The 144,179-nt window shown below is 44.0% G+C and overlaps 6 protein-coding genes and 1 long non-coding RNA gene across 16 annotated transcripts; 3 read left to right on the top strand and 4 right to left on the bottom strand.

Annotated features, from left to right (window-relative positions):
- The first annotated feature begins 29,069 nt into the window (after positions 1–29,069).
- On the top strand, positions 29,070–32,248 carry LOC105275912 (MAP/microtubule affinity-regulating kinase 4). The gene is made up of 7 exons (XM_026973816.1): positions 29,070–29,121; positions 29,658–29,832; positions 30,020–30,332; positions 30,778–30,881; positions 30,975–31,088; positions 31,172–31,352; positions 31,446–32,248. The coding sequence occupies exons 1-7, from the start codon at positions 29,070–29,072 to the stop codon at positions 31,566–31,568; spliced, it is 1,062 nt and encodes a 353-aa protein (XP_026829617.1). The 3' UTR covers positions 31,569–32,248.
- A 2,981-nt stretch (positions 32,249–35,229) lies between these two features.
- Positions 35,230–37,513, top strand: LOC105275878 (adenosine monophosphate-protein transferase Fic). Its single transcript, XM_011333051.3, has 4 exons — positions 35,230–35,547; positions 35,703–36,378; positions 36,526–36,732; positions 36,827–37,513. Exons 1-4 carry the CDS (start codon positions 35,355–35,357, stop codon positions 37,185–37,187), a joined length of 1,437 nt encoding a protein of 478 aa, XP_011331353.1. The 5' UTR covers positions 35,230–35,354; the 3' UTR covers positions 37,188–37,513.
- Positions 37,235–37,987, bottom strand: LOC113562900. Its single transcript, XR_003407229.1, has 2 exons — positions 37,901–37,987; positions 37,235–37,734 (listed from the first exon to the last, which is right to left on the bottom strand). It is a non-coding gene; the product is annotated as an uncharacterized LOC113562900 (long non-coding RNA).
- Positions 37,988–38,144: 157 nt separating this feature from the next.
- LOC105275879 (protein mothers against dpp) lies at positions 38,145–43,295 on the top strand. 3 transcript variants are annotated; one of them, XM_011333052.3, is made up of 3 exons: positions 38,145–38,643; positions 39,775–41,106; positions 41,246–43,276. In XM_011333052.3, exons 2-3 carry the CDS (start codon positions 39,857–39,859, stop codon positions 41,403–41,405), a joined length of 1,410 nt encoding a protein of 469 aa, XP_011331354.1. In that variant the 5' UTR covers positions 38,145–38,643; positions 39,775–39,856; the 3' UTR covers positions 41,406–43,276. The 3 variants fall into 3 exon arrangements, with proteins under 3 accessions (XP_011331354.1, XP_011331355.1, XP_019886100.1); XM_011333053.2 differs by lacking the exon at positions 38,145–38,643 and adding an exon at positions 38,650–39,026 and having other exon boundaries at positions 41,246–43,295; XM_020030541.2 differs by lacking the exon at positions 38,145–38,643 and having other exon boundaries at positions 38,650–41,106; positions 41,246–43,295.
- Positions 43,296–47,693: 4,398 nt separating this feature from the next.
- Positions 47,694–85,083, bottom strand: LOC105275881 (kinesin-like protein Klp10A). Of its 8 annotated transcripts, XM_026973584.1 has the most exons (14): positions 64,190–64,600; positions 62,919–64,100; positions 62,507–62,601; positions 61,153–61,254; positions 59,350–59,496; positions 58,190–58,220; positions 56,399–56,852; positions 55,749–56,322; positions 55,361–55,610; positions 55,086–55,240; positions 54,805–55,011; positions 54,482–54,656; positions 52,206–52,298; positions 50,552–50,709 (listed from the first exon to the last, which is right to left on the bottom strand). In XM_026973584.1, the coding sequence occupies exons 2-14, from the start codon at positions 63,961–63,963 to the stop codon at positions 50,552–50,554; spliced, it is 3,486 nt and encodes a 1,161-aa protein (XP_026829385.1). In that variant the 5' UTR covers positions 63,964–64,100; positions 64,190–64,600. The 8 variants fall into 8 exon arrangements, with proteins under 8 accessions (XP_026829389.1, XP_011331361.1, XP_026829386.1 ...); XM_026973588.1 differs by lacking the exons at positions 62,919–64,100; positions 64,190–64,600 and adding an exon at positions 84,416–85,083 and having other exon boundaries at positions 47,694–50,709; XM_011333059.3 differs by having other exon boundaries at positions 47,694–50,709; positions 62,919–64,599.
- Positions 52,305–54,475, bottom strand: LOC113561451. The gene has a single exon (XM_026973589.1). The coding sequence runs from the start codon at positions 54,117–54,119 to the stop codon at positions 53,022–53,024; it is 1,098 nt and encodes a 365-aa protein (XP_026829390.1). The 5' UTR covers positions 54,120–54,475; the 3' UTR covers positions 52,305–53,021.
- Positions 85,084–85,376: 293 nt separating the features above from the next.
- LOC105275883 lies at positions 85,377–139,555 on the bottom strand. The gene is made up of 21 exons (XM_026973697.1): positions 139,347–139,555; positions 102,973–103,285; positions 101,352–101,716; positions 99,800–101,053; positions 99,344–99,512; positions 99,074–99,232; positions 97,678–98,966; positions 96,958–97,371; positions 96,273–96,405; positions 94,589–94,823; positions 90,197–90,722; positions 88,923–89,114; positions 88,572–88,776; positions 88,271–88,472; positions 87,871–88,104; positions 87,625–87,763; positions 87,152–87,515; positions 86,796–87,005; positions 85,827–85,967; positions 85,611–85,675; positions 85,377–85,526 (listed from the first exon to the last, which is right to left on the bottom strand). Exons 2-21 carry the CDS (start codon positions 103,228–103,230, stop codon positions 85,421–85,423), a joined length of 6,660 nt encoding a protein of 2,219 aa, XP_026829498.1. The 5' UTR covers positions 103,231–103,285; positions 139,347–139,555; the 3' UTR covers positions 85,377–85,420.
- Between the last annotated feature and the right edge of the window lie 4,624 nt (positions 139,556–144,179).

The following is a 144,179-nucleotide window of genomic DNA, read 5'->3' as shown; positions in this document are numbered from 1 at the left end:
ATTTCGGCGAGCGTCACAGCTCGCCGAAATATGCATCACTCATGGGAAAGGGGAGACCCCGTTTGATTTTCAACACATTCGTGAACAAGGCGCCGCGACGCCTCCCTCGCGAGAGAGAAAATGCGTAATGACGCGCGCACGTGACGCGCCATGACGAAGACTAGACTTTGCCTACGACTCGCTCTTGCGAAAGATCGACGAATATAAAGCAGCCGACAATATGGCGTATGCCGCGGCAGTTTGTTTTCGTCAAACGCGCGAAGTCTCAATCTCGGATGATGGTGATAGATCGTCGCTCTCACGGACTCGCACGTCAGCCCGGAGGGGGATGGAAAGGGTGTCGGACTGCGAGGAACCTAGCAAGGAGGGTTAGGAAAATCGCTATAAGCGATCGCTTAACCCCTCGAGAGATTAGCCGGTTTCTCGGGAGGGAGAGAAAGAGAAAGAGAGAGAGAGAGATAGAGAGAAATAGTACTTCCTGCTAATGGGAATGGAGAAGATTCGGTGCTAAGGATAGTTAACGATCGCTGCCCACGGATGCGTTTCACCGCGTCCTTTTTGCCGCGCCGTATATCCTCAGATTAAGACAAACGAAGCCGGAAGCTACTTTGAGTTACTTGCGAAGAACATGTTTTCAGCTCTTCCCCCTAGCACATTGCAAATTATCTCTGCGATAGTTATTCATTTCCATAAAATCTTACGAGAGATGACGTGACATTTGTCACTGACAATAATTCTTGATTGAAGATAACAGCAAACCTGAATTACACGAGCGTACATTTTTGAAGAACGAATTAAATCATTTGCTTTTTGTACGTTTCTTTTAACACGCCATTTTCGCGTATCGTCGTGCACCGCATGGCTCCGGCGGATTTTTCGCGGCTTTCCTCAGCGAGGGAAAACGAGGGAGAACGAGGGAGGAAGGGGAATCTTTTGTACGGCAGTCCTGCTCGCCCAGGACCACGGAACATCCGCAGGCTCACGGTTTTAATTCCGACGAACGCCTCCCGTTTGCTCTGCCATTATTCGCCGGACAAAGCCATGATCCTCGAGGCGCAAGGGCACGGACTTCCTGCGGGATTCTCGTGAGCGCGGGGGTGGGATTACGATTTTGCCCTGTTCCCGTACCGCGTGCACTGTGTTGCTATCCCGCCGGGAGTGAAAGGGAGAAAAAGATAGAGACGAAATAGTGATCTCGCTGAAAGCCGCCTCGCGTGTTTATCGACGCTTTTACTTACGCGGGAAAACCAGTACCGGCAAGTAGTAAGAGTAAACGGTAAAGCTGCAAATCGAGAACCATCGTGTGCACCACGCGCGCTGATATCCCAACGGATAACCGGTGGCGTATCGCTTTATCCGCGCTCGTGTCTAGGCGCGCGTGTGACGCATCTCGATTAATTACGGGTTATTACTCTCCGCGGTTGCTTGCACGGCGGTTTCTCTCGACAGGAGAAGATTACGTCGACCGTTTTATTATAGACTTTCTTATTTACTCTTGATTTCGCCCGATGCGTACATCGTTTCGCGTATTTATTCGGGAGAGGAATCAAAATTTCTCAAATTTTGCAAAAGTAACTTGGCAATAAAGGCACCGGAGTACCGCTCCGCGAATGCGTGAGACATGGCGCGATCTTGAGTGGACCATGTTCATTGCTTTAGTGGACCATCTCAGATAACATTTTCAGTCGTTGCTGCATAACGGTGTCAGGTCGAAGTTCACTGATGAGAGCGAAAGAATCGGGCAAGTAGACGGCGAATATTCAACAGGAGCGAGTACCGTTACGATCTAGGGTGAATTCGCAGCGTGCCTCTCTCTTTTCCTCTCTCCCATTCCCTTTCTCTCTTTCTCTATATTTCTCCGCTCCTCTCAGATCACGTGCGAGGCGGGCGGGAGAGGAAAGGCGGAAAAGCATTCCGGAAAGTATCAGCGGTCGACGGTAGAGACGTTAATGGGCACGGGCACTCGGTTATCCGCCTAAGTATAGTACTTACGGTGCCGGTATATCCTTCGGCCCGTTATACGTTAGATACGCGTAGGTTCGCCGGTCCAGAGCGCTTCCGCCGGGCTGGCTAATCGAGTCTACGGCTGGCTAATTGGCTCCGTTCGCCGCTGGTGACCTTGATCTCTCGCGCGGCTCGTTTTATTCTGCCGTTTCTATTCGAGTGGCGTGCCATCCTGTCGCCGCCCGGATGTCGCGTCGATTCTCGTCTCTCCCGCGCGGAGAGTATGATCGCTTCGACCCGGGGAAGTTCTTTTTTTTCTCTCTTGTAGAAACGACCGCGGGTGATAGACGGTAGCAGAGACTTACGGTACGTTCCCGCGCATAATAATCGAGGTATGTGTAGGCACGGGATACAGTTATGACATAGAGGAAATGAATCGTAAGTATATCTGGTGTTGGTTAAAGGTAGCGTAACTGGATCACTCGCTTTTTCACCGTCGAACATCTCTTCATTAGTAAATAAATTTATATATATTCCTATTGCTTTTAATTAGTCAGTTGAACGAATGAAAAAGTTATTTTGTTGATTAAAGTTCAAATTTCATTTTCTGATGACTAAGATTCGGCTATATGATAGATATTGCATGCACGTATCTCATTTATTTTGCAAGAATAATATTTAACTGACACTTGTATTAAAAGATTAACGATTCGTGAGTACCATCGGGTCAGCTTCCAATTCTGGAATCTAGCAGAAGGATCATTCCAATTCCGCAGATAGAAAGTTCTCCGTGATGCAGCGCGCGGCGTGACAAAAGGCGACGACACGTGTAACAATGCAGGATCAATCACTGCGATCGATCTGCGTGACGAAACGGCTGATCGATCGGATCGATCGATCGCAAAAGGTGCAACGATGCCCGCGGGTCTCACGACACGGTCACGCGGCGGTGTGTTCCACGAACTTTAGCATTTGCACTAACCGCGAACTCGGAGTAACTCGATATGATCCGCATTAACATGGGAATACGAGCGCGTTTCGAGGCCGGCGCCGAGCCTCAATAACGTATTGCCTATTACGTGGAAACGATATTTCGCTCGATATCGCGCTCTTCGTACACACCTCGGACACGTCCGTCCGTTACGACAGTTCTCCTTTCATAGCGAGCAATTTCGAAACTTTCGAGTCGCGGCGAAACTGAACTGGCTGTTATGCCGATCTCACACAGAATTCGTCGCACGAAATTCGTATAGATGCACTAGTCGATTATTGTTATACGTAACGTAATAAAATTAATTTTTTTAATGTGTATACAACATTTTCTCCCGCGAAACGGAGGAATAAGTTTGGATGTGACATAACTGTCGATTCCCTTAAGGATATGCACTTTAATATAGAGGGAGCATAAATTGAATAAAGAATAGAAGTCAATCATAGATAGATCGATCGTAAGTTCGAGATCCGTATGTCAACGAACGTTTAATTAATTATTGATAACTCAAATTTTATTATTTTTATTTCGTTATAAAAATTTGAATAATGTACCTTTTACGTAAAGACAAGGAAAATGGATCTTTGAAGAATTATTATCTGCTAAATAGATGACTACTGTTTAGCGACTACGATGTAGTTTCTGTAAGGAATTTATGATAAGCCAGTTCATGGTCTGTGTGAAATCGGCCTTATTCCGTGATCGTACTTGTATAACTTATCGGCGGCCATTCTGGAATAATATTTATTATGCCTGCTGCGGAGTTGCACGAGGACGCTCGTTTCCATCGAAAGTACGAGTTCGATTATTCCCGCCATGGAGGGAATTTAAAGCACGGGATTGCTCCTCGATTTACTGCGCCGATCGTAATGGACACGTTACCTTCCAAGTATCGTAATCGATATTGCGCTGTACACAAAAGATATGACAATCGTCATCGCAAATAACGGGTGCATCCTAATCTTTTCATAATATCCACTACACAATAAGAATGCGCATCGGCAAAACCGTTCTCAAACAATATAAATATGCAGTTCTTCAATTCTCTTCAACCGCGATATTTTCGATTTACTCTGATATCTAACGATATCGTGTATTACCAATACCTCATACCAATTTCTCATTTATTATTAAGCAACCTATATTTTTCTGAAGATGTCAAAATAGAAGTGGATTTCTCGCACCTCTATTTCATCCCCTATTCCTAGAATCTCTCCTATCCTCACACACGTAGTCGTATTAAATGATTTGAGCAAAGCCCTATAGTCATCACCTGCGGAATCGCGATACGCGGCAGGTGCGTCTCGTAACTCGCGAGACATCGAGCTTGATCGGAACTCCTGGAGGCGCAGGTGCCGCAGAAAAGTTTCTACGGGTATGAGTCCGGACCGCGAGGGCGATATTTCCTGGCTTCCCGCGCCGGCAGTTGACAGGAGCGTGATATAGGGAAGGAGGAACGGACTCGATTGTTTTTCCAGTGATAAGACGGCGAGGGCCTCCGCCTTCGGGAAGGACGGGACCTCCTGCGGACCCCATTGCGGCGCGCGCCATTACCGCACGGAAATTACCTCGAAATTAATTTAAACTTTCATAACAAGTAAACTGGCCGCCGGAGACGGAGCGAGATAGCGCGGTCGGATCATCTCGAAGCGGCAGAGTGGCCGGGTAGCCGGAATCGGGCCCACTCTTAATAGCCGTTTCTGAATCTCTTGTAAAGTATTAATTAACAGGAAATATCGCTGCGGCTGAATAATTCGCGTCGATTTAATGTTCTTTTTCATCCTGAATTTTAATGCTATTGTACTGAATAAATCATAAAGGATGATATAATTTTTTTTATACTCTAGATGATACAAGATATTAATCCAATGATAGATTCAATAAAGAAACGAGGAATAAATTAAATTATCAATAATTAAAGAGATTCAAGTAAAAGTGAGCATTCACTCGTTTTCCACTCGTATACGAGCGCGCTATTCGCTGTTGAAAACGTAATACGAGGAGACCAATGTAATCAACGTCTCACGGTAAAGGGGAATGAAAAGGGACCCTTTCTCCAACGATACTAATTTATTCTGTAAAACGCTTACCGGGGCGCGATTTGTCTCCGGAAAAGAAAAGCAGAAGCGGGAGCAAGAACAAATCGAACGCACGTACGGTTTGTCCGTTCGCTCGACACTCAACCGGGTGATTTATCTCTTAAATCAATTAAGGAGATCTGTATGTCGAGCCGGTGGGGTGGTCTTACGAGAAAGAGAGAGAAAGAATGAGACGGGGTAGCAATTCCGGGCGAAGCCCGCGGTTCTTGCCGCGTTCGCAAAGAGGGTGAGAAGATCGGAAACACGAACGGGATTGGCGGGGCGTAAAGACTCACGAGCGAGAAAGACGAGATCGATAGGTGCGAAGGAAAAAGCGTATGAAAAAAGGGGAAAGAGAAACCGACGCAATAGCCTTGCCGCTCGCTCGCTCGCTGCGGTTTCGCCGTTGCGAGAAAGATCGAGACTCAGCGATTTTGAGATTGATTCCGCGTGTCCGCGCCCGAGAAGATATAGAAGTCTTTGATTAAAAAGTGGTCTTAATCCATTAAGGAATTGTGAAAATCAAGCAGATCCATTCCCCGGGATCGAAGAGATTGCGAATTATCGATCATCGAACGTACCTCCACGCACGCCGTGCAAATATTTGCTAATTCCATTTTAATCGGCGCGGAGAAAAAGTATCTCGCTGTCGCAGCGAAATCGTCCAACCGCCTCTGCATTCGACGCGAGAGCAAACTCTGACGTCGCGGAGACGAAAATTGATGTATTGTTATAACGAAATAATTCGCAAGCTCAGCGAGATTCCTCGTGGCGGACGAAATCAAGTACTTGACGAGTCTGTTCGCTGTCCATACAATAACCGGCGAAATTCGCATGCGGCAGCGCAAAATGTGCTGTGCCGGCGAACTTCTTTCTCTCCGCTGTATGGACTGTCACGTGCACGATCTCTGCATGCGCGTGGCACGAGATAAACGATCGCTTTATTCGTTCATGCATTGATAACGATTAACCGCGTAACGATGGTCGATGGCCAGTTCAGCCGGACCACTGGCGGGCTTATGGTTCGCTCAGCGACCAAGGACGAGGTTTATTGTCGCTTTTAACGCGATCCTCGAACACGAACGGTGGCAGCTAATGGGTTAAGCGTTTTCGCGTTTATCCTCTTCACGGAAATCGCTAAATCTCGTACGCCGCCGCGCTTCGAATTGATAGCTCTTTCTCTCACTGTCTCTCTTTCTCGCTCTCTCGCTTTCGCTTCTGTCCGGCTCGCAATCCGGATCCTTGAATTGCCTCCGAGAGAAAATCCGGTCGCGGACCATTGCTTTCAGCGCAGGGGTGTATTGGATGCGTCCGATCGAGCGGATCCTGTCGCAACATCCCCTCGGCAAGGAATTTCGGGATTGCAAGCTGCGCCGCGTACATTTGTACATGTGTGTGCACGAGGAGTACACGCGCGTTTGTACACACAAAAGGTACCACGGCCCGAGAGCTTGAAGAGGAATGACTGTAGCGGAAAGACCAAGGGACCAAGGCGGGAAACGCAATTAGAGCTCAACTGGTCGGTGTTAGGAAGAGCTTTCGGGCAGGAGGGAAGAGAGAGAGAGAGAGAGGACGGCGAACGGGCAGAATTTTCCTGGGGTTTCAGTGGGCGGAGACCGAGCGAGAGATCGTTTCTGACCGACGGAGGGTCCAGCTTCCAGAAATCAATGTGATATCTTCTTGCGGTCGCCGAAAAAATTCGAGCGCAGAGAGCACCGAGGGCCATCGATCCTTTCCCTTTTTGCAATGACTTCTTCGGGAACGCATGATCATTTAACTTTAACGCGAATTTTATTATAATTATCTTTTTGCTAAATGATACGTCTTCTTTTGGAAGAGGATACTTCTACTAAAACAAGATTTGAGTTTTCCTAGTGGATCTCCAATTGGAAACTCCGACATCGAACGGTTACGATTATGATACTGACTTAATATCGCGGATCCTGTATATGTATCCTCACGAGGAGAGTGCAATATATCCGCGTCGTTTTAACAAGACTGTTCGAATATCCGAGATATTGTTGCGCTTTCAGACGACTTCCTCGAGCGCGGAGTAAATCGCCCGTGGTCGCGGTACTTTTTCGAGATCGTCTCGACAGGATTGTCCTCGAGTTTATCCGCGACACTAACCAGTTTTGCGCGTTCGACGGAGCGTATCGTACGGCGACAAGTGTCTCGCCGTTGATGGCTCCAATTTTCAATAGTATACATCGAATATATAGGATTTGATTCTTTATTTAATATACAGGGTGTCCCGGGTTTTAACCGACAAACTGCGGGAGCATATTCTACTAATGGAAATAAGAAAAAATTCTTATATCGAGTTTGCTTAGAAATGCTTTATTACAAAGTTATAAACCAATATTGAAAAGAAATATGAGATAAGTAAACAACGGAACATAGTGTAGAATTTGGAAGATCGAAGATGTTTACGTTATGTGTATTCACATGTATTCATGTTCACTATGTTGAAACGATTCAGTATTGTTACTTTCACAACAGTAGCTGTTAGATTTCAATCGTCGTGTGAACTAGCAATTACTATCAGAATGCCAAAAGTGTTTTCAAATGAGGAATACACTGATATTCATTTCGTGTACGGATTCTGTGACGGAAATGCACGAGCTGCCGTACGAGAGTATCAACGTAGATTTCCTAACAGGAGAGTACCAGATAGATTTAAAGCAACGAATTACTAATTCAGTTACTGAGATGCAACAAAATTTTCAGGAATGTCGTACTGTAACAAATTCTGTACTACGTCGATGTCTAGCTTGTATCGATGTGCAAGGACAACATTTTGAAATGCGTCACTAAATCATTGCGTAGATAATTTTTATTTTTGTGAAAAAATCCGTTGTTACTTATCTCATATTTCTTTTCAATATTGGTTTATAACTTTGTAATAAAGCATTTCTAAGCAAACTCGATATAAGAATTTTTTTTTATTTCCACTAGTAGAATATGCTCCCGCAGTTTGTCGGTTAAAACCCGGGACACCCTGTATAATTTTGACCGCGCGTGTCAAATATAAGAAAGCGGTGGATTCGCTTCACAAATCGCTCGCGATTTCGTCGTCTTGAAATCATGCTTGTCGTCAGAAAAATCTCTGTGTGCCACGTAGTCATCTTTCTTGTCTTTTTCTATTTTATATACAATAACACGGTAATTATACACGATTAATTCACGCGTGTGCACACGTGTGCAAATACGAGTCCGAAAATTCTCAAATGTCCATAGCATATAAAAGAGAGTCTACTGAATTGACATACTTTAATATTTCTTCTTTGTCACGTTAATTCTGCAAATGCGTGAATTTTTTGTTCATGATAAAATGTATAAAAATGTAAACTCAAGTTGCCGCTACTTAATCTCAATGCAAAGTTTTACTCATTTATTCGAGTTCAGATTCATCCATATTTACAAGTAAATATTTCGGACTCTCGATCATAGCAAAAGTATGAAAGGATTGGTATTAGCTTAGTTGTCGTATTAATACAGAAAAATCAGCGTTAGCGGTCGGTGTGTCGGCAGTGTCGACGTGAACGGGGACAGGGAAAATCCGCGATTCGGGCCTCGATCCATTAAGCCTTAACCGAGGAGCCGAATAAATCACAAAGGGTGGCCGGATCGGCGGGCGGATCGACGCGCGTCGGTCCGACAGGATAAGCGAGGAGGAAGCGCGTAGCACGGGTGGAAAGGCAGTGGTACACACGTCGAAGATGAGCGCGGATACATCATGGTGTACGAGGGTTTGAGCGGGGGTGCCGGCCGAGACCCAGGGGTCGAACCCGTGGAATATTTATGGCGACCGCGCGGCTTCTATTTTTATTTGCTACGAGAAATCGCGCTTGCGGAGAGCTCGCGGGAGACCCGAAAAATATACTCCCGTTATTTCGCTTTATCTCCAGCCTATCCGGCCATTCCCTCCCCGATCCATCCGGCCCTTTTTATTCGGTGAACCCATCGTCCGCCGTCGCGCGTTTTCGCACGTCCCTATGCGTGTGCGGTTTTCCGTCTCGTTCCTCCGTCCCTCCTCTGACGTTCGCACGCGGGGTGCACGCAGGGAAAAACGGCGGCACGTTTTCCACCGCGAGAAAGTCCCCTTTTATCTTCGCGTCGTGAATCCGCCCAAGTCTTTGAACGTCGTCAGCGAGACATGCTAATGCCCATTGGCACGGTGAAATCCTGGGCGACGGCGGAATCCCGGATTTCAATAAAGGCGATAGAGAAGGATGCCGTTGTGTGGCCCCCTTTGTGATTCTTTCGTTTACCGTCCAACTCACTCCCGGGCGCGAAAAATACGACTCGTACCTGCGGCCGATGGTCGAGGACGAGGATGATCGCTCACACAGAAACCGTTCCGTGAATTTCGCAAGCGCGCGCTTGCGAAGTCAAGTCGCAATAGCGATTAAATACGAATTGATCCGTGAGAGACGGTACTCGAGCGGCGCGATACACCTCGATGGAACCGATAAATAAATCACGGTACTTAAGCAGCTGGTATCCGCTCGGCATGCAAGCCATTCGCCATTCTTCTGCTCGAATCCGCGCGAGCGAGCCAGGAATTAATTTTAAGCTCGAATTCACAATAAGCCAGAGGTTGACGCGCATTCCACGGTCCCGATAATTGCGAGGAGAAAGAGCGACGAGAAGGGGCGGGAAGGGGGATGGAGATAGAGACAGAATCCGAGAGGAGCTCAGGTTTCCGTTCGGTACCGGAGCCGCGTTGCCTATTGTTGCGACATAATGCATCATTATGGCAGCTCACTCGTTGCAAGAGACGGTCCTTCGCCTCCACGGGGGGAAAGGGGGGTGCGAAGGGGAACGGGCCGAGCGATACTCGCATTAAGGGCCAGATTAGCAGACTTCCATGGACAGCGTTAGGTTAGTTAAGGGCGATATTTTTCAAGGGGCTCCCTCGAAATGGCGAGGGTGGTTGAACTTGGGCAGGAGAGTATCGATAATTCTGCGGGCGGTTTAACGATACACGCGAATCCGTTTTTTCCCCCTTGCACGATCGATTCCCTCCGCATTACCTTAATTCGCGTCCCTACCTCGCGAATTCGTAGCTACCGTCATATCCGCGCGCGCATATGGTTCTCTTTTTCCTTTTTAATACTTTACGATTCAAGAGGCCAGTGTCAGAATATTTGATGCAACTGGAAAGAAATTAATTTCTAGCGCTCGAAATTGCCTGACACTTTACATGTACAATAAAATTTGATAACAACGATAATATGGAAACGTGTACAGAATTATTAAACAATTAATATTTATTTAAAACACACACAAATAATATTTGCTAAATTTTTGTAATACATACTATAACTTTATTATTGCTTTATATTTTTACAAGATTTCTCAATGTATATATATCAAAATTTAAGTATTACTATGCAGTTGTAAAAGTGTAGCAAAAATAAATCCATCTTATCCTATTGAATTTCGGGGAATGAGCTAGGGATAGTTACGATTTTAACAAGGGACAATGTTTTTCGGACCGAACGTGCGTTCGGAGGAAATCTTTTGCAAAATCCGTCTCGAAGGGTCACGTGAAGGAGGAACGGAGGAGGAGAGGAGCGGCGGAAAAGGCTTGGATGGCAGGGTGCCCATTAAAAGTTCCTAAGGGTCAATTTCCAGTCAAATACACTCGAACGGTACCCCGCCGGGGCGCTTGGGCGGTTTCAGGCCGCGAAATCGATATTAAAGCCGACCGTGTCTATGGAGGGAAATATCGAAACATCTTATTCTAGAGGTATATCTTACCAGAAAATCGTCGACGACTGAGATTTTATGTCCAATAAAAATTCCATTGGATTTGAGGGACAAGGCGTTTGGTTAATTAACTTTTGACGTGCGTAATATATATTTTTAGAATTAGAGCGTGCAACAAATGAGAAAAAGATACATAAATACGGGGGGAAAGCTATGAATAGATATTTCTTTCGATATAAATAATTCTTTTTTATCATCTGCGATTATCAATAATTTAAATCTCATTAAACCAGTCTATTTCAGAATTTCTCGAAAATGCTGTTCCTGATCGTGCAGAAATATCTGGTGAAAACTTTACGTTTCGCTTTGAATATGCAAAAGCAGGATTAGGAAAGATTAGCATTTTAATTAATGAAATTATTTTGTTTCGAAATTCGCTAGAAATATCTGGATCAGCAACCGCATAGGAAATCTCTGCATCTTATCTTGCATCTTATCTGAAAAGCCCGCTAACGAATAGAGACACTTATTAGGAACAGATAAATCGCAGACATCTTCGATTAATAATCCCCATTATAAACAGAGCAAATTGGAAGAAGTGGCATATAGACCTCGTTTGGGTTCATCGCGCAGGAAAGGGTTAAGACTGAAAACGCGATCGTGGGCGTTGAGGTGGGGAATTAACGACGGGCCGACGTCGGTGTCCGGAGCATTGCCACTTTTGCGGGGTGCGTGGACGGGCGTGTGTGAAAGACCAAAGTCGAGAGCAGGAGAGGCAAAGGAAGAGAGAGGCAGAGAGATGGCGAAGAAGGTTGCCGAGAGGTCGTGGAGCCGTGAAGGGGTGCGATTCCCGCTCGAGAGCGACGTACCGAACCCCTCAGGTTCAACGTACAGATAGGGAGGCCGAGGGTGCTGCTGCGAGCATCGCGACGTCGAACACCACCGACGCTATCGACTCCTCCAGGGTCGATGCACGCCACTCAGCCTGACCTAGGCGTTGTACGCATATTCGAAACTTCTCTCGTTGTTACGATTGCTATTTTACCGCAAGAGTGGCTATGCATTTAAACCTCGCTTCAGTAGGGAATTTCGTTTGATGCTATTTATTGGGGGAGAAATATGCAACTTTCAGCTGGCTTTTTAATGTGCGTGAATATAAAGAATCCAGAAATTTCTTGAGAATTTTTGTAATAGTCTCATGACTTTTTCTTTCATTCTCGTTTATTCTTGATATAAGGATTAGGAGAATTGCATTTTATAATTAAATCTTAAATTATGTGACAAACAAACTAAATTCTATGAATTGATAAATAAATAAAACTGATAAGAGAGAGAGATAAAAATAAATTGTTACGGTAATTTTGATAAAAAATGAATTTTGCATCGTTTCAATAATGATTATTCAGTACACAGTATTGCAATGTTAAATTAGTGCAAGTAATTGATTTACAAAATGTCCAAACTTTTTTAACTTGCTTTTAAAATTTTCTCTTTGTGGTCCTACAGTGATTTATCTGTAGCAATTAATTTACTACGTTTTACTATAGCATCCAAAAGGTTCATATTTATTTAATGCACCCGAGTGCATTGAAAAGCGCGACGAAAATCTCATGGCAGTATTTTAATGCGAATTTAAATGCACGGGAGCTGCACGATAAAACGATAAAAACGCGTGCGCGCGCAGTGCTTTATTCGTTACTTTTATCTTTTCATAACGGGGTGAATTAGAGCCACTCGTTAATCCTCATTGTTTCGCGTGCATTCAGCCTCTCTCCCGCCCGTTCAAACGATCAATTTGTAATCGAATATATCCAGCGTGTGCGCCGCGACGAAAATGCGACGCGGTGCGGAACCCGTAATTGCGAGCATTAAATTTTACAGCGTGTATGCGGTGCGACGGTATGATCGCGACCATCCGAGCTGGAAATCCAATTTCGGGAAAAAAGATTGCACCGCGCGAGCATCGGTGGCGATTGCCCGATCGCGGACGTGAGGAAGGCAGATGCAATTGCGGTAAAGTCAGATTTAATATGAAAGTTTCCTAGTTTCGTGCACAAGTGGGTTATGTGCAAAAGTTTACGAAATAATTGACGAGACGGTGCAAAATCTACAAAACAGAAATCCGTTTGCAACTAAATTATCAAGATCACATCTGCGTTTATCGCGCGCGACGAATGAAGGGCCGAACGAAGTAATCGAAGGCGAGCAAACTAGCGAGGAAGTCGAAAGTTCTTTCCGATGGGATTTGCCGCGAACGGATATAGTTTTCCGATGGTCGACCATGGGCGGTGATATTAGAGACACATCTTTTCCATTAGAACGTGTCAGGCCGAACGAGAGAGCGTCAATCTCCGTGTAAATTAGTTCGTCTCGGCGGTCCCATTCCCTTTGGTCCTTAACCAGCAACCGGAATCGCTGATTCTGACTTGCCCCTTTTCTTTCACGAACGACTGCGATCACTCTCCGTCGGACTCACGAATTCTGACATCCGTCACGATCCTACCCTGCTGGCGATATTACTTAACACGTCACGCAAGGATCTATCATAAACGTTAGAAACATGTAGGTTGTTTCAACAGTCACGGATCAGAACATACACTTGCTCGATTAAATAAACTCGAGATTCCTCTGAATTCAAGTTTAAAGAAATGTTTCGTCGTAGGTATTAGTACAAGTTTTGCCATTAAACAGATGAAATCAGAAGCTGCTGGATATTCCTCTGTATGCAACTACAATCTTGAACGCGATCTCGAAGATCCCGGGATGATTATCGGTGGGGAAGGGATCTCTGCAACCAATTTGCAAGCGGCGGGTTGTGTCTGTGGTTTCTCAGGTACGCGCGCGAGTGAATGAACGTTGTTTTTACGATCAATCTATCGGGAATTCGTGGATTATAGCGAGCCGCTGCCGCCGTCAGAGGATCCGCCGATGCTCGATGGAAGCGAGTAGAAACTGAGATATGGAAAGAGGTGTATGGGGCAGGAGGCAGGGCGGAAAACAAGGTGCGGCGGCGGGGTGGGAGGGGTGATTTTACCAGAGTACCACTGCGGACCTCTCGTCGGTCGGGTAGCGGCAAAAGATGAAAGATATCTGAGATTGGCCTAGCCATTCCGCTGCAAGCTTGCCCGGATATGGGTTTATATTGCTTTTTCGCTTTTATAGCGTTCGACTATAAACTCGCCCGAGACGGGCTTTTCGTGCCGCCGCGCGTTCACGCCGTGGAACTTTGAAAAATTCTCGCGCGCGCGTGCGGGAGCTGTCGACCGTTATTTAGGCGGAAACGCATCGATAGATCACTGCAGGTTCCGGACTTACCGAGAAGTTGTAGACGTCTAACTTTTTCGCATTTATTATTTTATAGCTCCCGCACGAGCGACTGCACTTTTCGAACGAGCAGTGATTACGTTGGCATTTATTGTAACCACAAGATAAGAATAAAGGGGCATAAAACTTGGAATACAGCAATACTAAAATATTATATTTATTTATAGACAATTTCTCGGAATATACATATATAATAAAACGATTCAAGTAACATTTTCAAAAACAATAAAATTGAAGAGGCTTTCCCTCGGTAAGCGGTTTAACATGACAGAGAAATAACGACTTGTCTAGTTATGCTATCGATCACGTCGTGCCTCGCTGCCTTGTCAATAATTAACGCAACTTCGTTAATTATACAGGAAGCGTTGCAGTAAATAATAACGTTCGCGTTATCAACTTTCTTCTAAGAAAAGTGTCATGCGATGCAGACACCCTTCTCCAGCAGGACACTACTATCGGATGACGAGAATAGCTCCTGAATAGAGTCACGGTAGTGTGCGAACGAGCGTATGCGCGTCCTCATGTCACAGACGGGAAAACATCAAAGGTGCTCGTCTCGTCTACGAGATAATCGTTCGCGCGTCACTCCGCCGTCTTACGTTTCCTCGTAACAAGATACGGCTCTATCGCGAGTAACCTTCCGTGAAATCGTCCCAGCGACGTTCCTCCGGTGTTCGTCGGATGCACCTTACCTAGGTGCCCCTCGTCCCGTCATCCCGCTCGCGCCACAATCGGGCGGTAGGAGGATTTATTATTATGCCGTGGCGGCGATAAAAGCGAATGGACAATAATAGCGAACGCCGCGCGAGAAGATGCCCATCGCGGAAGTTCGTGTTTTACGCTCGATTGTTGCCGCAAAAAGTACCGGCGATCTTCTGATAACGTGGCTGGTTACGCGCAGCGGGCTACACTGATATGCAAGAAAGATGTGGGTTGTACGATACGGAGAGAAGGGGGGAAGACAAAGTTGGTTACAGTGACGTAGATTAGGTCTAATCATGGACTACGTCTGCCTTGACAATTATGAATGGCCCACTGGAAAATATCTCGTCGGTAAATTTCTGAAGGGATCTTTTTAAAGCAACAAAGGGTTATTAGCTCCAACTTTAATATTTTCTGAGATCAAGATAATGGTAAAGTGGAAACAAAAGCGGATAAATTAGGATTACAAAGCATATACAAAGACGAAAGTTGGAAAGAGGTAGAAAAATTTAATCAAGTGATTGATTAAAGGAAATGATTAATGAAGTTGTTGCTTAGAAGCACGGTTACTTGCATGAAAGCTGACGGATTCACCGTACAACTTCGACGTCGCTCAATTCATCGCAGCGAATGCCATATGCGATAATGTATCGGACGATGTCGTGGCGGGGCGCACAGCCGGCTAGGAATTTGCATAATGGAGTACGAGAGAAAGGAAAGAAAAATCAATGATGAGAGGTAGAGAGAGAGAGAGAGAGAGGGAGAGGAGGAGGAAGAAACGAATTGCGAGGGCAAAGGGCGAAAAGAAGACGAGAACGCGCGAGAAGGACCCATTCGCGAGTTCTGTATCGCGAGCGATGCACTTGAAGGGAAACGGGAGGGAGCAAATGCGCCATTATCGGGCGCATAAAGCGTGCCAGACCGGTTTGTGCGTATTACGTGCGTATTTTCTTGAGGAGGAGGAGAGCGGACGGGAGAAAAGGGGAGCGGACAAATTTTCACTCGTGAATTATCGAGACAATGCCACTCGTGCTACCAGGAGGCAAGGAACGGTGTTACTCTGATAACGATCCGCGTGCGCGTTTTTCTCTGACCCCTCACCGATTACGAAGAAAATATTTGCAGCGGCACGTGTTTCAAACTTCTTCAAACAGGCCTGTTAAAACGGAACGTCCATTACAAGCCCCTCGATGAGTTCCTGCGATCGTTTACTTCTGCAAGAAGGTTTAATTCCTTTACTTTATGTCTTCGTGTTACCCTACATGCATAAATTGCATGACATTAACGCAATTAAAATACAGATCTGCAGAAAGTCGATGAATAATATTTGTATAGCGTTCGGGTGGTCCAATTTGATCTTGAAGACCGAGATTGGTAATCGAACAATTCCGCCGCGAATGAATTGAATCGTCCGGCGCGTTTAGAATCGAGCGAGGGTGAAAGGCCGTTTGCATTGAAGTGGGTGCTAATGAGATGGTATGCCGGCTAATGAAGCAGGTGCATATTAATACCGGCACCGATACCGACAGGAATCGACACGCCGGGATCCCCGGCAGGCGAGGCTGGCGATAAAAAAGAAAAAGGATAAAAAAGGAGTGCTCACCGATAATCCTGCCGCTTTCCTGCGCAAGGTAAACCTGAACCTGAACGCGTACGTCTAGCTTCACGCGCCGTGACTTTTAAGCGCCGCGACTGATCATTAAAATTCATCGTGGAGACGACAGAACCGACACGTCGTTGCGCAAGATTTAAGATAGGCGATTAAAGAGAACGACGGTCAAGGCGCCTGGTACGGTGCGCTGCCTTGGATCTATCGATATATGAGGCGATCGCCGAGTGAAGAAAAAAAGTTGCATAATTCGCTCGCGGACAGCGCTCCTAGATTGCAAAACGTATTTGTTTCGCAAATTAACGGGGTGCGCGAGCCCGTTTGCCCCCGCACTCACTGGACTTTTATATGGAGCGTACGTGGAAGTGCGATCCGTAAGTAGATCACGACACATCGATGGATCTCTTTGCCCTGTGTATGTATATTCTTTTTTATTCTTTTTTCTCATGGCAACTGCTGCGTGCGTTAATTATATCGTGACATTTTAATATATATACATACATATATATTCGATTATCTCTATCTTCATCTCTATCTAATATTAATCATTTATGAGAAATCCTTAATTCTCAGCCAACAGTAATCACTTCTCAATAAAATACCTCGTCAAATTCAGATAAGAAATCCTCATGCAAACTATACAATTAAGCTGAAATAAATTATACATGATCTTTCTGCCGCAATAACTGAAAACTACTTCCTCTTTCGACTTCCACTTCCTTCGATGGAAAAATCCTGTCGTCGTCGCGATGTCCTTCGTCGACGTTCAGGGAAAAGCTCCCTCAGTAATACGTAACGGTGAACCGCGGCCAGCAAACGCAGCGCAACGCGTTTCCTCTGTTGTATGCAAATGCGACCGGATGGCGTCAGCGCGTGCCGTGCATTAACGATGCTGGTTGACCTTGCGTGATCGATCGCACTAATCCGAGGCTCCCAGAGGATGGTTCGTTCGTTGGTTTGCTCGCTCGCTCGTGCAAATCGCCTGGTGCAAAAGCGCAACGGTGTCGCGAGAAGAATGCCAAGTGGAAGTATCTTATTTTTCTCACGGAAATTGAATCGACGCAGATGGGATGCGGAACGAAAGCCAACGCATGCATCCGGCGACGCGCAGCGTAGCGCCGCGACGCCTCGACGTCGCGGGATTCGCGAAACGCGGAAACGCGCATATTTTGATGAAACCATTCCGCTAACCGTTCATTCATTTCTCGAGGAATCTTCGCCCACTCCGCCTTTTCTCCGCTCTCGAGCAAATGGCCGTCGAACGGTATTGAATGTATCTCGAGATGTTTTCGCGCAGATACGCTTTTAGAACCGCTCGCATCGCCGCAGCGATTGAACGAAAATCCCGCGATTTGCATTCACCCGATATACGAGAGACGTTCGCCGTCTTCCCTCGGCGAATAAAGCGCGAGCCGTTTGAGCTGAAAGCGCTTTCTGGAGATGTAGTGAATAGAACGAGCAGCATTAAATGTTTGTCAAGATCAGGGATTTAAAAATCGCTGCAATTTAGATGAACTCGAATTTTGGCGATGTAGACATACGCGAAAGTATCAGATGATTGCATAAGTTCGTGCCCGATTTTCAGACAGATGGGGTTAACTTACTGCGTGGCGGAGCTCCGGTGTTTTTGTTTGGTTATATTGCATGCACTGAATAGGTGACAGTGTCTTGTGTCACTTTAGCGTCAGGCATCGTTCAGATAAGTCAATTTGTGCGTAAGAGAAATTTTTTAAAATGGAGAACGAAAAGGTGCATTTGCGGCATGTAATGCTATACGAATTTCGGAAAGGCGTGAGTGTTGGGACTGCACAAAACACATTCAGAGCGTTTATTTGGACCGTGCTCCTGCTCTCCGGACAGTTAAAAAGTGGTTTGGCAGATTCCGAAATGGTGATTTCAACTTGGAAGATCAACTCCGCTCTGGACGGCCTTCTGGCATTGATGACGACATTGTGTGTGCCTTAGTGGAAGAAAACCCAAGGATTACAACTGAAGAGATTGCTGAGAGGCTGAAAATCGATAATTCGACCGCGTTGCGCCATTTAAAAAAGCTTGGATACGTTTCCAAGCTCGATACATGGGTGCCGCATCTTTTGACTGAAAGGAATAAGCTGAACCGCATGAATGTGGCCATTTCTCTCCTCGCTCGTAACAAAAAAGAGCCCTTTTTGGATCGAATGATAACAGGCGATGAGAAGTGGATTCTGTACAACAACGTACAGCGAAAGAGGACCTGGAAAAAAGCAGGTGAAGGTGCAGAACCCGTCGCAAAAGCTGGCCTGCATCCAATGAAGGTGTTGCTGTGTGTTTGGTGGGATTGCAGGGTGATTATTCACTTCGAGCTACTCCGACGCGGCGAAACAATCACGGCGGACAAGTACTGTGAGCAACTCACTAGACTCGATGCGGCTATTCGAGAAAAACGTCCGGTTTTGGTCAACGGAAAGGCATCATCTTCCACCACGACAATGCTAGACCGCACGTCGCCCAACAGACGCTGCGAAAACTGCAGGAGTTGCAATGGGAAATTCTCCAGCACCCACCATATTCAGATATTGCGCCCTCAGATTTTCATCTATTCCGGTCTTTGCGGAATAGTTTGAATGGCGAAAATCTTAAGTCCGAGGAAGCTGTCGAAAACCACCTCACGAACTTTTTTCAAGGAAAACCAAGCTCTTTCTTCAAAAATGGAATCAACAAGCTTGTAGATCGTTGGAAAACAATTGTAGAGAAGGATGGAGACTATATAATTGATTAATAAAACTGTATTCTTTCAAATTTAACCTATTAAAGTTTATCTTTAAATCGGGCACGAACTTATGCAATCATCTGATATTATAGTATAAAATATAGCTAGAATGTATATATATATATATAATATTACGTGCACACTACATGGATGCGTATGTATTTAGCGTAATATTAATCTCCGTCTAGACAAATTTTGAAGTTTTGCAATCTTGAAGGATAATTTAGATGATAAACCTCGCAGGGTATCCCGCACCCGGCAGGACCCGGGAAGAAAGAATCCAGGGCGCCATGTATATATCACCGGAAAGAACTCGGTGGTCCCTTCGTGAATCGAAAAATCCTTCCCGCCCGCCGTTTACATATTCCATGCGATATTTCAAAATCCCTCGCTCCTCTCTCTCGCCACCGCTGTCCATTCTCTTATACACTCTCGAACGAGCCGCGAGGATAGTCGAATCCCCAGGACCCCCCAGGGTGGCAATCCGAGGTCATCGGCGCCTGCAGCCCGCATCCAAATCAGGAAGCTCCCCTCTCGCTCAGTCTCGCAGACTTGTCGGTCCTTTCTCCTCCGGGTCGCGCGAGAAGAACCAAGAGAGAGAGAGAGAGAGAGAGAGAGAGAGAAAGAGAAGCACGGTTAAAGAAAAGAGGTACTGGGTGATGTATGTGCCTCGATATACGATGTACGTTGGATCGGGGCGAGAGCATCGACGCTCGTTACAATATTAATGCGGTTATTATACGACGTCACATTTAATGGTGCTCCCAGGCCCCTTCCGAGCGACCATAATTCACCGGCCGGGCCATCCGGCTTTTTTCGCCGCTGCAGCCGCCGACAAACCGAGAAAAATCGAGACGATCGCGAACTGCGTTTCCGCATGAGCGCAAACGCGGGACCTCGCGAGGGCAATCCATTTGCCGGCCATCGGTTCGACTGCGATTTTCGAGGAGTGCGAGGGAAACGATCGGATTTAAATACCGCGATTTATCACCGTTGCGCGTTAAACCGTAATGGAAAGAAACAACCACGTATACGGACTTTCGCAAAGCACACCTCGCGAAAGTCAAACCGGAAGAGGCTTTCGAAAATCGACGATCGGCGAGCACGTAGGCAGTTCGCGGTAAAGCCGCGATTTGGGGGACGTATATCGAGGCACGTTCGAAAGTTATCGCACGGATAAGCGCGGGATGAGCTTTGGAAAATACGGATCTTCGTCAAAATCTTCTCGTTGATATTCCCTTCGACCTCCAGACCAGACTTTCGTGCTAGAAATATACGCGGGTTGCAGTGCAAATACACAAAATAGATATATATATATATATATATACACACACACACACACACGTGTCCTTGAATTTCGCGTTCGTTTTCCAAGTTTATATACTTCAATAGAAACTTAATATCAACTTTAATTATCGAGATAATTAATCAGGGATGAAAAAGACAGTAAATCTTATACTATGCATTAAAAGACCAGATTCGCGAGAAAATTTACAGTCCCGATGTCTGAGACACCTCGCACATTGAAATACCAGCCTCGTTCGATATCGATTCTACTGTGGCACTCGATGTACTAATCCAGTATCACACACCGATTCGCACTCTTGCGGTACGGTGCACCGATATTTTTTCGCTGCATCGCGCGTAATCCTTTCTCGCGTGCTAAGAGTTTAATTTCCCACGCCTAATCCAAATACAAATACAAACTGCGCGCGGCGGTGCACGTCGACCCGCGCGACAAACGGAGAGAGAAAACGAGAGATAAAGAGAGAGAGAGAGAGAGAGCAAGGGAGAGAAAAGAGGAGAGAGAGATTTATGCCACCGCTCTCGCGTAGTTTATTCTAGCGGAGTTCATATATCCAGACGATTACGCGCGACGACACGGCTATTTACGCAGCGAACGTATCGGAGCGCGGCTCCAAGTCCCTTTCAAGCCGCGTGCATCGCGCGGCTGCACCGTCACACACCAGGTGTGTGTGCATCGCCGCGGCCGTGTTCTCCGCCCCGACGTTGTCGACGACGAGCAGTCGACGCCGGTAAGTGAAACGACTCGCGTTATATTTATTATCAATTACATGGCGAGCGTACGAGCCACTCCCGGCGAGAGGAAGGTGTCCCGGAACAGGTTTGATTAATAAATTAGCGCACGGAGGGGGCCCGTGCGCCTCGTCGGCTCTCTGGTCCCCATCCTCTCTTGATGCCCCTCATCCTCCGCCACGGGAGACCGCAACGGCCTTTTCGCGAGAGGAACTGGTCCGCCGATAAATTATATCGTCTCGTTTAATTGCGAATTCGCCTCGAGATAATTGCCCGAGCACGAGCGCGGGTCCATCGTTACGAGCGACGCGATCGCGACCGGTGCACGTGGACACGCAGGTAAATTCGCGTGCATGCGCGTGGGTGCACGCGTGCCTCGCGAAATGTACACGCGGCGGATAAGACATTGTGCAACATTAGCATGTCGCGTGTCGCGACTTTCTCCCGTCTGTAAATTGAAGAAAATTAAATCACAAATCGAGATTTATATGTATAATTTCATCAGATCGGATTCCAATACTGCACGTAATCGAAAAAATCTAGCGAAATTTACGTTCAAAAGTATCACGTATTAATCAAAGCATTTGGTTGATTTGGTCTTTTCATTTTTACAAATTCTCGATGCGAAATTCCAGTTTCATTTTGGCTGACGATCCCTTGGCTAGTCAAGGGATGATGAGGATCCTTAATAAATTAAACTAATCAATGCGATCTCGCACGAATCTGTGCGGATAAATTAAGCTGGCCGTGAGTGATAGGCGGCAAGAGTGACGAATGGTGGTGAATGCAGATGTCATTTTTCGACGGGAGTATATCAGGTGCCGGCGACGAGTAGTGCGCGAGTAAATTTTCGCACTGGTTCCGTTAGGCAATCACTATGAATCAAGCCGGCTGCGCCTGTGCTTACGTTTACGATTGTTGTAAATTACTCCAAGTTTTTTCCGCGCCGGTTTACCCCGACCGCCGTCGCCGCCTCTCGACCCTGTCCTCCATCTCCTCTTCCTTCCCCTCCGCTTCTCCATTCTACATGCCTCTTTTTTTATTCTACCTTTTCGTCCCCGCTCTCATCCGTTTCTTCTTCTGCGCCGTCCCGCAGCGCCTGCAACCTCCTGCGTTCGAAGGATGCACGTCATCGTCATGGGTTCATCGAACGTCTTGTTCATCCTGTTTATTGAATCGACTCGACACTCGACTAAATTATACTCGACATCACGAGTTTCGACGCACGCTTTTTTAGAAGCTTTATGAGGTGTTACGAGAGTTTGCTGCGGGCTATACTAATACGAAAAATAGAAACGTACCATCAGTCACCATTGCGTGTAGTACGCATGTTTAAGTAGGATAAGAGGCTGGCATAACAGTCTAGATAAATATGATAAACTAATAAATATGATTAATCAGCTTATTAATCCAAGATGATTTAATACATCGTACTCCAAAATAATATTATACATTTAACGTCCTCGCATGTATTTTTAGCGAATAATATAATACCTATAATAATAATCGTACATTTCGCAAATTCAGCAACTCAGACTTCAGTTTATTACAGTTATTACCGAAGAATACTGTTTATAAGCCTCGTTTGTTCGTTTTATTTGTGATAGCGTATGACATAATTATATGATTGTCGCGAATTTAGCGCGAGGGAGTCGAAAGGTAAATCTCTGCCCTCAGTCTTCCGAGATTTCTGACTCTAGTCGCGGATACACGTCGGCCCGCGCGTAACAATAATCGTAAAGCATCGGGAGACACGGCATATTTTTATCGCTACCGTTACCGCCTCGGTATACCGGCGATTTCTCGCGTCACGCCACCCACGATGGCGGATGGCGCGGCACGGAAATTACAGCTCGTACCGAAACGACCGCAAACGCGTCTGAAAATTAAACCGCTTCACCGACAATAATTCTCGCGGTATTCGAGAAGCGTTCCCGCCTTTAACCTCGTCGGAGCCCTTGTAGCCCGTAGATTACATGTCATCTCGTAGAAGCCGCTCTTTATGTCAGCGACGTAGGTTGGATCCCTAAGCTAGTTCGGCCTAGAACAACCGTTTGAAACTGATACACAGAACGATAACCGCTATCCCCACGAGCCGGTGAAATAATGAAGGCAAACAGTCATAAAGCGAGGTAGCATCTGCTTTCTTCTTTTTTTTTAGATACGAATTTAGCTTCTAGAAACTATCTTTTTCTTTTTGGTGATGTAAAACTATTTTCGTAGACAGTCGAACGTCATTTGGCGGTGCCTTTTATATTTTACGATCGCAATTATATCTCTATTTTTACAAACGACACGTCACGAGAGCGTAATGTTTGATGGAAGCAGAAAGTTTGGATTTTTCATTTCGGATTCTCGATAGTTGTGCATTTCGTCATATTTCTGTCGTACTGCTTGCAGTGTGATAATAAATTTAAACGTGTGCTTCTTGCATTTGGAAAAATTTAGGATTCATTTACGCGCGATGAGGATTCACCTCTCGGTTGCACATCTCGGAGGCCACGAGGACGCGTGAGAAGGGCAAAACGCACAGGAATGGCCGATGACCCCGTCTGGCCGGATCCCTTCCGCCCACGCATCATGGCCCCCACTAAGGGCAAAAAAAAGCGCGAGGAGAGAAGCGGCACGATGCACTGGCAACGCACGAATCGCGATATCACGCCGATTGCTCACGAGAAATGTTTAACCCCCCCCCCCTTGCACCTAACGTACCCCTAAATATACCCTTCATTTTTTTAGGTATTAAGCAGAGGTGCATGTGTTTCTTCGTGCATTTAAAAGTGTATAAATTAATAATAACAGAATTGCTCAATTCTCTTTAAAAAAAAGGAGGAGTGGAAAACGATTTCAGTTTTGGCTCTGATAAATATGAACTTTAGTTATTGAAATGGTTGAGGATTTGTGATGCGATTTTAAAGCATTTGCTGTGCTAATTGATATTATCGGCAGCCCCGGTGCCGCCTGGCATACCACCCATTCGTTTCTGGCCATTACGTTTGCAATCATTGTAAATAAAATTCACCGCGGCTTTAATGAGTATATTACGTTGTGTGTTGTTTGTTTTCATGCATTATCCATATAATCCCCTGGTATTACATGTAAAATCTTAGTGACCATACGGACGCTAACATGAAACGACTGCTAATTAACATTAATATCGTTTTACCGCGTAATAACGAAAGATTATAGGCGAAAGCGCAAAAGCCCGATCTGATTATTAGTAACGGACGTAAAGCGGAAGAAACGGCACGTGTTGTAATTCGCATTAAAGTAATATATCTTAGAAATAACTGGAAATCTCATCAATTTACGTTAAATTGATCATTATAAGGGCCATCAGTATAATAACTCCCAATGATAATGTTCAAAGCATGAAGACGTCACAAAAAAGGGTAGCGGTGAAAAATTTGGCCATTTCACGCGGTCATCACAAGATCTTTAGTTCCAGTCGAGTGCATATATGCGTTTTTAATGACGAATGAGTTAATTGCCGTCAATAAGCATCCTTCTCGAGTGCGGTGAGGTGTCGGCGATATTCAGGCAGAAGAATCGCGTCATCGTTTACGCCGATAAATACGCTGCATCGACGCGTTGACAAACGACGCATATTAAGGCGAGATAAGCTTCGAACCCGTTTTGTTCCGCTGTTTACGGCACCGGATCGGCGCGGGGTGCCAGCTGGAAAAATAAGAGACACGTTGCACGCGGGTTGCGGTCGACGAACCGATGATGCACCTTGGTGCAACTTCGTCGTAGCCGCGATTTTCATCATCGTGCCTGATAGTGATGATGGTGCATCCGCAGATACGTACAAAGCCTTCTGTCAGGCCCCGTAGATGTTCGGAAACGCGAATTGGAATTTCGGCACCAATAATATAAACTGACTCGAGATACAGAGACGCGAGTATCGAAAGGTACTTAATATATATTTACATATTTCCTAAGTGTTTTAAATCGCCAAACAAGATTCATCTCTCGCGATCATATCTCCGCGATATCTCGTGGAAAGTCTGAAGCGACCTGTATACTCGATCTGCAAACACGTACAACGCACGAGAGGAGGACACGAGCATGTTTGCACGTTTCTTTTTCCCTTCTCTTTTTTTCCGTCAAACTACTCGAATTATTTTCCGCATGCATCGCGCGCGCGCGCGGACCGGTTTAGCGCGCAGATCCGGGCGCGCGTCGGACGGTTTATTAAAACCTCGCCTCAAGCGTCGCATCCCAAATATCTCGTTATCTATTATTCCGCGACGCCCGCTCGCGCGCGTATCAATGCGGCGCCGCGCATCGAATATTTATGCGCGGGAGGAGGCATAAATCGCTCGCACCATCCCGGCGCTCCGCTCGATTCCGCGCCGTCTCGACCTTGTCGTTTCGTACACGGCGACTCCGCGACTCGTAACACGGACATGACCCCGCTCAACCGGGCGACAGCACGGTGGACCCGGCGTTATTAAGACCGAAATAACTGCCGCGATGTAACGGTCATGGCCGGCAATTAAATTTAAGTACTTACGGATGCGCGCACGCTCGCACGCCGTGCGAGTGCATCGCTCCTGCATCGGGCGCGCGCGCGTGAACGAGCAAGCGTGCGTTTACGAGCGCGAGGAGGTAAATGCGGCCGCGCCGCGCGGGAACGTTTGTGCGGTGGGCGATGCTATCGTTCGGCAAAAAAGGCAATACGCAAAAGATAACTGTCGATCGGTAGTAAATCCCCAAAAGCGGAATGGCTCGTCTCGCCGGGAATCATTCTTTCGCTCAAGACCTCTTGGTACCACTCCTTTACGGTCTGATTTCAAAAGCTACTGCAACCGTTTGCGACATAATATCACGTAGTGATGTTGACGTCAATCTTCTTAATAAAGGAAACTCACAGTTAAAGAAGCTCAAAAAAAGTTTTTCGCCGATTTGTGATAAACGAGCAATTCTCATCTCGCGTGATCGCCCTTGGAGAAGTATTGCACGGAGCGCAAAATTGCCCTCGAACGCAACTCATGGCTCCATCTTACGATGGCCGGGCACATCCGCCGTCGCTCCGCCCGTGGATCAGCGGGAATATCTGGATCGTTGCGTCCATCGATCACTTTTGTCACGGGCCGCGCGAGTTTATTTTCAGAGCGCGAAGTGACGGAGAGAGGAGGGTCGGTGATCGTTAACGGCGCCGGCGTGCGAGACGCGCCTCATTTCTTGTTTCGCATCATCGTATTTTTTTTCATCGAGTCCGCGAGACCACCTGTCGCTTTACGCCGGCAATTATGCCCTCGCGCGATTGCGAGCGCGCGAGCTTTAATCGGATCTCGCGCGATTTGTCGCGAGAGTTTGTCGCGGACGCCGGTTTCCCAGGCCGCACGCTGCCGCCGCCGCGCGCGGCTTCTACGACGACGTAAAAGAAACGTAATCGCCCAGGCCAACGAACAACTGTGGCCTCGGCTCAGGGTCGTTTCGACTATTATCCCGCAGCAGTCGAGGATGCAGCAGAAACACATCGCTCGGAGGCCGCGCGCGATGCCTCCGCTCCAAGATCCAGCGATCTCGGTACCGAAGTTTCCCGTGCTTCGGTATTTATATATAAGTATCATTGCATTTGATATTTGGATAGTATACTTTTCGATACTTGCACGCGTAACTGACTTTTAACATTACATTTGGCGTTTTGCTTGACATTTGATAGAGTATTATATAAAAACATCGTGAAAACATCGAATAGCAAGGGAGTACTGGCATGCTTAAAATGTAAACTGTAAGATTAATCGATTAATTATGTAATATTGTGCATGATTTTACAATGCATATTAATTAACCGCATTGATTTTTCACTGGCGAGTCATTTGCTGAATTTGCGCAATCGTTTGGAAGAGAAAGTACAAATATAAAATAGATATTTATAAGGAGTTGGACATTTATATTGATATTCATAAGATTCACATATGTAGATAAACATATTCATATGGTTAGGTATTCATAAAACTTAATTTTATGGATTACGTCTGTCATGTCTATGCTGAGAATATTACAGTAATATAAACTCGAATTATACGCAGCCTATCATGGAAATTTTTACATTTTACCCAGAAACAGCTAAAATCGCGTGTCTCAAATTACTAATGTTTTTACATTCCTATCTTCTACTTTATTACTTTGTTCATTATCACCATCTTATCAGTTCGAGACGACTGACGGCACAATTACTGACCGGAAGTGAAAGTGTCAAATGTAATTATTGGAACCGAAAGGAAAACGAATAAACCGAGCAGAGAAATATAAATCTTTCAAACTAAAGATGACATCGAGAAATGACTTGGAGGAACCATCTGTCGCTTCGTTGCACCACGTTTTGGCTTCGGGCGAATATCTTAGACGCGAGCGTTCGTTCACGGGGTTCAAACAATTCGAAATTCGGGCGAAAGGTGATCAGCAACCAGGAACAGAGAAAGAAACGTGCTGCAGAGAAATGTTCTAGATCTCGCTAACGAGTAACGACCCCGGCGAGCTCGCCTCGCATCCTGCGACGTATTAACTTCGCCGCGGGCACGTGTTCCGAGGAGCGAGTCCTCTTTTATTACTTATTAGCGACACCCAAAGCGCATGCTGACTCCTCTCTTCTTCTCTCTTTTACTCTTCCTCTCGCATCGCACACGGCGATGCGATTTTAATGATGCGTTTCAAGGTCCCAAGGTCTCTGCCACGGATAAGCTACAGGGCCGTTGCCGCCTGATACCGAGTGACAGCCAGGCCTTTGAAGAAATCATCACTAGTATCGATTCCTAATCGGAGAATATTCAACGAACGCGTCGCCTACGTTTGCGTACAGGATGTTACAGAATTAACGCCACTTTCTTCACATCTCTATAGATTCTCTGGTAAATTTGGAGATTCCTCTTCAACCTTGCTACTACCAAACATTTTAAGAGAAGAAAGCATCTGTCACAAAAACCAGAGCCTAATCGATCTCGCAAAGAAATTAGCATTTCTTGCGCGATTGATCTTCAATAGAGAACGTCTTTCGAGAAAATGTGGTATAAGTTTTGCTAACTAAATCCAGATGAGATGCATCGCTGGGTTTTGTTCGAGGGGAAGGCTCGCACTTCGGTTCCACGCTGACGTCTCGTCAAGGGTACACGAGATCGAGAAACGAGGGAACCCGACACCATCGAGAGGCCGAGACGTTGTCGTGCCGACGAAACGACAATTTGCAAGGTCCGCGCGAGCCGCGCTCGTAGACGGCGATACGAGCAACGAGACCTTCGCGCGATGGTCAGGGCCACGGGGTTCTTGCGCCGAGAGCGTTAATCTCGCGTACGCGCTACGTGATCGCGCAAACTGCACACGCGTATGCCTACGGACGTCGTGCACTCGCCCGTGCATACGATCCGGACTCTTTCTCGTACACCTGTGCAATCTCCGTCTGTGTAATAGATACTCTATCGAGATTGCGCTAGATTTCGAAAACTCATAATCGAGAGAGCGATAAAACGACATAGCGTACAAAAATATCATGTAACATTCAATTTCGATAACATTTTCTTTGACCTTCTGCTTCTTTGAGTAGAATATTATAGCATCGTTATTTTATATATCATAACTAACAACGAATAGTGATTACCTCATTCCAAATAAATTAAATTTAAAAGAAGTTAAGAATAAGCTTTCTAGAACTTTTTCTAAAGAAAAGTCGATTTCATATTTATTCAAATATCTATCATCGAAGTTAAAGTAAATTGGCTCTAAATAGTAAATTTTCGCTATCAAATATAAATGTTATTCACTTTTAACTCGACGTAACGACACTTTAAAATATTTTATTTTTAAAGTGCTGATTTATTTCTTGATTCTCTCAGGATCTCTTTCTTTGAAACTAAACGTATCTTCCAACCTATCAAAAGACGCTTGTGTTTCTGTTGCAGGGATCTCAAAATGGAGAACATCGTGCTGCAAGACGAGCGCAAGGAACAGATCAAGATAGTGGGTGAGGGGCAGACGTGTGTACATGGACGTTGGTGTATCGAGCGGGAGACGAGGGAACGTTGTGGTCGCGGTGATTGCAGCAATCGCCATCGATCGAATCGCGTAGATTCGCGTGCACCGCGAAAATCGCAACTGCAATGTTCCCTGTCGCGTGACGCTCGATTTTCGAGCGTGAAATCAGATCCACCTGAGATCGACGAAAATTCGCATAAAAAATTGCACCCGCGATAAATTGCACTCTCTCATTCTGGACGTGATTTATATAATTACGGCGGGAAACATAATGCTCATTATTCTTAACGAACCTGCAACTGCTATCGTGTATGCGAGAGCAAATTTGATCCCAATGCAGATATTTTTGCGAAAATATCGAATTGAACGTGATATACTTTGCGATTTTATATATCTTTCGTATCTCTTTTCTACTCGTAAAAATAAATATCAAGGTTGATTCTCGGTAAAATGTTTAGACAGTGTGACATAGTTATTGTACAATTCATAAATTTCATAACAGCTGAAGATTGTACTTTTTCTAAGAAGCACTCACCAGTTCGATGACAGATGTCTTTCATGATTTCGTAGATTTCGGACTCAGCAATATTTACGCCAGCGACGATCCTCTGCGAACGCACTGTGGATCTCCGGAGTATGCTGCGCCGGAGCTTTTCGTCGTAGGTAAACGATATGGACCGGAAGTAGACTTATGGAGTCTGTAAGTAAACGCATATTTGCAGGTTTCATTAAATATTTTCCAAAGAAATTTAACTAAAGAAAAACCTTCAACCGAAATCAGAAACAACTTTGAGCTATTCCACGTTTTACTGCTTTAATTATTACTCAATGTCAGCGAATATATTTTAAAGCTCAACATTTAACTTATGCAACAATGTGACCAACAGAGGAGTCGTATTATACGGGATGACCATCGGTCGACTTCCATTTCTGTGTCCTCGCGACGAGTGGACGTCGTTGGAGGAACGTCGACGGAAGCTGATGATCCAGATCAACAGGGGCTTGACGTCGATTCAAGAGAAAGCCATGTGCCAAACGTCCAAAGAGTGCAGGAACTTGATAAACCGCCTGCTCGTTCCATCAGCTCGCGAGAGGATCACCATTCGAGAGATCCTTGACCATCCGTGGATCCTTGCGTCGTCGAAGAGCAATCTTCACCTTTGCTCCGAAGACGACTTGAACGTCTCCGATCATCTCATGGTAATATATATAGGATATTCTAAAGCCCGTATTTTCTTAGGTGTAAAATTCGAAAAATATGTAAAGAGAAGAAAGAAAACATGATTGTGTTTTCTAATTTTCAATTTTTTAATTTATTGTGAAAAAATTAGTTTTTAGAGTTATACTTTGATGCATATTTCAATATAGATAAGGATCTTGTCTAAAAGTACAAGTTAAAAATATTTCCGTCTCTTTTGAAATATTCAAAATCTTGATTTCTTCTTGATATTCATAATAATAAACAATTTTACAATTTTAACGAATCGATACATCTCTTACTGCCACGCTCGCATTATTGTATAATAAATTTTTAACTTTAATTGATTGCGTAATTTGCGGATTTTTGATCGATCTTAAAACATGCACTAATTAGTAACGCCATCCAAAATGCCGTGCAAGGTGATTGCATCGTTGATTATTATAGATAGTAAACGAGATTGCGACGGCGATGCGAACTACCGTAGCTGCTGTCGAGGCTGAAATAATAAAACGAAAGTACGGGGAAATCGGTGGCATGTATAATATCAAGTAAGAGGAACAGACTGACGTGGCAGACTTTTCAGGAAGGTGTTTCATGTTATAATTACTCATATCTATACCTGTATCTTTTATTTTTAATAGGGTACATAAATTGTATCAAACAGCCAGCGCTGCTGCTTATCAGTTAGCATCACAATTTCTTCGAAATTCTACGCGTCGAACTAAAAATGCATCGTCGTTGGCCATGACAATCAAGTGATTAAATGCATCAAGCATGATTCAAATAAGATACAATTTACGTGATTTATTCATATATTATTTCATTATCTTTTTTGCAGAGCCGCCAAAGATAATCTTCGGAATCGCACATCCACGAATTCTGATAATAACGGCCACATAATCATCATGAAACGCGGACAGATGCAAGATCAATTGATAAAAAAATCTTTACCACGCAATTCCACGACATGGCAACACCACTCTGAACACGGAAATCACTGTTCCGAACGAAAAACTTCAGTAAATATCTTTTCTTCATCTTATCTCTCTACTTTTAACGATAAAATTAAAGTAATTTTCTTCAATTATTATTATTAATGTCTCGTATTTCAGGGAATTTATCATGATACATTTATCATGAATAATACTGCATCCTTATCGCGTCAGCAACATCATGCGTCACAAATCACGAAAAATCAAGGCGAAAGGATCTCGGATTGGCGATTGTGCAAGTAAGGAAAACTTAATTTTTGCAATAAACAAACTAATTATTTTATGTATTATGAATAGAGACAAGACACATCAGGCGAGGAACTCTACTTGTTACACTAATCCCAAAAAAACGGGAAAAAATGGAGATTTCTTTGAGAGCCGTGTAGCGAACTGCGAGGTAGCTCCTAGTTCTTCGATTTTGCGAACCTACTCGCGTGTTAGTAGCGAAAGCGTGCCTGCTCCGCGAGTTAAAGTAAGAATACAAAGTTTTTAACGGAGATAATACGCTCGGAAAAATTACGTTAATGAAACAAATGCACTGTGATTGCGCAACTTATAAATATTAAAATTAATTTATGCAATGTTGCTTATTGCATATATCATATTTTTTCAAAAGGAGAGTTTTCATAAAAAGATTCTCATTCCACCATGGCGATATCGAGTTGGAAGTGCAAGGACTAGAAGGGATACATGAAACTAAAGACATAATTTCGGAACGACTGGACGTAATGGCAATGCATTACACTCTGATGACTGTAATGCAACGAAGATAAGCTTGTTGGGATTGAAAATTTATTTCGTTCAATCTCTTACTTTAATATCGCAAGTTTTATCATCTACTATCAACTGAAAGAGAAATCTCGGCGATATAACCTAAATTAAAATTAAATTGCATTAAGGGGGGAACCTGCTTTAGAACGTTGAAAATAAGGTATAATTTTACGAATTTTTTTTTGAGAAACTATACAGCGGATCATTATAAAACTTTGATGCATTTATTAGTACATGTTTAAAGATAAAAAAAATTATTTTTTTATTTGAATATATCGCCTGTAGAGGTCGTCCTGGAGGCATCTTAGTGCAGCCGGCATTGCAAATTGGCGAGCATTCTCCTGCCTCCAAATTTCATCCAAACTGAAAAATTGAAATATTTTCTCGTTATTTATGAATTCCCATCGTCGATGAACCTTTAATATTCATAAAAACATTAAGTTAAACAATTACTTTTGCATGAAAAAGTTTAACAACTTTGCCTAAAAATCGTACTTTTGTGTTCTAAGCTACACCATTTTGGCACTTTTCAACTTTTTTCTGCTCTCTTTGGTTCATCGACGATGGGAATTCATAAATAACGAGAACACATTTCAATTTTTCAGTTTAGACGAAATTTGGAGGCAGGAGAATGCTCACCAATTTGCAATGCCGGCGACGCGGCTGCACTAAGATTTCTCCAGGACGACCTCTATAGGCGATATATTCAAATCAAAAAATAATTTTCTTTATCTTTAAACATGTATTAATAAATGCATCAAAGTTTTATAATGATCCGCTGTATAGTTTCTCCAAAAACAATTCGTAAAATATACCTTATTTTCAGCGTTCTAAAGCAGGCTCCCCCCTTAAGTGAAAAATTCTGCATCATTTTTTATATACCATTATTCGTATGTAATACGATACATACATATGTACGATAATTCGTGCCTATAATAAATTCGCATTAGCACTGATGACATAATAATTAATTATAATTATAAGAATTAAATATTAAATATAATTTGAAGTAAATCTAGCGTACGATTAACATCGACATGGATGATTAATACCTGAGATTAATCCAGTCCGACGCAATCGCCGATCGATGCTGTACTTTCCAATGTTAAGTAACGGCCATCTTGAATAGATCCGCGTACCGGCTTTCGCCTTGCCCGACTCCCGTTCGCGAATATAATGCAAAACGTGCCTGTCGCCGCGCACCATATTCAATCTATGAAGGAATACGTATGAACTTCAATGTATTTAGGTATGCGACTGCGTGCAGTTGCTATATTTCACATTACCAAGCATATATACTTACTCTCGGACGGACGAAGATACAGGACGAGCGCGGCCAACGGGTAGAATGGCGGAGTGAAGTGGGGAGGAGACGCAAAATATTTCTTTTTAAATTGTTAGTTGGTAACGATTCGGAAGTCCGATATTAGAATTAAAATTCTTTCCACGATAATATTAAGAGAGATATTACATGCATTTTTAATTGAAAGTTGAGATATTCAAAAGTGGACGCGCGGAACGGCGGAACTTGGAAGCGCTAGGGTACGTTCCATTTAGCGCTCGCATCGTCCATCTCTTTCATTGTCCAATGAGCGACGAAGACAGAGTGGCGCTCACGTCGGGCGTCGCTAAATGGAACTTCCGTAGAACGACTGAACTAGAAAGGCTCACGGATTTACGTGTGTGAAGTTAGCCCCGCACTTTTTGAATTTCATCTTTTTCTTGATTGTGCTGAACTGTGCTACGTTTGTGCCATATTGTGCCGCAAACCGCAGTTCAATATCTCAAACCGTTTTCGAAAAGAAATAAAAAATGAAAAATTTGGTAGCCCCGCACTTTTCGAATTTTGAATTTTCATTAATTGTGCTGCATTGTGCTCCGTTTGTGCTGTATTGTGCCGCAAACCGCAGTTCAATATCTCAAACAGTTTTCGAAAAAAAAATAAGATGAAAAATTTGGTAGCCCCGCACTTTTTCGCTATTAAGCTCAAATTTTTTTTCCAAATTGGCGTTGACTTGTGCCGTGTTGTGCCGTTGGAAAAACTTGAATATTTCATTCCGTTTCGATAAAAAAAATTCATAAAGATAGATTAAAAAAACATAAAATCACATTGCAAGGCAAATATATATAATTTCTGCGAGTTGTGCTGAGTTGTATTACTCATTCTCTACGAGAGACATGCATAAAAATCGGAAATTAATTTGAGAGTCGATAATTATTAATGAAAAAGGGGTGGGGGTGAATAAAAAATTTGACATTTTCGAATTTTTTCCACTTGTGCCGGATTGTGCTAGAGTAGCACAACTTTTTCAAGTGACAAAATTTCCTCAGACCGCTAGATATCGTAGTATAGAGAAAGTTAGGACTGAAGTGTAACGGTTTTTTAGGAATAGAAAATTTCAAACTCTTATAACTTACGAACGGCGAACGATAATCGAATTCTGCGAGTTGTGCTGGATGTGCTACTCAAAATCTACGAAACACATGCATAAGAAGCGTGGATTATCGTGAAGATTAGTCAAAGTTATCCAAAAAATGGTGAGGGCGAAATAAAAATTTGACATTTTCGAATTTTTTTCGGTTGTACCAGATTGCGATCGACGAGCACAACAACTTTTTTCTAATGACACAATTTCGTCAGATTACTGGATTTTGCAAAACAGTCGCTGATAGGAACTTAGGGTTTAGGAATAGAAAAATGCAAAACTCCGTACCGTCCAAACCATGGTACATAATCGAATTTAGTAAATTGTGCTGAATTATGCTAGTCGAGAAAAATGAACGACTATCGAAAGTAGTAGGTAAAATGGAAAGAGATTGACAAAAAAAGTCAGCAAAATTCGAAAAGTGCGGGGCCACCAAATTTTTCGTTTTTTATTTTTTTTCGAAAACGGTTTGAGATATTGAACTGCGGTTTGCGACACAATATGGCACAAACGTAGCACGATTCAGCGCAATCAAGAAAAAGATGAAATTCAAAAAGTGCGGGGCTAACTTCACACACGTCACGGATTTACAGAGCGGAAAGCGCGCGCGATTGAATCTAGGGAATTCTCGAGCAGCTGTGCGTGCACGCCTCAGCCAATCGGGATGAACCACATGGATGTGTCTAGTGACGCACGCCGCGCTTCGTGTGACGAGCGCGTCATGATGCGTTTCGTCACCCGAGCGTATATGTGCGGCGCGTGCGGTAAGAATGTCACGGTGCCTCGTCGAAAGTAAGATCCGTGAGAAGAGAAGCGGCCGACGCGGGGAAAGATGCTGTCGCTGTCCTGTTACGTGCGGTACGCAAGGACCGTTCACGTGAGTGCTAGACGCAAGGATGCCTTGACGGACGAAATGACACCGAACCGCCTGACCGTCTCTCTCGTCTTCGTTTCTGGGATCGCGGTCGCCGTCATCGGCACGCTGCTGTCTCAGTACCTACGTGGCTTGTCTACCGATTTCACAGGTGAGCGAGCATCGTTAACAGCGCCGGTTACTCCGGACGTGTAATTGTAACGTCGCTCGCTGCGATAACATTCGCGAACGACGCGTCACACTTTGATCGTTGATGAAACAATTGAGCAAATAATTAATAATAATCGAGTTTGAATTCGTTTCCAGGACAGGAATCTCGTCACGTGTTTGTGCCGCTACCTTCGGAGGGAATCTTAAACGTGTACGATGACAATACACTCAACGTCGCGTTGGGCACAAAACTGGACCAGCTGGAGAACCAGGTGGAGAACAGTGCGACGTCGGTGATGGAGGCGTTGATGTCCCTGCACATGGCGCTGGAGATGAAACTGTCCGGCAAGCAGAGGAGGGCTGTGAAACTGTTTCAACACGCGATGGCGTTGGCGCCTTGTCATCCGGACGTTCTGAATCGCTACGGCGAGTTCTTGGAGCACACTCAGAACGACATAATCAAGGCGAATGAGTTTTACGTGCGTGCTCTGACGTACGAGCCGAATCACGAGGGTGCTCTGATGAACAGTCAGAGGACGGCGCGCGTGGTCGAGGAGCTCGACAGGAAGATGCTGAGGCGCATTGATGAGAAGAGGGACGCACTGTCGACGATACCTGACAACAACGCCGCATTGATACGCGCCAAGAAGGAGGCTTACTTCCAACATATCTATCACACAGTTGGGATCGAAGGGAACACCATGAACCTGGCGCAAACAAGAGCCATAGTGGAGACGCGTACCGCAGTCGCTGGCAAGAGCATCGACGAGCACAATGAGATCCTTGGATTAGACGCCGCCATGAAGTACATCAATGCGACCTTGGTCAATAGGTAAGTGGGTAAATAGGTTCATCGCTGATTCGATGAAGAATAATATATTAAATATCAAAACGTTTCCCTGGTCTTCGGCTGCAAAAATCCACTTTACGATCCCTTATCACGTGATGCGCTGACACAGTATAAATATACGTTTCTCAGGGTAGGGTCCATTTCCATCAAAGATATACTGGAGATACACAGACGCGTGCTAGGACACGTGGATCCTGTTGAAGGCGGCCAGTTTCGTCTGACTCAAGTGTACGTTGGCGGCCACATACCTCCAGGGCCGGACGACATACACTATCTGATGGAGGAGTTCGCGTTGTGGCTGAACAGCGAGCGAGCCATCAGGATGCATCCAGTGAGGTGAGCGAGGCGCTCCTCACGCGTTCCTTTCTAAAATACTTTAATTCTTCAAATGAAAATGATTAATTGACGAGTCATTCAATCTTCTTCGTAGGTACGCAGCTCTCGCGCACTACAAATTAGTACACATACATCCGTTCGCCGACGGGAACGGCAGGACGTCCCGCCTGCTCATGAACATGATCCTCATGCAAGCCGGCTACCCGCCGGTCATCATCCACAAGCAGCACCGTCACGAGTACTACGAGAATTTGCAGCTGGCGAACGACGGCGACGTGAGGCCGTTCGTGAGGTTCATAGCCGAGTGCACGGAGCAGACGTTGGATCTGTTCCTGTGGGCGACCAGCAAGTTCTCCCGACAAGTTCCCGCCCTGAGCCAAGAGACTCTGTTCACCGGAAAGCACAACACGATCGTCCTGGAGGACAAGAGCGGCGAGATACAGGAAAATGATTGAATGGGAATTGCTGTCTGTCGGGATCTGAAGTATTTTTCAAGACCAAAGAGAATCAAACGTTATTTATTATTCCATATCACTATTGACTGCGATTTTTGAATGGAGGTTGAAGTACGTAAGCGAGTGCGTTAGCCGTCTGCCTTGAAGATTGAAGTGCTTGATCGAATCTGTCCAATTTGATGGTGCATTTTAATGCATTTGCTCTGCGCTTGTGACGTGCAATCGGCGCAAATGCCACGTGTAGACTGCCGATTAATGTTTTCGTGGTCTGTGTAAATATGGATCTTCCATCATGTTTTTAATATATAATATTGGTATATTGCCAATGAATTAAAAATTGTATATATATTATAGATATTCGTGATATTAATTTAAAACTAAATAATGTAATAATTATATTGATTACAGCAAAATAAAAAGAATCATCTCCCCAAATAAAGCGAAATCTTGATGGAAAATTCCGTACTGGATGTTCGATTGGCCGAGAGACATTTGCATCACGTCTGTACGTCTACGTAAATTCATGTTCGGCGATTTTAAATCGTATCTGAAAATGTAGATCAATTTGCGTTTCTCGTTTAATCGGATTTTTCAGTCTATACATATATATATAGACTGAAAGAGTAAACTATATATATATATATATATGTATATATATAGTTTACTCTTTCCAATCAGTCTGACAGAAACGACAATCGAATAAATCTACCAACAGCAATTTTTCTCCCGTGCGATTACATTTTTTTTTACATTTCATCGATCGCAATTCGGCACGCGCGAGAGTGCGATCAATCTGCGACGTACTCCGTTTGGAGTAAACATGGCGGCTCTGACGCACCCGCTCTCCTAGTAACTTTGCGCGTTGCAAACTGCAATCAGGCGGCTGCGTGCGGTTCCGTCGCTCCGCTCTGTATTACTCTGTAATCCACCGAGGCGAGTAAACACTCGCCGTAGTGTCGCCGTGCGCGACGAGGGACGTACGCGCGCCGAACATCGGAGTCCGCGGCATCGGGTGTCGTTCACGGGACCGGGGAGGCGGGACGTCGAGCGCTCGAACTCGCGCGAGTCGCGACGGAGTGGCTGCCTGTCAAAGTGCGATCAGCAGTGCCGTCGGAAAAGCCGTCGCGCTTCTCCGTCGCTGTCGATCATCCGCGATTAGCGCTTAGCGCAGCAGGGTAACCATCGACACGAGAGGGAAACCAGAGCGGAGCCGCGTACCGCCGCGCGAAATTCGGCCGCCCGGTGCGGTTGTCGTGCGCTCGCAGAATCGACGACGCCGACGACGTGGGACGCCCCGCGCGCAGCGGCCTGCAGTCGAACAGCAAATCGATAACCCCGCGGGCGCTTTTTGCTTGGGCGAGAGATCGTAATGGCGAGAGCGTGGCGTCGAGGGCGATAGGCGGGCAGGAGTGGGAGACCGTGGTAAAAACAATGCTGAATCGCCTGGGAGGCGCGCGTAAGTGAACGAATATCCGAATGGAAGCGCGTATCGCGCGCGCGGTGCACTCGCGTGCCGATTCGAGGAAGGGTGTAGTCTGTGTGTGCTTCCGGTGTGCGTCAGTTTTTCTGCCGCGGCGGTTTGCCGCTCGGCGATCTCCTCTCGGACGAGAGCGCTCGCGCCGTGTAGCGCAATTAACCTCGTACGCGATGTAACACTTGTCGGACCGTCTTGTCTGCTTGCCTCCACTTGCGTCAGAGAGAGAGAGAGAGATTCGCCCGTTCTACGTACATCTGTAAAACAAATTGTTTAACAAATGAGTATTGATAGTTTAGCAACGGCTTTGATTAACAGATGTGACGTGACGTGACGTGATGTGAAGCTTCTGTCTCAAAAATGCTGTACGTTTTTTCAGTTTTGTGCTCCCGTTGATTTCGATAAATTGTACTGCTTTGTATTCACGTTTCATTAAAATTTACAATTTAAAAAAATTAGATTTACACCAATTGTGCCTATGTGTGTGTATACGTGCGTGCATGTATGTGTGTGCGCGCGCGCGCGAATAATATATTTTCTAAACGTCACGAGACTTTCCCCCGTCAAAACTCGCAATCTCCATTTTAAAAAAGACTCGAAATTTATGGGATTTTGTTCTCTTTGTCCAGCGAGTTGACGCAGTAGTGGGAGGAGACATGCCAAAACTCACATATTCCTGTAAAAATAGCATCACAAAAATTCGAATTGGCGACCGACGACCGCATCCGGATCCGCGCTTTTATGCAGTATTGTTACTACTATGTAGTAAAGAATGTTGTGAAGGTTTTATATTTTCTAAAAATTCGTTTGCTCAGCGGAGAGAGATGATAAATTTCTGAACTAGAGCAATATATAGAGTAATGTCTCGTTTTGGCAAAATATTTTTCTAATTAATATACATTTCTGTCTATTTCGTAATTTAGAATGAACGTGTAAAATATTAAATAAACGTTTGTATGTACAGAAATATATAATTTTTCTCAAGAATTGCAAAAATGATTAATGAATAACTTTGAAAAGCAATGATTAAAATTGTGTGTCCACATGCTGCTTTTATTACATATTTATAACATGAGCTCATAATCATTTCGAATGATTTATGTATGATTTCAGATTGCTGACGACAATTACTCCTCGTAGACGTGAAAGAGAATATTTTAGATAGCCAACATTTTTAATTAATACCCCTTCAAACATGGATGATGAGGAAGGAGCTTCGAGTTCTGGACCCATGTCCTCGTTGAATAGTCTCTTTTCGTTCACCAGTCCCGCCGTGAAGAAACTGCTCGGTTGGAAGCAGGGAGACGAAGAAGAGAAATGGGCGGAGAAGGCAGTGGACTCGCTAGTGAAAAAATTGAAGAAGCGCAAGGGCGCGATCGAGGAACTCGAACGTGCACTGAGCTGTCCAGGAACGCCAAGTAAATGCGTGACGATTCCGAGAAGCTTAGATGGCAGGCTACAGGTGTCGCATCGCAAAGGCTTGCCGCACGTAATATATTGTCGAGTCTGGCGATGGCCGGACCTGCAGTCGCATCACGAGCTGAAACCTCTGGAGTTGTGTCAGTATCCATTTTCTGCCAAGCAGAAAGAGGTCTGCATCAATCCTTACCACTACAAGAGAGTGGAGAGTCCAGTGCTGCCTCCGGTATTGGTTCCTAGACACTCCGAGTTCGCTCCCGGGCATTCTCTGTTGCCATTTCAGCAGTTGGCCGATCCGAGCATGCCACACAACGTGTCCTACTCGTCGAGCGGCTTCAACGCCAGCACCACGGGCGGCGTGAATCCGACGTCGCCCATATCCTCCGTCGGCTCCGTGCCAAGCCCAGGTAGCGCGACGCTACCGAACCCGCAGAGCCCGTACGGCACTAATGGATTGCCGGAGACGCCGCCGCCGGCGTATTCCCCGCCTGAAGACGGCTCGCAAGCCGGACAAACCCCGTCGTCGGACTCGGTTCCGATGGACACGAGCGCGCCCATCGAGGGAGCCACTCCCGTCTGTTACCAAGAGCCACCCTATTGGGCCTCGATCGCCTACTACGAGCTGAACTGCCGAGTGGGCGAGGTGTTCCACTGTCAGTCGCATTCGGTGATCATCGACGGCTTTACAAATCCGAGCAACAATTCTGATCGCTTCTGCCTCGGGCAGCTGTCTAACGTGAACCGCAATTCCACCATAGAGAACACGAGGCGGCACATTGGAAAGGGGGTGCATCTGTACTACGTCGGCGGAGAAGTCTACGCGGAATGCCTGTCGGACTCGGCGATATTCGTGCAATCTAGAAATTGCAATCATCATCACGGCTTCCATCCCAGTACGGTTTGTAAGATTCCACCAGGATGCTCGTTGAAGATATTCAACAATCAAGAGTTCGCCCAGCTTCTCTCGCAGAGCGTGAATCACGGTTTCGAGGCTGTCTACGAGTTAACGAAGATGTGCACCATCAGGTAACTTGATGACACACTTGATGTAGATCCTTGCAATAAAAATTAAGCACAAGATATATAATTCTTAACATAACTCGTGCGATTATTCTGTATTTTATATTAGAAATTTAGTAAATTTACGTGTTTTCGTTGCTTACAGAATGTCTTTCGTGAAAGGCTGGGGAGCCGAGTATCACAGGCAGGACGTTACGTCGACTCCTTGTTGGATAGAAGCACACTTGCATGGACCTTTACAATGGTTAGATAAAGTGTTAACGCAAATGGGCCCGCCCCACAACGCCATAAGTTCTGTGTCATAAATAATATGCACGTACGTCACAACGACATTTATTAACGAAAATAGGACAGTTAATCTCGATGCACTTTAAGAGTTTAGAAATATTTGGTCGTGGTACCGCAAACCTGAGACTTATGTAGACTGTATTCAGATGACGCAGTCACAGCTATATGTTACTCTATGTTATATTATACCGATATTAGAATCATGTTTTACGAGAAAATGAGAATATAAAAACGAAAAGAAAAGTAACGATGTAACTTGTGGAAAAAAGAAATATATAGAACATTGCGAGAAGTAACGCGAAATACTTACCAGTGATCTCTGGGAACTGTCGCGATTGCAGGAAGTGTACATTACAGACGCTGTAAAACTCCGGTTATTAATAAATAGGGAAGGAATTTATTACATAGAGATAATAACGGCATACGTGTAAAAAGGAAAGAAATATTTTTCAAATCTATGCATCCAGTCGTAATAGTTTATTTTATATGGACTTATATTACGCGGAGACATTTGCCAGTGGATGTGCTAGAAATCTTTAAGACAATTTTAGAACATTTACGCGATGAGATGATAAAAAGTAAAAAAACGATTACAGCTGCTTGACAAAGAAAGAAAAAGAAAAGATAGATATTCTTTGATCCACTCGATTAGGAATAATCTAACGCTCGTGTCTGCTAAGTTACGTGTGTACTTTAAAATATATTTACGTCTTATGTAGATCTATTCAGATTTAACGTTAAAGTACGATCCATGATGTAGCGCGCGGTTACATTGCTAAACGATCTATATTTTTTTTTATGTTGGACGCCGATCTCACGTTGACTACCGGAAGTTAACTGCGTCCGATGACACATTGAAACACGTCAAGCTCGGTAATCCGTAGAAAGATCTTGATGATTCACGGCTTGCTCCATTTCTATGTAAATTACATTGTACTCTTCGATTATAGTATCATCATGCACCAATTCAGTCGCTTTCCGTATTACAATTCCTGAACAACAGTACACGATTGTTTTTCATATTTATAACACGTAAGACGAATAACGTTCGTGTTATAAATGTACTGTGAGCCTATATTACGTGCCGTTGTACATATTCTATATTGGGAATTGTCAATACATGCGTGTGTATACCAGTGTATGTGTAATGAAAGAAGTCATCTGTACGTTAGTAAGTTTATACGTTACTTTTACCAGCTGATTGGAGTTGATCTTGAGATTACGTTTGTTACTTTTTTACATTACAAAAAAAGGTGCCAAAAAAGAACGGAATATTCGCATAATACGTTTAATTTACGCACTGTGATATTTTATCGGAGAAACGCGATTCTTTTATTGTTGCCCGATCACACACGTTCCCGAGCTCTGAAACTCGGAGCGTCTCGAAAGTACGCCGATGCCTTTGAGTGTCTTAGCCTCGGATATTAACACACAGTGCCTAATAATTCTAGACAATACCATCCTTTTTTTCACTGCCGTTTGCTGTCACTTGTTTGCCGATGTGCCTAACTGTGATTCTTTGCTATTCAATTTGGCAGATTTGCGATTCGGTGATAAACGAAAGGAACTATATATGAAGAAACAACACGTCGTGTTAATTGCAATTGTGTGATAAACAAAAGAAAGTACTAAGGGATAAGATATTCGATTAATTACGATTAAGTGATAAACGAGAGAAAGTGCAAAAGACTAAAAAAGTGTAACTTATAATTGGATCATGTTAAATGATATAATACGTGTGCGACGAAAGATTGTAACTTCATACTTCAAGTCGAGTATAGGACGCTGATTTGGTACAAACGTCGATAGAACGTTACCTTATTCCACATTGCACGTCGTACAATTGCGCTAATTGCATAAGTAATGGAGACAATAATCGACGATTACAACAAAAAAAAAGCGTAAAATGTAAAATATGTTCAGCCCGTTCTAGCTAAGAAAACTTATTGTCTGATACAATGGTAATTGTATTGGGTCGAATTTTGCAGGAAGGAATATTCTGCATCCGAAGAATTAAAGCATAAACTTAGAAAAAAAGATAGCGTGCGGTTTTTTATTCCTTTCTGCAGGATGTGATCCGATTTTGCCCGGGATTTTCATATATATATATATATATATATATATATATATATATATATATATCCACGACTTAATAGAAGTCTCAGTAGCGATCACTCTGCATCATTGTACGCGTCGATGAACCATTGAAAGGCGAACCTGGTCGGAATGGAGTTACGAGATTTTTTCAGCACGACAAGCTCCGTCACGTTTGAAACGAGCACGATGCATTACTGTAAAATGTACGTCAGTACGTGTATATATATATATATATATGAATAGTTTCCCATATGCAGGATTATACTTACAACTATTACATTTCACGTTCTCATCGGTCTTCATTTTCTTTTCAACTGAATCATTACGGATTACTCGCGAAGCCCGTTTGCAAAGCATCTTGCCCGATCCTTGAAGCCCAATCTTCGAAATAAAAAGCGCGTTTCTTCTCGAAACCGGCGAAAATCCCGCCGCAAACTTGACGCTCTCGAAGATTGACGAAACTTGGACTTTATTGCGTGCCGCCTAAGTTCGTGCCTTGGAAGTCTTTTATATTACATTAGTTATGTAAGGTATGATATTATGCCACGTTATACGCGAATTTTTGAAAATGTACAATAACAAAACTGGGTGAACATGTTATGCCCGAAAACGCATAGAGAGATATTCATAGGTATCCTTGACATTTGTAAAATAAATGTACAGCTTCATATTTTGCGGCGTAGGATATCCCCTACGAATGATGTCACACAATATAATTGCACGTTAGCGTCAGGCGTAATTACCTGATCCTGAGCTTCATATGATCTGATAATTCGATGTGATCGTGCGTGTATCAGGTTTCGAGTTGAAGCTACTTTGAAAATTGTCGTGCCTTGGATAAACATAAAAAGAACTGAGCGCCTACAATGTATAGGGAGAGAATGCAGCGAACAAGTGGTCAACCGATCGGAAGCCTAAACATGAATTGAACATCCAATAATTATATATCAACGTGTAATAAATATATTTGATTCCAGTCATCTCCCCAAATTCACTGATTGGTTTATCGTATATAGAAATTAAGTTCTGCCATTATTAGTTTTATAATGCAAATCGTTTTTGCGACACCTTCAGAAGCCCATTTATCGGTTCTGACCAGAACGCTCGGTTCCTTTTATAAAGAAGTCTTTGTTACATGTATTACATAAATCGTAATGTAGATGCCGTATATGTGTACGAGCGGACGGACGATTGAAGTGCTTTGCGGGAGCGCTTTGGAAACGGGCTCGCGATATTTCGCGCACCAGTGACTGTAAATATAAATGTCGTTAGCCGTACAAAAGCACGCCTTCGGTATCCATTCCACGTTATGTACCGTTAGAGAAGATAACTGCGGTTTTTTCCCCCGTCGCGCACGCGGTTTCTCGGTACGCTCATGTGGCTGCATCGTGTTCGGAGCTATCAGCGACGACGACGTAGGCACACGAGCCTCCGCTATCTGTACAGCCACCTCCTCTGCGAAAGAATGATATTTCACATTTTACATAGGACGTAGCTATCGTAAGACTATACAGAGTTAACGCATTAGCTGCCAAGCACGGCGTGTAATAACGTTTTATTTCCTTGCCGCACGTTTTCCTTTTCCTCTCTTCTGTGGCAAAAAAGACATGTACAGAACTTTAATCGTATATATATATATAATAGTATATATATATATATATATACAGGGTGTTTCCTAAGTAAGTAGACAAACTTAAGGAGGATATTCCTTGGCTTATTTTAAGAAGAAAAGGTCATATAAACATATGTCCTAAACTGCTTTGTTTTCCAAAAAAAAGTACATCACTGTTTTCATTCACTTTTCGTTTATTATAGAATAGTTTGTGTTATTGCAAATGAAACAAACGAAAAACAATAGTAACCAAAAAGAAAAATTATAACGAAAAAGAAAATAGTAACTAAAAAGAAAAATAATAACATCACAGTAACTGCTGAAAATGTCCACCTGCAGCCATGATACACGCCTCAACTCTCCTTTCCATTGATTGACGTACACGCTCAAAAATAAAAAAGCAGTTTAGGACATATGTTTATATGATCTTTTCTTCTTAAAATAAGCCAAGGAATATCCTCCTTAAGTTTGTCTACTTACTTAGGAAACACCCTGTATATGTATATGATGTAGTGCAAATAAATGATAGCGTTCGTGTTATATGTGATGTGTTACGCAGTAAGGAATCGACTCTTGTCGAGAAACTAATACGAATCACCCGGTCGAATCTAGTTGAATCCAGTTGAACAGATCGCGTATGCAAAGTGTGCTCCATTACTGCGGAAAATATTGAGATGTCAAAATACGTTCCGGTATTGATCGTCAAAAACATCCTGCGAGCCGATAAAGAACTTCGTCATGGCACGAGGTGTGTCCGAGGCGAACTTTTTCCTGGCAGGATATGCGCGTCCACGGGACGCTGAGAATTAGAATAAACTTATCGCGACCGGCTGTACATTGTTCGATATGTAAACTTATCGGCACGGTCGCGTTTACATGCCTTCACCTCTATGCTGTCTACACACATGCATTTCTGGTAATCGTTGTCTTGTGCAGCTCTACCGAGTACGAAATAAAAATTAATGCCTACCTGTGTATCTATGTGCAATTAAATACGATGTACTCGTTCCACAATTGTGTGTTGGACGATCCATTCTTTCCTGAATCCCATCAGATGTATCACGTCATCGAAACGATACACGGAATTCTTTTAATGATACACGAAAGGCGGACCAGATTAAATAAAAAAAAAAAGATTAATATCTGTAGCAATAATATAAATTTGCATGATATATTATTTAAAAATTAGAAACTATTGGGTTGTTCGGAAAGTTATTTCGTTTTTTCAAGGAAAAATGAAAGGCGGTTTTTTCATATTTAGAATAAATTTTATTCAGTGATGTGTTGGCCATTTTGTTCCACTACCTTTCGCCATCTTTCTGGCAACTTTATGATTCCACGCTCATAGAAGTCCTTCTCCTTATTGACAAAAAATTGAAGCAAGTGATTTTTGACGCCTTCATTTGAATCGAAGTTTACATTGTTCAAAGAATTTTGTAGAGACCGGAACAAATGGTAATCGGATGGTGCCAGATCAGGAGAGTATGGTGGGTGTGGTAGCACATCCCATCCAAGCTGTAAAAGCTTCTGGCGAGTGACCAAACTTGTGTGTGGTCTGGCATTGTCGTGATGGAATACGACACCTTTCCTATTAGTCAATTCCGGTCGCTTCTGCTTGATGGCAGCATCCAATTCATCCAGCTGACGACAATACACTTTCGAATCAATCGTCTGGTTGCTTGGTAGTAGCTCGAAAAATACGATTCCCTTCCAATACCACCATACAGAAAGCATGATCTTCTTTTGATGAATATCTGCCTTGGATGTCGATTGAGCAGGTTCATCTTGCCTGGACCATGATCGTTTTCGCTTAACATTGTTGTAAACAATCCATTTTTCATCTCCAGTTATGATTCGCTTCAAAAATGGTTCATTTTCTTCACGTTTCAACGATGAATCGCAGATGGTAATGCGTCGAATCAAGTCAATTTCCTTGAAATTGTGTGGAACCCAAATATCGAGCTTTGAAACGAATCCAAGGCGTTTCAAATGATCGTAAACGGTCGAATTCGATAAATTTAACTTTTCAGCAATTTCGCGTGTTGTTATGCGACGGTTTGCATCCACCAGAGCCTTTATTTTCCGTCATCAGCTTTAATTGGCCGACCTGAACGTGGTGCATCTTTCAAATCGAAATTTCCAGTACGAAATTTCGAAAACCAATTCTGACACTGACGTTCACTCAATACATCTTCTTCGTACACGGCACACAATTTTGTTCTCGCTTGCACTGCATTTTACCCTTTCGGTAGTAAAAAAGCAAAATATTACGAAAATGCTCACTTTGATTTTCCATGTTTGATGTGATGCCAAACAAAAATTACTTGACAGATCGCAACACAATAAGATACTAAATGACGTCTGAAATGTCAGTTGTCAAAATATAAAACGAATTTGCCCCGTTAAGTATCGAGGAACGCGACTAACGACATCTCTTTGTGAAAAACGAAATTACTTTCCGAACAACCCAATAGAAAATCAGAAAATTAGAGAAATAGATAATTACCGGGGGAAACTTAATGTCTCGCTCGTAACGTGCGTATTATCCTCCCTCAACTTTATTGAAATACACTCAAGATGAAGGGCGTGATGTAACTTTCGTTTTTCAATCTGATTTATTTCATCATAAAGTCATAAAGCAACAACGTGACACCTCTCATACATATCGAAAATCTTTCTGTGCACATCGAATTAGAGTAGTTCAGAGAGCGACTACTAAGTACGACATACAAGGAGGACAGATGCCCGAGGGTCGGGGCTACGTGTCGTGTTTAATTTACTCGTCTCCTTCCGCATAAATTATTCGATTATAAAAAATAAGAAATATATTAACATCCTTCGATTACGTCAAGCTCCATCTATCACGCCACTACTTATTAAAAAAATACTATGTTCGAGATGATGAAATGCGATATTTTGTAGTCCACGGAAAATTCGACCAATCATAAAATCTTGAAGATGGAATTACTCGTATGCCTGAACCGCAGCATAACTGCCGAAAAACGTGTAATGTCGATTAGAAGATACATGCTTAGCAGTCATCGAGGAACATTACGATAGATATCTAACGAAAAATATGAACTTTCCCGATGAACGAAGCCTAGTACATTCGCACAAGAATCAGGCTTTATAATAAATATTTTATAAATATATTTCATAATACTAAATTAAATTAGTATGCCCTCGTGGCGGCAGATGTAATTATCTTGTCTACTTTTGATTTATAACAGCAATTTTAAACAATTTCTTTACACATCCTCGCGCTATATATATATATATATTTTATATAAATATATAAAATAGTCATATATATATATATATATATATATGACTATTTTATATATTTATATAAAAATCATGTACCTCGTCAACACAGAAATATCAATCCTCCGTTATCCTCACCTTCCTCATCCGAGCATTATCTTACTAATTTACCACTAAGCTTCCAGATCAAGTAACTTCTTGCGTAGAGCGATTCTAACGTTTACAAAATCGAGCATGATTGTTAGCGATGATTGTTAGCTCGCGAGTAAACGTGCGAGGATTTCACGCGACAGGAACGGCCGCTTAGAATTAAATCTTGCAACGAAGATAAGTCGAGATATGCGAGATATGATATATTACTCTTCTTAACTCTCTATGGTGCATATGGTGTATCCGATTTCGATGTGATGTACTTCTTTGTCATTAATATAGTGATAAGATCTTTGTCCAATTACTTATATATGAAACAAAGTCAGCCTACATAAATAATCGCAAATATGATAGATGCTTCTACTGAATTGCAGCAAATTGTGCTTGAGATAAACACTGATTGTAGACGCTCTAATTCGTTTCTAAAATTTCTTTAAAAAATTTTTCTATATTTTTGGTCAAGATATATTATTTTCTCCCTGTCCCAGAATTAAAAAATTAATATTTATACACTTTATTATTGTGTTGCACCACACATCAATCTCGTGATGTATTTTATAAGATTATAGGAAATATATAAGAAATGGGAAGCTGCAAGATACTATTACTTTGTAGCTTACGCGAAACAAAGCTTAATCCCTTTCGTTGAAAGGAATATGTCCATAGAGCGTTAAGTTTGTAAAGTTCAGTCCAGCAACTCTTGAGCAAAATTAACGGTTTTCCATTGGACGTATTCACAATCAAGCTTAACACACATGGTTTTTATCGCACGCTTTGCGATGATGCGATTCAGTAGAGTAAGGAAGAAAACACAGGAGTATGCGTTTGACAAATCAAATGAAAATTTTAATCTCATATCTTTAATAACGTAAAAAAAAAAGAGGACTGTTTGATGCCGTCGACGATATTAATACTAAGAAACTCGGACATCCGTACTGGACGAGCGCCGCCGTGCAGTTTCTTACGAGCTAAAGAGTTACATTTTTTTTCTCGAAATCAGTCGTTATTTGGTTTACGAGAATGTCGATCGCTACGCGCGCACGTGTATATGTGTATGTGTATTTATGTGTATGCGCTCGTAATTGCGTATGCGTGTGTGAACGAGGCATACAAAGTATCGTCGGTGATATACGCATCTCCATTTCTTCTGGTAAATCGGCTTACTAAGGCTTTTCTTCCATCCGATATTATAGACTGGGTCCCACGTAATAATACACTAGCATTCTACAGACTAAAGATGGGTGTTAACTGATTTCGCGGCTTGCGCATTATCGTTCTCGCGGTGGTGCTTTGCATTTCGAACACAAGTACAACGCGACGACTTAAAATTTCCACAGTAATCCTGAATGCGGTCCGAAAAACCTGTAAGAGTCACTCAAGAACTCCTTTTATCCCGAAGATCCTAGAAAATTTTTTGTTTTTTCGAGTCGCACTCAGGACTACTGTGGAAATTTTAAGTCGTCGCGTTGCACTACGTGCATTGTTTGTCCGTCGGCATTAAAAATTTTCTATGTTTCTCCGGGCTAAAAGAAGACACGAAATTCAAATTAAAAAATTCCTCGGTGATTCTTGCGAGCTTCGCGACAAATGAATGCATAAAGACAAGAGCTTCCCGAACTTGTGAATTCTTAAGCGATTACTTTTATTATGCTGTATAGTCACACTTCGACTTTCTTATATATATATATTTTTCCTTGCGGAGTCCACCACTTAACTCTGTCGTTTCGCTATGGAGAAACCGTTCGAGAAGGATCGTTATATAATACACAGGATCGCTAAGGTAAGTTCTTTTCTTTTCACGAGTCGAGCTCCTTCGCTCCCTTGTTGACGACGCTTCGCAGCAATTTTTTAAAGGCAAGACAAAGTGTTTTGTTACATTTTGCATTTATAGGACTGCTTTATGTCGCACTAGTGTCATGTATGTTTGCTATTTGCGCGCTTGTAATCAGAGATTGAGACACACATAAAAAGCGGACTTTCCTCACAGGTGATAAATTATTTTTGTCTTTTTTGTTATTTCGCGTTCGCGCTAAAATATCCTTAATTGTACCGCGTTGTGACGTTGCGCATCCGGGTCATCTTCTGACTGATCTGCTCCTCCTGCAAGAGCTGCCCACGGAACTGGCTGACTTGGTCGAGCGCGGCATTCAGGGTGTCACGTTGCTGTATTAACAGCTGCTCCCACTTTTGGGCATATGCTGTAACAGATAACACGCACACCCGTCAGAGCACCCAACAGCATGATTAGACACAATTACAACGGCTTAGTGTAGTTAAGGATTAAATCGGATACAGAAACCATATATATATTACACGCTGGAGCTATTCCCCGGATTTATTTCAGTTATCATATTTAAGATTACAATATCGCCTTAAAACAAGTAGGTAACAAGTGTACATGTATCGGATTTCATTGTCACCTCAGTTCTAGTAGGAAACATAATATTGATATATTTCAATAAAATGTTGGTGATAGTAAAAGTATTACGCATGTATATGACAATGAAATCCATGAACACTGAGATTATTACAATGTTAATTAAAACAATAATCGTTAGTGACTTGAAAAATGTAATGCCCAAAGCAACTTAAATCTAAATTATTTTTCTTTTCAAACTGTAAATAAAAGCCGCCATCTTTACATTGATGCACAGTTATACAAATTAATAAAAATGTTTCAGAACGCGTCCACACTGATACTTCTTAATGTTTTTAGCGGTGTATGGACTAATTTTTAAAGCGCTCGAAGAGTTACGGAGTTAAAATCACGTGAGCATTATTCATATACATATGCACGTAAACATAATTAAACATGGATATTGTTACACAAATTGAAGCTTAAGCTGCACACAAGCCAGACTTATTGAGTAATTCTCGTATGAAAATGGTTACACGTAATTATGCTTAACATGATGCTGCTATTAGCTCGCTAATCCACAAAAATAACATTTATTAACCAAAGATACACACATAAATCGTGTTTTATATACAGCACATTGCTAACTCCATAAAAATCGGTAAAATTTAATCTCTATGGTACACGTCTGCGTAAAATTGTTTCTTTTATTTTACAAGGTAACATAATAATAATATTTAATAAAATGCTGCACGACACTGTATAACAGCAACAAAAGAAAAGAAAAATGTTGAGCTTACCCTCCCAGGATATTTGTTCACGATATGTAAGACACAATTTCAACATTATAGAATTATCTCTCAAAATCTATATAATATAAATTAGATCGATGCTGTACTTGCAATTCAAGTCAAACAGTAAAAAACTAATAAGCTTTTTACGTACAATTTCACTGTTTCCTAATAACATAAGTATAGCTTTTGTAATAAGAAGCTATAAAAACTGAAGGAAAATCAAATGATTCAATTATCTTAATAATCAAATCACTTTGATATTTCCGTTAGTCATCCAATATGTAATCTGATACAAATAAACAATTCTCGAAGATGAGAAGAAAATTCATTTCTGACGTTACGTTAAGAGCACAAAATCAATTAAGCCTTCAAATTGTTAAAAAATATTATTTTTGGGGATATATTTATAATCCTGAAAATATATGCGTGATATCGATGAGAAAATATGACGCGCGTAGTCATTAGTATTACGTATGGTGCACATTAAAACAAGCTGCTTCTCTGATACTAATTCATAGAATTGTTAATCGAATAATTGTCGTACCGTCGGAAAATAGTTTTCTCTCTATAAGACGTCTACGCAATGAGAAACTCCTCAGGTAGGGTGACTCAAACTTTGTTCTTTTCCGGCTCAAATCTGCAAGGTTTTCTAGTATTACATCAAGTATCTTTTATAATGCGGTAATGTATACAATGCAGTGTGACTTTTAGTGTGCAGATATATAGGCACATGAGGTAATTTTACATTATTTCGCTACGCTATAATTATATTACGTGTAATCGTAAAACTGTACATGGTCGTATACAAAATCGCTAGCTTACAAACACTAGTAACATTAACAAAATGGTGACGCGCACTTTAAAATTATATATGATAGTTATGCAAATATTATACGTCGTAGCGAATTCATTTATTTAAAATACGATTTTACGCGATTAGAACGAGTGCTGCGTAAAGTATCGCTACGGAATGTTTCTGCGATGTGTATATTGCAAAACTATAAAATGTAACATCATAGCACACACAGAATTAGTGTATTCGGCAAGACACTTCAAACAGCCAAGCATACAGTCAAGCTCAAACGACACAAGTGCTCAACTCTCGAAGGAATGTACTTTTAACGTGTAATTAAAATTATGCAATAGTATTCTCCAACAAACTTTTTACATAAATAATTTTCTGACATACTAAGAATTATTCTGTACAGTAAATCTATAAAATTCTATAATAATAAAACTATATAAAAATTATAATAAATAAAATAACATAAAACTAAAATCACTAAGTAGAATTTAAAATGCGTTTAAACGTATTTGACTCGCACTGTGGACATGTTACAATTACATGTTACTTCACTTTTCAATTTCCTGCTCGTTGCACATAAATAAAAAATGTAATATATATCGCCGGTAATAGCAAGAACAAGAAAACGTTTTTGAGAAAAGACAGTAAAAGGCACCACGCTTCAAAACGTCGTGATCGAACATTAGATTTCCTCTCAATATCTCGAATTACTTTTGTGCCGTTCGATTCGATCTTTGGCGAAAGGATTGTCGTAGAATGGGCAAACGGAGAATGTAGAACGGTAGAATTGTTTTGTTCGTTTGCACGTGAGTCAATGTTACACGTGCTATTATCTTTATTATCTATATCTGTCATTCTTCTGAAATTTATATTAACGTCAAAAGTCGCTCCTGGCAACGCGCCGTCATCTTCTTGGATAACGTAGTCTTTAAAATTATCAGATCCATCATATTCATTCGTGCAAATGTCAATACAAGGCTGGCAGCCAATCCACTTGTTTTCCGAGTCGTCGCTCGTCTGCGAATCGAACTCGTTCGGGTAGTAAATGTCCCCGTTGTCTGTGAATTTCTTTTTCGCGAAGTTCTCGCAGTTGTAATTGTAAGCCGTCAGCTGATCGTTCTCCTCCGACACGTCATCGTGCAGCAAAAAAACCGTATTATCACGCATGTTTTTGTGGAACAGATTCTTTCTAGTACGGAACGTACCGGACCAATGATACTTCGATGACTTTTTTTTACTCGACAACTTGTGCAATGAGCTTTGATTGGATCTTTGTATCGAGCGCTCCATCATTGGCGAATTCTTTCTCATTGATGAAATCTTTCGAACGATATGGCTGGGTGTCATGCTTTTCTTCTTGACAGACTTCTTAGAACCGACAATTGGGGTTGCGCGAGGAAGAATGTTCGAGTCCTCCTCGGAGCTGAGATCATTTTGCAATGCCATTTCGTCCTTCCATGGAGACTTGAGCGAATTCTTTGCGGTTATATCAATTTTCGATGCGTTTATGACCGACTGCGCGTCACTGTCCGATACGTTGTCCGTGTCATCTTTTATCATTATCGTCGCGTTTATCGTCGACGTGCTGCTTCTCCGGGGTTGATTTAACGCGACGGTCGAATTTGCCTTAGTCTTACCGTGCGAATCTGTCATAAAATGCCATGCACTGTGATACCGGCAAGTACAGCGTCTTGTACGTTTTTCTTTTTCGCTTTTTTTTTTCTTTTTTTCAGGTTTTATTACAAGTTATTAGTGAAACGATCTCGAAGTGTACGAGCGCAACCTGACACCGAAAGTCTTCCAAATATATTACTCTCAAAAATTGATTTCCTCATAAGTAAAAAAAGAATTAATGTCCGCGTGATAACGTGAAACACAGATCAAGAATTCGTTTAATTTCTATTTAAAAGTGCATATCGTACGATATATAATACAGTGTAAAAAAAAAGAAGATGAAAGCGCTAACGAACGGATAGAAAAACGTAAACGTGCAAACGGAAGTGAATACAGCTTACCTTCTTGATCATAATCCACTTCGTGAGTCGCGCTGAACACGCTGTGCGAATTGTTAAGAAATTTAGTTGTATTATCCATGACCAGTTTGTGCATATCCAACACTTCTTCCTCAAGCATTTGTAGAGCAGACACCGCCTCGTGGAAGGTGTACAAATCTTGCGAAAGTTCACCCTCCTACGAAAAAAGAAGTTACTCATTAAAATAGTAAATTATTGCTTAAATACTTTGCAAACTTACGTAAAAAAGATTTAATAGTTATTTTCACGTTACAAAATTTTAATGAGTTTTCACTTTTTTCATGCATTTAGAAATGTGTACTCACGTTGAGAGATCGAAGCTGCGCTAAGTCGCTGTCCGACAGCACGCTGTTGTTCCCCTGTTCCTCAATCTTCATACCCCGCTCATCGTCCGTCGGTGAAACTTTTATTTCCGTGGGATCGGTCGCCGCCAACTCCTTCACTCGGTCAGCATATCTCAGTGTATTTAGGGAATGCTCGCAGGAACTCATCCCAGGACTGATCATCGCTATCTGCAAACGCACAGTGCCGAAGTTTTATTTTTCAGTATTTTTACACGCGGTAATATAATTATCGAGTAATTTACCATGCACGTTTTTGATTTTTCACCGATAAAGCTGTCCCTCAGCACCTGAGTCAGCTTGCTCGCTCTGAAAGGCAGATGCGTGCCCTTACGGCTTAACGCGCGTATACACTCTTTTAATGCTAATAAAGATTTGTTAATCTCAGCGCCCTCCATTCCTAAAAATTTCAACATGAACATTAATTACGCCAGCAGGCCAAAATCAGACTCAGACTATTAATTAGAAACGTCAGCCGATTTCGGTTGTTAAAAATTTAAATATATGCATTCACACTCACGAGTTTGCCTATTGGCAGACGACGTGTCGGCACCCCTTTCATTACCAGCAAGATCGATGAGCGAGAACTTTCCGTGCACCTTGTGCGTGCCCGGGACGCGCGCTATTATCTGGAATACTGCGTGAGATCGCGAAGAGTTGGAGTTGGCGCTAGTCTGACCGCTCGTTCTGGCGCTGTTCCCGTGCTGTATCAACTTCAACACCTCGTCGCAAGTTTCGACAACCTTCTCTGTTAATCCTACTATTTGCACCTGCAAGCAAGAAAGTTAAATTAACCATTAGGTCTAAATCATAATTTCAATTCGCATAAGATAAATTTCTAATCAAATATAAATAGTTTCTTAACAAACTTTAACCCATTAATTTCTTATTTCAGTAATAAAACGAACCTGCTGCTTGCCGTCCTCCAGGACTCTCAGCTTCTCCTTGTCCGCCAGCAGATCGAACACCTTGCCGGAATAAATCTCGAAGAAGCTAGCGGAAATAACCAGATTGAGAGGCCGATACTTCGCCAATTTCAGGCACTTGAACACGTCCTTGGCAACCATGGCGTAGATGCCCTTCTTGCAATCCTGCGTCTTGCCGTTGAAATCGCCGCCCATCGTGTGGGTTTTGCCGCTACCAGTCTGCCCGTATGCGAAGCACGTAGCCATGCCGCCCTCGAAGATCGTCTGTACCAGCGGCTTAGCTGTGTACTTGTAGACTATCTCATTGTTGCAAGTCTCATCAAACGCGTAATCGAATCTGAAGATCTGGTTCTCGAGGTACTTGGTGAGATCGACCTTGGACTTGGGCTCGTGCACCACCATTTGATCCTTGCTAGGCACACTGATCACATCGATCTCCTTTCGCGCGTGCTCCTTCTTGTTAAGCGGACGCTTCCGCACGCACACGGTGATCTGGTGATCCTCCACGGCGTCAGTCTCCCGCAACGGCCTAAACTCTATACTGTTTTGGTATTCTCTGCGAAAAATAAATAAGATAAATGTGAAGCAATGAACGACACCTAGTATTAATCTTTGATCTTGCCTCCACCAACCTTATCATGGCGAGAAACTCCCAATTCGGATTACCCGGATCCAGATTCATCAGCGCTTCCTTCTCTTCCTTCAACTCTGCCTGCCGCTGCCTCCTCTCCTCTCTATTCTTCTTGAGTCTCTCGACTTCCTTGACAACGTTGGACCGTCTACCTCGGCCATTCTCCACCTGCGCCTGTTGCTGCTGCAGCTGCTGCTGCTGTTGTTGTTGCTGCTGCTGTTGCTGTTGTTGCTGCTGCGCCTGTTGCTGCGCCTGTTTCTGCTGTCTAGTGTTCTGCACCGGGGTTGCCACATTAAACTGCGTCACAGTCGTTGTCGGCGTCGGAGGTATGTTCTCGACTTCCCGGCGTCCCGTAAGCCCCGAAACTGAGTCGCCGTGCCCATTAACCGACGTGGTTGATGTCATTATATTCGTCGGCCGACCCGTTGGCCGTGATAACTGTCTATTCGAACCCGCTGAAACATCAGTAGGAAGATTAATGTATTGTCTCCACCCGCGACGTTTCGATTCATTTTGTCAGGATTGGTACTAAATGAAAAGGTAAATTTTTTTAGGACTCTATTCGATCTATCCTCTTCAGTCCTTCCCGTAGTGACATGTTAAAGTTCACCATCCTTTTTTCCTTACACGTATATAATAAGTATATAATAAGTATATAATAAGAAGGAAAAATCGCGTTTCTGATGTAATATAATAAGGCAAAATTTCAAAGAGTATTCATAATTTTAAACACAATCGCGCTTTGCCTGCTGTTCTCAAAGATTTCGCGCGAAGTATCTACTTTTATGTTAAATTTCCGTTTCACTCTCACACTTATCGCGAGGTAAACGTTGCGGAACGATCAAAAAGCACACGTTTTCACTCGATCAAGATTACCGGCGTCGTCGTCTTCGATACGAAGCGTCAAGATCCGGTTGTCGCCGGCGACGTTCGTGCTCTTGCTGTCGCGGATCTTGTTTTTCCTCCTGAAGCAATAGGCGAGCGGATCGAATCTCATGGCGACGCAGACGCGCACGCGAAATTTCGAATTGAATTTTCGTGAAGACCTGATTGCGGAACGAGCGACTTTCCGCACCGGGAAGCGCACACTGCGGCCGGGATAGATCGAATAGTGTTCGAGAGAGGTCAGCAAGGTACACCCCCTCGCGAGTGGTGTACGCGTCGTACGTGCCGCCGGGGTCCTTGCCCTTGTGCTGCCTACCTTGCAGCGTACAGCACACGAACATCGATAGTCACGGTCTGACTATACACACGTACAACCAGGCTCGTCGACTACTCAACTTATCTGGGTGAAACGACGACACATGCACACAACCCCGATGTCCAGCCATGAAATTAATGATTTGAATGAGAAAACTCTATATATTATCGCCCGCGATAATCCGTGCAAATCAGGAAAAATAAACCGTAGAAATCGATGCGGCCATTAAACATCCTTTTCTGTTTTCTTAACACCGAAATACTCGCGATCGGTGAGAAAATATAGATAGAACGGTGCGAGCAAACGCATGTGATTAGCCTCGTTTTATCAAGCGTTATCGAGCGTAGCTGAAGAATACGACCAAACCGTGTCTTTGAACGGAAGACGGCTCGTTTTTCAACGGAAACGTTCCGAAACGCGAAATATAGGTCTCGTTCGTCTCACGCGCATTTCTCTTGCATGATTATCAAGCAGAGCTGGTAAGCCAGCAAAAACACTGTAAGACCGGACGTTTCCCCGAGGATTGATACCACCTCGCTTAACGAAGTTACGACGAGATAAGAAGAGGTGACAGAAGTCGTTGGCACGTACCTTTCACTGGTATTGACGGTCTGGTTGAGTGCTGAAAATAAAGAAAACAGATCACGTTCAGTCATTTAAGTCAAAGAGGATGGTGAGTCTTTCTTCGCGTGCAACGAAGAAGGGTGTACCTTACAATCTACGGGGTGCTGCAAATGAGAAACAAAACGGTGCTTCCTTCGAGAAGCCGGTGTATAATACATTTCTCCCTTCTCGGTGGGTGTCTGCGTTCCGACAATCCGACGAAACGTCGGACGCTCAGAGCAGGATGCGGGATAAGACGCGGTCTATCGATCGCCCCGTAATATCACGGTTTTTGACCCACTCTCTCTCAGAACTGGGCAATTGCGCGATTTTCCATTTGGTTGTATGCGAGCCTGCGCGATTGTAGCCACGAACAAAATTAAAAGAAAACCTTGCGATTCTCGCTAGCTGTCGGTTGGATATGTTGTCTCGGGATAGCCACCCTTGTGATCCCTATCGGATTCAAGTCAGTGCGAAATGGGTGAAAAGAAATATTAGCGACTGGTGCTCTAGTGGTTGGTCGGGTTGGAAAAGCCGATGTCAGGCTAGTGACGGAAAAATAGTGCGAGGCCGTGAACGCTCCTTTAGCATCTTCTTCATTTAGCTATTGCTACAACTTTGCAAAAATCGAAGGTATTTTGTGTCCGTAAATTGGAACCGTATGGTTTTAATTATTTTTAGAACATTATTTTCAGACACACAAGGAATTAATTCACGTTAATTTTAAGCAATTTTCTACAAAACAATAAATAATGGATTCGCAAAAAATTATAACATAAGCGCACAAAATATTTAATGAAATCATAAAATGCTATCCTTTATCTAATTATACAAAACTTATAAAAAAAGCATATTAAATATATGTTTTAATCATCTAATCAATCCAATAAATGTAAAGCAAAGTAAGTAGTAGCTTCCCGTAAGTTAAACAATTTTAAAGATTCATATTCTAGTGCACCCCGTATTTCCTCACGCACTACTTCACGATACGAGCGCAATAAAAAAAAGAATTGTAATAAAGTACCGTAGAACCGGTGTCGCGGAAGATGCTAAGATCAGTTCGGTGACCGTGTCGCGGCCTCGGAGGTTCGTTGCTGCCGTGAGGGATTATGTATGTTGCGGTGATTGGGGGAAAAGGTGCGCGTTACCGAGAGACGAGATGTGACTCGTACAGGAAGCGTTGCGGATGCGAGGCCGTTTCTTGCGGTGTGACCGCCATGGCGTCCGAGAGAGCCCTCCTCTTGGTTCTCCGACTCGTCGACCCCCTCGTCCTCCTCAGCCGAGGAGTCCGGCTCCTTAGAGGATTACGTCGCGGTCACGGGGTCAATTTTAATGGGTTAACTCAATCGAGCGATTAACCCGCGCGATTGACGGAGCCGCTCGAGGGGATCGATAAGAGGGAGGATCGTTAAGAAAGACGGCAATTTTGCGGAGCGGATGAGTGATGGCCGAGACGACGGGTTTCGTATTCGAGATCGGTTTGTTATCGACCGGTTTTGCCCGGGGATAGGCGGTCGGTGGTCCATCGTCGACAACACGAGGTCCGTGATTATGAGCAGCGTCCATGGAGGAAAAAAAAAGATGTTACCATGTTAGTAGTGGGAGTGACATCGGTTTTTCTCAGTGAATTATTTGTGAGAATTTCTTCAGGAAATTTATGTGTTCTGAGATTTTACATATATAAGTGAATATGTATAAGTTGCGGAGCCCTTGGACGTTCGAGCCTGTGAATCGTTTGGATCCCAGACTCCCCGAGCTGCGTAATTGCCTTTCAAGCTTTAATCTCTTTAGTCTCAGATAAATGATTTTATAGGAAGTATTCTTCTGCTTTGCCCAAATATTTCTATCTTTCTATATATATATAATTCAATATAAATTTCACGTGTAAGTATATTTAGTTGCCCAGCAATAATCACCTTCGGAAAGTTAACAGATATTTTTAGTTTTAAATTTAGATATAATTAAAACACATAAACGTACAAAAATTCACGGAATTTTCGTACACACTATAGCGTATACACCTACCGCACCGCGACTGTCACATGTTAGCGCAAGTATAATCAAGAAACGAGTCGAACCTGCATCAAATCAGATTTCTATAACCTTTCGGAATATGGAGATTTAGCTCGAATCCAAGTTTACAAAAATAAAAGAGAAAGTAACAAAAGCACGATGTAAGTTTCTGCAGCGAAAGTTTGTTCAGGCGCTCCACGTGACAGGAAAGCTGAAGACGCGACCGAAATCGGAGATGCCGCGTCATCGTCCCGTCAAATTCGGGGGACCTCCTGGAGGACCGATTACGAGAGATGGGGGGACTGAATCCTACCTGAAAGACGTACAGGTACTGGAACATGTCTACCGCGGTGTAAACGCCACGAGACGCGGGATCGGATTATTCTTTCCATTTTAGGAGCGAGGCTACTCCACGTAGCCAGGGCAACCGGTAAACAGAATTCACCGGTCCCACAGTCGATGATCGACCGGGAATTTACGCGTTCGCCCGTTTAAACCCTCGGCGTGGGGCACAACCCTTCGCGAAGTGGCACGCGCGCGTCAACGTCTGAACGCTTCCGGCAAACGATGGCGAAAATATTAGCGAATTTGCCTATACGGCAGCAGTACCTATACAATCGCCCTATTCCGTCGATTTATCAGATCGAAATAATTTCCGATTCTTAAACTTAAAGATTTTTCGGTTTAAAATTTATTTGCAAATTTAGATCAAAAATAGGATATCTAATTAATTTTGTCGTCAATATATTAATATATGTTTGTTTACAGGTGTCCTAACATTAAGAAGTCTTTGTGATTTAAGAGAAAATACACATAGCTTCTGCATCTTCCAAAATTCGATTGATCCTACGAGCGGTTGTTAAGCACGCTTTAAATGATTCAGCATGCATCATTCGACGCCGAAAGAAATTTTGAAAAGTCAATTTAATTATACGTACCCTTGGTTTCGAGGATAGCATCTGGTTGTTCATCACTTGCGGCGGTGGTGCCATCTTCTGGCTCAGATCGCGATTCAAGGCGAGAATCGCGTCGATTTCCACCTGGGGAAAATCACACGAATCCACAAATGTCTGTTAGATTTTTTTTAGACAATTTAATATACAATGAATATCAATTTCAAAGCAGATACAATATTAAGATTGTCCCTATTTTTCCTTTGCAATTGGTGTAATTAATAAAATATAAGATATGTAAAATGGGAATAGAAATTATTTATACAAGAGTGATATTCGATGGATCATAGTCAGTAAAAACTTTCTCAAACAAGTCATGATTTTAATTACCTTTCGACGTGGAATAAGACTTTGATGATGCATGACTCACGAATTAATGTCTATCTCGTCGCGCAATTTCGGAATTACACGGCAAAATTGAAGTTAAATTAAGAGAACTCTCCAAAACTAATACGTAATAGACAGTCAATTCTTTCGAATTTAACATTCAACATTTATTCACGAAATATTATAGAAAATTGCGAAATTTCAGACGATGTTCACGATTTTTGCCGCATTAAGGAGAAATGTAAAGTTATCGTACGGTACTTTGTTCATGATCAGAAAATCACATTTTCACAAGTCTTATCTCTACTGTTGTATTGCGGTATGATTTTTTGCAAAAGCCACGCTCGACCGGACCGGCTTGACTGACGGCAGACCTGACTTTCAAGCCTGTCGGAAATAGACTCGCGCTCCCATTAGCCGGTTGCACGTTAGCCCCCATGGCATTGCATAAGCTCAGAATTGAAAATAGCCAAATAACCGTGACCTACGAATGCGCGAAATTGAAATATTGCAGTTGGGCGCAGCGAAATTGCGAGGGGAAACATAACTTGTAACGCGACATTTTAGACGAACGTCAATAAAACCATAGTTTGTACTTAATGGCTATGTCACAGCCTATCATGCCGGAATTATGTATTTTTATTATTATAAATCTAGAGCACAAAACAAAGCAATTGCCGAAAAAAGATTTACATTTAAATATTTTTATAAATATACACGTACTCTCCAGCATTTAATATAGGTTTTAAAAATTAAAGAGATTGGCAGTAAATGTTATTTTATATCTTGTTGCTATATAAGAAAATATTATTCATTATGTATTTTAAATAACTCCAATTAATTTTAATAGAGAGAGAGCTAGAAATTCCAATCCATGTATCTAAAAGATCCAATAAATCTCTTATCCCTTCAATATAAAAATTTAAATGAACTAAAAAATCCTTTTTTACGCTGTAAGCCCCCGATTCTGAGTAATCGTAAATGCAACAGAATAATTTATGAGCGCACTTACCTCTTTGCCTTTGGTTTCTCCCCTCTCGAACCATTCTACGGTTACGGTGCGCTGCTCTAAATTGACACCGGAGACGACTGCCGAGTGAACGCGACCTGAAACAAAAATTGTACATTGCAATAGGTAAAAATTATAATAATAACATACAATACGATCATATGATCGTCGACTATCTATTGAGCATACGTTGTTTCAAATTTAAGTATATATAAACAAAAATGTAAGTAATATAAAATACAAAACTATAAAAATAAATAATATTATCTTCCTTAAATTTGAAATAAATTTTTCTTCTTTCAATAGTTTAATTGTAGGTCTATATTTCCAAGTCCGAAACTCTGATCCATGTCAACCTTTTTAATTAAAAATTTTATTATTTCTTTTTTTAAAGAGTCTACGCACAACAATGTACCATTTTGCACAATGTCCGATTTATCGCTTTTGAGCGAGTTTATCTCTTGTCGCATAGGGGATGCAAGTCTGGGTATCATGGATCCTTCGGTCCGACTCCTGGTTTTCCCACTTCGCTCTTCACCCTCAAACGGTCCAATTTCGAAACTGCAAGAGTTCAATTTTCGCCGAATCTCCCGTTGTTCGCACATTGCGTTTTTCTTAAAACCGAACTTATTCGCTTGTTTTCTTTGTCGCTCTTCGTTATTTGTACAATTCCACGTCTTCGCACAGGATCTCTTCTTGATCGGCGGAAGCGCATTTCTCGGATCCTTTCTTGGAAAAGTCGTTCCCAAAGTCTCTCGCTCCTTATTGGAAAAATTGATTCTAGACGAGATCCTTTCCTCAAGCTTTCTATTAAAACTTGATTCTATTGTCGCAGTCGATTTGTCCTCGACTTCCGATATCCAGGGTGAATCTTCAAGCTCTTCGGAGATTGCTGATCTTGACGCGGAATCATCCAGGTTTGCTTCTTCGTCGTGTCCTTTTTCATCTGAAGCATACTTGACTTCATTTTCTGTATCTTCATCAACTGTGCTTGATGTGCATCTTGAATGCGGCACGAACGCGTCGTCGTCGTCGTGATCGACACTACGTGTTTCTTGATCGGATTTATCCACGTTTCTTCCCGGATTTGTGCAGGATTCTTCAGCATTATTACAATCTTCGATTCGATAAGACCAAGTATTACTCAGCGAATCGCTGAGTTTTGCCGGATCGGCTTGATCAATCGCTAGTACCTGACTCTTCGAGCGCTCGTCGTGGCAATTAACGATCTCTCCGTTCATCCATTTCTTTTCCACAATTTCTTTCTCGAATTGCTGCTCGTCTTGCGATTTGTGCAAGGATTCGTCAATAGACGCTTTGGAAGATCCTTTCCGCTTGGAACACTTTTTGGATTTCTTGCTCTTTTTACCACTCTCAGGTTTGCATTTCCTGTCTTTCTTGGCCTTCCCGTTGGCGAGGTCGCCCTTTGCACCACAGACGCAAAGAGATAACCAATCCATATTAAATTTGTCTCGCACTATGATCAGCGAAAAATTAAATCTTGCAAGAAGATTACTTTATCACTGGTACTGATAAATATGTCTGTATCTTGGTGATCAAGCCGACGTTCCATTCGTCTTGTCGGTCAAAATAATTTCTAAAACACCGATAAACTTTTGCAAATTTTTTCCAGTATTTATCTATCACGTGTCTATGTTTAGAGTTATTGAAGCGATAGCACAGTACCTACAAATTACTGAATCATCAATAACGGTCTCCTGGGATTCGACCACATTAAAGCTCGAGCAGAATTCTCATAATTCCTGGTAGATTATATTGTTACATCCCTCTGGTGATGTCTCTGTAACCAGCTCATGTTCCATTATTCCACGCTGTTGAAGTCGATGAATAGATTGGCACTGCGTTTATGCTACTTCAGCATCGATGACGATTCGCCTATACTTCGATTGCTCTTACTGTTACGTATTTCCGCACAAACAGTTTCACTCACAGACGGTATTACTAAAGATATCGTTGAATCGAAGGCGACGAAGGACTGTGGACGACTCGTGCGATCGATTCGCCGCGTCTCCTCGGCGGGAACGTGCAGGTTTAATCCGGACGATGCCCGCTTCGCGCACCACGCTGCCGCAAAAATTCGTCGAATTCTTAGGAGCGCTTCGTTCCGATCTTAAAAAAGCGGAGAGAGGCTTTTAGGGCCGAAAGACGCGTTCGCGTTGTCTTCCTTTTTGCATTGCCTTCGAAGCTCGACGTGATCGGCTATTATCCCGCGGGGAACATATTCACCCCTTCGCAACAGCGGGGTCAGCTCTTCCGAGGGGTCCAAGAATAAACGCACTTACACTTGGGAGATGTTCGGTGTAATTTATGGATTTACAGATATGCAGGTAACGACAAAAGGAATTTCAGTCAATCCTGAATTTGACGATAAAAATACATTTTTAAATGTCTGATTTTTCACTTTTTTTCTACTTTATTTTCTTTATTTTTTTGCTACAATTATCATCTCTTCTCATAAACAATTTATCATTTAAAAATTATGATATTAAAATTTATATTGTTTAAAAATTATGATATTAAAAAATTTAATGGAAAATTTACATCCTTAATTCGAAAGTTTCGTCAGAGTTCCTTAAATTTTTATCGATATAGCGCGACTTTATATTCTCAGTTGTGCAAAGTTTAGATTATATTTTTCGTGCAGCTAACTGTCGTTGAACACCCGGGCGTTATGTCATTACGAAGCGTGTAACGCGGCAAAGCGGTTAATAGCACGAAACTAGGGCGGGATAATTAATGTCACGTCGAAAACTCATGCAAATCATTCGCGGATTTTGCGATGACCCGGCGATCGAAGGGAAAATCGGAAATCATGCGGTGTCAGCATCGCGCGACGTGATCCGATCGACTGACAACGTTCACCAGTTTCACAAATGCGTTTATTATGACGCCCACCGAGTAATTTAGCTCCGGTACGGGGCCCCCACTTCGGGGCCCATAAACAATTTCTCGGCTCGCCTGGATGAGCCTCGATACGTTATGCGCTATCGGTTACGATTACCGATCCCGCCTGACGAGATGCACGCAAAGTGTTCAGCCAGGAAGAGAAAAGATAGACGCTGCGACGTCAACTGTGTCTCTCAAATGAAAAATACCAAGTTCATAAAGTAATTGAAGAGAAAAATTATATATTATATTATATAATTTAAATTATATAAAGTTATGTTATATAATATTCATTATTTTTATCGTATCATATCAATTTTTATGTAAGTTTTATACATTATTAAAAAACAAACATAATTGCGTTTGTTTTAGATGTCAATCGAGCTTCCTGCGCAAGCTCCGTATTGCGAAGGTTAATGTCACGATTGTGACGACGCACGGATCTTTGCAACACGACGGCACGAATGTCACTCGAAGAATCAATATACAGTAGTTCCCGAGCGGCCGTGTACGGCAAATAATTCAGGGGTTATTCTAGGATGAGGAATTGCCCAAAGCCGCGGGCGGAATTGAGTACTCCGCGCGATGGTTGAAGGTGAACTGACGGCGCGACCGATTCGAGTCGTCGATTACACCGCGAATGATAATGAGGAACATTAACGGAACCCTGTTAACGATTAGACGGTACCGTGCGAATTTTCGCGGCTAACTTTCCCGACCCGATACAATAATAAGCGCAATAACAAAGAAATAAAAATTCATAGAGACACGGTACTGATTTCATGAATAAATTTCTCTGCAAATTTGGGATCTATTTTTCTTTAACAACAATCTTTTTATGTTCTGATTAAGAATATACTGAAAATAAAAGTATCTCGTAAAAAGATACATAGTCGATCAAGGATACAAAATGATTGAAAATCAGTATTAATCCTTAATATTTTAGTCTGTTTTACTTATTAAATTGCTTAATATGTTAAACTGCTAATTTAATTTTAGAAAACTGTGAGAATTTTAAAAATCTTTTCTTCCTAAGATACGCGTTTAGAGACGGTTTCGAATCTTGCCAAGCTATATTATTTCGAAACGTATGCATGAAACGTTAACAGATTCCACGCTTCGAAGGAGAAATATATCTCGGGCGACTTGATCGATCGCTGGTGATCTCTTATAGGATATGTTACACCAGGCTCATCTAGTATTCGCGATATGTGACTCGAAGCTCCCGGTGCGTGACCACGGTACCAGCCCATATTTATTTACAGTGTACTCGGAAGTCGTGCCTTTCCTACGCATACAGACAATTGCTGCATCACGGAAATACGCCTCGCTTTGACAGGTACGATCATTATGAATGCTTCTCCTCATTGCATCTATGACGTCACCTTAATCCCTAAACATTCATAAATATCCGATAAATTTAAAGTCTTCATTCAATGTTAGTCAAACAAACTTAAGGGGGGAGCATGCTTTAGAACGCTGAAAATAAGGTATATTTTACGAATTGTTTTTCGAGAAACTATACAGCGGATCATTATAAAACTTTGATGCATTTATTAGTACATGTTTAAAGATAAAAAAAATTATTTTTTTATTTGAATATATCGCTCGTAGAGGTCGTCCTGGAGAAATCTTAGTGCAGCCGCGTCGCCGGCATTGCAAATTGGTGAGCATTCTCCTGCCTCCAAATTTCGTCTAAACTGAAAAATTGAAATATCTTCTCGTTATTTATGAATTCCCATCGTCGATGAACCAAAGAGAGCAGAAAAAAGTTGAAAAGTGCCAAAATGGTGGAGCTTAGAACACAAAAGTATGATTTTTGGGCAAAGTTGTTGAACTTTTTCATGCAAAAGTAATTGTTTAACTTAATGTTTTTATGAATATTAAAGGTTCATCAACGATGGGAATTCATAAATAACGAGAAAATATTTCAATTTTTCAGTTTGGATGAAATTTGGAGGCAGGAGAATGCTCACCAATTTACAATGCCGGCTGCACTAAGATGCCTCCAGGACGACCTCTACAGGCGATATATTCAAATAAAAAAATAATTTTTTTTATCTTTAAACATGTACTAATAAATGCATCAAAGTTTTATAATGATCCGCTGTATAGTTTCTCCAAAAAAATTCGTAAAATTATACCTTATTTTCAACGTTCTAAAGCAGGCTCCCCCCTTAATTACATCTTCTAATTATATTTTAATTAATTATTATAAATTAATTTAAAAATTTTACTTGGTGTTTTACGGAGAAAGAGGGAGAAAACTATCATCATCATAATTACGAATTCGTAAAATATATAGCATCGATAATTTGAAGCAAGATTTTAATGTCGGGAAGCGAATAATGATTCAGTGGTTTTGAATGATGTTAATCAACTATCTGTTTCCCGACACAATCAGGTGTCCGTGATTCCCATGCATAATGCAAGATCAAAATCGAAACGTGACGGAAATAACGGTACGATCGGCACGCGTCGTAGCTCTGATTTCGATTCAAATACATTTCGGTCGCATCCCGATTAAACGAGGCATTAAAATGCTCGGTTCGGGGATCCAACCGTACGTACGGTCTATTGAACATTAAATTTAAGCAGCAGCTTCCTGCCTGCAGATCCGTCGCGTGTAAAGCGAGCACGGAGGATGTTATGTTACATCGCCGGTACACAAAACAGACTCCACAGAGTTTAACACTTTGTACATGTGTAAATTGATGCTGTTGCTCGCGACGTGCCTCGAATATCGTCATGAGGATACTCCCGTTGAGGGAGATGAAAATGAAAAGCCAATTACACGAGGCGTTACGTAAATTCCGGGCCTTGCTTGCAGCGCAATCGATAAAAACTAAAAATAAAGATTAAGAAGAATGGTCGCTTTGTCAAAGTTTCTCTGCAATTTTCGAATATGGAATCAAGAGATTTTAACGAATATAAAGATACATGCAGACAGCCGAGCTCTAAATGTACGAGAAGAATAATTATTAGAAAGCTAATAAGAATACTTAATTTAAAATGAATTAAAGTGAAAGTGTAAATATATACACAGATACACTTTCAAGATAAAAAGTTTCTTTCTCTGGCGTATTCACACACTGAACGCTTTAACGCATTATTAGCAGACGATCGCGCATTTAACTAAATGCACAGAGGTGTGAACAAACCAGTGTAATAGTATGGATGGAAAAAAGCCAGGACTTCATCGTTCTTTAGTTCCTGACGATGGCACGGAGAACCGCCACTTGCTGGAGAACTCAAGCTTGTTACCGACCAGACAGAATCGAGCTCACTGGACTACAAAGTTCTACAGCTGGATTACCGGCACTGAACAGCTGGTTACCATGTTGACAAGGTTGGGCTAGGTTCTCCTGGGGAAGGAGTATTGAGTATATGTGTCAAACACTATGTGTTGCATAGTTGCACTCAAAGGCATCGACAGAGAGGCTGAAGATGACAAATTGAATTTTTCATAGATTACGTCGATCGGATTGTGGAATCTGAGCAGGATTAATACTGCCTACACGCGCAGAAATTGCTATTGGCGCAATGTGATTTATGACAAAAGAATCATTAAAATTAATATTAAAATTTAATTCTGATTTTAATATTTATTTTAGTATTATTGCATGTCGTTCATTTTGCATAAATTAATAGAAAAGAATGCGAGAATAGAATGATGCTTAGTAACTGGGAAGAAACAATAAAAGCAAACTTGCCTTTCGGGTTTAATTTAATGATACCGTAATTAGAGATATTTCACGATCACGTGATACCTAAAATACGTCACACTTCACAGTTAGCGCTAAGTGCCACATTATGCTCCTGCTTTTACATGTTCTCGTGATAATGCTCGCCGGCGGTTTTGCGCGCGGTACATATGGCGAGTATGTTATGTCGCCCTCTTTCACGTGGAGATTTTAAAAACTGTCTGTGTGCAGCATTCGCACGTGAAGAGGACACGTGAACACACGCACGCTATTACAACACAAGCTCGTTCGATTAAGTAAGAACTGTTGAAATCCTTGAAAACCAATTAAAACTTGAGACTACAAGCCTTATCAATTAAGATACCTGATAGCATCAGACACATGCTTGCATTACATGTGTCTTAAAATAACAGTATTATTCGCGCAACAAATGGCACGAGCTCTAGATAACACCCTCATTAATTAAAATTTTATCTATGGCGAACGGTTCTTCGTATAACTGTATACAATAGTACAACAATTATCGCACTTACGAGAAACTGTTTTCTGATATTTCTAATGTACATACGTTCAGATAAGTCTCGTGTTCTATGGAGGTGCTTTCGAACAATGCCCCGCATTTCTCGTAAAACTGATAAAGACGAGCGTCGCGTCGCGCGTCGGTAGGATCGAGCGTGCCTTGGCCACGCGCCAAAAATGAAACGTGTCGCCTTCTCATTTTACATGACAGTGATCTATGATAACCGATCTTCGACATATTCCACCGCCACGACGTCTTTCTCAATTTTCCCTCTTATCGATTGCGATATAAATTCCTGGCACGAGAATATTTTATCTGCCGAAACGAATCTACTTGACACAGTTCACATAAAGTAGATTCCGTGCGGCACTACGGTCTCGTCAAAATTTTGTAACAGAAGTAACTAATCACTAATTCTTTCGTAAAAATAGAAAGCCCGAGTTGCATTTGGCGAATGATTGGAATTTACGTGAGAACCGCGTGAAATTCGACGGTTTCAGCAATGTCATTCTTGTCGTCAATACAGTTTCGCGGAGAATTCCCGCGTACGATGGAATTTGCAGTTGGCCTGAAGATCGATGTGCGCGATACAATCAAGAGATCGATGCACACACCTCGCTATTTACTGGCGAATGCGTCACGCGAGCGTGCGCATTTTGCTGCGGTTTTAATCACCGTGGACGACGGCGAATCGACATTCCGCTTCCTGCTCTCGCCTCATCGCCTCCGGTCGCCGATGAAAATGGCATTTCGCCTGAAAAGAGATCCGCGAGCCATTGTGCCGATTTGCTTTCTATCGCGACTCGGTTGTTCCAGTTTCGTCCGCGATATCCGGGGCATGTGGGCGATACTTGAGGACATATCGTATCTCGCAAACGCAAATTTTCCTCGCCAATCGCCTTACTTCTTCCAGCTCTTCGAGCTCGAAGAGCTCAGGATACATGTGGGCGCACAAGAGGGAATTAAGCGCGGGACGAAATGAGGCAATTTCTCATGTTGGTGCATGAATTGCCGATGCTTCGAGATCGTTAAAGTTTTGGGATCCATAATTTAACGATACATTAGGCTGAGTATCGTGCATTTATGTGTGCTAACTATTAATTAAAAACCGGTATCTGTGTATTATTAGAGAAGATTATACGATCAGGGGAACAGAAAACTTCGGAGGAAGTTGAAGACATACAAGAGACATTAAAAGCTTATCTAAAAAAAAATGTTCGTACACTTAAGGGGGTATTCTAGTGTAGCATGTCAGAAAAATCGAATTTTTTTTTTGGCATATTTTGCAAGTATATGGTATGGAAAATACGTCTGCGAGAAGATTTAGCCCGATTCGCAAAATTAACAAAGTAATAGCACCTAATAGAAAATAACCTCTGGCGCGCGCTCGGCGGTTGGACCGCGCGGCACACAACAGAGCATTTTGTTAGTATTTTAGGTAGGGTCGGAAGATCGTTATTCTTTGAAGGTCGTACATTTGAATTGGAGCCTTTGTATAGTACAGGTTATATAGTACAATGAATCTCTAAATTCATTGATTTGGACTTTTGCTCCAAAACATCTCCATGCTGGCGTGAAAGTTGTTGAAATAGCAACATTCCTGGCAGTTATAATTTTCAATAAAGGATTTATGCCAATTTTCAAACTTATGAACGTGATGGGAGTTAGTATTGGTCAGCAAGCGGTGATGTACGCAAACTCCCGGAACGAAGCTCGTGTCACCCGCTCGGAGCGGCGCTCCACTAACTTCTCTCGAGATCAGAGAATGAATCGCAGGGAAGACAGATCAGCTCTGCAGGACTTCTACGAACAAGAGGAATGTCCCCTGTATGGCCCTGGACTAGCCGATTGATCGTAAGTAACATTATCTCTATGTAATCAGTATGAAAAACTTTAAACGTGTTTTTCTCGAAACCATGTTTTTCAAATTGGTTCCCATGATATCTCAAAAACCAGTTAATCAATTGACTCAGGCTTTTGCACACATCTTCAGTATATGTGTGGCTATAGCCCCTACCACAATAAAGTCGAAATATTGTTTTTTGGAATTTCTACAGCCCTTCAATGGTGAAAAAAATGGCACAAATCGAAACTTAATTTTCTCAATGAAGTCATGTTTTAAATTTTCAACATTTTTTTTCATTCTGGTACCTGCTATAGCCACACTCATACTAATTAAGAATCTCTTTGGTTTTTTTGTTTCAGATGAGCAGAACAGCTGAAATCATGGGAACCATGGACCAACTTTTTTTTTTCATGTTCTTATTTAATATCATGTGCAGCGCTTATTTATAGTTATTGTCTAATACAAAAATTTGGAAACATACACCAAATATGTATGAATAAGCAGGGAAAACCCTGCCTCAAAAAACCTTATACTTTTTAAAAAAAAAATTCACCAAAATAGCATACAAATTCCGCTTTTACACTAGAATACCCCCTTAACACGGGATTTATCCTCCTTTCAGAAATTTCGAAAAACCTAATGTATTGAACACAAGGAAATCTTACGTTCTGAAACGCTCGGAAATATGCCGAAAACTTCGTATTCTTCCACGAGAGATCCCTTTAGTTTCATAATGTTAAAGGTTCAAGCAAAACGATTTTTCTCTACATCTGCATATGTATGCGTGTAGGAAGGACCGGCAGCAAGCGCTGCGGCAACAAGGGAAAGTGGAATTTGGGCTTCAAGAAGGAACGCGCGCAAACGAGCGAGCAGGCGAGCGAATGGATTTCGTGGGGATGCAAGACACTAGAGCATGCGACGGACGGGAACGGCAAATGACGTAAGATAAGATAAGGCAAGGCAAGGTGAGGTTTGGTGAGCCAAGAGAGGCTCCTTATGGGCATCCTTATAAGGCTGTGGCGCCCACGTGTACGCGGTTCTCGACAACTCGCGGTACGCTTTCGGACAAGGACTACACACGGATCTCTCTCTTTCTCTCTCTCTCTCTCCAGATTTTTCCTTTTTCTTTATCACTGACTATACGAACACAGTAGGCGAACACGGGATGGATCCTGCGCCTTGATGCAGCGTGACGGATTCCTGCATAACGGACGCGTTAAACGCCGGATTGCATCCAATTTTACGAAAATACCACCGTAAATGGAATTAAACTGTTTCAGAAATAAATTGTAAGGATTTGTAGGATTTATAGCCGGAATCAAGCATTTTTACTTTGATGATGTGATAATTCACTAGAACATCAAGATCAGGATACAAATTAATCGTGGTAAGTCTGCTACTCTGGTACACCCGGTGTAGCACGAAATTAGTCATCGGTTTCTTTATTCGGAAGCACTTTGCGCGCCGAGGACGGCGCCGTCGAATCGCTCGTGCGAGCAATCCGTTGTAACGCACAGCGGGATTACGTGCAGAATGCGTGTCAGCCACTTGTTGCATCGCGGAACCATATCGTGTCTGAGGTGCAAGATTGCGTCAATGAGTATCTACATGCATATCGTATCGCGGAAGTGCATGGATGCAGGCACAGGTTTCGCCCATGACAACTAGTTCTGTCATGTAGCCGACTGAATCGCGAGCGTCCACAAAAACAAGCATAAAGAATAAAGCAGTAAGAATAAAGCAAATGCCCGTCTCACGCGAGACCGACGATTTCTGGAAGTGCACTCGAGTAGCATTCTGGAACGACGCGCACGATGCACTTTTTTTTACTATGTTGCACTGCAATGAGGAATGAGTTTAATTGTCTAGATGAATAAACTGGTACGCTGTTGGCAAATGCACGCAAAACGTAACCGGATTTCTAATTCCAACATTCAGGAAGTAATACGCGCTTCAATAGAAATTAAATATCTATAAATTTATAACTAAACTAGATTTGTTTAGAAATAAGAGGATACATAGTTGACATAAATAATACCGCAGGATCTAATACAGATATCGATTATCTATTAAAAATATAATTATTTTCGACTCTCTCAATCCCTTTAAGATACTCAATTAAAAACAATCCCTTTAATTTACACAACTCTTTTTTTTACCTGAAACTGTCTGATAATACGTATTGTTCCTCTGTTTAGAGAGTTTCAAAATTCATTTAACAATTTCGAACGGCATGTTCTTAAAATCATTATCTCTCTTCGTATTTTCGTTCCGCTCGTCGAGGTAATTTGTAAATATACCCCGCGTCTATAATCAAACAGATGTTAGCTCCCCCACAATTTAAATTCGACCAATACAAGTACGATCTCTAATAACATGTTTTCGCCTAAATAACATGTTTTCGCGAGTGTTTCGCGAGCAATCGAGATCTTAACAATGAGCGATGTATCATATCTATATCAATTTTTCATCATCTCACAGCGTATCTCGTAATAATTATCAGTTTAAATTTGTAAATCCTAATCTATTCAATATCAATACTTGTTTTGCAATCAACATTAAATTAATATTCGGATTCTCACACTCTTGGTCACCTCATTCCTTTAAACTGAGTTGTCGCTACATCTTCATTCCCGATTTTATCAGCATCGCGCCGAATTATTCACATCATTAATTAAAAATTCGTTTCCTCTCAACCCCTCTGGCTCGCCGCTCTCATACTCCACTCTCCACGCAATTACGTCATGCTGCACTTGATGTGCGATCACGTCGCGCGCTTATTATCATCGTTCGGCGCGATGCAATTAATAACGGCGTCGTGGCCGCCGTAATTGACGAACCTGTCCCACTTGCTAATCATCAAACGTGCTGCGCGCGTCCTATGGCGGCGCACTATTCTCGGCCTGCGTGTCTCAAGTGGTGCATCTACTTGGCGGAATATCTGTCCACTGTCGCTCACCAAGCTCCAGATACCATGGCCGAAATAGAGCACGGACAAAAATAGACGCGCGCGCGTTCATGCCCGTGAATGCCCCTTAATGCGCGGGATGAAAGAAATTGCAACGGACCGAGTGCATCTACGCGTAACGCCAGTATCCCAGCAGCCGGTGCATGCCTGGCGGTCGTTTCCCCGAGATTTGCGTCTCTCTAGAAAATCTAGAAAACGTTGAACCTCTTCTCGCGATTCTCGAGACCCTTGGGACTCCCGTAAATACATAATGTTAACTCTCTGCGATCCTATCTTGAAAGTTGTCCCGTAATTTTGTTTGGCTAGTCTTTATGAAAAGTCAACTGAATAATTTTTCTTTATAAATATATTATACGTTGTAACACTCAGATTTTGAAATGTTAGACAGCATTGAATGTCGAAACTCTAAATAAATAAAATGCAGAGCACGCGGTACTCTTCGGAAGTGATCGGAAATGTATGCAGAATCCATTACGCGTAAAATACTTTGGAAGAAGTTTAATTTCAAATTCATTCAATGATTCAATATAATGTAAGACTGAAACAAAACTTCGGGGATTCATTAAGAAACTCATTATCATGCCGTATCTTTAGATATGAATCGGAGGTATCTGGCAACGAATTCACCATTGACTCATCCATGACAGAGAGCACCGCTACTCATTTCTCACCGCAGACAAACCGCAGCCAACGTATGCATTTTCCCACATCGGCAGAGTGCACGTGCAATGTCGCTTTTTTCAGATCGGGAAGGTTAGACAGTTTAAATATGGACAATGGTAACGCAGATAGTCGCAACGATTGGCATTTTGAATACGAGCGGACGCGACGAGCCTTTATGCCTGTCTGAATAGCGCAAACGATGCAAATTTAATTTTCGTCATCACCGTATAGCCATCTAATGTTCGATCACCTTGTGCCGATCACCTCGCATTATGCATTGCGCCATTACAGAGCCAGATTTACATGTTAATCATGAATACGTTTTATTCTATCTCATGGAAATATAACGATGATAAATTCTAAATCGGAATCGGTGTCCTGAAGGAAAAGTGGAAGATATTGGGTCGTCCGGAAAGTTCGTGCCGATTTTTAATAGATGGCGTTGGAACATGTCTGAATATATATCAATGTTATTAAAAACATACGATTTATATACATATGCTTAAAGGTGACATTTCAACGCATCTTTAGGAAAAAAGTTGTTTCAGATAAATTGATTCGTGTCAGTTTTGTACTCTTTTGAAGATGGAAGAAAACAAAGAACATTTTAGACACTTGATGCTTTTCTATTACCGGAAAGGCAAAAATGCCTCACAAGCAACAAATTCGATATGTTCTGTTTACGGAGAAGGCGCTTTAGCTGAAAGAACCGTACGTAAGTGGTTCGCTAAGTTTAGAGCTGGTGATTTTAACCTTAAAGACCAAGAACGCTCGGGCAGACCCTCTACTACTGATGATGACCAAATCAAGACACTGATCGAGAATAACCCGCGCTACACGACACGTGAATTAGCAGAGATACTGAAAATATCGAAAACCACTGTCCACGATCATGTAGTGAAGCTTGGTTACGTAAGTCGCTATGATGTATGGGTTCCGCATAATTTGGCCGAAAAAATTTAATGGATCGCATTTCCATCTGCGACTCGCTGTACAAGCGCAACGCAAACGTACCATTTTTGAAGCAATTAGTGACGGGTGACGAAAAATGGATCATTTACAACAACGTAGAACGAAAAAGATCCTGGGGTAAGCGAAATGAACCAGCATTAACCACTCCGAAAGCCGGCCTTCATCCAAAAAAAGTCATGCTCCGTGTCTGGTGGGATTGGAAAGGAATCCTATATTATGAGCTCCTACCACACAACCAAACGATAAATGCAGATAAGTACTGCTCGCAACTGGACGAATTAAAGACAGCGATTCAGGAAAAACGTCCAGAATTAGCTAATAGGAAGGGCGTCGTGTTCCATCAGGACAATGCCAGACCTCATGTTTCTTCGACTACCCGACAAAAATTGTTGGAGTTTGGCTGGGATGTGCCACCTCACCCACCGTATTCACCAGACATTGCACCTTCAGACTTTCACTTATTTAGGTCTTTGCAAAATTCTCTTAGCGGCAAGAACTTCAACTCTTTGATCGACATAAAAAACCACCTTGAGGAGTTTTTCGCCGAGAAACCTAAGAAGTTCTGGGAGAATGGAATCTTCCAGTTGCGTGAAAGATGGACAAAGGTTGTGAAACAAAACGGTGCATACATAAGTCAATAAATATTTATCGACATAAAAAAATGTTGCCTTTGAATTTTCCTTCAAAATCGGCACGAACTTTCCGGACGACTCAATACATTTTATTACACAGATACAGTGGTATTTCACGTAACACGCAATGTATCTCTCTGCAATTGTAACGAAATAGATCACGGAACGAATTTCCTTCTCTTTGCATCATTCAATGCTGGTTTTTGTGCTAAAGTAGTGATGTAACCGTGCTTCACAACGGCGCATTCCGCTGATCACACTGCGTAAAAACTGTTACACACGCGTCTCTCGTTCCCTCGTTTCGGAACATTTCTCGCGGGATTCGTGGCTCGCGCTCATATCGAGGACGATCAGCGCGCGCGTAAGACTTTATGCGTAAGAACGCGTTGCGAATGCCGTCCGCTCCGTAAAGAACGCTCGCGCGCGCAGCGTCACGGCAATTGTGTCAGAAATTCTCGCGGATTAATAGCCGTCGTTGGAGTTTGCTAACGAACCAAAACGTTCGTTACCGAGGAACTCAAAAGACCCGTTCAGAGATCGCGCGGTGACGCAACGAATTAACCGCTAATTGCGGAGAAGGTCAGATCAAAACTTGGCGAACATTACGTTAAAGTGCCGGAAACTTACTCGCGACCTCGAATAATATCGCGAGGACGGGGCCGTCGATGACTGGCCGATAGTCCGGAGAATTGGAAGTATCAATCTCACACCGCGATTGGAAGATGAGTCATGTGAAGAAAATATAAAGCGATTGGAGGGAGAACGATATACCTGCATCTACCTATCCTTCTGGGGAAAACGCCAGCGATTGGATGCGAGAAACGATACAGCGGAATACACGGAAAAATTGCACCGCATTCCGGATTATATGAGATTAAACTTCGCTTCTACTGATCGCCGCCTATATATCCCCTATATTACCGCTAACTGTAAATCGCAATTATAAGATATGAAAGCGAATCTCGCAAGCGAGGAAAACAGGCGTGCAGATAACTAACACGCCGTGTAAGAACGGGGTGAAAGAAAGAGAGATGCGTGCATATGAGAAATGCACTTAGGGTGAGAATAGATAAGCGGCGCGGGCCGCGATAAGCTGATGATCGATGCGCTCCCGGCGACGGAAAGTGTTCTGGACTGCAAATTATCGGTGATTACGAAGTGACCGATTTAATCCTTCGAATGCCGTGACCGGCTAAAAAAACATTAACACGCATTAACTACAAGCCATGCAGCAGGAGGTGTGTACATGCGTGTGTGCGTGTAACCGGCTATTGGCAAACCCTCGCCTTTCTTGGAGACTGGTCTGACTCATTCAACAGCGAGAGAACGAGGAGAACGCGTAAATAAAAACCGTGCCGATTGTCTTATAAAAGAACGAACCGCGTGAATTGTGTCCAGGAATGCCTGGGATACTTCGATGATATTGAAAAATCTCGATATCGAAGTAAAAAAAATAATATAATGTGCCAGCCATCTCAACGTTGTGTCAAAAGAAGAGAAACTAAGTGGAAACTAGATAAAAATATATTCTTCAATTAATTAGCAGAAGTAAAATTTAATTTCAATGGAATTTGAGTTAACTAATTGTAAATACATGTATAAGTGTTAAGTATTTACAACATGCAATAAATGATGACTTTTTCATTGCTCTTGCAATGAAAGACCAGTTGTGAAAACAACATTCTTTATCATCGACTGTACATTATAAAATATTAATTACACTCTACTCGTTCGAAAGCACGGCTCGACTTGAACAACAAGTCTTGAAAACTTGCTTTCGCGATGTAAACGTAATTCAGCAACTTGATACGGATTCAAGCGAGGACGGATGAAAGTTTGAGAACTCGTAGCTCGGACGATGTTCCACGCACGGGAATGTATAATACAATGTCGCGCTATGTGACAGAGTATAAAACGAAGATAACGGTTCTATTATTACGTAAATATTAGCTGACATGGTATTACCAGTGCAAGTATGAATTTGTGTGGAATAGGCATTGCGGAACGCGCCATTCCCTTTAATTCCCGTAAAGCGCCCGACCACTAGAGCTCGTGCTGATGCGACGCCGTAATTCAATTTCGACGTGCACACACGGTCAGCCGGAAGTCGATCGGTTCCCATCGTAGAATTCACCGCGGTTACATGCGAGGTAAACAGGAGCGCGGGAATCCCAAAGTGCACACAAATGCAATGCTAATATAAACGCGACTACAAAAGGCACACGATTCCGGTGAGTTTCCCTTAAATCTACAACCGTATTTCATTTTATAAATATCAGTGTCCATAAGCTATAACAAGATTTCTGAAAACGGTAATCCTTGAAATGATTATGTAATCGTAAAACATATTGTTGTAAACGACAAACTGTACAGTTTCGATCGATGCACGTAGTGCAAATATTCGAATACGAATTCGTATTTTTGATTTTGATACATTGCTCGAAACACATAAGTTTCATGCAGCTGGTGGCTATTTAAATATTCAAATGTCGGCGGATCATTACTATGGAAAACGAATAAGTAGCGACAAAGCCCGTTTCACAATTTGAATCCCAAGGACGCGTGGAAGCCTTAGAAGAAATATTTTGCGTTGGCGGATTGATATTGTGCAAAGTGTACGAGGTATGAAATAATCGAAGTTCCCAGGCATGACCGTGCGATGAGCGGCACAGCAAATTATAAATAACATCATCTCGATGAAATAATACGATGTTCGATCGGTGACACCTCATCGTCTGCTAAAATTAAAATCATTCGTCTCAAAATATAACTAAAACAATTTGTAGATTATACAAATCTATTTTCTATCAAATATAGAACAAAATTAATTTCCTATTTTGTGCTCGAGAGATTCTTGAAGGAAGCTCTGTTTCCTGTTAAATTTCAAGTCCACTTTACTTTAACGGAAACATTATTGAATGAAACTCTTCTTGTTGAGAAAGGAATTTAATACTGAAGATTGAAAAGTTACACGATAAACCATGCTGCCATGCTCTCGTCATATTTCTGCGAGAAAAAAGTGAAATCTATTCTGTATTCTTTACAGAACGGGACACTTCCAGCCTTCTTCGGGTCAAGTCCCCAATTATCCGGAATCGATAATCCGGACGGAAATTCAAGGATCGATACTTGGCGTGTCTTGGCGCGAATCTAGGCGCGAGGCTTGGCGCATCTGATAGTCAGCATCCGTTGAAAAATTAATAATGTCGAGAAGAGTGCAGTGCGAGAAAATGCAACGAATTCGCTTGCGCTTGCAAGAAACACGCCTCTGGAGAGTGCCACGTTGTGTATGCTGTGTGGGAGGCTGTCCACGAAGCGCCCATTGCGAATATCGATCGCACCGCGTTCGCAACACGAGCCACTAAAGTCCGAGGTGCTCGAGGGTGGTGAAACACGTCTGATTCACTGGTGACTCGATTGTGTTTCGGACGGACCAGGTGTGCCGTCGGTAACAGACGTGCCTCGTGAAAATGTTGAATACCAAATTTCGCGACGAGGCTAAAACTCGTTCCTACGAGTACCTAAGAGCGAAAGGTAATCTTTAGCGGTGGAGAAAGCTCGCTCCGAGAAGATTACCAACGTTTGCTCGCGGACATAGAGTCACTTCCGTTCGAGAAGGCTACAATTTTGTACGTTTAATGACGGTGATAGCTGTGAGATCATGTCCACGATAACTCGAAACTCGACGTGAGAATAGTGATAATTCGGGAGTGTGTAACTCGTAGAGGAATGTTTCACGTTCTTTTAAAGCACCATTGCGTAATAAAATTAATCTCGCTGGGAATAGATAATGTTTATTCATATGTGACTACGTGTAATACTGTTAAATATATAAAGCCTGAAAATATTTTTGCAATATTTATGCTTCCATTTAAACTTTATATTTTTCATGCACATAATTAGGACATTTTTTCTGACACGCTCGAATCATTGACAATCGAAAAATAACGGTTGGGAAACACTGTCTAAAGAGATTAACGCTCGAAAGCGCAGCGATATTTCTTCCCATGCGTGCCGCAACGTAAAGTGGTTAACAATAAAGCAATTCCCGCGCGGTCTTTAAGAACCTCTGCGAATTATGAACGCCCTGGTAAGTATTCAACGAAATACGAGCTTTGTATCCGCCCTGCCCACGAGATACAAATATAAGGAATAATTAATAAAATTTCGTGCTGAATTATGTATCCAACGATTTGCATCGCCACAAAATTAATTCCCGTTTATTAAGTCCATTATATCGGTTACCTCTTGTACGTGGCTTTATATACTCCAAACAATATCTTCAGAGAGAATAATAAATCAAACTCCATATTATGAACATCCCTGCACATTAGCTTTATAATGGCGGAGCTAATAATGGATTATATCGTAATAAAAATTAAAGAAAAGTAATAAAATTCACATTTAAGTCTCATTTTCGATTATAGAAAATAACATTAATTGTACGTAAATTACAGATAAGTGAAAATCATAATTCTTTGGATCACTTGCAAAGCAAAATGAGTACAACGTCGCATTGAAATTCATAAATGTAATTCAAAGAATTTCAGCTTGGCATCGAAAAAATTCTAGAACGCATTTCCGCTCGCAAAGAAGAAGAATTATAAATTCAAACCGCTCGGAGAAGAAGACGTACACTCGTATGTGACCAAGTTCCAGAATTATGAATGCCCTGATAAGCATCCAGCTGATCCAGCGACGCGAGAGTCGACGCGGCTCGCTGCTGCGTCCAGTCTAAGTCTGTGGAATCTTTTCGCATGACTCGAAAGGCAAGTATTGTGTCTGATGGGAGTATGCTTCTGCCGGATCAATTATGCCAGTCCTCCCTTAACACGCTACTCGTTCGCTCTTTGGCTCGCGAATGTAACACAGTGAGTAACGACCACGAGCGTGCATCCAAAGTGCCCGGGTTGCACTGGGCGAAACTTGGAAGCCACCGTTCATAGTTGATAAGTTCCGATCGAGCTCACATTTTGAATTAAATATCGAAAGACGTATCCGCAGGCCGCTACCCTTTTCCTCGAGAAACCACCACGAGAACGAACGAACGAATATATCGCAAGTGAACTTTCGATTGATTTACTGACTCGCAAATATTTTTAAGAGTTCGCGGAAATAGAGACAGCCGAATAGTAATTTATGGCAGCCGTACGTGTTACATTTTACTGTCACATTCGAAGGAGTGAATTTAGAGAGACTACATAACATGCGATCTTTTTTTTATTTTCTTCCGCAACTTGCTTCGAGTTGCAAGTGGAACGTTCAGTTTCTATCTACTCCAAATCAATTATTTATCTGCGGAGGATTGTAAAACTTGTCAGCTTGATGATGATGGCTTGAGTTGGACGTATATATTGTAAACTACAATTACGTCAATTTACGAGCGAAATAAATTAAATCGCGTTCGGAAATATATTGACACGTTTCTTGTCTTATGGATACTTATGTGGCAGCCTCTAAGGAGTTATATCCGTGCAGATAGCAAATCTGAAAAGAACCATTATACTCTACCAACATGTACTAGCAAAGGCACGTCAAATGATCGATGCCAAGTGTCGCATGCACAAACAATCGTGAGATCAATACGGCGGAGTATAGATATACCAGTGACGTCAATTTTGGATTTAATTCGTTCTTCGATTACGCGAACAAGACCGCCGAGTTCGTGCTTGAAGCTCGTGATTACCGAATAAGATATCATCTCCGATTAACTCGTTAAATATTGTGAACAGGAAGAAGGAAATATACTATTATTCTCTTTTTTCATTCCTTGCAATTTTAAAATTATCAAAGTTTTACCATTAAAACTACAATATATCCTAATTTGTTTAACTTGAATACTGGTTTACCAATAACTAAAACTCAAAAATAATATTTTCCAATTTATCTTTTGACAAATTGCATTATTAAAAATCTTTGCATATAATCTGGTGAATCAATGAAGCTAATTATTCGTTAATAAATGCTCTCTCAACTCGTGTCAAAGCCATCATTTAATAACAAATATCTCTTGTAATTCGCACATTATCTGTAAGTGGTTTAGTATTTCAGAGATTTAGTTTAAAAAGCAATCCGCGTTTCGTGATGCCGCATCGTACTTCCGCTTTTCGATTACGCTTAACGAGAACGCGACTCAGTCGTGCTAGAGAAGTTTGCGAGATTTTTGGTCTCGTTCTACATGTCGGGAACAACAAGCGCGGTGAAAGGAAGTACCGTCTTGCAGCTTGATCGGCAGCTTTGAAACGTCCGTTATTACGTTCGCACGAAAGAATTCGGATGCTACGTCAATAGAATATCGTTAGGAGCAATATCCGTCGATGCAAGCATGATATTACGACCCTTGATACCTTATCCCTCCAACATACAACGGCGTTTCTCAGAAGCCGTCGCAATATAGTATTACTTAATAGCACAAAATCTGTGACATACTTTTCTGAGAATTTAAAGTTGATTTTTCTTGCGTTATTTTAGCAGCATTCAACGTAAAATATTTTATGTTGAATATTTATTGAATATTTAAAATATTTTAAAGATGTCATGAAAGATCCGCATCGACAATGCCTCTTTTAAAACAATCAAATGATCGATCCATCATTAAATAAAGAATTAAATCTTCGCAAGCAAGCATCCAAATTTAATCAAACAAAAAGCCTTTCATTTTCGATTTTAATCAATTTTGCGATTAAGGAGCATTGTATAAAAACTTTTATAAGAATCTATTATTAAAATTAAGTATGGTCTACTTAAAATTGCGTTAAAAATCTTGAAGTATTTTATATGTATTTAAAGTTATTACATTCAGATTGTTTGCCGTTCGAAGGTGATTTATCAGGAGGAGGAAAACTAAGATAAAAAAAATATCACAAAGGACGATGACTGGAAAGGGCAGCGAAACCTTGACAAAAAAGGAAAATAAATATGGCGCGGCCGTGATCGTCCACGAAGCGAATCGCGGAAGACAGGCGGTTCACGAATTTTCCCGTATATGGGGACGCGAGTTTGAAGCGAGAGACCGGTCGACGACGAAGCCGAAGACGACGAAGGGGCAACGACGACGTCGGGCCCACGCGCGATTATCAACGGCCGCGCGAGTCGCGTCGCGGCGCGATCGGCCGCGTGACAGCGACCACGGGAAAACACGAAAACACACGAACGAATCCAGGTAAGCAGAAGAGAGAGACCGAGACGGACAATGGAGACAATAGAAATCAAAAATGGGTAGAGATGCTTCAAGAGACGCCGATGAAACCAGCGAAGAGGGAAGCGAGCGGGAAGGAGCGGAGAGAAAAGCGCGCGGGGAAACGAACAAGCAGAAGAAGCGAGAGAGAGAGAGAGAAGAAAGAGAAACGTGATCGGACGGCCGGACATACGGTCTCTCGCGGGAGAGGGACGAGAAGGACGGAGCGAGAGGATTTCCACTGGCAATCGCACTGGGAACGGGACGTTTGTAGCTGCAAGAAGCACCGGGATGAACGGGAGGTATGAGAACGAGGCGGAGACGGCGCCAGGGAGTTCTCGAAACTGAAGGAGGAAACGCGAGGGAGGGAAGAGGACGGAAGAGCGACAAAGAGGAAGACCGAAGGCGAACGGCGGCCGCGACGCGCGCGCGCGCGCACAGACGGATAAACAGACGTACACAGGAGAATTGCACTAAATGTACGCGTAACGTGGGGGGCGAACATGGACATTCTCGCACTCACCGTCGGTCCTCTGGATGTTTATGCTGCAGCCGACGTCGATGTTGCACGTACCGTGATCCATGGTCATTTAGTCGGTCCCCCGCACCGCGATCGGCACCATAAAACCTCGACTCTGCGTCCGTTATTTATCGCGACCGATTAATCGACTCGGGCGTGCGAGAAAGACGGGGAGATCGACGATCGCGCGCGCCTCGGCGCTGCCGACGACGACGGTTGACAGTTGGGAAGCGTTCGCATTCAAACCCGCGCGGCGACCGGTCGCCCCTGCTCCTTCCCTCGTTCGACCGGACGCCCCGCTCCGCCGTCCGTCCCTCTCGCTCTCGCCTCCTCCGTTTCTTCCTCGTCGTAGACGCTGTATTCCCCGGGAACCACGCGCTCTCCTCTCGCCTCCAAGGCACGCCCGTGCGAATCTGTGCCGCGGGTCTCGCTCGTCCCCCGGCCGAACGTTCGCGTCGTCGTTCTCGTCGACGTCGTCGAGACGAGACGAGGCGGCTGGGCAGCGGCGCGCGCGAGCGCGGACGATGCACGCACACGCACGCACGCACGATTCGCGTCCGCGTAGCAGCCGAATCGCATCCGCGGCTCGGCCGTTCGGTATCTATCTCGCGGCGAGGACGACCGTTCGCTCTTCGTGCCGGGACGCACCGTGTCCGCTTACCCGTTATTGACAACGGAAAGACCGCGAGCGCCAACTCCCGGCCGCCGGCGCGAGCCAACCGCCATGACACCTGGCGGCGAGGTCGTAGGTGGCACCGGTGTAGACGTAACTGCTCGCGACATCTCTGACGCGTTTCGGAAGGTTTCGGAAGGTGCACACGCAAAGAAACGCGTAACATTTTTTTTGAAAATAGTTAAATATTTTCCTCCATTCTTTAATACAAATAATTATTAATTAAGTTAATTAATTTAATATAAATAACTATAAATAGGAAAACATAAAATACGTAATATAACAATTCAATTAACGTAGATAGAAATATCTTTTTCTTTGGTGTTGTCTTTCTTTTATTTCTTCGCAAGTAGCGGTTCCGTAGCTTGTCGAACCAGCGATTTCAGTTCTTCCAGATCGAAATTCTCAGATCCCAGTAATCGTCCGAAAATAGGCGTCGCCCTAAAATCATATAAATTATTAATCTCGATAAATTTTATTTTCATATGAATATAGCAAATTTTCTGGAACTAAAATTATTCTTACACGTCTTGCTTTTGTGCTTCCGATAATCGTGAAGATAACTCACTGGTCTTAAATTTATCGTATACCTACAAAATGTTTTTAATTTGTTTAAGTATACTCGCGACAAAATATTCAAATATTAAATTGTTTCCTTTTCCGTTTTGATCTTGCAAGTTGCAAATTTCACATTTAATTATGTATAAATTGAGATATGAAAGAGACAAGATGTGCAATTACCTCTAACGCTCGTCTGATAACTTGCTCATCCAAACCCGCGTTTCGTGCGGCTGCATGCGCGAAGCTGTGTGCCGTTTGTCCCTCGATTAAACGGTAAAGATACGCCAGCGAGCCGTTGCCGTTCGTGATGAATTCAAACGTCTGCATAATAATTAAATAAATCAAAACCACACGCGGTATACATATATAATTTAAGGGGGGAGCCTGCTTTAGAACGTTGAAAATAAGGTATAAGTTTACGAATTTTTTTTGGAGAAACTATACAGCGGATCATTATAAAACTTTGATGCATTTATTAGTACATGTTTAAAGATAAAAAAAATTAATTTTTGATTTGAATATATCGCCTGTAGAGGTCGTCCTGGAAGCACTTAGTGCAGCCGGCATTGTAAATTGGTGAGCATTCTCCTGCCTCCAAATTTCATCCAAACTGAAAAATTGAAATATTTTCTCGTTATTTATGAATTCCCATCGTCGATGAACCTTTAATATTCATAAAAACATTAAGTTAAACAATTATTTTTGCATGAAAAAGTTCAAAAACTTTGCCTAAAAATCGTAGTTTTGTGTTCTAAGCTCCACCATTTTGGCACTTTTCAACTTTTTTCTGCTCTCTTTGGTTCATCGACGATGGGAATTCATAAATAACGAGAAGATATTTCAATTTTTCAGTTTAGACGAAATTTGGAGGCAGGAGAATGCTCACCAATTTGCAATGCCGGCGACGCGGCTGCACTAAGATTTCTCCAGGACGACCTCTACAAGCGATATATTCAAATAAAAAAATAATTTTTTTATCTTTAAACATGTACTAATAAATGCATAAAAGTTTTATAATGATCCGCTGTATAGTTTCTCCAAAAACAATTCGTAAAATATACCTCATTTTCAGCGTTCTAAAGCAGGCTCCCCCTTTAAAGGATCGCTGAAGGCGATCGAACGCAGACTTCGTCTGGATGCGCGGCCCACCTGTTCCTCGATCATCGGACTCTGCAGCATATGCACCACCTGAAGGATGTGCGTGGCCACGAAAACGTGCGGACAGTACGCACCGCGCTCGACGAAGCTGTTCAGCACAGCCGCGAGCAGCGACAAGCCGCTCCTCTCGGACGTGCCGTCTCCGAATTCGTCCAAGATCACGATGGAGTTTGGCGTGGAGGTGTGAAGGGCGACGTTTATCTGAAAAATCAATGCGGCAACAAGATCATTGAATTAGTTTAGCGAACAATTTTATTTTTATGGCGAGTGCATCTCTCTCTCTCTCAAGAACTTTACTTTCGTTTTGGTAAAAACATTTTTCGACCATCGGCGAACGTAGTTTATACCTGCCGTATGTCCTCGAGGAACATGCTCATGTTAAGAGCGATGTTACCCCTCGACGTGATCTGCGTCAGAATGTGAGTGACTACTCCGATGGTGGCTGATTTGGCCGGCACGTAGCACCCGATGTGCGCCATGAACACTATGAGCCCGATCTGCTTGAGATAGGTGCTCTTCCCGGAGGCGTTTGGACCGGTCAGGATTTTCACGAGGCTCCGGCCGTCCCCGGAGTACGTGTCGTTCGGGACGTACGTTATTAGAAATTCATGCAGGGGATGTCGGCCCTGCTCCACCGCTATAACTTGCCGTTCCACCATGTTCGGCTTCACGTAATTGTGTTCTCGCGCAACCAGGTGGAACGCCAACAACCTGTAACGATTGGGGCACGTGTCATATCGATCGTTTCTTGATTTAAAACTTTATAATAATTTTCTAATTAATTTTGATATTGTTTAATTAAGAAGTTATGACTACTGACATGTCTAACTCGGCGCATAAATAGATCGCGTTGAAGATCGACGCGGAATGCTTATTTATGTATTTCACGAGCTTCAGGACAATGTGGCTCTCTCGTTTATTTATCCTTAACAATATATCCCCCACGGTTGCGTCTAATTCTGTGAAAATGAATAACAATTATGCAAAAAGAAAAAATCAAAGTCGGTATTCAGGATTACGATGTGCGGAGGAGCTTAGAATTATCGTTAGATCATTCAAATAGAACCTTTGGCGCTAGGGCTTTTATAATAGCGTATATTGTTGCTGACAAATTTGAACTCCAGGTTCTGCAAGTCGATATTATCAGCTGGTGATCGATTCCACTCGGTTATCGCCAAAAGGTACCCGATGTTCGGTATATACACCATTTTGCAAGTCGTCGCCGAGGATGGAAGATGCTGCATGTCTTGCTCTCCTATTCGTGCGAGGGTCTCTGGTAAAGTGCTCCTCATGTGATGCACTTTCGATGGAAGAGTGTATAATGTGCATTTTAAGTAAGAAACATGGAAATATGAAATAATTTATCGAGACGTATTATAATAACTTGAATTGGCAACTTATTACAGAATTTCTTGATAAAAACCGAAGAATATTGTTGCAAAGTGCGAAGAACAAAATTAGCTTACATTTGTCCAGGTGCGAGTCCACGTTTAGTCGAACGATGAAGTCGTTCTCGGTTCTCTTGGCGCTAAGGTTCACGATGTGCTCGATAAAATACTTGACGTGGCGTACTTCATTTGTGACGCTACCGACAATTTTGCCGAACAGGCTGATCCTCTCACGGTATTTCTCACATATATCGGCGATGTAAATTATAGATGAGATCGTCTGTAATGCGAAGCGCAGAGTAAGATACGTCGGCAGCGTGTAATGAACATGAATAAATTATTATATCATAATGATGATTAGAAAAACAATCTGATAAACCTTGTGCAGTCGTCGCCAGTCGGAAATTTTAGCTTGCTGTGCCAGATATCGATCCAATACAATATTGCTTAAACGATAAACGTGTTTTAAGCATGACGTCAGACTTTCGACGATACTCTGATTATCTGGATTCAAACAGAATTCGACGACTTCGAATCTTTCGTTAAGGACTTTGATGTCTTTTGTAGGATGCCACAATGTTTTCCTACAATAAAATATCGTATGTCAGATAATTGCATTTCTTATCGGCATTTTTCTCGCATGATCGATAATCAGAGTAGATATTTTTATTAATCTATTTTAATACAATGGCATTGTAATATAGCCATATAAAAAATTGTGACACGAAACAATACGACTCCGACTACTTGCCACAGAAATTGCGCTCCAGGTCGCGATTGGCAACGGTTTAAAAGGAGGAATAAACTGCCACTTTGTTTCTGCGACGCCGCGTCACCACACTTGAAGAAACTCGGGTGATGCCTGGCGTGTACGATATTCAGTGCATTGTAGGTGCCGTCGTCTATCATGACAATGTCGCGTCTACAAAATTTCACAAAATAAAAGGTGCATGATTTTTAGAACAAGAAATATTCGTATGAGACCAAGAACGATAAAAGCATGTTAAACAGTTGAAGACTCTTAATTGACAGAGTTCGAATTTCATTAATTAAATTAAACGGCATCCGATTTTTCACAGAATAACACAAATAATTCACAATCCGAGTAAAAAGAAATTTTACAAGTGCCTTCCAAGCATCTGAACCCTTTTTTTAAGAAAAATAACATCAACTAAATTTTCAATTAGATTGTACGTTGCGCTACGGCCGCACAGTGGGCCAGCGAGCCAGTAAACCTGGCCAAAATATAATAAATGAAAATTCACACAGGGTGTTCAAACGTACCTATTATATTAGTATAATATCTAGTTCAATGTATTCTGGCAAAATGTTTCTTCTATGTTGTTTCTTTATTCCACAATACCTAAAACACGGGTGATATAAAATATCCCAATTTTTTTCTCTCCACGCGACGCGTTTATATAGGAGTATTTATTGCGTAAAATACTTATATAAAAGAATACACCGTTAGAATATCATTTATAATAATACTTTAGCTATTTATAAAAGTTATTGATGAAAAAGAAAAGCATAATTTCTTTCCATCACAAGGGCTGTTTACCGGCAGACGCACTTTGCATTCCCTCTCTCCGCACATTCTTCGATCTATCAAAAAAATCCCACGCGATCCCAGCGAGTTTCTTTATTCATTCTATAGCTTAAGATCTTCTTTTTCATTTTCGGCAAAAATAATGTGCCAATATCTGCCATTATGTTTGAAAAATCGTAAAAAAGAGGCAAAATTTCTGCATTTTAATGCAGAAATTCTCAGTCTCTTAGAAAAAAACAATGCATTTTCTAACGATTGTTGTGATCACGAAAATGATGATAATGATGATATGGAATAATAAATTTTTCTTGAATAAAAACAAAAAAAGAATATTTCTCTATAATACGAACACCTTGCGTGAATTTTCGTTTTTCATATTTTTGGCCAGGTTTACTGGTTCGCTGGCCCACTGTGGGCCAGAGACTTGATCGCAGCGCGACAGGTCAGAGACTCACAGTGTCACGTTGCTCACGGATACGAACTCGGCCCTGCCGGAAGGGTCGAGGGTGATATTGCTCCAACGCTGGTCGATGTAGATCAAGAGCAGGCCGAGCGCGTGGATCATGACGATCGATTTGAAATTCAACAGGCTCTGCAGGAAGATAAGCCTTTCGACGTTGTTGGCGTCCGCCGGCTCCGACTGCAGCTTGAGACATCGTACGCGGTGATAGCATCTGTCGAAACTGTACTCTTTCTTCTGCATCACCTTCAGCGAGACCTGCACCGGCCGGGCACTGTCCATACCTTGCGAATCGCCCGAGCTGACCGACGTTTCCGACTTTACCAATGCCTCGATCGCCGTGAGGAACTCGTCGGACGTGCCGGAGATCGTGATGACGTAGCGCGGCTGACACTGCCTGTACAGGATCTTCATGATGTTGAAGCGAACGCCGTCATCGTAAGTGTCGTCCATCACGAATAATTCGGACGTGAGAATGTTGTAGTAGGCCGCGCCCAACTGATTGTTCGACCAGATCATCGCCAAAATGATCTGCGAGGAGGAACGCGGTTCATGTTTATTCGCGAAGTATAATAAAATGTGCGAGGGAGAGCATTCTGAGAGATCGCATCGCAATGGTGTTTAATCGAATATTGCGATTAACACGTTCCGCATTAATGAGAATTTCTCTGTTGCCAGCAGGGATCGGCAAAATATTAATAATAAATTAATATTACTTGAGTATTTAATTATTTATTTGACAGGAAAAAATAATTCCCGATTAATTGATTAATCAGTAATCAAGATAAGCAATTTTTCAATTGCTCGGTTAACCAGTAATCAAAAAGAACAATTTCTCAATTACTCGATTAATCAGTAATCACAATAAACAATTTTTCAATTACTCCAGTAATCAGTAATCAAAGTGAAAAATTTTTTAATTATTCGCTTAATCAGTAATTATAGTATAAAATATTTTTGTTACTTGATTAATCAGTAATCAGAACGTAATAATTTTAATTACTTGATTAATCAGTAATCAGACCGAAAAATGTTTCAATTATTTCATCACTCAGTAATCAGTGTCAGATGTTCCTTGATTATTTAGTTGATTTTTTTCTGGATTATTTTCTTGATTATTTAAGTATCTTGATTATTTAAGTCATCAGCGTACAGCAGCAATTATATACAGAAAAAAATTAATTCAACGCAATATTTTTCTAATAAAATTAGTTGAAGTAGGATTTTTTATGACTGATAAAAAAATAATTTAAATAGTGAAATATTGCGTTAATTTCATTTTTTTCTGTATGGAATTGGTGCTGTACGCTGATAACTACTTAAATAATCAAGAAAATAATCCAGAAAAAAATCAACTAAATAATCAAGGAACATCTGACACTGATTACTGAGTGATGAAATAATTGAAACATTTTTCGGTCTGATTATTGATTAATCAAGTAATTAAAATTATTACGTTCTGATTGCTGATTAATCAAGTAACAAAAATATTTTATACTATAATTACTGATTAATCAATTAATAATAAATTTCTCGAAGTTGATTACTGATTATCAAAATAATTGTTAATTAAAGCTGAAAATATTACTGAAAATATCGTTGATGCCGATCCCTGGTTGCCAGGCTTTTATTGCAGTTATTATAATATAAGATATAATGTAACAATTGTAATATAGGAAATAAATAAACGATTAAAAATCATAGAAGAGCTAAGAAATCATTTAAAATAAAATAAAATATTTCCAGTTACTCTAACATATTGTAATTACGCAATCTGTTCATCAATCAATTTCCGGAAATACTAGCCTCGTCCCTGTCGGTGAAATTACCGATCTGCGACGTAGAGTTGCACGATCTTGGTTGCCTTCGCGCCGCCGCGCCCAATTGCGACATCGAAAAGTTCGGTTCGCGGGATTCCTCGTCATCATCGCTGCTGGTTTCGTTCAGTATCGACTCAAATTGCACATCTCTGGAGTGAAATTCGCAGATTGATTTCAACAATGAGATATAATGACACGTCACTTGCGCAAATAGTGAAGCATCCAAAGTATCGTGACTTATCAAGAAAATAGTACAAAAGAACCTTGAATTCCAAAGAAAAACGTACGCATTAGCAAAGGAAGAAGCCGATGACAATATATTCCGCGGAAAAGCCACCGAGTTCATTTTCTCTCGCTCGTTATTCAAATTTCAACCGCGATCTCCAAACGATGCTGCAACATGGCAGCAACTTGCATTTGAATTCAAGATGGACGTTCGTCACGCATATGACCAACTTGAGAATTTCATAAAGCACAAATTAAACAATTTGAAACGCATCTGATAACAAATTATGAACGCAAAGAGAGACTATGAGGAAAGCTAAAGTGCGCCCAACGAATATGAATATTTAAATGAAAACTGCAAATAAATGAATAAAAGTTTTCTGTACAATTACTGGCGCTGAATATCAACGTGAAAGCCGCTAACTTCTCGTTTAACTCAATCCGCTCGTAACTTCAACCCGTTCGAGCACGTGGGTGAGAGAGGACACGGGAGGGAGGGAGGAGGAAAGAAGAAAACGCACGCAGGTAATAACAACGTTATCCTTTGTTTGATTACATTACATGAGCAAATACTTGCAGTCGCCTGCAATTGTTACCTGTACATAATTACAAGAATGTTACCCTAAACCTGTTGCATAATGTACCCGCTATTATTCTCGTGACGACTGTCCGCGCGACGCGGTTTTATAACTGGCAATAAAACGACATCGCCCGCGCGTAGACTTACGATCTTTGATTCCGCTTTCGTTCTTTTATTGTTAATGCTTAATAACGACAAACGTATGTATAAATAGAATGCGGATGAACGTACCAAGAGACGCACGGAACACATTTGGTTAGGAGTTAGATCGTGTGTTACTTGTTACACATCATAAAGTATTACTTGACATTAGTTCCACGTACATACACAATGTTGCGTGAGGAGCGATGTTACCGTTCGCGTTCCGCGGCGGAACTTCCGCCCCTTTCGTCATTACACATTCGTGTAGAGCTCTCGGAAGAGCGAACGTTCCCTAAATCGCATAGAGTTCCTTCGTAAACCGCTGTTAAAAACTTTTATAGCTATTTCCAACTCGTTGGCTTGACGGGCTCAGCAAATTGTTACGCGCAAACTGTTGACGAAACTTGATGAATCTCTCGCACATTTCGTATGATCGTGAGATACACCGAGTGTATAAAAAATATAATCAAAGTACAAATTTCGCAGATACGACGTTTTGCGTACATCGAAAGGTACGTAATTGCCCGGATAGCCAAGTCTGCCGAAAGCAGATGATGCTAACCATCTGCTATCAACTATTGCCAGCCAAAAGACAACAAATTTGATACAGAAGTTGTTATTAACGATTAATTCGACAAATTGGTGCCAGAAATGTAACGGAGCTTGCTCACAAAATCTGAGAACAGATTGGCGGCAGAAACCGAGCAGAATCCGCAAACATGGCTTGAAGTCGGATTGTCGACAGAAACCGAGCAAGATTTGCGCGCGCGGAATCTAACGGCAGATTGGCAGCGGAAACCGAGCAAGATCTGCGCGCGCGGAATCTAACGGCAGATTGGCAGCAGAAACCGAACAGGATCCGCAGCTTTTGACGGTATTCAAATTTACACGGCTATGAATATGTGTTTTCGCTCCGCACCGCTACGCGGTGCACGCGTCGAGTTCTTACTCGATGTTAAGATTTAGCCTAACAGTTATATAAGTTAATATACGCGCCTTGGCATGATAATATTAATTTTTCTGAAAATTTTTGCACTTGCGGCACAGAGGCTCCCATGGACAACGTCCATGTAGTTCACGCACGCCACGAGCAATCTGAAGTTCGAAAGCAAATTTCGGACTTCAGATTAGAATAAATTAACAATAAGAGAGGGATTATGCAACGAACTGTCAGAAAGACACATCAAGCCAAATGTACTTTAATTTAACAAACAAACAAATGCGTTCTTTTAACACATGGTAATATAAAATGCCAATTTATAGTGTGTTAAAAGTAAACACGTGCTTTAATATATCGTAAATATGAATGGCCAAAAGCTGCAGATTCTGTTCGGTTTCTGCCTTCGATCTGCCGTCAAATGTTAACAGATCCTGCTCGGTTTCTGCCGCCAATCTGCTGGCAGAGTCTGTTAGCAGGCTCTGCTGGCAGATCACTATCCTAATGCGGACATAACGGATGCCAATTTGCTGTCAACTTCTGCACTAATCTGTTACCAATCTGCTGGCGGATTGCACACATTTTGCTTACTGGGTGTATATCGAAACAACAATTCCTGCGCAATTTGAAGTTACGATCTACGGTGTCTTCGAAGATTCAAAGATCTGCAGAACGGCTTCTAACTCGGGATGGGCGGAGGTTGTTGGGGATTGAAAGAAATGGGTCGATAGCTCTTCTCCCTCACGAAGGGCTGCACTCCATTCAATATGAAGCCGTTTATGGGGCTTCGCTCCTTTTTGATCGGCTCCACCGGGCTCTCGTCCTCCGAGGTGACGGCTTCCTCGCTGCACACCGGGCTAGCCGACCTAGTTAACCGTTTCTTACTCTTTTCGCTTCGTTTCGACACCCTCCGTGCTTCCTACTTTGGCATCAGCAGAGAACGCCACGATTCACGACGAATTGCGTCTTCGTGGTGCAATAAACGGTCGCGATATCGTCAAACGACGTATGAAGTGTCGAGCATGGTTCGATCCTCCACGCGTGTTCGCAACAACACACACACACTTCATCGAGAAGTGTGTCTCTTCATCTTTCTCTTGAAAAGATCTTGAAGATATAATCTTACTTTGCATAACTGATTTCAAGGATGTCACACATCCGTTTTGTAATTTTAAATATATTTCTTATACAAATCCAAAGTTAGTTAGGATCGTATAATTTTAGAAAACACAATAATATATCGACGTAAGATTATATAAATTGTTCTCTAGTGGCAGTTTAATTTTGAACGGTGCCAACGTCCTTTCTCGGAGAAACCACTTTCATTCGTGAAGGATCAATATTTTCCAATCGATCGAGTGCACGTGACGCCTCTGCTGTATTTGTCAACGCGCTGAACGCCAAGGCAAACACCTATTCTCCGTACCGGTGAATCTAGTAAAATAGCGTAGAGTCCTTATGTAGACACGGGTAAAGGACCGGGGCAAAAGGTGTTTGCTGGAGTTCAACGTGTGGAAGATAAACCAAGACGCAATATCGCAGATCTCCCTCTCTCTCTCTCTCTCTGTTCCTCAAACGTACGTAATGCGTTCGACGTTAATCGTGTGTGATGCGTTGGTTTACCCGTTCTTGCACGATGCTTGCCACCTATGCCATCCTCGCCCAATGCGTAGTTAGAAGCGCGATCGTATTTGTGCTTGGCTTGGTTTTTAATGAAGCGTTGTTAGATGACTAGAGGTGTTAACACTACTTACTTTACGCCCACCTTTAAAACCTGCGCAGGAATAAAAAATCAGAAAGCCAAGAATTAGTGGTCGCACGGTACACGCGTGTTCTTATCTACGAGAATGCGATTAGTAGATTTAATTACTGCTACGTGTCTAGAAGACATTAATGTCGGTGTTCATTAAACTCGCGCCAACAAACACGCAAGACAAGCTGTCACGTCGAACTGCGTCGACTGTACCATCGGAATCGTGAGCTTATCGTCCGCGCTATGAGTTCGATATATACTGAAACGAAGAGAGGAATGACAAAAGAACGAAGGAGTCTTTAACGTAAATAAGGTAATTAAAATAAATGACTTTAATCTTCTCTACACAAATTAAAATGGAGAAATTATGGTTATTATATGCGTAAGTTATTATATGCAACGTAGAAAAACGGAATAACTAAGTACCTCTCGCACTCGTTACAGTATACAGAATGTATCAGAAATCATAGACGTCATTCGAAATCATCTACGAAAACCGCCCCGTTCAGGCACTATGTGCGTCCGTCGACAATCGCTATTACTCCGGGAAACATTCTCAAGGGCGGGGAATCGTTACCTCAAGCGGAAGTCAAGGGGGGCCAGATTGTATCGAACGTACCTAGAGCGAAGGGGCTTGCTCTTGCCGCCGGCCTGCCTGGAATGCGGTCTCGTGTTTGGTTGCGATAGCTCGCTGTCGCTGCTCGCTAAGGAGGATCTCGCCGCCACGGCCCCGTGAGCAAAATCTTTCCTGTTGGGTAACGCGTTAGAGGATTATTTGCCATTAGCGGTCTCGTCTCGCAATCGCGCCGACCGTTGTACGCGGGCAGCGGCCTAACGTGGCCGCCGGCACGTGAGTGAAAGTGAATTCAGAGACTCTCCGGAATGACGAGTGCCTCGTACGTACGACGGAGGAGGAGACCTTTACCCTTCGTAACTTCCCTTTTGCGTGGCCTATGTATTGAAACGCCACGCTCGCTTCACGTTTCTCTTTCGATCGACTGTCGCACGTGATAATTTGTATGAAGACTAAGCGCAAATATCGACTTTTTTCTTATCTGCATTGACTCGTCATTTTTCCGTATTAAAATTAATTCAAAAAAATTAATTAAAACATTAATTGGATAATTCTATTTTGTGAGGAGTGCTTTTATGCATTTCGAGACATAAATTACGTTGTAAGTTATTAAAAAACTGTGAAAGTTACGGAAACTTGTTTGAAGATTATATGTTATATAAAACCATTTCAAGAGTCTTATAATACCGTTAAAATGAAAATTATAGATTTCGTTATTGCGTTTACCTGTAATTGTCGGACCTGGGCGTGGAGCTGAGATTCGCGGTTTTGCCGACGTTTGCGTGCACGTCCACAAAGACGGGAGAGCTCTTGGGAATGTCGCAGACTACCTTGGGATGCACTGTGGTCTGCTTGTAGTCCAGATGCGACGACGACTCGGTGGGCACCCAGTCGTAATACTTTGGTCGGTAGTCTTTGTATTCCCTCGGCTGCTGTTGCTGTTGCTGCTGCTGCTGCTGCTGCCTGGAATCCGTGCTGGGCGCTCTCTTACGCAGATACTCGTCGCTGCTAACGCTGCTCTTCCGTATGGTCGTCAGTTTTGCCGGCGGGACCGACGTTGGTGATGATGCCGACGACGATGGCGCGCCGTCCGGATCCGCACGAGATAATTGTGAACTGTCCCACACGGTGGGCAAGCTGCTATAATTCATAATAAATCACCAATAACACATAGTTCGGGATTCTAAAGCAGAAATTAACAATGAATTGATATTTAAAATAATTTAAAAAATGATATCTAATGATTTTAGTAAATTTCCCAAAATGGATCACATCTAAAAAAAATTGTAATTCATGTTTAATTACAATGTTCAAAGAATTTTAATTATATTTATAGATAAATGTACGTGAAAGTACGTTTTTTCAACGAAAAATTAAAATCACATTCAGATTCTTTGACTTTTATAAGTAATTTTCAATACTATTTGTGTTACTTCGAGAACTTACCTGAGATTTTCGTCCATGCTGTATAAGCGAAGTTGCTGCCTGATGTTTGCTTTCTCCCTAGCCCGTTTCCGTTGGAATTCTTCTTCCACTTTACGCATCGCCTCCAGCTCGCCCTTCCTTTGCCTCTCCTTGGCTTCCGCCTCCCGCGAGAGCTTCTCCGCTAATCTGCGCCTCTCAATCTGCCGCACCGTGCTCTGGAACGTGAACCTCCGGCCTTTCGAGTTACTCTTCAATGGTGGTTTCATCTCCGGCGCGATCTCCTTGTCGTCCTGGAGATTCTGCTGATCGCCGGTGGGCGAGCTGCTCCGCTGCTTCATCTCGGAAATGTTCTCGCACGACTTGGAGAACTTGCTGATCACCTTCCCGTCGCCCGCGAAAGGCTTGTCCATCAAAACGGTCGGCTCTTTGGAGTGTTTGCTCGTCTTCTCCGTCTCTTTCCCGGGTTTCCTGAATTCGTCCACGCCATTTTTGCGATACTTCGGCGCGGAATTACCAGCAGAGTTTTTCTCGCTGTCCGTCGCCGCATTGTTTATGCGATTCAAGCTCTGCGACTGGTACTGCGAGTCATTGGACTCGGGCAGATACATCACATGCCCGCCAGAGGCCAAGTACGAGAACGAGGGCGGCTTCATGATCACGGGAAAGTCGCCGCGATCATCTATTAATTCCTCCTCCAACTCCTCATCGTCTTCGTCCTCATCATCGTAACCAGGCTTCCAGCCGGGCGGCGAGGAACGCGTCGCATCCGTGATTTGAGTGTGCTGCAGTGACGTGGGCGCGCTCGTCGACAGTAACCAGTTGTCATCGAGAACATCGCGGGTACGTTTTCTCTCGAGGTCCAGCGGCCCAAGTCCCAAGGCGCCCGACACAGATCTCTTCAGCTTCTGCAGCGAGTTGAAGGTGGAGCCGTCTTTACCCTTGTCTGGACTGTAGAGATACATGCGACTGTCATCACGCGGTAATGACAGCGAAAACACGTGCGCCCTGGGCGGGAACTTGACCGGAGTCGGCATCGGCGGTGGTGAATCCACGCCAGCGTCGCTACTAGATTCCTCTCCCAAGTCCTGCTGCGGCGTCCACGTTGGCCGCGTCGCCGACGTCTTCAGCCTGCCGTTGCCATTGCCGTTGTTGTTAGTGTTGGTGCTAACGTCCAGGGAGTCGTCATTGGCCGCGCCGGCATCACCGGATATGCCGGAGTCGCCCGACTTGTCGTGCGAGCTTCGCGGGCCGAGGGCGATCAGCGGCGGAGGGGGCCTCGACAGACGTTCGATACGCTCCTCGAACATCACCTGACGTCAAACAATTTGTTCAGTTCTGTACGCTCACTAATTATTAGTCGCTACGGTTGCTACTGTACTGGGACGGTCGAGTTGTCACGTATTCCTCGCGCGCTTACCGGAACTTCCTCGCTCGCTGTACTCATGGCCGGTCCAGGTGCCTCCAATGCGGACAACAGCCGCCAGGCTGCCGATGGTGAGAATCGCGGGATCTCCAGCTGCTTCTTGGGTAACGTGGGTCGCAATTTTAACGAGATATCCTCCACCCCGCTCTTTCCCTAAAATTACATTCGGGCCATCCAAAAGTTTATTCAAAGATTTATCGCTTTTTTCGAAAAATAATTGTACTAAATGATGATGTAATTTTATTGAAGACGTCATAAACTCACATCATCGGTATAATCGAAACACTCGATCGATCCGTTCACCTCTCTGCTCTGCAACCTGGACTGGATCTGTTCCATGTGCTGGTCCACGCAGTTTCGCGACTCGTTCGACAGTGCCTCGTCCATGCCAAAGTAGAATGTTTTCGGGGCGGATTTCTCCGGCGGCGGCAGCCTGGAAGAATCGTCAGTAAACGATGTCTCAGACTGTGCAAATCGATTACGAAATCGAACGAGCGACGCGCTAATTAGTCATCGCTTATCACGAATGCGTCGTCATCAGAAAACTAATCACTTACCTGCTGCGCGCGCGCGCACACGCTGAAGACGTTCATTGATAAGGGCAATAATTAACGGAATTGCCGGACGTGAACGTGCGCGCGCGTATGCACGCGCGAGCGAACGCACATCCGCGGACCCGCGTGCAAAGATAAATCGATCCGAGACGCAAGAGCAACTTACACGTGCCAATTTTTCTCGCGGACGACTTCCTTGGCTTCTGGTTTCCTCGCGAGCTTCTCTTTGGATTTTGCATCCTTCTTCTCCGCCGTGACGGGAACAGGTTCGCAGGACCACCTCCTCTCATCCGGCGTGCCATCCGTATTTCTGGTCTCGCTCTTTCGCAATCTACGATCCGAATCCCTCTCCCTCTCTTTAGCCTCGCTCGTGCGCTCGGGCGTGCTTTCTCTGCCGGAACCCTGCCCGCGAGGATCCGTCGACCTGATGCAGGGCCTCACAGGACTCTCCGATCTGGTTCTCGCCGAATCTGCCACATCCTCGTACTTCCGGTTCCTGGCCACGCTCTTCGCCCGCTGATAGTCCTCGAGAAGGTCCCTTCGTTGCTTCTCCGACGGGAATCTCGCATCCGCAGAGCGCCCCATGGCGTCTAGTCGATCCTTCAGACCTTTCCGGGCTGGATCCCTCGTGCGCACTATGGAGGATTCCTCAAACGTTGCCGATTTCTCGACAAGCCGTCTCTTTCCGCCTGATACCGTCTCAGCTTGTCTCTCTTCCAGGTAATCCTTGGTCCTGGCGGAATCGCGAGTGTTCCCCTTGCGCTCCTCGTATACGTTGAGTTTGCTTTCGGATCGGCTGCAGCGATCGATCAGTCGCCTCTCCTCAACGATCCTATTCTCGATCACACATTCGTCGGGGGAACTCTCTTCGTTCCTTGCCGATCGTTTCTCCGGCCGCTTCATTTCCTCGATCTTCGGCTCCTTGATCCGGTCGGCATCGATGCCGTTGCGCTGCATGCAAGACTCCACGGAGGCTCTACCGCAGTGGAGCTTGTTGCGCACCTTCCTGGCCACCTGCATCAATTCCGCCTGGAACTCTGGGCTACTCATGCTCCTCTGCAACGTGTTCTTGCCGTCAAAGATCCTCGTACGTCTCTGGTCGTCCCGGCACCAGCGATCCTGATGAAGATGGTTGCTCTGATCGCGCCAGGCGAGCCTGTTCTCCTTGTTGCCAGAGCGGCCGTCCTCCCTCCGCCACCGTCGCTCGTTCTCCAACCCGCCACCACTATGGCTGTTGCCGTTGCCGTTCTCGCTGCAACGTTCCACGTGAGCCTGCGACGACGAGGACGAGGAAAGCCAGTTGACCTGCGCCCTCTTCGTCTCTGCTCGCGTCTTGAAGAGGCGCGACCGCCTCGGCGGCGGCTGGACCTCCTCCTCGCCGCGGCAACCACCCGAGCGATCATGGCCGGATTTCGTGTACCTGAAGGGAAGACTTCTTCATCGAGACTAATACTTTGGATCGGCATCGATGTAGGAGAGAATCTTAATGTCATCTATGTAATTTGATGACACGATTGGTATCGAGAGGTATCAAGTTAGAGATATCAATAAGAAATGATTAATTCCAAAAAACTTTACGGGATTTCAAGACGTTATTAATTTTAGCAGAATCCTTCAACAGGTTGCACGACAGCTTAACACTATCAAAGAATCAAGAAAACATTCAGTATTGCAAAAGGAATATTGCCAACCCATGACGATATCGTTAACGTGGTTACCTGTAGGAATCTGGGGACGATCCATCAACGACGCCGTTCAATGGCGGCGCCGGTGCCTTGTACTTCTTCTTGCCCTTGTACCGGCTCTCCCGCTCCCTGCAATCCCGCTCGGGATAATGTCCGCTTCCGCAATGCCGGTGCTCCATCGCGTGCTGCTGCAGCTTCCCGTTGCAACGCACCGCCTCCCGCTCCATCGGCGAATACCGCAGATCGGGCTCGCTACCAAACCTCTTGAGCTCCTGCATCTCGTTCTCCATGCAGCAGCTCGACTCGCCTCGATGATGACAGCAATGATGCTCGAGCTTGCGGCCACGCGAGGCGCCGATGTTCGACGCCGAGGTGCTGCGGCTACGGAATATTCCTTGCTGAAAGGCGAAAGGACAGTCTTTAAAAATCCTAATATCCCCTTCCTAATTCTATTCTGCTCTTCGCTCCGTTTAAGTGTCCTCGCGGTTGTCCATTCCACGATCATCTATCACGCAAGACGAGCAAAAAATGTTTGTACTCTCCTTTCGCAATAAGAGTTCGTGAAACTCATTCTTTGATTAAATGCATATAACGGGTTAAAAGAAACTGGTTCTCCTAAGTATTACATAAAGGTAGCACGCGATAAAGTATGTTACGTTTATTCTTAGGACATTGTTGATTTGCAAAGCGCGCGCACGGCTTCCTTTTGATGCATGCAACAAATACAATGGGGAACGTGGCACCGTGACAAAGCGGACGGATGAGAAACCGACGTCTCTGTGCGAGCATTGCGGCACAAAAGCATCTGATGAAGGCCGCGTGATACATTTCGTGAATTCGTGGTAAAAAAAGTCCTATAGAATACCCTCTTAACCGGGTTACTACGACACGTGGCGATCGGCCAAAAGACGAATTCCGCATGAACGCGCGTTACCTGCGTGTGAATGCTAGACGGCGGAAACATGCTTTTTCGAAGACAGAAGGAGGACTGACTGGCCGAGACGCAAAAAATCAGGGGATTGAACCGGAGCGAATCGGAATGAAAAATTAACTTTTCGGGTAACAACGGTGATTTTGTGGAGTATGGACTTTCACGTTGGAGATTCGGAGCAGAAAACATTCATCGCGCTCTCCTCGTCCGCGTAACTTTCGGCTGCAACTTATTACAAGCGTGCAACCTAAATAAATACGTACGTTATACATAAATTTGTATATATGCATAAATACAAGTATACAAGTATATCAATATGTATACTCGCATTGCCGTCCATATTTTCTATATTTAAAATAGGTAAAAATATATGTATATGCATGAACTAAAAGACTTTTTATCATAAAAATAAAAATCATCATTTCATCTTCCGCATCTTCTTTTGGAAGTGATCGCAAAAATTCTTAACACGACTGATCTCGATGATCTGTCCAATTTACTACTATTTCTATTACTACCACTATGACTGCGTTACTGTGCTACTGTCACTATCACTTGCCGACAATCAAATTATTAATTGATACGAAACTGTTTGTTTTTTCTGGAGAAAAGAAAATTTCCGTGCACCCGCAAGGTCCGCAAGTGTGACGAATCGTGGCAGCAACTCGCTCACGGCCACGCCACGTCATCAACGCGACTCGAAAAGCCGCCGCGAATCCTTACCTTATTAAGGTCGTGCGGAAGCGTGAGGGCCGGCGGCCTGCGGCCGCTTATGGTTCCCCCGTTGTGAATGATGCTTCCATTATTGGTGGCGCGCAACCGCTGATTGGGCGGCTCCGGCAGGACCTTGTGTCCGGTCGGCTGCTGAGGGTGATGCCGTGCCAGCTCCCGAGGGAACGACTGCGTCCACCCGCGTCCGCCAATCTCCTGCGGTCCATTGGACGCGCAGTACTGATGGGAGCTGCTGCCGTTGTTGCCCATTTCTATGCCGACCTGGCGTCTCTATGGTGCACACGATTCGCCATTCATCTCGCATCTGAAAGGTTCAAGAAAGCAAGACCAATTATCTCACACGTCTACCTGAAATCGCATTGGGAGATACCTAGAAAGCCGTGAAGTTTGCAAGTCTGCATGTTCGCGCTGCAAGTACCCGAGAGAATTGGATTCTTTTTTTATGTAGACGGCGAAAAAACGACACGATAAGCGGACGCGAGTATATTATCGTATGTTAAAATAACGTTATGTATCTCAAGTCCCGATAAATTGTAGGATGATCGGACGGCCGAAGCGAGAGGGTCGATTTGCAAACCCGTTCTAATTTCCCTTAAACCGAAAATACGGCCGTGCGCACTAATTTACCGGCGCTTCGCGTAAGGCGATTAAGGGTATAATTAAACGTTAATGAGAGGGATCAATTTGCAAACGCGCTGCGCAGTCTGCTTTAATTCTCCCTTCGATAAGACTGCTTGCATAATAACACGCTCGCATTAATGGTCTCGTTAAACGAAAAATCATCCGCATGAATACAGAGTATCAGGCCTCGCCGGTTTCGTTCATTTTCACACTTCCGGCGGCTGAAGCACGATCAGCGATCGCTTCATCTAGAAAATATCAACGCTATCAGTGCATTTACAAGAAAGTACCGTTACTTAATAACTTTCTAACACACTTTGCGTCGTCCTTCGTCCGACGGCTCGCGGGACCATTGATGAACGTGAAGCGTACGAGGCCTCGGAGCGGAGAAGAGGGCTGAAAAAGGAGAGGAGGGTAAACGCACGCGAGTTGGCCGAACGATCCGGGCAGGCCGGTTATCTTACAGTTAGACGTGGCTTAACCTCGTGTCAGTCGTGTCGGGATGCAGAGAGTAAGAGAAACAGAGAGCGCGGGAGAGAGAGAGAGAAGGAAAACGGTTCGGGATGCGTCTCTCTAAAGTAAGTTCTCCCATTCACCGGTACAGGAGCAGGTGCCCAACCTGCACACGCGACCCATCCGTGGTCGATCGACCGGTAGTACCGCTAACCCGGGATGAGTAAGAGCGGCGCGAAAAGCGCCGAAGAAAAGTCGCGGGACGCTGTCCGAGTCGTTAAGGTAAACGGCGCAAAACGAGCAAGCCGGCTCTTATTAATACACCTTGCGTTCAACGGTATAGAAGCGATAGCGCGCGTGGAAAACTGGTTTCCCGCCGCGAGATGCGCTCCTCTTATCTCTCTTTTCCGCGTTTCGCCGCGTCTCGATCTCGCCTCGGATCGAAAATAAAGCCGCGGGATGGAACAGTCCATCGTCGTCCAATGCGCGAGTCCACGCCTTCGCGGGCTGAACCAGCGAGGTTGCGCTCGCGATCGCTCCCGAGAGGTTCTGCGGTTTTAATATATCTGCCTGGCGTCGGGAAGCCGTACAGAAGGCGATGAGAGGAGATGTATCTTCAGATTGGTGAAAGGAATCGGAATCTCCGAGCTTGTGCGAACGCGAAATAATCAATCAATTGATGAGTACGAGGAATATAAATGACCTAGAAGAGCCTAGAAGTGCAAATGACGTTCTGAGCGTACCGTGCAGGTGCACTTTGCCTATTTGCGTTTCCCGAGGTTGAAAGGCCCAACTTCAACGTAGCAACTATCGTTTCACTTCCGCGCGCGCGATGCAGCGGTGAAACAACCGGGGACCAGATTGATCGGTATCGTAGCTAGATCGCGGAGGAAAAAAATGCGGAGCGCGTTTCTCACAGTTTCACTGCCGACAATGTACTCTGAAATTCTCGCAGTTCCGAGCCGCTTAAAGTGTTGATACGTGTAATCCAATCTTAAAGAGCGGTGAACGAGTAAAAGGTTTAATCACTAGAATTAGTATGAAATGATATTTCACGGCAATATCTATTTTACAATTATATAAAACCGAGATACTCATCAGTTTGTCTCCAATATTTTGCATTTTATAATTATTATCTTGTAATAGATCAATTAAATAAAAACCATTACTTATTTATATTTTAATTCGTAAGATATTAGCATGTAACGCGTAAATTGTAATAAAATAAAACAATTACAAATAGCCAGACATCATTTAAACGTTATACAACAACTCGTCGACTTTTACTTTACAACTACTCTAACGAGGCGCAATCGTCGAAGAAGGAAGAAAAATCCTGCGATAACACCTGGCGATATCTCGCCATTCTCTCGGCGTCATCGTCGGGGTCGGTACTCCAGCGGATCCGCGCGCGATTGTCGTGCCGCGGCGAGAGGATTCTCCGGGGCACAAAGTGGCAAGTGATGCATGACGGATGGCGGCGGTTATGATAACTCGAGCGTAGGGTACCCGTAGGGGAAGGGAAGGCGGAGAGGGCGGGAGGCGAGAAGGGAGCAACGGCAGGAGGAAAAGGAGTAGAATGAAGGAGAAGGAGGAGACGAAGAAGGAGGACGAGGAGGAGGAGCACAAGGGGCGACGAAGCGCGAAGGGACCCAGGCACGGAGAACGGGGAATGGCAGGAGGGAGGAGGACGTTTGCCCCCTCGCGATGATCATCGCCGAGAGTCATCGAACTTGGAAGGATAGGAAGAACGATTCTCCGTCTGCCGTCTCTCGTTCGCGATAGCTCGGACGCGAGCGCGAGCGCGCTCGCCTAGGATATAGGATAGAGGCAGGTACAGGCAGGCAGGCAGGCAAACGGGCAAGGAGGCAGGCAGCCAGACCGGGCAGCTGCGCGCCGGCTGCCCTATCTCGGAGGAACTCGAATCGAACCCGGGCTGTATTCCCGGGCGATATACATACGCCCACGTGTCGCGATTGTCGGCACAAATCATGCGCTTCCTGCTGCACGCGCCGGGGAAAAATCCGCGCGAGCGCCCGAGCCGACAATCCGATCCGATCGGATCGCGCCGCGCGTCGCGCTGGGTGGTTCGTTTCTTCCTTTTCTTTTCGCGGTCGTTTTATTTACGATCCTAGGAAGCGGGACGAATCCAGGCGATGTGCGTCTCTTCTCCTTCCTCGCAGAGGAAGGCAGCGTACGCGATTTATGCAACGCCGGGAATTTTGTTGAACGGACGGAAGAATCGGAAACATCGCGAGTTCCCTGGCGAGTGGGATCGCGCACGCGATCCGTCATTACGGATTGGCTCCGCGCTCGTACCGCACTCGCAACGGAAGTATCATTCGCCACATGCCGTGCGTTTGGCTCGAGATACGAATCGATACGCGGGATAAAGCCCGGGAGCTCGTCGAGATCGGACATGATACCGCGCCGAGGGTCGTTATTATGTTCCTGGATTCGCGAAATGAAAGAGCGCGTGTCTTCTCTCTCGACGGTGATGTCTCACACCCCGTATTACGGCCTGTCCTTCCAGCATATAATGGCAATATCTCACCGTGCGCAACGTTTAATGCTAATAATTTTATAGGTGAGCAGGTACGACTTTTTCCGGCTAAAAATAGCGCGCGGCTGAACACGAACAACGGTGGCATGCGACTTCCTGGACGAGAAACACCTTCCAAGCTAACAAGAACCCTTTCTTAAGACAAGGAGCAACATTAGTAACATCAGAGCCATTTAAGCGGTGAAATGAAAAACTATTTGCAAGATAGGTATAATTACATATCCTATTATCAAACAAGAATGGCTCTACATAATTATACCGTGCACGGTTTTCCACGAGCAAGTGCACGACGTTCGGAGGGACATGACTCGAGTTTCAAAGTTACACAGAGCCTCTCACTTCGAGCGATGTAGCCGCATGTTCCCTCCGTCCGCAGAGCAACGTCCCACCCTGTATAACCGGCGTGCCCTGTCTTCCGACAGGAACGTCCTACCTTGTAGAACCGCGACGGCTCTCGCGGTCGCTCGTAAAGAACAAAATACCGATCCAATTTCCCGGAAGGTCTCACTCAGGCGGGTCTCCGTCTCAGTCCATCTCGCGTTCTCCGTCCCTTCCTCGATCGGCTGAAAGAGCGAGCTCTTCCTCCGTGCTCGGACGATCTCGCGGGGAGACATTCCGCCACGCGAGAACGCCCGCTGGAATTTAACCGTTGCGCCCTCGGGCTCGGGAGGGACAACCGGTATACCGGCAGTGGTGTGCGAAACAACGAGAGGAAGAGAGAGCTTATCCCGGTAATAAAAGCCGGTCTAAATATCTCAAACGCGCCGTCGAGGTCTCGTTGAACGGCGTGCTACGTTCTATCGTGGCACGTAATCGACGACGCTGGACTAACGCGTCGTCCTGCCGGTTCTGCAACCGCGGCGCTATCATAATGCATACGTCATTGATACGGAGAACAGCGCGGGATGCCACAGCAATGATCTATGCTCAAAATACGTCGAAACTATATCACGCAGCATAGTAACTCTGAGATCTTTCTCATCTTGACGCAACGCTAGACTTCATTACTGTTCGCAAGAACGAACATGTTTATTCTAAAATAATTTAAGAAGCTCAGGATATAAAACTATGTAGGATCTGGAAAGATAGTCGAGACTGACAGGTCGTATAGAGGATCGAAATGAAAACAAGTTGATCACAACAGTAGGAGTATTGGCCGTACAGCCTAAGACCTAGGCGTGTGAACCAGGGATCCCGGAGAGTTCGAGTTCAAATCTAAGGCAGTCTCCTAGTTATTTTTCGCCTCTTACAATTCAGAAGTGGGATAAAATCCGCTACCCCTCGAAGACAGTTGAGATTCATCCGCTACCCCTCGGAGAGGAGAGAGTTGAGAAGCAGCTGGCCGGTAGTGAAGCCTGAACATGGAGGTCGGGACAGACTCAGAGGAGTGAACCAACATGGAGATTGGGAAGGACTCAGAGGAGTGAACCAACATGGAGATCGGGAAGGACTCAGAGGAATGAACCAACATGGAGATTGGGAGGAACTCAGAAGAGTGAACCAAAAATGGATGTTGGGAGGGACTCAGAAGAGTGAACCAAAAATGGAGGTTGGGAGGGACTCAAGTGGAGTGAACCGACGATTTGGAGATATTCGGGGACGAATGTAATGTCAGGCTGGCCGAGCTGTAAGATCTGGAAAGATAGTCGAGACTGACAGGTCGTATAGAGGATCGGAATGAAAACAAATTGGTCACAACAGTAGGAGTATTGGCCGTACAGCCTAAGACCTAGGCGTGTGAACCAGGGATCCCAGAGAGTTCGAATTCAAATCTAAGGCAGTCTCCTAGTTATTTTTCGTCTCTTACAATTCAGAAGTGGGATAAAATCCGCTACCCCTCGAAGACAGTTGAGATTCATCCGCTACCCCTCGGAGAGGAGAGAGTTGAGAAGCAGCTGGCCGGTAGTGAAGCCTGAACATGGAGGTCGGGACGGACTCAGAGGAGTGAACCAACATGGAGATTGGGAAGGACTCAGAGGAGTGAACCAACATGGAGATTGGGAAGGACTCAGAGGAGTGAACCAAAAATGGAGGTTGGGAGGGACTCAAGTGGAGTGAACCGACGATTTGGAGATATTCGGGGACGAATGTAATGTCAGGCTGGCCGAGCTGTAAGATCTGGAAAGATAGTCGAGACTGACAGTTCGTATAGAGGATCGGAATGAAAACAAGTTGATCACAACAGTAGGAGTATTGGCCGTACAGCCTAAGACCTAGGCGTGTGAACCAGGGATCCCGGAGAGTTCGAGTTCAAATCTAAGGCAGTCTCCTAGTTATTTTTCGCCTCTTACAATTCAGAAGTGGAATAAAATCCGCTACCCCTCGAAGACAGTTGCGATTCATCCGCTACCCCTCGGAGAGGAGGGAGTTGAGAAGCAGCTGGCCGGTAGTGAAGCCTGAACATGGAGGTCGGGACGGACTCAGAGGAGTGAACCAACATGGAGATTGGGAAGGACTCAGAGGAGTGAACCAACATGGAGATTGGGAAGGACTCAGAGGAGTGAACCAACATGGAGGTTGGGAGGGACTCAGAAGAGTGAACCAAAAATGGAGGTTGGGAGGGACTCAAGTGGAGTGAACCGACGATTTGGAGACATTCGGGGACGAATGTAATGTCAGGCTGGCCGAGCTGTAAGATCTGGAAAGATAGTCGAGACTGACAGGTCGTATAGAGGATCGGAATGAAAACAAATTGGTCACAACAGTAGGAGTATTGGCCGTACAGCCTAAGACCTAGGCGTGTGAACCAGGGATCCCGGAGAGTTCGAATTCAAATCTAAGGCAGTCTCCTAGTTATTTTTCGTCTCTTACAATTCAGAAGTGGGATAAAATCCGCTACCCCTCGAAGACAGTTGAGATTCATCCGCTACCCCTCGGAGAGGAGAGAGTTGAGAAGCAGCTGGCCGGTAGTGAAGCCTGAACATGGAGGTCGGGACGGACTCAGAGGAGTGAACCAACATGGAGGTTGGGAGGAACTCAGAGGAGTGAACCAACATGGAGATTGGGAAGGACTCAGAGGAGTGAACCAACATGGAGGTTGGGAGGGACTCAGAAGAGTGAACCAAAAATGGAGGTTGGGAGGGACTCAAGTGGAGTGAACCGACGATTTGGAGACATTCGGGGACGAATGTAATGTCAGGCTGGCCGAGCTGTAAGATCTGGAAAGATAGTCGAGACTGACAGGTCGTATAGAGGATCGGAATGAAAACAAATTGGTCACAACAGTAGGAGTATTGGCCGTACAGCCTAAGACCTAGGCGTGTGAACCAGGGATCCCGGAGAGTTCGAATTCAAATCTAAGGCAGTCTCCTAGTTATTTTTCGTCTCTTACAATTCAGAAGTGGGATAAAATCCGCTACCCCTCGAAGACAGTTGAGATTCATCCGCTACCCCTCGGAGAGGAGAGAGTTGAGAAGCAGCTGGCCGGTAGTGAAGCCTGAACATGGAGGTCGGGACGGACTCAGAGGAGTGAACCAACATGGAGGTTGGGAGGAACTCAGAAGAGTGAACCAAAAATGGATGTTGGGAGGGACTCAGAAGAGTGAACCAAAAATGGAGGTTGGGAGGGACTCAAGTGGAGTGAACCGACGATTTGGAGACATTCGGGGACGAATGTAATGTCAGGCTGGCCGAGCTGTAAGATCTGGAAAGATAGTCGAGACTGACAGGTCGTATAGAGGATCAGAATGAAAACAAGTTGGTCACAACAGTAGGAGTATTGGCCGTACAGCCTAAGACCTAGGCGTGTGAACCAGGGATCCCGGAGAGTTCGAATTCAAATCTAAGGCAGTCTCCTAGTTATTTTTCGCCTCTTACAATTCAGAAGTGGGATAAAATCCGCTACCCCTCGAAGACAGTTGCGATTCATCCGCTACCCCTCAGAGAGGAGGGAGTTGAGAAGCAGCTGGCCGGTAGTGAAGCCTGAACATGGAGGTCGGGACGGACTCAGAGGAATGAACCAACATGGAGATTGGGAAGGACTCAGAGGAGTGAACCAACATGGAGATTGGGAAGGACTACAGAGAAGTGAACCAAAAATGGATATTGGGAGGGACTCAGAAGAGTGAACCAAAAATGGAGGTTGGGAGGGACTCCAGTGGAGTGAACCGACGATTTGGAGACATTCGGGGACGAATGTAATGTCAGGCTGGCCGAGCTGTAAGATCTGGAAAGTTAGTCGAGACTGACAGGTCGTATAGAGGATCGGAATTAAAACAAATTGATCACAACAGTAGGAGTATTGGCCGTACAGCCTAAGACCTAGGCGTGTGAACCAGGGATCCCGGAGAGTTCGAGTTCAAATCTAAGGCAGTCTCCTAGTTATTTTTCGCCTCTTACAATTCACAAGTGGGATAAAATCCGCTACCCCTCGAAGACAGTTGCGATTCATCCGCTACCCCTCGGAGAGGAGGGAGTTGAGAAGCAGCTGGCCGGTAGTGAAGCCTGAACATGGAGGTCGGGACGGACTCAGAGGAGTGAACCAACATGGAGATTGGGAAGGACTCAGAGGAGTGAACCAACATGGAGATTGGGAAGGACTCAGAGGAGTGAACCAAAAATGGAGGTTGGGAGGGACTCAGAAGAGTGAACCAAAAATGGATGTTGGGAGGGACTCAAGTGGAGTGAACCGACGATTTGGAGACATTCGGGGACGAATGTAATGTCAGGCTGGCCGAGCTGTAAGATCTGGAAAGATAGTCGAGACTGACAGGTCGTATAGAGGATCGGAATTAAAACAAATTGATCACAACAGTAGGAGTATTGGCCGTACAGCCTAAGACCTAGGCGTGTGAACCAGGGATCCCGGAGAGTTCGAGTTCAAATCTAAGACAGTCTCCTAGTTATTTTTCGCCTCTTACAACTATGAGACAACTGTTACGATATCTCGCGCCTGTGATCGCCGTGCAAAGGACTCGGAGTTATCTCTCTGCTCCAGTCATCCCGAGTCGAAATTTTAGTTCTACATTGAACCTCGAATTCTTCATTTGAGGCGTTATTCAGCGTCTATTTAGCTACTACTTTAACACTAAAATATGTCCGAAATTTCCTTTTTTGCCGCTAGAGCGTCAAAGCAGGTTACGATCAAGATTATAGCCGAACGTTGCAGGGTGAAAATAGCATGTTAACATCTGTTTGTAGGAGTTTGAGTTTCAATGTAAGAGTTCTAGCTTCTATTTTCCTAAAAGTAGGTTCGTACGACTGCTAAAAGCATTAAAGTAGGCGCAAAATTTCGACTCGGGATGAGACGCGAAAACGCGAGCGAGCGTATGACACCCGCGTTCACGCAATTCACGCAATACCGGCCTCGCGTGCGTTTCGCAGTACGCTAGAAGATTTAACTATTGATTTAACAAGAGCGAGAAGGAAACACGCAGTGGGGCGGAATACCACGCTCCACGCCGCGTTTCCCCGACGAGCGCAGGCGGGAGGAAAGCCGGCGAAAAATCATGATATTCTCCGCTCGCGGTGGGAAACAAAGGCACCCGCGTACCCACGCGGGGCCCTACCGTCAATCTGAATCCGCTGGTCCGCACAATAGCGTGTTTCCAACTTTCACATTTTGCTCGAAAGTAATAACGTTACGACGAAGCGCCGCGCCGGTGGAAATCCTGCGGCGGGCCGCTACCACGCCGACCGGTCGCGCGGTACACACAACCTGCGCGGATATTATCTCACCCCCGATCTACCATATATCAGCGCGCGCGAGCGAACAAGCGAGCGAGCGAGCGAGCGTCCTCGCCGCTCGGCTAGATCCGCGCCGGGTCGATCGCGGTAATAATGATCGGATGGAACGCACAATGGGCGCGCACACGGGCGAAAACCGTGTTGTTGCCTAGCGCCGAGCCAGCCTTCGGACTTTCGAGAGTCTCGCCGCGGTGACCTCTGACCCGCGCGCGCACCCCCTCGACCGAGAGCCCGTCGAAGCCGGTTTACGACCATCCCTCGATTTGCGCCGAAGGAGCTTGCAGTCTCTGACGGACCGCGGAATCCGCGCCGCAAGTTACGCGCGAACGGACAGGTCTTCGAAGAATTTGCAGGAAAACCGCCTGCCTAAATTTTCAGGGATCTGAGCGATTAGCAAATCGTGCCGATTAACAAGTGGATAATCGGATATTATTCGCAGAAATGTTTGTACATCTACTCATGATAATGAAAAAAGATAATCTCGAATTTCTGCAGAAATTATTATTTTTCTTAATAAACGAAAAATATAGTTAAGATTTCCGCGGCGATTCGGATACACGTACATAGTTTTTAAACCACCGGAAGTTAAGTGCAACGTCGGGCAAAAAGGAGAGCTCTTTATCGCTTCTCTTGGCATTAACGGTGTAATGCAGAAGTCCCGGTGTTGCGGCACCGCGGTGCACCGCAACAGTCGTTTGAAGTGTTAATCGCGCGGCCAGGAAACCACGGGACCGACGAATTTCCTAACGAAGCGTCGCACTTTCGCGCGAGACTAATTTCCACCTCGCGCGCCCGCTCGCTCGCTCTTCCGTAACTCCTGCCGGGCGGCGCGGTGGAGAACTCGCACGCGCAAACCGCGAGACGAACGGGGCTAACTCGCGCGCTGGCTCTTCGTACTCCCCGCTGTACACCGACGGTGCGGTAGATAGCAAACGGCTCTTGTAACTCTCGTCGAGATAAATGCAGATTGTGCGAGCGGGTATACTAGGCCTGTCTCGCAACTCTTGCTTAATTGACGCTGAGATCCTTCGGATGCCGTTCCCTCTCCTCTCGCGATTTCCTCGTCGGGAGGAGGAACGGAGAGCAAAGAGAGAAGAAGAACGCGAGGGGTGCGACAGAGAGAGAAAGAGCGAAAGAGGGAGGCTGGAGGAGGCATGAGAGATCCAAGTTACAGAACGAGAGAGGAAGAAAGAGAGAAATGGAAAGAGAGAGGAGAGAAGAAGGACTGATGAGTGAAAGAGAGAACGAGTTATTAAGCGAGCATGGGTGCGCGAGTAATATATCGCACGTGGTCATAGCTACTGAATCGGTGTATCGAGCAGTACTTTAGTTCATTAAAGAGCGCGCGGCGCGGCCGCCGCCGCCGCCACTGACTTCTTGGGAGCTTTAATTAATCAGGAATCGTAACGTTAGACCATCTGTCGGCGATAAGACGCGCGCAGGTGCCGTGTACGCGCGTTCGCGATCGCGATCATCGTACCGGCGTAATGCGCACGAGATTACAGAGTGCGCCGGCCAAATAGGCGCAAAAGGCATCCGGTAATTACGGGCCCCGAAGTATCTGCGGAGACGAAGCTCCAGCGGCCCGTGTGGAGAACGCTCGAAATCCAAGAGAGAAATTCGGCAAACACGTCGTGACAAATGTTTCTGAAATATTGTTTTCCTGAAATATCTGTTATCTCTTTAAAATAACAATATTTAAAAAAAAGAAGTTGGATTCAAGGAAATTCGAAGATGATTCCCATAATCTGCCGTTCCAAGACTTTCTCTATATTTTCATTTCATTGAGCTCGGAATTAAGATCCTCGACAATCCTGCTCGCCCTTGAGCATCTCGGAACCCTGGATGCGTTTCCTGCTCGCCACGTTTTGCGTCTCCAATTCGGGGATTTCGGTTCTTCGATGCTTCGCACGTCTCCGCCGAGTCCCCGTCGTGTCAATTTCTCGATACGTTCACGTGTAAGTACGTGTTCGCCATGCGCGATGCGATCGGATGCGGAGGATCTCGCGTCCCTCTTGCTAATTATTTAGGCGTAACTTTGTCATCGTGTCTTACGAGTCGTAACGCGCACGACGGCCGGTTAGTGCGCTCGCGCATCTACGAAACGCTGCGGGATCGTTTAATTACTGGCAGCGGCGTGTTCGCATGCGAAATGCGTGTCCACGCATCCTGCGCTAGTAATTGCCCCTTTACGTGTCACGAGCCGGGAGGAAGACGACGGCATGTCCGTCGTGACTGGCCGCCGTAGGTGCCGCCTCCGGTAACGTCGGTCCTTCCGGCCGGCCGCCCGGCGGGCGCATTTACGTCGCGCGTTTAATGCATGCAAACGATCGGGGACACATGAAAAAGTATCTTTCCGCCCGTTAACGTAATTCGCCCATAATCTCGTACACCGCCGCGCACTCCTCTCATGCGCTCTGCCTGTAGCGACGGAAACAAGACGGCTGAGAGGAACGCGAATACGTGTTTTCGGTGTTTTCTTGCAACGGCATGTAAAATCGTTTCCAGCAATTCTATCCGTCTGTGTCTGAAAGCAGTTCATCATTGCGCTGCACTGCGCCTTGATATAAGTCTCCTCAATACACCCACAGAAAAGATTTCTGGACTTAATGCTATTACTCTTTAATCTATCATAAAATAAGATCACTATAGCGACAATTATATTTATTATTGAGAAGAAGCATATTTTAATCTTGAATAGAAAATTCTAAAATCTAGATTCAAATAATCTTGGTGCTATCTCATTCATTTTCTCAGAAGGATTTAGATAAAAATTTGTAGCAAGTTCAAAATATTCTTGATTTAAGAATATTGTGAGATCTAAAAGACATCTTTATTCTATTCTTGTAAGAGAATTTGTAGAATCTGCACAAAACGGCCAATATTTATGTGTTGCAATCGAAAATCGGGAAAGTGTTTCTGTTATTTACAATGAATAAGTGCAATACTCTACAAGAAATATTAAAAGATATGGAAATGTCTTATCTCGAATCTTATTTCTCAAGTAAGTATATTGTATATACTTACTTACATTTCCATATCTTTTAATATTTCTTGTAGAGTATTGCACTTATTCATTGTAAATAACAGAAACACAGAAACACTTTCCCCGATTTTCGATTGCAACACATAAATATTGGCCGTTTTATCCGAATAAAGGACGGCGCCGAGTCGACGAGCGACTGTGAGAAAATGATGCGTCGACATCGACAAAGCCTACTATAAAGTGGCGCTAATATCAAATTATTCTACATACAAGAATATATAAGCATAAATTTGTATATGTTACTCTTGTCTCAAGACAGTAAGACAATCTTATTTAATTCGAGAGAGAAGAATAGAAAAAATTACTGATTTAAATTAAAAATTGTTTTATTTTCATATTTTTTATACTTGTAATACGATTAAATTAGTCAAGAATATTTTTCGTCTTGTTATCAGAAATCCTTTCTGAGGGTGTAAATTTAAGAATCATCATATACGCAACAGAATTGATAATACTGACAAGTAAACCTACGGAAGTGTCACTCTCCGATTTTTCTGAAATTTGGATATTATAATACATGAAAAACTAAGGGACACGTATTTTTTTTAGCGGCGGAAAAACATATTTAGGGGGTGAAACGACCCCCCAAAATGGGGGGTAAAATGGAAAAATTGCGATATCTTTGAGACCAGTGAATTTAATGATTTTTGGTATGAAAGTATCTTTCGATAGAAGACGAAAATCGGCCTAGGTGTGTTGGAAGGGGAGTGAAAATTAGGGGGTGAACTACCCCTAAAGTGACCAATTTCTTGCTGCAAAAAATCAGTTTTGATCTGATCGAAGTAAAATCTATTAAAACTTCAAGAGGAAAGCTAATTAAGGAACACGTATTTTTTTGTTTTGTTTTATATAAATATTCAGGGGGTAAACAATCCCCAAATTGCCGCGTTCGTTTGGCATTGCGCATGAAACACCTTGTGAAACTATATTTTTTAACTGTTCGATCTTTTTAATATATTGGTTTTTTAAGTCGCTGAATCCGAATCTGAAATCAGATTTTCAAAATTCAATATGGCGGATCCAATATGGCGGACGACAACTCGAAAAATTACTTGAATAGACAGTAACTCGACATGCGATTTTCAAAATACAATAAAATCAACTTTTGACATTTATTGTTAGTTATGTGAAGTGAATTAAACATGTTAAAAATATTAATCGTTTATAACAAAATTGTTTAAACAATGTAGCTAAAACATGAAATGAAAAATGATTAGAGTGAGTCCCCTTACAGAAAATAGTGAGAGGCAAGGGGTTTTTCATGTATTATAACATATTCAAATTTCAGAAAAATCGGAGAGTGACACTTCCGTAGGTTTACTTGTGAGTGATGCTGTTTGAGATTTATGAAAAGCGTAATCTCAAGAGAGATCTTAACGCTACTTTTCAATCCCAGTTATCAGCCCTCGCCGATCAAACTCGAGCGACACAGTCCTCCGCGCATTCGCGGAGATATCCGAGAGAGTCGAGTCGATTGTTTGAAATCTAATTAATCGTGCAAAAATGAAGCAGCAACGGTTGATCCGACTTGTCGGGGAACCTTGATGAAGACACGAGAAAAAAAGAGAGGAGATTCGCCGGACGGATTCAGGTCGCGGACCTCGTGCGAAAAAGAAAGTCCTCCACACGAGGAACATCGAGATCGACTCGGTGAGAGTGGAACCCCGCAGGAACCATTGCCCCCGCCTTGCCGCCAACTCCGGAGAGTGTTCGATGACCGAAATTTATTCCGTGTACAGGTACAGGAGCCGCCGAATTCACGTGCGACGTGCCTTAGATCGAAAGTAGGTGGGCAACCTCGGTACGAACAACGCTGCAGGCGCATTCCGTCGTTGCGACGTCGCGCCGTAGAAAGTTGCGGCGACCGATCGATCGACGAACTCCCGATTCGGATAAAACATCTTGGGTTTCGACGATTCTTGCGTGGAGATTCTTAAGCGTGTTACTGATTACTTAAGCGCGTTAATAATTAGTTATTCTTTAATTGTAATGATTAATTGATCGTTAATCTGAATGATCGGATGGCGGAATTACTTCTCTCTAAGTTTGCTATATATAATTTTACACGAAGAAGAGAAGCATACCACATCTGCACTATTGCGAAATGAAATAAGTGACGCAATATAATGTCGTATTTTATTTTCGTGGTTTCATTTTGCTTTCAATTTAATCTGCTGCTTAAAGTAAGTAACGAGATTTCATCAGATCTAAAACGTCGAAGACTGAAAACTTACGAGCAATGTCTGCCATCAAATAGCTGTCTAAAAAAAGATTGATCTTAAAATCACTAAAGAAACTGTCATTATAAAGTAATGCGAAAAAAGTGGTTTGACAGCCCGACGGTCAAGCATCGACGAGCCAGATATGGACGAGTGTCGGAAGCCGCGTGATCGGTAATTAAAACCGGCGCGTTTAAAATGGGAGCGAAGCGACAGCTTCAATTATCGAGTACGTTTTAACGACTAACGATAAGCGTCACGGAAGAAGCAGCTCGTCGTCTGCGCTCGCGCACGCCAATTAAAGTAGATCGCTCGATCGCAAAATTCCGAGGTATCGCGTGCGAACAAGGATTACGTCGTCCGTGATTTTTCAATGAGAAGAAATAGTGCCATGGGCAAGGCTTAGAAACGAGCTGCCAACCGATACATATTCGTCAATATAAATATCACTGCAATTCAGCGTATAATTTCAGCTGAAAATAATTCGAAGGATAATTCAAAGAACAGATTTGGGTTTTCTTTACGGAATGCCGAAATTAATATGTGATCGAGCGGCCTGAAAACGGGTGCTCGAACTTGAGTAGAAGTTTCATCTGAAAGTTCAAGCAGACTGGTTTGTCCGAGCAGTCTCGTCTCTCGTTCTCCAACGAACTTTCTACGTGACGATTATGGCATCGGTGTATCGTGATTCGCGTACCGATCGATTCGTCGTCCGCGGCGAGTCAGAGCGTCAATCTGTATGCACTGTAAAAATCGCCGATAAGCCGAGACGACCATTATCGGCGCGGATTATACACGCAAAATAAATTTCTCCTACAGACGAATATGTCGATCAGGTCTCGCTACGCATTCTGCGATTAGAAATCTCGCACGTAAAGCACGATTGGCGAAGGTAATGGTACTTCTGGCGTGTTTTCTACGAATGTGACCACAGCGCACGCACGCTCGCGCGAGATTTCAGCCCGAGAAATCCGCACGTGGGGATACTGCGACTGAACAGCTCTAAAAACTCCAACTCTGAAAAGAACGGCCGTAAAGAAACTGACTATCTGTCGCTAATCCATGAAAAATCACATGATGAAACCGGTGTAACGGGATTAACACGTGCTCTTTCCTAAAATGTAAATTATATCGCTGGATAAATTCACGACGTGAAGTAAACTGGACTCGCTGCTAGCACGCGATTACGGTTTACTTATAATATTAGATAACTTCTATTAGTCAGTACGTATGTTCTGCTAATCAAGTACATCCGGGAATGCGCAATTAAACCGCGATTGGAACGTGAACGTTCGCCTGCGGCGTGAATATCATGGCATCATGGCACCGGAATAAAACCCGATCGGCACCGTGCGCGTGGATTCCTCTTCAAAAAATATGTGGAGGCATATTTGACCGGGCTGTAACTGGAGCGTGAATGGAACATGACCATCCCTACGGTGAGTCAAGCCTCCGAGTTTCACGTTGGGCGTCACGCAAGGAAAATCTCGCGACGCATCCGTTAGAAAACGCGTTAGAAATATCGTCGTTCCGCATCAGCCGCCGGGTTTAAGCGATCGGGTTTTATTGCGTTCCGTGCGCGCCGATAGCCGACGACGATCGAGTCGACTCGCGAGTGTGAAGCACTCGTGATCTCGCTGGAAACGCTTTAACGCTTCTGCAACAGTCAGACAAAGGCCGAATTGCACTATGATCCTTTCGGGAAAGACGATCAGAATTTCTGATGCGTGCGGAAGATGAAAATATTGATCGATGTGGGCACTGTGCAAATAAATATGTCACCGCGATGTATTAAAATAAATGTTTTCTCAATTATTAAATAATTAATAATATAATTAAATATGATGATCAAACGAAGTAAAGTAGAGTTTATGTCGTGTTCTGCTAGGTATATAAAGATAAGAAATATTTTAAGAAACGATAAATCAGCATAAACGAGTAAACTCCGGAAATCATGTAAGATTATTAGAATACCGTTCTCTAATAATTAGATAATTATTTGCCTCAAGTATGCGCTTTCTTATATCGATATTAATTTCTATTGTGATGATACCTATTTGCGTTCTAAATGCGGCCTTAATACGCGGTGCGTTGCAGACTTAACGAACGCTCGCACAGGTCAGGCAATATTAATAATCGTGCGAGTCGATAGCACCAGTCGCTGCGGGAGAAATCGGGTCAAGATAGAATCAATTAAATAATTCTTTAATTAATTTTTCATCGCGCGATTTCATTTCCTCCTGATAACACGGTCGTTCCGAGTGCCCAGGTGGATGATAACGGCGCGGAATGTCGCAAAATGTAAGCGACTGGTTTCCTCCACGGAAATTGAAACCAATATAAATTTCAACGAGTTTCATTTCCGATGTTGCGGTTATTATATATACATGTACGTAACATTCCGCGGTATTTACTGGTATTAATCGGTGATAATCGCGGGGAGTTCAAATTTTTATGCGCATAGGCACGTGTAAATGAATTCCACATGCATATTCTATATACAAACATATACAGAGTACGCGTGTACGTGGAAATCATTTACACGTGTCCACACCCATGAAAAGCTGAGCTCGCCGCGATTATTACTGATTCGGATTACTGATTTTCTCAAACGAGCGCGGTAGCTTTCAGTAAGAGGAAACGACGTTACGCCATCGAGCGCCGGAACTGCTCGATGAATCGTAATCGAAAGCGTTTTTCCGTTCCTCTGCCGTAGAAAGACTATCGTTCCTATATGTTCGTCGATAAAATGATGCGCGGATAGCACGATTGCGTAATGGAAGTAAAATAAGTATTATACATAAACAGGGCAAGAACCGTGGCAGAATGGCGCCGTTAGATTATTTTAAGACAGCGGTTCCCAAAAGGAATCTCGAGGACGAGATACCCCGAGTCGAAATTTTAGTTCTACACTGAACCTCGAATTCTTCATCCGAGGCCGTTATTCAGCGTCTATTTAGCTACTACTTTAGCACTAAAATATGTCCGAAATTTCCTTTTTTGCCGCCAGAGCGTCAAAGCAGGTTACGATCAAGATTATAGCCGAGTGTTGCAGGGTCAAAATAGCATCTTAACATCTGTTTGTAGGAGTTTGAGTTTCAATATAAGAGTTCTAGGTTCTATTTTCCTAAAAGTAGGTTCGTACGACTGCTAAAAGCATTAAAGTAGGCGCAAAATTTCGACTCGGGACCCCTCGAAAAAAGAGCAGCGATTATCGTAATCGATCGTTTCGATAAATGCACAAATTTAAAAAAGGCACAAACGAATATAAGACCGGTAATTTTTTCTAGAGATTATGACAATATACTTGAGAATCACTGTTCCAAAGGGCGCTATGCGTACTTTTCTCCTTTACGAACGACGACGGCATACTATAGATTCTTAGATAACGTTCATGCACCAACGAACAAAGGCTCATCTTGCATCCATTTTTGTCGCGCGTCTTCCACGGAGGTTCGTGGTGAAACGTAGTATAATTTTATTGCATAACGCAACCGACTTCCCGCCTCGCACTCACCAGTAATGCTCGTGTTGGTGGTCTTTAAGGTCGATCAAATATGATTTTACTTTCTTGGCGACAAATTTCGCACCTTTATGTAAATACGCGCGTGGTCGTGGAGGCGCCAGTTTATCTTTATGGAATCTTGCTCCATCTGGTGGTTTACGAAATCTATGCCAAACAAATTCTCAATATTATCACGTACTTAATATTACAAAATTCAATAAAAACTTTTAAAAACCATAGTAAAAGTCAAACCGTAATCAAGTTGTACTTTAAATACCAGATTAAATATAAATTAAATTATTACATGAAACAACAAACATTGTATGCACCCACTGCTTTTATCGTGTTATTCAACTCATGAATTCTCTTTAAGACGAGGAAAAATGCAATAAAAGTGAAGCCGAGGGAGGATACACCTCTACATTGAATAATACAATACTTTAGGTAACAAACACGCAGTGCACGCCAATTGGAACTTGACACGCATCAGAAAGAAGGTTGTTGTTGATCACTACCACGCAGATCGTAGGTAGCCAAGGCTGCAGCGAGAGAAATTGCCCACGCGACGTGTCCTACGCGGCAAGAGCTTCGCCTACGCGCGAGGCGCGTAAATGAAGCTTTAAGCGGACATTCCACCAAATCGCAGGCGCGGTGGTTTACCTCGACGCAGTTACGCGCGTGTAATTGGATTCAACTGTGTTCGATTGGAATGAAATGGAACGATCATCGACAAACATGTCGTCAAACGATCACCAAAGGAATACAATAAAATTCCTTGTGACACAAAAATAATCCGTAATCAATTTCTTCTAATAATACAAAAAGAACTATAAATCAACATATATCACATATATAAACTTTAAATAACAACAAGATCGAACTTGAAAATCGATCTCAGAAATCGATACATGTATCCAAGGACCAAGAAGTTTTGCATACAATTGCAGCAACACTGATATTAATGTTAACGATCGCAGTATTTTAAAAATTTCTTGTTTTAATCGTTTCGATCTCAATAATCGACAGACGATTCAGTGGACTGATGTGATCAACGTTCATCGAGTTCGGTCCTAAGTCACTTCATTCTGCCGTACGTTCGGTGGGACATTCCCTTTACGTTCCCGCGTGAAAGGCAGCTTATCGGAGTACGCCGTCTTTGCCTACCAGGCGTAGTAGCTAGGAAGGATGCCCAGCGGCCGTATCTACGCGGGATGTCCAGCAGCCGCGTATCTGCGAAGGAGACCAGCACGGCGGACTGCCGTCCGGGCATCGGTATCCCACTTGGGAACTTTCACACGCCGCGACACCGGCATACCGATGCGGGAAGACATCGAGAGAGATGTGCCGTACCTAAAAGTAGCCCCGCGAATAAATGAACAATTTATATCTTAATGGGGGAAGTGCTATTAGATGCATTACGACGGCGGAGTGACGCGTGCTGCCTTAATGGATACGACTGCGCGATGCAGTTTCTCCGCGCGCTCAGACGCTCGTTGTCTGAGACGCGTTTCATAATCCTGATTGTAACCGCGATCACTATTGTAGAAACTGAGGAAGATATAAAATTAACAAAATGTAACATAATTTTACTGTTTAATATATCATCACTAAGAAGAATAATACTTCGGACCTGAGAAGACCAACTATTCTCTCTCGTCGTTCAATCCAGCCCTGGCCAAAATGGAAATCTCGTTGAACTCGATACGCGATCGATGCAATCTCAGCGGCAAAGCATGCGTAACGATGCGATAATCCCTCGATGCTCTAGCTTCATTAATATTAAACGATTACGAAAAGGGAAGGAGCGACGAACGTTGTCGTCGTCGTCGTCACTGAGAAATCGTTGGCGAACGACCGCTTTCGAAAAGCGACGGTGAAAGAGAGACAACGACATCATCTTAGTTCATTAAAGGCACGCGTTTAATCGCAGGTTGATGTTAAAGGTCGCTGGTCGATAATTGGCAATTTTATGACGAATTTCACTGTCTTTATACCGAGACCCCAGCAGCTTTCCCTCCTTCAAGCGCGTCCTTCGTGGCCGTCTGTTAGAAAGCAGGAAGCGACTCGATGATTCAATATATTCCATTGCATGTTCACAACAATCACGATATTGCTAAATTTAACACAAGATGCGATGCACATTATTTAACGATGTGTCTACGTAGGGATATTCTCCACGACAGGACAAAATAATTTCATCGGTAAATCTTTTTATCGCATACAGATTATAAATGATCAAAAAGAATCATCCATCATTCGTGATGAAAATGTTAGATTCAATAGGTATATATTTATCTGCAACCTAACATTTTTCTCGACAATTTTTAAGTATTAATATCCTTTATGATTCGTCATTACTCATTACTTTTACAAACTTTTATCGTATAAGCTTCATTAATATTGACACTTGAGTGACGTATGGCTGACCGGGCTCGTTAATCTATATTTTCAATTTTCGTTGTGGCTGAAAACTAAACTCGATACTTTACATTGTCGAGCAGCTTCTCCTTCTGTTTCAAGGGAGGCCTGCAGGGCTTCTTCACAGCGTTTAATTTGAGCCTCGCCGCGCCCTTCTTTTCGTCGAAAACACGCTGGTTAGACGCAACTGCGCGATGCAGAAATTATGCGTAATTGCCTGGGACTCGTCGATTTAATGCGGAGGTATGTATCTCGGAAACGCGCGCGCGTAGGATGCAAGCATCGTTAATTCACCTGCGGAGCCATCTTTTATTAGAGAGACCTCTTTCGTCTTAGCTTCTTTTATCGCTTACGTAAAACCAGATGATATCGCAGCAGTGTGTGATCTCACATACCAATTAATATATTCTAGCATTGCATTGCGATATATTTCGAAAACGAAGTTATGCACTAATTATGCGTCTGGAGTATATATCATGTTACATAAATTCTCTCGGTATTATTTCTGAGCATCGACTGAATTTATCGTCATTCTCAAGAAGGGATCATCCGATGCTTGAAAAAGAAACTACCATCTACCTTTTCCCCTTGCGTGCTTACGTAAAATGGTAATTAGTAACTGTTATACCTCGGATTCCAAAAGAAAATACTCGGCACGTAGCAAAATACCACGTCTTTTTGCCATAATCCTAGCACAACTGGCTTTGCTTCCAGCTAGTTCTCTTCTAAGAAGCTAATCCCTTCTTGCATAAGCGCTTCCAGTTGTGAATGCCCCCCGTTACGAGGCGGTTGTTTGGCCTGATGAGAGAACCGACTAATAATCATAGTCCAATAATTACCAGGCCCAGTCACTCATCCTGACAATTAATTAGAGACTGCCCTTAATAGCGTCGCTCTCTCTCACGCTCCCGCCGACAACGTGCCTCGTTCCTCTCTTTTGTTTGCGTCCCCCAGGGACGCATTTATCGCGCATCTAGGCGCTGCGCCGCTACGAGAAGATTTCGCGAACAGAAAGGCGAAATTAGAGAGACGTCGCGTCTTCCTCGGAGACGCGCGAAGGTGGTAATTAGCGCTAACACGTGTCGGGCAAACATAGGCAAGGTACCTGAGACTCCGGCAAGGCCGTTGACATTATCCGGCAGCAGCGTCGTCCTCGAGGTCTGAATATATTCGCGCATACTCGCCGTTTCCAAATTTTCTTTAAAATTAGCACGGTACCGAGCGTGCGAGATGGAGTTGCCGTTTGCCCAAGGAATTCTGGATTCCCAGCATTTTCGTGCGTCTTCGAATCTACGCGAAAGTCAACAATTCTTAATATATTCCTGTCTAAAATTTTACTCGACTGCGTACACAGCGACCGCGACGACGATTAAATCTACCAGAAATGCGCGATGCATCGCGCCAACTACGCTTTTGAATTCTCAAGTAAGCACTTTTCTTGATTAAGATGCGTTGAAAAATTGTCATGCAACTTATGTGGCACACGAATTGTGCCATGCGACAGTTCATGCGAAATTTCAGAGCGAGAATAATAATCTCTCTCGGGGAGAGCTAAGCGCGTTACATACTGTCGCTCGATTATACGTGTACACTGACTTTTGCTAACTACTCAATTGTATACTATGCTATGCAAAGCGCGCACGCTCTTAAATATGCACGCGCGCGAGACCGGCAATCGCGCGGTTTTAAACAATGTCCACGAACAGAAACGTGACCGCGCGGCGGACCCATGGGAATTTCCCTAACTCAACGTCCGATTAGAAATGTAACAATGGCGACATCGGCCGGAGGACAACAATTAGAAGCCGCGTGCGAAGGAAACTGGAGAAACTCGGCAATTATGCGCGACCGTTCCGAGCGGCGCGCGTAGCTTTCAAAGTTCGCCACGCGAGCAACGACCTATGCTTGACTCGCAGAACGATAATTTGCGAAACTTGCAAAATTGATGCATCTGATAGAAAAGAGCATTCTTCATAATTGCATACATCATTTACAATTTATCCCACAGTTTCATTAATAAATTTGCGCCTTCAGACGATTTTAGTCGAAAGTAAAAGTTGTGGGAAGCTTCGTCGTTTCATCAAAGGCCACAATCTTGACTAAGGCCCTTCACGCGTCCACATCCTCGTTTGCAGTCACGTTGCTAGTGTTTAGTGGGGCGGGTTGAAGAGTGCCAACTTTCCAGCGACTTCAGGCGGGCCCTATTACGCGAGAAGATCACGCTAGAGGATCGGCCTCGCGTGCGGAATCAATCGGCGCGAGGCCACGCCGCAAGTGTTTGCCAAAGAATTTACACGGCGGTAGACGCGTGTGTGCACACCTGTGCACACACACTCGGCTTGGCGGTCACGAGGAGTCCACGCGAGGTCGAAGAGTCTGCGCGAATCGAAATGGGTCTGTGTACTGTGCGATATTATACCAAGCCTCGTGACCTACACTCATACCGTATGCCGACGTTTCACTCTGAACCGTTTCCAATTTTCAGCGCCGAACGATTCCGTGGTTTCGTCACTTCGCTGCTAATTAGTACTTTCCTCAGTCGGCTTCCTAGCATCTACTCTCCATAGGATTACTGGCTAACTGAACAATATAGTGTAAGATCTGGAAAGATAGTCGAGACTGACAGGTCGTATAGAGGATCAGAATGAAAACAAGTTGGTCACAACAGTAGGAGTATTGGCCGTACAGCCTAAGACCTAGGCGTGTGAACCAGGGATTCCGGAGAGTTCGAGTTCAAATCTAAGGCAGTCTCCTAGTTATTTTTCGCCTCTTACAATTCACAAGTGGGATAAAATCCGCTACCCCTCGAAGACAGTTGAGATTCATCCGCTACCCCTCGGAGAGGAGGGAGTTGAGAAGCAGCTGGCCGGGAGTGAAGCCTGAACATGGAGGTCGGGACGGACTCAGAGGAGTGAACCAACATGGAGATTGGGAAGGACTCAGAGGAGTGAACCAACATGGAGGTTGGGAGGGACTCAGAAGAGTGAACCAAAAATAGAGGTTGGGAGGGACTCAAGTGGAGTGAACCGACGATTTGGAGACATTCGGGGACGAATGTAATGTCAGGCTGGCCGAGCTGTAAGATCTGGAAAGATAGTCGGGACTGACAGGTCGTATAGAGGATCGGAATGAAAACAAGTTGATCACAACAGTAGGAGTATTGGCCGTACAGCCTAAGACCTAGGCGTGTGAACCAGGGATCCCGGAGAGTTCGAGTTCAAATCTAAGGCAGTCTCCTAGTTATTTTTCGCCTCTTACAATTCAGAAGTGGGATAAAATCCGCTACCCTCGAAGACAGTTGAGATTCATCCGCTACCCCTCGGAGAGGAGGGAGTTGAGAAGCAGCTGGCCGGTAGTGAAGCCTGAACATGGAGGTCGGGACGGACTCAGAGGAGTGAACCAACATGGAGGTTGGGAGGGACTCAGAGGAGTGAACCAACATGGAGGTTGGGAGGGACTCAGAAGAGTGAACCAAAAATGGAGATTGGGAAGGACTCAGAGGAATGAACCAACATGGAGGTTGGGAGGGACTCAGAAGAGTGAACCAAAATGGATGTTGGGAGGGACTCAGAAGAGCGAACCAAAAATGGAGGTTGGGAGGGACTCAAGTGGAGTGAACCGACGATTTGGAGACATTCGGGGACAAATGTAATGTCAGGTTGGCCGAGCTGTAAGATCTGGAAAGATAGTCGAGACTGACAGGTCGTATAGAGGATCAGAATGAAAACAAATTGGTCACAACAGTAGGAGTATTGGCCGTACAGCCTAAGACCTAGGCGTGTGAACCAGGGATCCCGGAGAGTTCGAGTTCAAATCTAAGGCAGTCTCCTAGTTATTTTTCGCCTCTTACAATTCAGAAGTGGGATAAAATCCGCTACCCTCGAAGACAGTTGAGATTCATCCGCTACCCCTCGGAGAGGAGGGAATTGAGAAGCAGCTGGCCGGTAGTGAAGCCTGAACATGGAGGTCGGGACGGACTCAGAGGAGTGAACCAACATGGAGGTTGGGAAGGACTCAGAGGAGTGAACCAACATGGAGATTGGGAAGGACTACAGAGAAGTGAACCAAAAATGGATGTTGGGAGGGACTCAGAAGAGTGAACCAAAAATAGAGGTTGGGAGGGACTCCAGTGGAGTGAACCGACGATTTGGAGACATTCGGGGACGAATGTAATGTCAGGCTGGCCGAGCTGTAAGATCTGGAAAGATAGTCGAGACTGACAGGTCGTATAGAGGATCAGAATGAAAACAAGTTGGTCACAACAGTAGGAGTATTGGCCGTACAGCCTAAGACCTAGGCGTGTGAACCAGGGATCCCGGAGAGTTCGAGTTCAAATCTAAGGCAGTCTCCTAGTTATTTTTCGCCTCTTACAATAGGATCTTTTCTCATTAAATTTCAATGCATTTCGATTGCATCGATATAAAATTTAGTCAATTTGAATTTGGACTGAGATGATGCCTGATGTAGTAAAGACATGTCGGGCACAACGAATGTGTAAAGTTTTTCTTGGGAGACACGGGTGTGGTGCCCGCCAAGTGGACCTCCACTTTCAGAACGATCGGCGAACACGCCGTTCGCTCTAATTGACGATACGGTTCGTTATCTGGCCGACGAAATGGCAATTAGTCAAGGATCATTATGCCGTGTTCTTCGAGTCGCGCACAGCCGGTAATCCGATAACCCCGGGTCGTCTCGATGAGCCGCGCTACATTTCCGGTAACGGTCCAGATCATACGAATTCCCGCTACGTTATGACTTCGCGATACCCATTTGTTACTGTACATACGACCCAGCAATTCGCTGGGACTGTTGTTAGGTCGCTAGACTAAGGATGTTTACGATGCCTCGGTGTTAGGATCGAAATATCGATATTTCGCTTACGGTACTTCGACAATGCACTCAGGATAGTTTACTCACGATACTTTAATAGTATCCTTATTACCTTTTTACACTCCATAAAGTTTCATTGTCCGGCAGGTACCATAAATAATGGTAAAAACGTATTTTAATCACAGAAAAAACTGTCTTTTAATTAATCGTGATTTTTTGGTTTGCAATAGATCAGTTTCCTCTTACTTTTTTATATAATCAGGAAGAAAATTGATGTAAATAAAAACCTTCAATCTGATATTATTGGCAAACTTGTGAAAATGTGTTTTCCATCGATATTGAATGTGCATCCGTGCATAATCATGACTGAAATAATGAGAGAGAGTAGATCCATCAAGGAATAGTAGAGCAAAATGTGATACCACTGAGATCCAGTGCATATCGTAATACGTACGTAACGGAACCTAACACAAAATCGATGAGAAATGACCAGAAAAACTTGGGAAGAAAAATGGACTAATAATAAAGCAGTTTCAGGCCGATCGCGCGCAAAGGAACGGTTCGACGCCGTGCGCACGCCAATTTAACGGCCCACCTCTCTGTCTCTTTCTCTCGTCTGCGAAATCATTCGTGTATTTTCTTCAGCCGCCGATTTTCTTCAGCTCGTTCGGTTTCTTTCGTTCGCGTGGCTCCGGATCTTGCGGCCCATCACACGGACCCATCACGGGGCGAGGGTACAAGGGGCGCCTATAGAACGAACGGCGAGAATTTAACGACCCGAATGTAATATCGCGAGGAACGCGAGTAGGAATGAGGAAACGCCGTGAGCCGTTAACTTATTTCGTCTCGGGGGGGACACCGCGAAAGCTTCGCGAACTTGCGGTCGCAAGGCACGAGACTCCAGAACCTGAACTCCGGACTTGATCCGTGATCTACCCGTTCGCAGTCAGATCCGCACGGTAGAAATTCACGTCTTTCGCTGCGGAAGAAATAACATTTATTAGCTCGAGCTCGAGAGAATTTCGTGTATCTACACAACAAACCGGCTTTGGGATCTCAGAGACTCCTCAATCTACGGTTTTCGAGGGATTATAGCCTTGCATATTTGGGCCCTTCGATCCTTCGCGAATTTGCTCGGATTCTCGGAACTGCAGATCCTCAAATCACTGGGTCTGCGAATGGTTTCTGAATGCCTGGGAATTTTGGGCTACTCGAACCACGTCGAGCCACTTTCCAATTCCGATGCATATTATTAGCTTGATATTAATCATTATCAACATTTAAATCGTGCTTCAATTGCAAAATATAATACATTTTCCGACGTGCCTACAAAGGGCGTTCCCTTAATGTCGGTGAAGTACGCGAGGGAGACAGCGGGATTCATCCGGTACTCGTTCCCAACGGTACTCGCAAAAAGGGGGCGAATTATTGCGCGCGAGCGCACACACGAGTGCATTTGCATAGAGACCGTGGAAAGAACCTCGTCCTCGTCGCCGCATCGTGTCGTCGGCGGGATTAACCGCGTCCAAGACGCACGATAATCATCATAACGGACACATCCTTCCACCGGGAATCCGCTCGCGCCAGCCCCGCCTCGGTATCGCGCACCTAAGGTGCGCCACAATGCACCGCGTAGCGCACTTCCTCCTTTTTCCTCTTTTTTTCCGGGGCACACGATGCGCCGTCATTACCGGAATACGTATATGCACGTACGAACGGTCTGCTTGTATTCAAATGCCGACATTAGTGTCAATGGGGCGCGACGAGTACTTCAACGAGACAAGTGAAGTGACCGACATATCTGGAACAATCACGATGCTAGAAATTATTTCGTTGCGTTGGATTACATTGTACACGTCGTGCGTGAAGCGACATTTACGCGAAAAACTACGTGTACCGTTTTCGACATGAAATTATTTTTTTCGAAATGAAACTGAAGAAGAAAAATCGCCAATTCGATACGACTGTATCGTGGATGTTTCGCTATATGCGTCCATCCTCTCGCAATACATTTTCCTTCGTTATTATTAAAGGCCACGTGAGGACTCAGTAGTGACCATGCCCGGCATACCCGATATTCGATACTTATCCACTCCGAATAAGTAAAGGCATCGTTTCGAGCCCCTAGTTAAGCATCCTTACATCTACATCCCGCGCGACTGAAGGGGCCAGGCCGGGGCCAGGAAGGGCATTGAATTTCCTGGCTCCGCGTGGTACTCCGTAGCATCGCCGTTGCGCTATTATGCCGAGCGCACGCACGCGATTCCCGATGACGTTTCGCGGAACGTTCGCCAAAGGACGGTGCTCGAGGGCCACGAGGGAACCGACGTGCATATCGGCGCGCAGCACCATTGAAAGAAGAGACGAGGAGAGATCCTTCTTTCTCTCTTACTCTCTCTTTCTTTCTCCCTTTTCCGCGCGCGCTACTTCAGCGAGGAATCAGTAAGTACAGACATCTTCCGCGCGCTGGTATGCGCGAGCAAGACCTCTCGGTGGCATCGGCGTCGGCCGCGTAAGAGTACCGATACTCATGTACAGGTAATCGGATACCGAGGGCACGCTCGGCCATGCCCGGAGCGGCCCGTCTGCTCGGGCGTGAACGCGGAAACGTCGGCCACGCCGTCCGCGTTTACCGTCCGCGTTACCTGCGCCATACGGTAGACATTCCGCACTGGATTCGCGCGAGCAAAACGCGAAATCGCGACAATAAGCGATACAGGAGATATAGGATGCAACCAAAAGCGCGAGGATGCTCCGTCGTAGCTTGGCGTACAGACGTTTTCTTGACGTTATCCAGACACGTCATGTCGAATCAACGTTGTCCATGTTGTGCGCGGAGAATGGCGATTCGGCGATAAAACTTCTGCTTGCAAAACCTGCGGAGAATTAGTGACGAGCGTGATAACGTCCGCGCGGCGTGCGTCGTGCATCGTCATCGTGAGGAAAAAGGAGAAAAGACGGGAAGAGAGAAGAGGAGGAATGGTGGACGCACAATACGGCGGCGGACAAAAATCAAGATAAAGGGGGAGCACGAGAGCGCGTCCGGGGACTTGAATGCGGGATTGCTCGCGTCGCTCGCACTCGCTCCTCGCGAGCGTCGTATTAAAATGAATGAGGCGTTGGGTAACGAGAAACTGAGTTGTCACGACGAGAGAAGCGGCGACGAGGTGGTAACGGCGGTGACGGGGGGACGGGGGAGAGGATCCAATTAGGAAACCCCGACGAAAGCTCCGACGCCGTAAATGCATTCCCGGACGCGAAATTAAACTATTCCGTGTCCGTCGCGCGCGCGCGCATCTCGACGACGTTCATTTAGCGTTCCGTTTATTACCGTCGTCGCGTCGCAGCGGACTATAATCGCAGCGAGATCCGAGACGCGCGCGAATCGCCGCGTATCGCGCGTATCCCGTCTCCCCTCCGTTACGATCATAAAATCCGATACACGTAATTATGGTCTCGCGGTAGCGCGCGATCTTTTTCGTGCGTACTCCCGTAACCCGCGCGGGAGCTCGCGCGCGGCCTCGCCGCGATTAGCGGAGTCGCGTGAACGTAATAATGGTCATTACCGGCAGTTGTAACTCCATCGTCGGGGAAGCCGAATGGACGTGGTCATTGCGCGTGTTTCTCGATTTAACCGTCCCGGTGCAGCCACTGTGACGTAAATGCACTCGCCGCGGCGCTCGTCGAAGCGCACCACTTTAAATGGATCGTCTCTCGCACGAGAACGGATGTTGTGCGCGATAGCGTAATATCGGGAAGGAGAGATCCCTGCTGTCGGAATTCCACAATCGACACGGAATTGCAACGTTTCCTCGATCTGCAATAATGACTGCACAGAACCCTCTTCTCCGAACGCACTATTGCAGCCAAAATAATTCACGATAATTGCGAGACTTGAAATTAATATAGATATATTTCAAAGTCGGTTTGTGTTCAGCTTGAGAATATTTCTAAAATAACAGTACATCGACAATCGACCTCGAACTTACGATCGGAGGAGCGTTCCGCTACATTTCGGCAATATTCTGCTTCGCTTCGCGGCCCGCCGCCACGTTTCCTTTTCCGCTCGATGTGGCAAGTGCGTGTCGAATCGATCGACGATACCCTCGATGGTCCAAAACGGCGCTTAAAAGACACGGTACTTACATTGTTATGTAATATAAAACCGAACACCGGGTAGCGCCGGGACGAAATCGATGGTTGATCGACCTTAAATTGCAGTGGCTCTTCATATTTTTTCAAAAATTTAATACAATTTAATAAATCCTGTAAGAAATGCAAAGCGCAATAAAAACTTTATGCATTTACTATCAAATCTAAGCTGAATATAAAAGTGAATAATTTAAAAAAAATTATAGAAAAACATCAATATTTCCAAAAAACACTTCTTAGCGCTGAATACTTGAAATACCTGAAACATTTACCGAGTTCTTTCACGGATCACGGGTTAAGAACCACTGCTTCGCACGGTCGGTGAGACGAGGAATCGCGGCGTCGCGAAACGGCGGTGTTAAAAAATCGAACTTGTATCTCCCATGCCTCGCTTTTTCCGTAGCTGCGGCTTAAACGATTTTCTTTGGTCTTCGCCGACAACGCGGATCCAAATCGATTTAACGTTCCGCGATGGCCGGCCGATATCGAGACAGTTTACTCAAATCGTTGCCGCTGTGGCAGACCGGCTGATTGTGATAGGCAACCGTGGCATCCGCCGTAAAGAAGACTCATACAGACCCGCGGGTCATCCGCGGGTTAAGCAGCTGATAAGTATCTCGTACACCACGTGTATATGTAACATCTGCGAACAGAGACTTATCGAGAAATCTCCCGCGGACAAAGTAGTCGTACTTGAGAAGACCACGTATTCCTTACTGCGATATACACGCGCCCCACAATCGGCGGATACCTTTCAATGCTGTTAGATTATTATCGCTAGATGTATCCATAGCAGAACACCATAGATTGCATACATCGATAAAACTCGGATATCTTTAACGTAATTCTGCGGTTTGGAAATGGGAGAGAGAGAGATATGACACACCCAGATATTTGACCTTCTACCTTCAAACCTCAGGATGGCATTGGCTGTAAAGATAACTTTTGATCTTCATATTCTGCTTCTTTTAGCACCAGTATGCATGAATAATGTAATCTGCAGCGTTAAGGGGGGAGCCTGCTTTAGAACGTTGAAAATAAGGTATATTTTACGAATTTTTTTGGAGAAACTATACAGCGGATCATTATAAAACTTTGATGCATTTATTAGTACATGTTTAAAGATAACAAAAATTATTTTTTGATTTGAATATATCGCCTGTAGAGGTCGTCCTGGAGGCATCTTAGTGCAGCCGGCATTGTAAATTCGTGAGCATTCTCCTGCCTCCAAATTTCATCCAAACTGAAAAATTGAAATATTTTCTCGTTATTTATGAATTCCCATCGTCGATGAACCTTTAATATTCATAAAAACATTAAGTTAAACAATTACTTTTGCATGAAAAAGTTCAACAACTTTGCCTAAAAATCGTACTTTTGTGTTCTAAGCTCCACCATTTTGGCACTTTTCAACTTTTTTCTTCTCTCTTTGGTTCATCGACGATGGGAATTCATAAATAACGAGAAGATATTTCAATTTTTCAGTTTAGACGAAATTTGGAGGCAGGAGAATGCTCACCAATTTGCAATGCCGGCGACGCGGCTGCACTAAGATTTCTCCAGGACGACCTCTACAAGCGATATATTCAAATAAAAAAATAATTTTTTTTATCTTTAAACATGTACTAATAAATGCATCAAAGTTTTATAATGATCCGCTGTATAGTTTCTCCAAAAACAATTCGTAAAATATACCTTATTTTCAGCGTTCTAAAGCAGGTTCCCCCCTTAAAGCGTTACGCAAACTTGCGCGGAAGATTATCATGTCATTTTGCAAGCGTTTTGATTAAATAAGAAGCTTTTTACTTGGACTGTCGGTAATTATTCAGTTTTAATTAGAAGTATAAGAAGCGTCTCGCTAATAAATATACGGCAGACGTTGGAATAACGACGGTAAATCGCACAGTTCTCCTAGGGTTAAGATCCGCTCGTACGATGCGCTCGTAGTCACGTCTCTTCACGGTTTCTCACATCGAGGTAAATCGTTTCGATCCGCATCCTGCTGTATCCCGTGTAAGTCTCTCTTCGTCTCGTCTCGTCGGCCTTACATCGGAATCGACACTTAAACACGGTACATTGCACGCTATTGCAAACGTATAAAACGCTCCTCATAAAGCTATACGAGAAGCATATAACTTCTACCTGTTTTTTGCTCTTTGTAATCTGAACAATAACGTTCAACCAACTTTTAGACAAATAAATATTAATAATTCTATTTTCAATTGATCGATACATCTCGCTGATCTATTTATAGTTCATAAAGATAATGAATTGATTTGAAAACATAATTTCAGCGTGAGATTGGCGTGAAGATCCGCGTTTGAGCAATAGAACGCTTGAGCTCTTCACGAAAACAAATTAATTTTTTCGTTGTTGCGCGCAAAACGCAAACTGCGTTTTTACTTTCTCAGATACACACCTTCATGAATATGCGAAAATTCATCGAGGCGTACCCACGGCCCACTTTTCGCCGAACAATGACCGAACCGGTAGAGCTGAAGAAGGTAGAAATCTGACGGCCAAATGTTTTCTCGAGATCAAATAATCCTCATTGTCTTAAACTGAACGCACATTCATATGAAAGGGGGGCAGCTTAGAGTTGCAAATACTCCTAGAATCAATATATAAATAGCTCAAACGATTCGAGAGAAAAATTCAACAAGGTGAAATACATCAATTTCACCTTGTCTCTAAAAGCTACAGAGCTCTTAAGAAACAAGATAAATTCGACATGTTTCACATGTATTTCGATAATATGGAGAAAGCAAGTTCGAAAGAACGGCGAGAATCAAGTTGATAATAAAAACCGATGACAAAGTGTTAATGCTCCGAAAAATATTGCGAATGATGAATTTTTGGCTTTTAGCGGATAATCGCCCGTTGCTGATAAGCTGTCGGCAACGAGCTGCACGTACACAGCTGAATAAATCCGCCGTCAGTTTTCAAGCATTTACGAAACTCGTTGGAGTGCACGCTCACAGGTGGAAATGGAATGGGCGCGCCGCGGTGCACTTGCGCGAATGCGGTTGACCCAGATGCCTCGCGAATGAAACTCATCTGGCAGCCGTTCCTGACATCCTTGGGCTCGATAAGAGAATTTCTGCCGAGCGCGCGTTCCCGCAACAATCCCGAGACTCACGGCGAGATTTCGCGCGTAATGGAATCTCGATAGACGTTGCGTACATATCAGCACGCACGCGGTGTGAAGCAATGCAGCGTCGCACCATTTCCATCTTACGATAATTAGTTTTGCGCGAAGGTATTTCAGACAGTACTTTGTTCGGGTTTATCAAACCAAAGTGTTAAATTTACATGTAACATATTTCAGATTAAATACTCATAATTCATCGTTACGTAATGAGGACGATTGTAATGTGCAAAATCGAGCGAGTCGATCTTGCCAGCGAGCGAGTGCGCAAATATTTACGCGATTCTTTAACTTGGTATCTGATTGCGTTATCGTATGGCTACAAAAGCAGCAGATAACGACAGGCAAATAGAGAGTTGCGGTAATAAAAGGAGCCGGGGATCGTAATTTCCGTCGTTAAGAATCTCCGTGCTGTTCGCGCGAGATGAAGCTGCGAAAAAAATTCGCACGAGATGAGAATCGCGCGATGATCGCGCGTTATTTCGTGCGGGAAAACCAGTCGCTCGACCCAAAAGCACACCGAGTGAAACTCATCGAACGCCCGTTCCTCTCGCATCCTTGGACTCGATAAGAGAGCCGGAGAATTTCTGCCGAGTGCAAGGCCTGGAATGTCAGGCATTCGCCTCGGGCAGCATCGAGATTCGCTGTAAGGGACGTGCCAAGGTAGAAAATGATTTTAAGCATGTAATAACGCGGCCGTTCGGCGTAAACTATCGCCGTGTAAAACGCCGTGAAGCAGTCTCGGAAAGGAGAGTCGGAATGACAGAGAGAGAAAGAGACGGAGATCACTTCGCGAAATCGAGCCCGGCTAATTCCTGCCGTGAAGTATTGTCTCTGTGTTGCAAAAAGCGCGGATTCGTCTCGGCAGAAATTGATTCCGCCGTGGGTATAATTGGCTCTTCTAGAACGGCGCGGTGTTCGCGCCGCTGTTCAACGTTCACGATCGGTGCTTTTTGTTAGCACCGATTTTTACAAGAGAATCAATTCGTAAATTCTATTTATAAAATGTTGCTCGCAATCGAATACAAATCATTGTTATCGTCATTGTTGCAGTTTTCAACTTCGCGAAAACGAATCGTGAATAAAAGTCCAATGTATAAATGGTGAGAAACCAGAAACAAGAAACTTTTATAAACTAAAAGTAAATTGAGCTCGTTTTAGCAGTAATAATTTCCGATTAAAAAGAATGATAATCATTACCTTGCAAATATTTCAGACGTATGCTCGAAAAATGAAGTGATATAGCAACGTCTAGGTTGGAAGAAGTTAAATAACGACCGGGCCATTCTCTTGTTTCCGTGGCTTTCGCGAGCTATCGGACATCGACAGTGACGAAGGTCAGCCGTGATCATAAACGACATTGAACTTGACTCACGCCACAGCAGGTGGAATGGTTTAGCCTAGAAAGTCTACGGATTATGCGCTTAAAGCCGTCTCGCAAAAATGGTGACATACTTTCTAGAAGATCCACGCGCCGTACGACACTTATGGTCGACCATGATTACGCACTTTGCAAACGAAGATGCAAGCATTGTGTGCAGCAGCAATCGGTTTCACCCGATCGTCTCGGTGCACTCGGACAATCGGATGTAACAGGGTCGAGTCGACTGTGGCGGGAATTTAGATTAGCCTTGGGATCCGTCACACAACTCGAAGACTGATCGAACATGTATGCGAGAAAGAAGATGATAATAAAATTGAGGAACAATTTAATATCCTTGCGACTACAAGTCCCGCTGCACACAATTTGAAAATGACAGCAAAGGCTCAAAAGAGCGCGTTATAAGAGATTAAATAAGTTTTATTTGAACAAAATTAACATTATTACGCGGATGTAATTACGTTCGACTCGTCCGAAAGCGTCGATTTCTGGAATCACGAAGTAACGTTAGACGATCGCGAGCGCGTCTTGTAGCGCGCTTCTAAAAACTGCTGCCAGACGTTCCCACGTGACGCGAAAAATTCCGGCGAGGAAATTATACCGTGTTACATTAATCTGCGGGGATCACGAGATCAATAGCGGATCAATAGCGGCGATCACGCCTCACGCGGCGTGGCGGCGGAGAAGGAAGAGCAGGCGAAAGAAAGAGAGAGACGAGGAGAGGGTGGAGGACGGGCGGTAGTAGCGGAGGAGCGCGAGGATCGCCCGGAGGTGCCCTCGGGAGGTGGCAGGAGGAAGAAGGGCGGCGTGGCGGTGATCCTTCGCGCTGCCGCGGCAGAAGGAGGAGGAGCAGGAAGAGCGGACGAAGAAAAACGGAAAGGAGCACGGCCGGCGTCGTAGCGCACCGCCATTGGAAATCATCGCCTGCTCTCGTGGAATTTCAGAATGCGGAAGGAAAGCCGCGAGCGGTGAGAGACAGGGTCCGGAGCCGGGATGCGAGAAAAGGGGAAAGAGCGAAGCGAGACGGACGGGTGGCAGTCGAGGGGCGGGAGGGAGGGCGTGGGGATGTAGTTAGTAACCCGAGAACCCGGTCGTTCGTTTCAATACACCGACCGGTGCACCGACGCGCTGGCCGCTGATGGCCAATGGTGCTTTTTTTCTTTTCGCTCGCGCTCCTCAGCCCGGGTAGTATACGCGCTGGTTCATAAGTACCCCACATACCTACAGCCCGTTGGTATCCGTACGATCGTCCATACGTCCGTCGATTCCTCCCGGTGCCCATCTTTCCGTCTCTTTCTCTCTTCGTTTACTTTATACGTCATAGTTGGGACAGAATGGAAGGAGTCGGATAATAATTTCGAGAATGCACGATGCCGTACAATTTATTATAACATTTAGCTGATAATGATGATGTTGCGAGAAAGATCAGAGTCAGTCCATAGACTTGTAACAAGCATTGATCCCTCTTGCGATCTTACAATCGAGAATATTAAAGTCAAAGTAGCGAAAATATAAAATGAACTACTCCTGTTCAAATGAACATTAAATATCCTTTCTCTCACAATGGTAACAGATTGATTCTAAGTAGAACCTTTGCTCGATCTGAGATCGATGTAATCACGATATAATTACGAGTTTGTGATTTCTGGTGCAGTATGCTCGCGAGTATCCCTCCATTGTCGGGTAAACGGAGGCACCGATTCACCGCGCGTTTGCGGCAAGTCGAAAAGTCTGACTGAACGAAATTATACGATCCGAATGCCTGCAGAAAAGAGTGAGGTCGGAGTGTATCGCTCGGCTGGCCGGTCAGGAATTCGCGGGTACGCTTCGCCGCCCCGTTGTTCCGTGCGGGTTCTTTATATCGAGAGCCGCGGTAATGAGCGTACGCTCTACCAGAAAGGTAACGAGAGACGCGGATGGAGAGGAGGGACGAAGTGGCGGACCGTTTCCTGATGCCGGCCGGCGATTGCATTTTCCGGGCACGGCGTTAATCCTTTAACCCTTAGATTCCGCGCGAGGAAACGTTAACCCCACAGAAACGCGCGCTTCCCGATATAATCGTCGAGTGCACGCCGGGGTCCGGTGGACCCCACGGCGTTTCAATTGCCTGCTCGCTTGCTCGATGCAATCGCAATCGCGTCGCAGAGCCGAAAATGATTAAACTTTAAGTGGCGTAAATATCCATACATCGACCATTCTACAAAAGATTCGCGTAATTTTATTCGACCAACTTCCGGCCAATAAAGCCACTTTAATAATACGCTTCTCACATGATATTATGCGTCAGTACGTTTGTACGTCAAAATACGTAGCCTTGGAGCATGCTTTTCGAACTGTAATTTACCTGCGTCTGAAAATCGATCGCTTGTTTGCTCCGCAACTTTGCACTCTCGTATCTCTGATGGGTACTACCATTATTGCCCAGTCGCGATGAGACTTTTCGCAACCGCGCACAGTGAAGAATACCGCAAAAGGCATTCCCTTACCTGAAACAAAGAATCAAAGCAACATTTATAATACAACATATAACCAGGAGAGTGCACGAGTCGTGATGAAATAATTCGCGTGTCAAAATCTGTAACGGTACCGGATCCTTAATCTAACTTTCCTGTTCTCGAGATTCCTCGCGCGCTAAGGACGACGTAGAACGGCGCGAGCGAAATCTACGTTGGAAATCCGCAAGGTCCCCGATCGGTTCGATTCTAACTGTACCAGGTGGATTGGTCACCGTTCGTGCGCTTTTATTTATGCGTAATCGCGGTGAAAACGGTCGGTCGGGCGCCCGCACTTTCCAATCCGCGCGAAAAGGCAGCTCGCCGCCGATCGCGTTAGCGTCAATCCCTGCAGCCGATACTGGAACAGCCGGTCGCCGCCGCCGATGGGCGTGCCGTGAAATCGCCGCGCGATTTTATCGTCCGGCTTCTTGCGCTCGCGTGCGCGAACGAAATCGCGATTTCGCGGTAGATCGGCATTCCGCGCATATCTCGCCGGCGAAACCGAGCGGTTACGGCACAGTTATAATAATCGCAATCATTCCTACGGCGCTCGCGAATGGCGTATCGTATCTTTCTCCTAATCATATCGATCGTCCGCTCCGAAAAAAGGATCCTAAGAGTAAAAAATCGACATGACAATCAACGTCAACAGCTCAACGTCGCTTCGTAGAAAATTTGTCTTTTTTAGTATATTAAAATGGTCTTTTTTTATCATCTCGAACCGGTCATCGCGCGTAGTTACGTTTGCAAGGCGCGTCAGAAACGGGATGTCACGTGCAACTTTTTCTCGCGACGTCAAACCAAATGAGTTCTTTCTGATCGCTGTTAATTGAGTTCAGTGGCGTGAATCGGCCTGGATCATATCGAGTAGCATCAAGTCTTGAGATGTTAATCGTGATCATAAATTGTCATTGCAAGATCTCGTTCCATGCCGCTCTCTGCCTCTCCCTCTCTCTCTCTCTCTCTCTCTCTCTCTGTCTCTGTCTCATTCTCTCTCTGAGGTTTTCTTGAAATTATTGCTGAAACGACGCCGCATCTCCCAGGCTAGACGCGAGCATTACGGCTTATTTGCGGCCGGGTATAACTCGCGCCTCTCGGGTCCGCTACTCTTTGTGCGCGGTTTCTCCTCTTCTCTCCTCTTCCGCTTTTCTCGCTCCCGTTCTCGCGCGCGAGCTGCACGCGCGCGCGTAGGATTCACGGGGTGTTGCGCTCCCGGCTTTCATTATTTGCGAGTTAGCACAATGCGTACGTGATTACGTGCTCACGCCAGCGCACCGTCGTTACATATCGCCTGTTCTTTCCTTCCTCCTCTTCTCGCTCTTTCTTTCTCTGTCTTTATATGCCTGTTCGCTGCCCATCGTCGGAACGTACGCCCCCGATATGTTTTAGAGAGCACCGTCCGAGCTACTCGAAGGCAAGGCCAATTTACGCGATTCGCTCTTGATGATCATCCCGGATGAGTCAGCCGACGCGAGGGAAAAGTGAATCGCCCGCATAATGCTTTCACAAAAGTGGTCCTTTTGTAATATTAAACGACGATGGCAATATAAGCGTTCTCGCCTTCCGTTCGTTGGGATCCGATTATTCGGTATAAATCGCGTTGAATAGAATAAGCAAATAAAGTATCGATAATACGGATTACGCGAAACCACGCGTCATCAAATTAACGTCAGCATTTGTTATAAGAATTGATTAATGTACAGCTAAATTTTTAAACGCCGAAATAGCACTTTAATTCCGCTTGCGATGATATCGCACAGCGTTCCTTGACAGATTTGCCATTTGGAAAGGAAGACGGAATTATCGATATTGAAGGTACGTAAACATCGTTAGCGGCATCGAAATATTGGATTGTAAAATCGGTCTGACATTGTACAAAGTAAATATCTTTGAGTCAGAAAATGAAAGTCTAAGTAATGGCAGAGGCGTGAGTTTAAGTTTTAGATGTAAACCGGACCCAGCACGTTAAAAATAAAGACCCTCCGAGACCTGTGCAAGGGTGGGTATCGTGTACACCACACATTGCGATGAAAAACGGGGGATGTGCACGGGCACGGCCAGGCAACGCGCGGCGATCTTTATTACAATGACTATCTCCTGCGAGATTCCTCCTCGATCTCACGCACGTGACGCAACCTCGCGGAACCCTCAGGAGTGCGCGAAGCGGAGCGGAGGGGTGGTTATTAAAAAGCTGGAACGAGGATGATTCCGTACCGTCGTTAGTTTATTTATTACGCAGGAAACTTTGGAATTGCCAGTCGATTACTCGTAAAACTTTTTCACGTAGCTGATGGGCGAGCCTTTCCTCGTACTGTTTTATCGAGCATCGTCTGTCTTATTCTTCCCCGTTTGAACTAGAAATGTAGTTATCCCGGAAAGAAGATGCAATGTGCAAAAACGCGCGCGTCTGCTGATTTTTTACCAAAATAGGAACAACATTTATGTTAAATTTGAACTTGATATAAATATTAATTCGGTATTATCGATTTTTGACAGAGAAGAATAAGAAATTAATGGAAGAAGAAATATGATATTTTTATACTACTATATAAATTCTGATATTCTACTATATAAATTAAATACAATAAGAAAATCTCGATTCATGGTACATGCCTGAGATTTCAAAAATCCCAGTTATCCTGGGATCCACTGTTTCCAATCCTCTTTCTTTCTCTTTTTCCCTAAACCTTTTTCTGGGCGGTAAGGAGATATTTATCTTCCTGAGATTTATCGTCTATGCTCGCGCGTGCAAGGTGGATACGTGCGACCAGTTTCGCGCGGGCTATGAAAAGTACGCGATATACTGTGTGTGGTGAAACGTGTAATTTCGCACGGAGACTCATTCCGACGAGTGTCTTCGTCGTCTTGTACATCAGATGACAAATCGCCACGACCGGATATCTCCTTCTTGAGGCCGCACAAATTGCGTCCCGAGCTAGAATTTCGCGTAAGTTGCATGATTTTATCACGAACCATTCGAGTTATATACAACAATGATGTTATACGTGAAAACATCTACAGAAAGACCAGCTAGAACAGCTTCAACCATCGGCCTCCACAATAATTGAGTGGCATAGAATTACGTAAAAGAATATCATCAATTATAAAAGAGAAAGTACATAATAAATGTGATCATAATGTAATAATCGACAAGAAATCATTTTGATTCACAATCCTGTTTATTGACTTTGCTTAAATTTAGCCTGAATTAAGTCAGTAAAACAGCTGATGCAACACCGCGCATTCTCTTACTGTGCACGTAACGCGCGGCTACGTACGAAACGAAACTTTTTACAGTAATTAAACAGTAATTTTTTAACGATCGCATCGTGATACGCGGTGATCGGTCGGCGGACCGGAAGCCGGCCTCTCGTAATCAAAAGAAAATGTTCATCGCGCGGACACGGTGGTGATTTCGCGCAGCGCCCGAGAGAGGCAACGCACGTCTCGCGCGAGATCCGCCTCCAGCAGGAAACCGAATGGTATCTCATGCAAAAAGCCATCCTCGTGGCCGGCACTCGTTCCGTTTCTGCACCCACGGACGTGCCGCGTGGGTCGCCCGTTTCATCGCATCATTAAAAAGTGAAAGCACGAGTCGCCGAGAGTAACTTTGGTAACGGACCGTACGTTCAGGAGTTACGACGTCTCTCCACCGCGATAGGTCGGGTACTTTCGCCTCGCTTGACACACGGATAATTAATAGGACCTTATGATTTTATATAACGCGATAAGGCACGACATTTGCATCGCGCTTCGGAGTAACATCACTTTTACTTTCAGCCGATTCCTCCGAGTCATCGGTCAATCACCGCAGATTCGCCCTTGTCGATAAATGCGATCTCGCCCGCGTTGCCGCGTTGGAATGAACGCCGTTTTCATCCGATTTTAACGTCAAATCTGCGTTTTATCGCGAAATCACTTGAAATCTTATCCGAATTGGATTTCTAACGTATCTACATTCTTCAATTTTTTATATTTCTACTTTCTTACTTTCTTCGATTTTTACTCGGTAATTTTCTTTCTCTCTTTGGCGCGCCCCTCTTTGGCTCTCCAGATTTTGCTCCGTTCCTCTATATATCGTATTGTCCGTGGTAGCAAACGGGCCGATCGTTTTCTCTACGGTAGTGCCGCGACCTGCGTGGTGCACGCGCGGCTCATCGAAGCCGTGCGCTCTCCTCGGCGCGCATTTGTATCTCGTGACTGCCGTGCACGCGGCGAACCCGCGCCGTAACTGTACACCGTGGTCATGGACCACGTTAGTTAATCTGCCACATAATTGCGCCGATCTGGCCGCTTATTTATTGCCCCGGTTCCGCCGGCCACGCTCGCTCGCTCGCGCACTTTTCAGCGTTCCGCCGCGGTTATTGCTACGAGTAGCCGATAATCGGCGGCGGTTCCAGGCGGTACCGCGCTTTCACGCTGCCATTTCCACTTGTTAGGATCAGAAGGATCGTTGTGCTAGATCGCGATCCTTTCCCCGGCCTTCGCACGCGACCGTCACGTCTGGGCCCTCTGGATCGCTCGGTAGGAGGAACAGATATTATCACGGTAATTCGATTTCGGATAAACGAAACGTTCTCCTCGATTCAGTACGGCCCCCCGAATCAATCTCCACCCAAACGTGACGAGTTGTAGCAATCTCACTCATACGCGTTTGCGACGGACTGTGCGAATACCGTGAA

This window comes from Ooceraea biroi, chromosome 11 (assembly GCF_003672135.1).
Source record: "Ooceraea biroi isolate clonal line C1 chromosome 11, Obir_v5.4, whole genome shotgun sequence".
In the NCBI taxonomy this organism is placed as follows: Eukaryota; Metazoa; Arthropoda; class Insecta; order Hymenoptera; family Formicidae; genus Ooceraea; species Ooceraea biroi.
This window is presented reverse-complemented; position numbering and strand designations above follow the sequence as displayed.

What these genes read in the sequence shown, in the direction of transcription:
- LOC113561451 (XM_026973589.1), bottom strand. Translation starts at nt 54,119, where the DNA reads ATGACAGATTCGCACGGTAAGACTAAGGCAAATTCGACCGTCGCGTTA.
- LOC105275883 (XM_026973697.1), bottom strand. Translation starts at nt 103,230, where the DNA reads ATGGGCAACAACGGCAGCAGCTCCCATCAGTACTGCGCGTCCAATGGA. An exon ending in TTCCGCACGACCTTAATAAG is followed by an intron (nt 101,717 to 102,972) that starts GTAAGGATTCGC and finishes TTCGCCTTTCAG; the next exon opens with CAAGGAATATTCCGTAGCCG. An exon ending in TTATCAGACGAGCGTTAGAG is followed by an intron (nt 85,676 to 85,826) that starts GTAATTGCACAT and finishes AACATTTTGTAG; the next exon opens with GTATACGATAAATTTAAGAC.
- LOC105275912 (XM_026973816.1), top strand. Translation starts at nt 29,070, where the DNA reads ATGGAGAACATCGTGCTGCAAGACGAGCGCAAGGAACAGATCAAGATA. An exon ending in GGAACAGATCAAGATAGTGG is followed by an intron (nt 29,122 to 29,657) that starts GTGAGGGGCAGA and finishes ACTTTTTCTAAG; the next exon opens with AAGCACTCACCAGTTCGATG. An exon ending in GGTGGCATGTATAATATCAA is followed by an intron (nt 30,882 to 30,974) that starts GTAAGAGGAACA and finishes TATTTTTAATAG; the next exon opens with GGTACATAAATTGTATCAAA.
- LOC105275879 (XM_011333053.2), top strand. Translation starts at nt 39,857, where the DNA reads ATGGATGATGAGGAAGGAGCTTCGAGTTCTGGACCCATGTCCTCGTTG. An exon ending in ACGAAGATGTGCACCATCAG is followed by an intron (nt 41,107 to 41,245) that starts GTAACTTGATGA and finishes CGTTGCTTACAG; the next exon opens with AATGTCTTTCGTGAAAGGCT.
- LOC105275881 (XM_026973584.1), bottom strand. Translation starts at nt 63,963, where the DNA reads ATGGATTGGTTATCTCTTTGCGTCTGTGGTGCAAAGGGCGACCTCGCC. An exon ending in ATCGGACATTGTGCAAAATG is followed by an intron (nt 62,602 to 62,918) that starts GTACATTGTTGT and finishes TTTTTGTTTCAG; the next exon opens with GTCGCGTTCACTCGGCAGTC. An exon ending in CGCAGCTTCGATCTCTCAAC is followed by an intron (nt 54,657 to 54,804) that starts GTGAGTACACAT and finishes CTTTTTTCGTAG; the next exon opens with GAGGGTGAACTTTCGCAAGA.
- LOC105275878 (XM_011333051.3), top strand. Translation starts at nt 35,355, where the DNA reads ATGCTGTCGCTGTCCTGTTACGTGCGGTACGCAAGGACCGTTCACGTG. An exon ending in CTTGTCTACCGATTTCACAG is followed by an intron (nt 35,548 to 35,702) that starts GTGAGCGAGCAT and finishes ATTCGTTTCCAG; the next exon opens with GACAGGAATCTCGTCACGTG. An exon ending in ATCAGGATGCATCCAGTGAG is followed by an intron (nt 36,733 to 36,826) that starts GTGAGCGAGGCG and finishes TCTTCTTCGTAG; the next exon opens with GTACGCAGCTCTCGCGCACT.